The sequence below is a fragment of the Aulostomus chinensis genome, chromosome 9 (genome assembly GCF_037954235.1).
Source record: "Aulostomus chinensis isolate RoL2024-O1b breed Wild chromosome 9, RoL_Achi_v1.0, whole genome shotgun sequence".
NCBI classification, from domain to species: domain Eukaryota; kingdom Metazoa; phylum Chordata; class Actinopteri; order Syngnathiformes; family Aulostomidae; genus Aulostomus; species Aulostomus chinensis.
The window spans coordinates 1,419,914-1,562,761 of NC_141328.1; the positions used below are offsets into that span (position 1 = coordinate 1,419,914).

General features: G+C 47.8%; 6 protein-coding genes and 2 long non-coding RNA genes across 12 annotated transcripts in view; 5 read left to right on the top strand and 3 right to left on the bottom strand.

Annotated features, from left to right (window-relative positions):
* Positions 1–582: 582 nt before the first annotated feature.
* Positions 583–16,111, top strand: otud5a (OTU deubiquitinase 5a). 2 transcript variants are annotated; one of them, XM_086212992.1, is made up of 9 exons: positions 583–1,742; positions 5,106–5,196; positions 10,346–10,410; positions 10,491–10,647; positions 10,732–10,880; positions 10,953–11,138; positions 11,350–11,554; positions 11,893–11,964; positions 12,699–16,111. In XM_086212992.1, exons 1-9 carry the CDS (start codon positions 1,155–1,157, stop codon positions 12,830–12,832), a joined length of 1,647 nt encoding a protein of 548 aa, XP_086069118.1. In that variant the 5' UTR covers positions 583–1,154; the 3' UTR covers positions 12,833–16,111. The 2 variants fall into 2 exon arrangements, with proteins under 2 accessions (XP_086069118.1, XP_086069117.1); XM_086212991.1 differs by having other exon boundaries at positions 586–1,742; positions 5,103–5,196; positions 12,699–16,110.
* A 553-nt stretch (positions 16,112–16,664) lies between these two features.
* On the top strand, positions 16,665–19,548 carry pim2 (Pim-2 proto-oncogene, serine/threonine kinase). The gene is made up of 7 exons (XM_086212993.1): positions 16,665–16,853; positions 17,507–17,607; positions 17,683–17,733; positions 18,060–18,268; positions 18,358–18,527; positions 18,628–18,804; positions 18,886–19,548. The coding sequence occupies exons 1-7, from the start codon at positions 16,793–16,795 to the stop codon at positions 19,023–19,025; spliced, it is 909 nt and encodes a 302-aa protein (XP_086069119.1). The 5' UTR covers positions 16,665–16,792; the 3' UTR covers positions 19,026–19,548.
* Positions 19,549–19,744: 196 nt separating this feature from the next.
* Positions 19,745–24,457, top strand: LOC147255330 (uncharacterized). Its single transcript, XR_015117790.1, has 3 exons — positions 19,745–20,445; positions 20,530–22,910; positions 23,022–24,457. It is a non-coding gene; the product is annotated as an uncharacterized LOC147255330 (long non-coding RNA).
* Positions 20,440–29,755, bottom strand: klhl21 (kelch-like family member 21). Of its 3 annotated transcripts, XM_086212990.1 has the most exons (7): positions 29,741–29,755; positions 29,515–29,633; positions 25,702–26,787; positions 23,388–23,480; positions 23,075–23,219; positions 22,629–22,701; positions 20,440–22,481 (listed from the first exon to the last, which is right to left on the bottom strand). In XM_086212990.1, the coding sequence occupies exons 3-7, from the start codon at positions 26,741–26,743 to the stop codon at positions 22,152–22,154; spliced, it is 1,683 nt and encodes a 560-aa protein (XP_086069116.1). In that variant the 5' UTR covers positions 26,744–26,787; positions 29,515–29,633; positions 29,741–29,755; the 3' UTR covers positions 20,440–22,151. The 3 variants fall into 3 exon arrangements, with proteins under 3 accessions (XP_086069116.1, XP_086069114.1, XP_086069115.1); XM_086212988.1 differs by lacking the exon at positions 29,741–29,755 and having other exon boundaries at positions 20,441–22,481; positions 23,075–23,480; XM_086212989.1 differs by lacking the exons at positions 29,515–29,633; positions 29,741–29,755 and adding an exon at positions 28,837–29,154 and having other exon boundaries at positions 20,441–22,481; positions 23,075–23,480.
* Positions 29,756–48,191: 18,436 nt separating this feature from the next.
* On the top strand, positions 48,192–93,504 carry syt6a (synaptotagmin VIa). Of its 2 annotated transcripts, none has more exons than XM_086212995.1 (7): positions 48,192–48,404; positions 80,478–80,868; positions 82,138–82,699; positions 86,231–86,351; positions 87,240–87,411; positions 88,144–88,294; positions 89,494–93,504. In XM_086212995.1, exons 1-7 carry the CDS (start codon positions 48,248–48,250, stop codon positions 89,563–89,565), a joined length of 1,626 nt encoding a protein of 541 aa, XP_086069121.1. In that variant the 5' UTR covers positions 48,192–48,247; the 3' UTR covers positions 89,566–93,504. The 2 variants fall into 2 exon arrangements, with proteins under 2 accessions (XP_086069121.1, XP_086069120.1); XM_086212994.1 differs by lacking the exon at positions 48,192–48,404 and adding an exon at positions 63,407–63,716.
* Positions 57,026–59,116, top strand: LOC147255333 (uncharacterized). Its single transcript, XR_015117956.1, has 3 exons — positions 57,026–57,042; positions 58,665–58,770; positions 59,091–59,116. It is a non-coding gene; the product is annotated as an uncharacterized LOC147255333 (long non-coding RNA).
* Positions 92,828–107,595, bottom strand: olfml3a (olfactomedin-like 3a). The gene is made up of 3 exons (XM_086212996.1): positions 107,147–107,595; positions 98,473–98,788; positions 92,828–95,245 (listed from the first exon to the last, which is right to left on the bottom strand). The coding sequence occupies exons 1-3, from the start codon at positions 107,255–107,257 to the stop codon at positions 94,467–94,469; spliced, it is 1,206 nt and encodes a 401-aa protein (XP_086069122.1). The 5' UTR covers positions 107,258–107,595; the 3' UTR covers positions 92,828–94,466.
* Positions 107,596–124,259: 16,664 nt separating this feature from the next.
* The window catches only part of c1qtnf12 (C1q and TNF related 12), a 19,110-nt gene continuing 521 nt past the window's right edge, over positions 124,260–142,848 (bottom strand). Inside the window, exons 1-8 of the mRNA XM_086212999.1 lie at positions 142,447–142,848; positions 131,582–131,686; positions 131,335–131,446; positions 130,972–131,156; positions 130,153–130,261; positions 129,175–129,268; positions 126,819–126,897; positions 124,260–126,735 (exon numbers count right to left, since the gene is read on the bottom strand). The exon at positions 142,447–142,848 is cut by the window's right edge and continues 521 nt beyond it. Coding sequence (XP_086069125.1) covers positions 126,637–126,735; positions 126,819–126,897; positions 129,175–129,268; positions 130,153–130,261; positions 130,972–131,156; positions 131,335–131,446; positions 131,582–131,686; positions 142,447–142,626 — 963 coding nt within the window. The 5' untranslated portion in view covers positions 142,627–142,848 and the 3' untranslated portion in view covers positions 124,260–126,636. The remainder of the gene's footprint in view (positions 126,736–126,818; positions 126,898–129,174; positions 129,269–130,152; positions 130,262–130,971; positions 131,157–131,334; positions 131,447–131,581; positions 131,687–142,446) is intronic.

Consider the following 142,848-nt stretch of genomic DNA (forward strand, 5'->3'; position numbering starts at 1 on the left):
CCAATGGTTGTCTGTCTCTATGTGTTGGCCCTGCCATGGACTGGTGACCTGTGCAGGGGGAAGGCTGCTGGGATAGGCTCCACCCCCAACACCCTGAACAGGAGGAGAGGGAGAACATGGAGGGATGGAGGGATGGATTTTGCACAGAAAAATGAGTGATGGTGAACTGTCACGTGTAGACTTTTTGCTTTTGGCACTTCAATCAATTCAGTATCAAATACTTAAGTATAAATTTGAATGTTGGCTACTAGCTGATAAAAGTATTCCTTCTTTTACTTCAGTAAAATAAAAAACCTGTGTACTTCTACTAAAAATAATCAAAAGATAAAAAGTAAATGAACATTTTGGGGAATCAGCGCCATCAAGTGTCCAGAGGGAATTACAACAAGTACTCGAGACAAAGGGGACGAGACGAGCAGAAACGATTTCTGATCAGGAGGTTAAGATCCTCGGCGTCCCGTTCCACTGAGCAGCGACCCTCTGATGCTGCACCACGTGATCCCCGAGTCTCCGCGAGGAGCTGATCCGTGCCCGCTCAGGTGATGAATGAACTCCAGCACAACCGGAGAAGTTCTCTCGCCACTAAACTACAGTAAAGTTTGTTTTTCTCCTCCTAAACTGGTCACCGCGGCACGTGACGTCAGAGGTCGGGAAGCTTGTAAACGAGACGGTTCCGGTTCTTGAGGTTCTCCCGCCTCCGGGAGGACTCCTGACGTCCGCGCGTCACGCGAACGAGCAGCAACGAGGATTTGTTTTCCGCGTCGCCGTTTGTTTGTCACGAGCAACAAAGAACCGAGAGAAAACCGAACATCGTGAAGGTTCGACTCACTGCCTGACGTGAAAAAAAACGTGCCGTCGCAACCAGGAAGTGACGTCACTGGCCTCCGTCAGACTGTGTTGATGTTTTGTGGACGGACGGCCGGAGAACGGGAAGACGGAGACGCTGTTTGTTTTTGTTCCTCGAAACCGTCGAGAAGCTCGCGAGCCGCCGCCTGCGCGGCCGCGGTGGTCGGTTAGCAGAGCGAGCTCGGTGATCAGACGCGGAGAACCGGGCCGAACGCACCGAATCCCTCGAACTGAGAACGGGAGGACTCGTCACCGCGGCCCCCCTCCCTGCCACACACACACACACACACACACACACACACACGATCATGACGATCCTGCCGAAGAAGAAGCCCAGCTCTGGGGTCGGCGTCTCGGATCACGCCGACGACAGCGACCGTCGGAGCGGCTCCGACTCGCACCAGCACCCGCACCCGCACGCGGGGCGAGCGGGTGCGCGGCCGCGGGCTTCCCCTCCGCCGTGGTCCTACCAGCCCGCTCCGCCCTCCGCCAGGGACGACAGGCGGAGCATCGAGGCAAGCTCCCGGCCGCAGCAGGCCTCACCGCCGCCCGTCGGCTCCGTGTCCCCCGTAGGACCCGGGGATGGCCGCGACAGCAGCGGCGGGATGGTGGCCGGGCCCCGGGGGGAGCTCGTCGTGTCGGCTGGCGTCGTCAGCTGCGGCGGAGGCATCGGCAGCTGCTGCTCCGGGCCCGGGCTGAGCAAGAGGCGGCGGCAAGCAGGCACCTGCTCCGGCGGGGTGGTGGCGGCTCTGGCTGGAGGAGGCCAGCCCGGAGTGACCGGGCCGGGAGGGGTGGGGGCCAGCCAGGACACGGAGGAGGGAGCCGGGAACAACAGCGAGGACGAGTACGAGAACGCCGCCCGGCTACAGTCGGTGGACCCGGCGACCGTCGAGCAGGTAACGAGCTAACAAGCTAACGCTGGGAAACATTAGCAAACAATGCTAACGTGTCCTCAAGGTTCCGAAACCGTTACCGGCAGGTGTTTACCGACAGAGGACACACCTGGGAGCCGCGCGGCCGCTTGGACACGGTAACTTGCTTCCGCGTTCAATCGGTGATCGTTAATAATGCCAGTTTACGGTAAAACTGTGTGGAATCCGGTTTCTGTCTGTTAAAAACATTTGTTTTCACGTCAGTTAATCCTCAGGTCTTAGGCGTGACGTCATTTATCCGTGGGTAACCACGGCAATGCCACGGATGCTTCAGGCTCCGTTAGCAGAGCAACTAACCGGTCGAACTGTAGAACTGAGCCGTAACACGGAAACGTCTATCAGAGACCCAGGCGGGACTCAATTAGTCGCCATGGCAACAGATCGCCTCCAGGGTGAGTTCAGACCCGGGTAGAGAAGTAAACTACTCGAGTAGTTCAAGGATAAACATGATGACAGAGTTCTGGTGTGTACTTCCCATGTACCTCTGGTGTACTTTACATTTACTATTGTGCATTTCCATGTACCTCCTGGTGTACTCCCCATGTACCTCTGGTGTACTTCACATGTACCTCTGGTGTACTTCACATTTACTGTTGTGTACTCCCCGTGTACCTCTGGTGTTCTTCGCGTGTACCTCTGGTGTACTTCACATTTACTGTTGTGTACTCCCCGTGTACCTCTGGTGTTCTTCGCGTGTACCTCTGGTGTACTTCACATTTACTGTTGTGTACTCCCCGTGTACCTCTGGTGTACTTCACATTTACTGTTGTGTACTCCCCGTGTACCTCTGGTGTACTTCACATTTACTGTTGTGTACTCCCCGTGTACCTCTGGTGTACTCCCCGTGTACCTCTGGTGTTCTTCGCGTGTACCTCTGGTGTACTTCACATTTACTGTTGTGTACTCCCCGTGTACCTCTGGTGTACTCCCCGTGTACCTCCTGGTGTACTCCCCATGTACCTCTGGTGTACTTTACATTTACTGTTGTGTACTTCCCATGTACCTCTGGTGTACTCCCCGTGTACCTCTGGTGTACTCCCCGTGTACCTCTGGTGTACTCCCCGTGTACCTCTGGTGTACTTCACATTTACTGTTGTGTACTCCCCGTGTACCTCTGGTGTTCTTCACGTGTACCTCTGGTGTACTTCACGTGTACCTCCGGTGTTCTTCACGTGTACCTCTGGTGTTCTTCACGTGTACCTCTGATGTACTTCACGTGTACCTCCGGTGTTCTTCACGTGTACCTCTGATGTACTTCACGTGTACCTCCGGTGTTCTTCACGTGTACCTCCGGTGTACTTCACGTGTACCTCCGGTGTTCTTCACGTGTACCTCCGGTGTTCTTCACGTGTGCCTCCGGTGTACTTCACGTGTACCTCCGGTGTTCTTCACGTGTACCTCCGGTGTACTTCACGTGTACCTCCGGTGTTCTTCACGTGTACCTCCGGTGTACTTCACGTGTACCTCTGGTGGACTCCCCGTGTACCTCCGGTGTTCTTCACGTGTACCTCCGGTGTACTTCACGTGTACCTCCGGTGTTCTTCACGTGTACCTCTGGTGTACTTCACGTGTACCTCTGGTGTACTTCACGTGTACCTCTGGTGTACTTCACGTGTACTGGTGCTTGGCGGTCATTAGGGGCGTGTGACTCCACCACCAGCTGCTGATACCTCCTCCACTGGTCAAACTGGGACCTGCTCGCATGTACAGAGCGATTCCTTCATTCACCCTCGATATCCTCTGAGTACTGCAGTACTGAGCTGTTGAAGTACTGCCGCTGATGAGACCTTCAACATGTTTGCATTGCTCAGCTCCTCCTGGTCTGGCAGTCTCAGGGCTGGAAGGCGTGGAGTGAATGAACCATGGTTCCGTGCCAGGGTTCACATTTGAACCAGGAACTGTTTTGAAATCACACGTAAAACTTTTATTTTTGCACTCATTGTTCCTTGAGCAGGGACTGACAAACATCCCGCTGCGTGTCGGTGCTGTCATGTGATCAACCCTTCCTGTGATAACACACATCAGCGGACAGGTGACGCAGAGACCCGCGGCGCAGCTCTGACATCACTTTGATGTGAACTGACTTAGTATCATGTTGCTGGTGCCTGACGGACAGCAAGAAGAGGTGGAGAGGTGTTCAGTTCCTAGTTCCTTGTTCCAGTCCTGGCTCATTGATCTCTGCTGCTATGCTTGGAGGTAGTGACATCTCTTTTATTTTGAAATTCCTTCTCACTTCCTCTTGACCAGCTATAATTTCGAGCTTCATCCTCGTAGTTTTCAGGTTTCACTCAGGAGAAAATCAGATTTTAGTTGATTGTTGTGTTGCGGTCGATCAAATAAATCGATCAGTTGATTGATTGCAAGCTGTGGAGTCTGATCAGACCTCAGGATGACATCACATCCAGGTGCTGCTCACAGCTGGTGACATGTTTGTCGCCACTTGCCATTCTTGCCCGTCCCTGTTGATTGGAGACGCCGTCCGTTGGCTCAGCAGCAGCAACCCACGAGCGACATGTCCACTCGCGGTCAGCTGAGATCCTGGCTGCAGCATGACGGAGGAACGTGATTGGTCGGATGATTCCACATCGGTTTGTTGGCTGGGTCCTCCTACAGTGGCGTTTTGCGGTTTGGGTCCATGTCCACTTAGGTGGGCGGGTCTTTCTCATCACTGTCGGTTGGATGCTGTGTTCACGTCTCACACGGCAGCAGCGTCTCTTTTTCGAGGTCACATGATGAATCCGCTGATCCAGCGGACCGAAGGAAAGGTCATTTGATCCGGAGCCTCGTGAAAAGGTCGCTGTTATTGTTTTAATGGGATTTTCAATGAAAATGAGAATAACAATGAAAGAAAATCAGTTTCCTCAAACGTCACAAACCAATCTGTCAAAGGAACTCACGCTAACCATGGTAACCATGGTAACCATGTGTCACTCGTCTCTGAGGTCATGACAACATGACATTTGATGTCTAAAAGGTCAGCGTGAGTGTGACATCATGTTTTGGGTCGTTATGAAGTCTCAGTGGCACCTTGAGAATGTGGATGAGTTCTCCGTCTGAACTGGCGCCGGGCGGAGGGATACGAGCGCCGGGCGGAGGGATACGAGCGCCGGGCGGAGGGATACGCCAAAGTCCCCCTCGTCAGTATAGAAACATGGTCTCTAGAGGCTCGTGGAGCCTCCTCACCATGACACATTCAGGACTTAGTTTCTATCCAAGATGTTGTCATCTACCTGCTGCTGTCCATGTGCAGTACATCTGATGCGTGTGTGTGTGTGTGTGTGTGTGTGTGTGTGTGTGTGTGTGTCTGTGTGTGTGTGTATCCAGCAGGAGCACTGGTTTGAAAAAGCTCTGAGGGAGAAGAAAGGATTTGTCATCAAGAAAATGAAGGAGGATGGAGCGTGTCTCTTCAGAGCTGTCGGTGAGACACACAAGCACACACTTCCCTCTTCTGGTCACTAGAAGGTGTCAATGTTGACTTTCTAATATTTTGACATTTCTAATATTGACAAAACAAGAGGAAACTATATACCTGAAATTAAATTGTATGATTGTGTGTGTGTGTGTGTGTGTGAGAGAGAGAGAGTGTGTGTGTGTGTGTGAGAGAGAGAGTGTGTGTGTGTGTGTGAGAGAGAGAGAGTGTGTGTGTGTGTGTGAGAGAGAGAGTGTGTGTGTGTGTGTGTGTGAGAGAGAGAGTGTGTGTGTGTGTGTGTGAGAGAGAGAGAGAGAGAGAGTGTGTGTGTGTGTGTGTGTGTGTGTGAGTGTGTGTGAGCAAGCCTGTCCCTTCCGTCTGTCCTGGTTACATTGGAGGTCATCAGCTGTCAGTCAGGGGGGTCCTGTTTAGGGTTGGGTACTAGAACTTGGTTCCAAGTAGGAACCAAATCAGATTTAGTGAGTACCGGGTCCCCATGTCACATCAGGACAGTTGTGACCTAAATGATCACGGTGTTGTTGAAATGTCAAAATGTTTCAAAAGTACTCACAGGCGACCTTAAATCACTGAACACAGTTTATTTTAGAAAAAACAATCAAAATAACATGCGAATGAACTTGGTTGCGGGTGGTGGTCACGTAGACGCGACATCACATTGGACGTGTTTCCACCCTTCGCCGAGATTTTTTTGTGGCCTTTTTGGCAAACTGGATTGCTGTCTTCTACCAGGCTCCCTTCCGTGTCTTTGTAAAAACCGAAGTACATCCAGACTTCGGACTTTGTTCGTTTTGACGGTGGAAAAATCTGTTCTCCCGTTGGCAGTACTGCCCTCCGCCATGTTTACGAGTTGTTTACTGCGCATGCGCGGGCGCCTGTGTCCGATCGGCTGCCTGCAGCTGCACCTCTCACACAACGAGCAGTGTCCCTGAGCTTTTTCAGATTGCGGCAATCAAACACGGTTAGACAGTCATTAAAATTTGAAACGGTAGGACTAACCGTCAGACATTTTGCCGCGGTTTATCATTTTTACCGGTAATCGTTACATCCCTGGGGGGGGGGGTTGGGATGAGGAAACGCAAGGAACCAGAATCGATGAGCAGAACCAAAATCAGAATCGGATTCATAAAATCCAAACCACACCTACCCAGACTTTGCAAAACCAGAACTCCATCCTGAAGATGGAACTGTCTTCAATTCCAAGCTTGAATAAATAGAATCTATCACACACACACACACACACACACACACACACACACACACACACACACACACACACACACACACACCAGCTTTGTTTGTCCTGTTATCTGATGAGTGATGAACCTGTCAATCATCTTCCATGTTGGTCCAGTCTGGATTTTTTTTCTCCACATTGATTTGATTGGCTGATGATGTTTTTCCATCTAAGCGTAACAGGAGCAAACGCCTGCCTGCTTTCTCTCTCTTGGCCAGCAGGGGGCGACAGGCCTGCTGTAGTATGAGCTGACATGTCTCATTAACCTGACAAGTTTATATGTAACACTCCTCTCAACTATGAGTCGAATAATAATAATAACAATAATAACAACAATAATAATCATGATAATAATAATAACAATAATAATAACAATAATAATAATAACAATAATAACAACAACAATAATAATAACAACAATAATAATAATAACAATAATAATAACAACAATAATAATAACAATAATAACAACAACAATAATCATGATAATAATAACAATAATAATAACAATAACAACAACAATAATAATAACAACAATAATAATCATGATAATAATAATAACAACAACAACAATAATAATAACAATAATAACAACAACAACAATAATAATAATAACAACAATAATAATAATAACAATAATAACAACAACAATAATCATGATAATAATAATAACAATAATAATAACAACAATAATAATAATAACAATAATAACAACAATAATCATGATAATAATAATAACAATAATAATAACAATAATAACAACAATAATAACAATCATAATAATAACAATAATAACAACAATAATAACAATCATAATAATAACAATAATAATAACAATAATAATCATGATAATAATAACAACAACAATAATAATAATCATGATAATGATAATAATAAAATATGTTACACATTTATTTTCATTAGAATGTAAATTAATCCAACTCATATAAATCAAGTAAAAACACAGGGCAGCACAGCTGTGATGGAGGTTGAACGTTGTTTGACTAAACAACACTGGCGATGAGGTGTGTGTGTGTGTGTGTGTGTGTGTGTGTGTGTGTGTGTGTGTGTGTGTTGAACCTCGTATAATTAGTGGGCTCTGTAGCGCTCTCTATTGTGTTGAAGGTAAGACCCGCCCACCGGAAGCTAGCATATTTTCATCGCCCTTCTGTCACTGCCGGTCTCAGACGCCTTCAAACTGACGGCTTGTCGGTCACCGCCATCATCACAGGTGGCGATCCGGAGAGATGGGCAGGAGCACCGCGGTTCCTTCCATCTTGTTTCTTCTCGCTCTCAGACGAATCGAGCCACTGTGCGTCTGTGTTTCTCTGCAGTTTGTATTAACTTGAAGTCAAGGTATACAAATTCAGTTTTGGAGTTTAGTCTGCCATTTTTGTAGTTTTCCCAGTGTTTAGAGGGGCATTGTTTCTGTCCTGGGGCAGTTTAAAGGCTTCTTAGTGGTCATAGTGGCCTTTGATGCCTCGCCGCCATCCTGAGACTTTTAAACCATTTCATGACCCTCAAGTTTGTCTCTCATGTGATCCACTGGTCAGTCAGTCACATGACCTGGCTGGGAGGCCTAAGTAGATGGATGGGGCTACTTCCTGTTTGACACCAAGACACTTTTTGGAAGAGAAACATGGAAGTGGGCCGGGCCGCCGTGCTCAGCCAGCGGGGGCCGCAGGCGCTGGTGGGTTCACCTGCGAGCAGCAGGATTTGCCCGCAGCTCATTCACCGCGTCACAGTCAGAACTTACGCCATCATGATCCGTAGCATATTGGACTGGTTTTGATGACAACATCATGAGGGTGATTTATAGAAGCATGGTTTTATGATTTGTCACGTCTGTCGTCATGACGACAAGCGAACAACTTGTACAGGTTTACTGAAGTTGGACGCAGCACAACCTCAGTATCCAGTCTGAACACGGGGTCATGAGTGCATCTGTGGTTGTGTTCGTTGTATCGTTATTGTCGCTGCTGTGACTTCATCGTGTTGTAACTCGACCCAGACGTCTGAGACCTTCAGTCAACGTGACCTCTGACCTACTGCAACAGAGACGGTGTAAACAGTAGAGCGAGAGTGTGTGTGTGTGTGGGCCTCCATCTGTTTGCTGCTGCCACTTTAGCGCTCAGCTAATCTCAGAGCTGCTGGCGAGCAGGACGTTCACTCTGAGGATCAGTGAGTGTGAATCAGTCTGGATCCCACCTGTCATGGCAGCCGCCTCAGTCAGTGACCACATGCTGATGGGCAGAGCCTCAGAGCCGCAAGACCTCTGATGGAACCACTACAGTTCTTGAATACAGGACATTTTGTCATGTGACCTCCCAGATGTTCAGTGTTCAGATGTTCCTCTCCTCTCCTCACCTCTCTCCTCCTCTCCTCTCCTCCCCTCCCCTCTCCTCTCCTCTCCCCTCCTCTCCTCTCCTCTCCCCTCCTCTCCCCTCCTCTCCTCTCCCCTCCTCTCCTCACCTCTCCTCTCTTCTCCCCTCCTCTCCCCTCCTCTCTTCTCCTCTCCTCACCTCTCCTCTCCCCTCCTCTCCTCTCCCCTCCTCCCCCCTCCTCTCCCCTCCTCACCCCTCTCCTCCCCTCCTCTCTATTCCTCTCCCCTCCTCACCCCTCCCCTCCCCTCCTCTCCTCTCCCCTGCCCTCCTCTCCTCCCCTCCTCTCCCCTCCTCTCTATTCCTCTCCCCTCCTCTCTATTCCTCTCCCCTCCTCTCTATTCCTCTCCCCTCCTCTCCCCTCCTCTCCTCCTCTCTATTCCTCTCCCCTCCTCACCCCTCCCCTCCTCTCCTCTCCTCTCCCCTCCTCTCCCCTCATCTTCTCTCCCCTCCCCTCCCCTCCCCTCCCCTCCTCACCTCTCCTCTCTCCTCCTCTCCCCTCCTCTCCTCTCTCTGCTCCTCTCAGTCTTTGAGTTTCTGACTGGAGTGAAATCAGGTTCTTATCGGAGGAACTTTAACATGTTTATTTTAACATACATTCTACTGTGAACTGTAGCTCCGCCCCCTAACTGACACCCTATCACGTCAAAGAGTCCTCACAAAGATAGTGATGTGTGAAACACACCGCTGAGGAGAAAAAGGAAGCTGCTGGTGTTTCTGAGAATCACTGCGGTGACAGACCATGTGACTTTCTGGAAGTCAAGCTGAAGTCCTGCTCATTTGCATACTGCTGCCTCCTATATGGAGGAAGTGTGTGTTTGTGTGTGTGTGCGTGCGCTTTTTGTATGTTTAAAGAAGCACTGAGTTTTTCAGAATCGTCTCATCGACGTTTCTTAGACGGCAACAAGCCATCACACGTCCTCTGCTGTCGTGTCCTCTTACACTCAGAAACACGCTTTTTACTGTCATGTGAGACGGCGGTTTCTCTTCCTGTCAGGTTCCCCCACTGACACGAAGCCGGTGGTGGAGTCCTGTTTCTAAGTGAAAACCTCCCGTTCAGACTAAGCAAGTCCAGCTTTTCAGGGACGTGTCCATTGGCTTGCTTCCTGGTTGCAGTTACATGAATGGTGGACGGTGCGTTGCCATTGGGTCATTATTACGTGGCCGTTTTGGCCAGGTAGTCATGATCAGAGTCCCAGGTGGCGTGACGCCTCATCACAACTGGTTAAAATCCAAACTCATTAACCAGCTTGGATAAACTCTGCAACCCGACTCCTACTGTCACATAAATGTCGTGACAACAGCGATGATGTCAGAGGAGGTGGGATGTCTCCATCTTATGATGGTGCGTCAGGTTGTTTCCCGCCTGAGTGAGAAATCTGTCCATCACTTGGTGTCAAGGCAGACCAGTCATTGGCGTTGTGGGAGGAGCCAAGTGAGTGTGTCTTGAATGGAATGAGGAGAGTTTTGTTGTGTCAGGAAGGGCAGTGTGAGCGCTTCTCTAACTGTGTGTGTCTCTCAGCTGATCAGGTGTACGGCGACCAGGACATGCACGAGGTGGTCAGGAAGCACTGTATGGACTACCTGGTAGGTCCCTCCCATCGCTGTCTGCCGCCGCCGCCGCCGCCGCCGCCATGCAGGCTGACTGACTTGTCTTTCTTGTCCAGATGAAGAATGCCGACTACTTCTCCAACTACGTGACAGAGGACTTCACCACATACATCAACAGGAAGAGGAAAAACAATTGCCATGGCAACCACATCGAGATGCAGGCGATGGCTGAGATGTACAACAGACCGGTGGAGGTGTACCAGTACGGCACAGGTGAGTCCTCCCCATCCCACCTCCAGCTCCGCCCACATCCTATCACAATCCTCCCAACTGATCCTCCCTCTCCTGTCACGATAGAGCCAATCAACACGTTCCACGGCATCCATCAGAACAATGATGAGCCAATCAGAGTCAGCTACCACCGCAACATCCACTACAACTCTGTGGTCAACCCCAACAAGGCCACCATCGGCGTCGGGCTGGGACTGCCAGCATTTAAACCAGGGGTAGGCACGAACGCACACACACACGCACACACTTGTTGTTCCCTGGCTAACTCAGGCTCCGCCCCTCCTCAGTACGCAGACCAGTCTTTGATGAAGTCGGCCATCAAGACGTCAGAGGAGTCGTGGATCGAGCAGCAGATGTTGGAGGATAAGAAGCGGGCGACGGACTGGGAGGCGACCAACGAGGCCATCGAGGAGCAGGTGGCCCGCGAGTCCTACCTGCAGTGGCTGCAGGACCAGGAGAAGCAGGCCCGACAGGTATGCAGGGGGAGGGGCCAGATGGGCAGGGTGGAGATCATGCTGATTATCGTGCAGTGGGACACTCATCCTTGTTGTTGACTGCACACAGCACCGGCGCCTCTGGGGGCGTGTCCAGTGTTCAGTGGTTCCTGGTGTGGGGGCTTCATGGTTGATGTGAATGTTCTTTTTTCTAAACATTCAGTTGAAAATGTCTGTTTAAATCTTCCAGCCTCGTAAAGCCAGCGCCACCTGCAGCTCAGCAACGGCAGCAGCCTCGAGTGGATTGGATGACTGGAGTGCCCGGTCGCCACGGCAACGGGATTCTGACCCCTCCCACTCTGAACACACAAGCACTCCAGCAACCACCATGAAGCCCCCCTCCCCTGCTGGAGCCGCCCTCATCCTGAGCAAACCCCCTTCACCCTGCGCCCCAGGTACCACCGCCACCGACTCACCCGGCCTGTCGCCCGGCCGGGGGAACGCCATGTTGACCTGTCATCCTTGTTCAAGTTTAATGACGGATCAAATGATGCTGATATAATGACATCGTGCTGGTGATGTAGACAAAGAGAAAAGTCAGGATTTGTCAGTTCTGTCGCTATGACAACAAGCTAACCACTTTTAAAATGGTTGTTGTGTAAATGGAGTTTGAATCTGTCTGTTGTGGCCCTGCATGGAACTTTGCTGATATCTGAACAGAGTAGCACTCTTTAACTGTGTGTGTGTGTGTGTGTGTGTGTGTGTGTGTGTGTGTGTGTGTGTGGACGCATAGGTCCCAGTAATCAGAGTCGTCATCATTTGGAGTACAGGGCCATCATGCAGGAGATGTCGCCCACAGCCTTTGGTAAGAAACACACAACACACACACACACACACACACACACACACACACACACACACACACACACACACACACTGGTCCGACTTGATCAGCTCTGTGTGATGGTATTTTATGCATCATGATGTTATCACCTTGTTGCTAAATCCATCAGCTGAAGAAGCAATGAGTCTGTAGCTTCAGTTGTTTACAGTTAAACCACGGAAAACAGGAAGCAGCGGGGGGGGGTGTGAGTGAGCGTGTGTGTGTGTGTGTGTGTGTGTGTGTGTGAGAGAGAGATGTTGACATCGTATCTGAACACTGGCGGAGTATTTTCAGAGAACAGAAGAGTTTTCAACTGTGACCAAGATGTTTCTGTTTCTGCTGCTTGTTTCTCTTTTCCTGGACGGACTCTGTTCCCTGAACGCAGCGCCCACCTCCACTGTGACTCACCGAGTCAAACCGGGTCACTGTGTGAGGGACAAGACGGGAGAGGAGGCTGACGCCTTCCTCATGCCAACTCATGAGCTAACAGTCACACAGCAGCAGAGGACAGGAGCCGGGGTCCTCCAGCTGTTTCAGTCAAGGGTTATAAACATGGGGTTTGGGGACCCTCAGGGGTCCTCAGCAAAATAGTTGATTTAGACAGTTTAGATTTTTATAGTTTTACAAGAGAATAATTCCACTTTTTATTGAAATGTTTGCCAATGATTCTGAACACCAAAATATCTGGAGACATCAGGTGTGTGTCTGTGTCTCAGGGCTGACAGACTGGGAGGACGATGAGATTCTGGCATCGGTGCTGGCCGTCTCTCAGCAGGAGTACCTGGACAGCATCAAGCATCAGAGCGCCAGCATGCATCGAGAGCGGGAGCCATCACCTGACAGCAGCTGATAGCCGGCCAGCACACCTGGACACACACACAAGGATATCCCATGACCCTGCCTTGCCCCCTCTGAAGCCCCTCACCAGTGACCCTCAGCAGGATGAACAGGAACCAGTGAAACGCTTGCTCGTTTCTTTTTTGCAGAACATTCAACATCAACTCTCCATTCTGTCACCTCCTTCCTTCCTTCTTTCCCTCCTTCCCACCCTCCTTGCTTCCTTCCTACCTGCCTTCTTCCTCCAGCCAACAGTTATCCAGCTTTATTTCCTGGTGACCTCTCAGATGGAGCGTAGCGCTGACTCACGATCAGCTGATCGATGTACACATCACGTTGGCAGCTTCCAGCAGGAAGCACGAGCCACTGATGAAGTCTACTGCACATGTGCAAACTGCTGAGTCATGACACCATGAGAGCTGATGGGAAACAATGACGCCATGGGAACAGAGAGCTGATCAATCTGTGCACAGAGTTTTCGTTGGAACAAAAACGTTCGTGTTCAGCTTAGTTGACGGCGTTCGCCAGCTCGACCTTCAATGCCACGTCGGTGCCCTAAAATATTCCAGTGTGAACGATGGTAAGCTCAGGTTGAGCTCCACCCTCAAACACCCAGCGAGGCGAATCCGTTCTGAGACCAGCGCCAGTAGTTCAGTGTTTGCGGGTCGTCTCTACCTGAAGCTGAAGAAGTGGCTTCAGTTCAGTCAGAAGTCACAAAGAAAGAAAAGAAAAAAGATGTGAGGAGCAAATGTAAGTAGGGATCATGGTGTTGCGTTCACAACAAATGTGACGCCAATGTGACAAAGACGCGGCACGAGTGGACGCATTCACAAGTGGAAAGTTCCACTCTGGCGAGAACTTTTTGCAGCGCTGTCACACTTCCTGTCGTCCCCCCCGACAATACTCCATTTAAGAAAAAAAAATCGCCATTTTAAACGTTAGCTTGTGATCAGGGTGGCAGACCTGACAAATCATGGATTCATACTTTGGCCCAAACACCATCAGAATGTCACCTGGTCTGAGATGACACGACTCTGTTCCTCGTCTTCACCAACTTCACAGTGCTGTGAAGACCAATTAGCACTGAGGACAATACAACTGGGAGTTTAGCAAGCTAACATTTAGTACCCAAATTGTTTAAATTACAACTGACACTTTTTTCTTTTTTTTTTACTCGTCGTCTTTTTGTCTCAGTATCAGTTTGCACATGCGCAGTAAAACTATTGAGTGACAGACGTTTTCGAGCCAATAAAGGATGGCACTCGTGTGGAGATACCGAGAAACACCTAGCATTGCTCCATTAGCTTTCCAGGAGACGTTTCAGACTACAGTGAGAACTGTGCTCACTCTTGAAGCGTCGAAACAGTAACATTCATTAAGCCATGAAATACGTTTCCCTGCAGCCCTGACACGACCAAAAAGGCTTTTAAGTTCTTCACTAGCTAGCAAACACAACAACTCTATTCAATTAAAGGTCACTTTTAAACCAAACTTTTACCCACTGTGGCAGACATATGAGCTAGCGAGCTAACGAGTAAGTATAGTCAATACTTTTATAGTTGTGAACAGTATTTGCCAAGTAGCTGCTAATCTACTATCACTACTGATGACAAGTTTTCAATAAAGTGACTTTTGACAAGACTTTGACGAGCTAGCAAGGGCACCGTTAGCCGGGTCAAAGGGATCTTTAAAACAGCAGGTCGGAATCTGTCCATGGCTGCTGAGTCATTTCAGCCCCTCAGCGTCGGGATCTTTTGACCTACTTGACTATCGGCTTCAAGCAACAATTGAATCGCGTGTTTTCTTGGGTGTGCTAATGGAAGTTAGAGAATAAACAGCATTTTTTTTGCAATTCTTGAGGGAAGTTGAACACAAAAACAATGTGAGACTGTTATAAAAATACACTTAAGAAATATTTTAGAAAACTCATGTTTTACTGGAGAGGTGAAGGAAGTTGACTTGGTGTGAGACCTTTCTTTGTTAACCTCGTGGCTATCAGAGCACTCGGTTTAATTCAAGAGAACGACTGGATTGACCAGCAGCCTCAAAGTTTATTGACCTCCTCCATCATTCCAAGTCTTTTTGGTGAAAACCGTGGTGAGCCACCGTGGTGAGCCACTGGGGCGATGCTGCTTCCAGTGCTCACGTCTGACTGAAGTCTGGCAGGCTACAAGGTACAACCCTCAGTACATCGTCAGTTCGCCATTGGCGTGTACAAGATGGTGGTCTGGCAGAGGTGGTGGGTCTTGTAAGAGTGTCTAGTTGTCTTGCTCATCTTCATATACAGCTGCTTGCTCCCGGGAGACAAGTTAGCATGCTCTCAACGAGCTAGCTGAGCTGCATATCACAGCTGCAGGTTCTCCTCTTTGTTCTCTGTAGCTCCATCGGCAGAACATTTCAGTCTGACACGTGAAACGGAAAAGAGAAAGATTGCATTGAATCTCCTTTTGGCTACGCTAGCTTGCTGTCACAGAGGCAAGCTAGCTGGACAGCTGACAAACCAGTGAGGAGCCACTGAATGGGATGACCTTTAAATGTTATGAATCTGAAGTCATGGCCTTCAGTCACCAGATATCAAACCAGTTGGACTCCTCCAGGAGACGATGGAGCGCCGTGCTAGACGGAAACCCCGCCACCATTTTATTGAAACTCCAGAGAAGAATTTCTTCTCCTTTAATTGGATGCCTGTCTAAGTTTGAAAGCTGCTTCCTGCAGTTCCCACAGTAAACTTGTTGCATTATTGCAGTTAGCTTAGCTACAGCTAGCTTAGCTGCAGTTAGCTTAGCTACAGCTAGCAATCTTGCTTCAGCTCCCACCGGCAGCCATTTCTGTCATTAGCCGGGAAATAAAACGCCACTTGAAGATCGCGGCGACGCCATCGCCTGCACCATTACCTCCATCTTTCTTCTCCTTGTTCTTCTTCATCTTCCTCCCTCCGTCACCGACATCATCATCGGACTTATTTAGCTGCATGTTTAATTGACCACGACCAATATCATCATAGAGAAAAAGCGACAAATAAAAAATAGAGAATTGTCATACTTATCCTCTTAATGATTGATTATTGTTGTTATTATTAATAATATAAGTTTGTTTTATTTTATTTTATCGTTTGGGATGAAAATACCTTTTTTTCTTGGAATAAAAAGAGGAAAATGTTTCTGAAGAAACTGTTTTGGAGACAGTTTTGTTGAGTGGTTCTGTCTTGGTGTCGTGTCTTTGCATCCTGTCCTCACCGTCACGTCGCACCTTCCCTCCTTCCTCCTCTCGTCTTCTTTCCTCACTCTTCGTCTTCATTCTCTCCTTGCCTGCTTCCTCGGCGACGAGCGGTTTACGTCACTGACGTGGAGCGGCTGCTCTCCGAGTGGGTCAACGTTCATTTTTTGATACGTCGGCAACTTCAGAATCTAAAATACTTTGACAGTCACAGAACAACTCCACTTTTAATAAGAACAACATCCAAACAACGGAAGCCAGAGCGTACAAATGTAAACAAAACAATACACACGTTTGGAGTTTAACTTTTACTTTCCACTGTCTGTTTGCCTCGAGATTGTGAATGTGTGAGTGTGTGTGTGATTTCCTTTCTGTTTATCAAGTTTGAAAGGAAACGAGATGACAAAGCTCGCGGAGGAACGTTGGTTTCTTGTGCTGCAGCTCGCGGGGTTTGTGTGTCTGTGTGTGTCTGTGAGAGCGCGCGCGCCTGTTTTCCTGGCAGCTCTTCGTTTTGACCTGAAAGTTCATAAAACCGCAGCTCGAAGCTGATTGGCTGGGCGCTTCAAAACATTGAGCACACGTCTCAACGCTGATTGGGCAGAAGGGCGCAAGGGGCGCGGCCACGGAGGCTGTATAAATACAGAGTCAAACACGATCAAGGGACGGAGGTGTCCTCGAGCCCGGTCTGGCTGTAAAAAGTTGTAAGCGATGGACAGGAAGTGACGAACGGGATGGTTTAAAGCAATAACTAACGTAAATGTTTGAGGAGATGTTGGAGACGAAGGAGCTCCATGAGGAGGAGGCCGCCGGGAAACACGGTAGGAGCACCGCGGCGAGTTAGTTTGCTAGCGTCGGCTCACTGTGAGAGCGTTTCCATGGTTACCAGAGGGGCAGATTCTATGAAAAGACGCGTTTCAGACCGAATGTAACCGAACATTGCCCGGTGGGCGTGTTTGCAGAGGCTCCCGGCGTCGGCGCCGCTGCACCTGAACGTGCTGACGTCACGAGGGAACGTCGACCACATTATTATTGTACACATGGAATCCCGTGTTGAACCGGTGAAACCGGAGAACTTATAACAAATAAAGGTACAGAGTCAAGTTCCCGTTCGCCGGTTGCGTTACCGTAGCAACATTAGTGGCTGTTGAGGAGCGTTCCTCCAGGTGCCACCGGGCGCGAGCTCATGGGTGGGGTCACCCTTAGGAACACCAGCAAGGCACGAGACCCTCCTGGTGGCGACCATCCAGGAGTGATGAGAGTTTACTGAGTGACGTCACCAAGGAGACACGAGCTCGTTCAGGAAAAACAACAGCCGCATTGGCTCTTACTGAATGGTGGGACTGGTGCTGGTGACGTCACCGTTGCGTCCTCCGATCACCAACTTCACCAGTTTGATTGATGTTACATTTATTTAACCGCCATAGTGACGCAGCATCAGTTGTAATCCCGATCTCGTCCTGTTCCGGTCCAGGGAAGGAACCGTTCTCCAGCCGGTACCGGTGCGGCGCCCTGCTGGGCAGCGGCGGCTTCGGCAACGTCTTCTGCGGCTGGCGGCTGTGCGACGGCCTGCTGGTGAGACTCGGACCCTCAGATCGAGTTGGTCACCGAGGATCTTCTGGTTCTAACTCGCCTGTCTTGTCCCTCCAGGTCGCCATCAAGCAGATTCCCAGGGAGCGCGTGCAGCAGTGGGCGGGGCTGGTAGGTAACGTGTCATGGTTGATGGCTCAAGTTCAGAAAGAATCCGACTGTGATTTGCGCTGTGTATTTGGTGCCACCTGCTGGACTGACGGTTGAATCGCAGCCGAGGGCGGGGCCAGTCTCTGGTGGAAACCTGTGATGTCACAGTTGATGACGTCAGAGTTCCCCTCAGTCACAGTAACACCTGAACACGTGATTTGGGCCCTAAATACCTTCAAAGTTTATGTTTGAAGTAAAACATCTGCTGTCAGTTATCAAAGCTCCAACATCACTTCACTTTTCCGTCACCTCCACTGATGACGTGTTCTCTCTCTGGTTCTCCTCAGCCTGGTGAGGTCGCTCCGGTTCCCATGGAGATCGCCCTGCTGCAACGGCTGTCAGAGGTCGGAGGTCACAGTGGGGTTGTGCGCTTGCTGGACTGGTTTGAGGTGGAGGGGCAGGGTTTCCTGCTGGTGCTGGAGCACCCGGCTCAGTGCCAGGATCTTTTCGACTTCATCACGGAGAGAGGAACACTGTCGGAACGCCTGGCGCTCAGGTTCCACACCGCTACTGCTGCTTCCCTCACGTTCCGTGTTCCACCGGCATCGACCCGGCTGACGGTCCGTCTGCTTCTGCTCCCGGCAGGTTCTTCCGTCAGATCGTGGAGGCGCTGCAGTTTGTGCACGCTCACGGTGTCGTCCACCGAGACATCAAAGACGAGAACATTGTGGTGGACACGCGGACGCTCAACATCAAGATCGTTGACTTTGGGTCAGGGGCGCCGCTCCGAGAGACGGCGTACAGTGAGTTCGAAGGTACGGAGAAGTGAAAGACAACAGCGGTTTTGAAATGTGAGTTCACAACTTTTGGAGTCTGAATGTTATCTGAGGCTGACCTGGTCCCCTGTCCTCTCAGGCACGCGCGTCTACAGCCCTCCCGAGTGGATCCAGTCTCGCTCGTATCACGCCGTCTCGCTCACTGTGTGGTCTCTGGGCGTGCTGCTCTTTGACATGGTCTGTGGCGACATCCCATTTGAGTATGACCAGGAGATCATTCAGGCCACACCCATTTTCACCAAACGTGTCTCTAAAGGTGAGGCCGGTGTTTTTCATCTTGAAGTGACCCCATGAGTTGAGGAAACATCATGTGATAACGTGACTCCTCCCCTTCCAGACTGCCAGTCTCTTATTCGTTGGTGTCTGTCCTTCCGTCCGGAGGAGCGTCCCACGCTGGACGACATCCTGTCTCACCCCTGGATGGACGACAGAGATGAGAAGGAGGAGCTTCCCTCACTGCCCAGCCAGTCGCTCTGACGGCTCGACCCAGAACGGCGGGACGTGATGTCACAGTCAAAGTTTATTATTTATTTGTTTCTGACTGAGGAAATGAAGATCAGAAACACGAAGTAAACAAAACCTGGACGTTGGGTGAACGCAGGAGCACGGCGACCGAGATCCCTTGCTGCTGGTCAACATGACGCTCTCGTCGCTGGAAGCCATGTTTGATTTGGGCAAACTGACTTTGTGTTTGGTAATTTATTGGTTTATTTATCTGTTTTCTTCTGTATGATGGCGGTTGCAATTTTGAAGTCTCTGATGTGGTCGATGGCGAGACGACCGCAGGAGGCTGCAGCGCGTTTGTGGTCAATGACTCATTCAGATGCCAGCGGAGCTCACGTGAAGGTTCCAAAGATCCCCGACCAGCCACTGATGCTGGAGAACGTTGTCTGATGATGTCAGCGTGATGATGGTGGTGAGAGCGTTGTCCTGGTGACTGCGATCTCTGGCGCTCCGGAGTGAAGTGACCTCTTTATTTATATTAAATATTGATTTGTGGACCTGAGCTGTCAATCGAGTTCTGGTTTGTTTTCACTAGTGTTTTGATTCACTTCCTGAAGCGATGATGTCACACCCACGCCATCATGAGTATATGCCAGGGGCATGATGACATCAGTCCATCTATCCGCTGTTCTAAGGTTCTCGTTTGTCATGAAACCAGACAAGTAACATTTATGGGTTTTTCAGAACGGGGTTTCCACCCGTATGAGGTTTAGAAACTGAGCTGAACCAGCGCTGACCTACCAGGACCTGTCTGACCCAGAACCAGGTCTCTGACCCCTTTGAGGACTGATGAGTTATGCAGGCCAGGATTGGTGGGGTGAGAACACGACTGCTGATGTCACCACGCCATTTCCTCATCAACCAGTTGTTGCTCTTGCGCAGCAGAACCATGACCCATCCCCTCCAGGAGTCCTTGAAGTTCCGTTTTTTTCTTGGTCCGGTTTGGAACCGGAATCCTCAGTGAGACCACAAAAGTTTGGCTTGGTGACAGGAAGTCTCAGTGAACTTCAGGATATCAGTGTTCAGTCGATGTCTTCCTGGAACACCTTCACCGGAGCTTTTGGAGAACTGACAAAACCCTTCGGTCCAAGATGGCGCCGGCACTCCCATGGTGCCATCTAGTGACGGGAGGTGGGAAGTTCTCCGTACACCTGTCTGAGACCAGCTGCAGCTGGACGAGCTGGAGGGAAAATGTCTAAGCACAATGAAAACACCTGTGTTAGTACTGGAAAGGCAAATGTTGGGGTGAAGTACTACTTCAGCAGATCCACGTAGAAGTACGAGGAGGCTGAGCGTCTTCGAGGAGAATGGAGGCAACGTCTGTTCCCGAATGAACTCCTGGAGGCAGCGGAGACATCAGAACCTCCTTTGTCCAAACTAAAACACTCCACAGGTTTGTAGGTTTAAAATACAACTTTATTTTAGGCTTCTGACTTCTGCTCTTCATAAAAAACGTAATGCATTCTTGTGTTTTCAGCCTCGGGAGTCACCGCTGCCTGAGGACCTACAGTGATTCAGCAGAGCAAAGTCCGACTGCGCCTACGGAGCCACGCTGTAAACATCAAACAGAACTAGTCAGAAGGTCATCACTCAACCAACCCACAGCACACTGGTATGAAAACTAAGTGAACGATGCCGCATGATTGTTGCCACGGTAACAGTATTAGTACGAAAGCAAGAGTCATTTAAAGCCGAGTGAGATTCTTCTGCACTTCCAGTTGTGAAGGCCAAGCCTCACCGTTGGCGACCCACAACACTGTACGCCATAAATAAACACACAAGACAGAACACAACCATAAATACTCAAAAAAAAGGTAAAACCAAACACTTCATGCACGTTTGAACGGCGCTTATGGAGGCGGAGCCGGCGCGTGACTGTCATGGACCTGCTGCCGTCCGGGTCCTGGCAGGGGGCAACAAGGACTGCTTTAGGAATGTAAACACACTTTACGCTTTCTGACCTCATAAATGTCTGAATTTTACACTGAGAAGTGACTGACACATGAAACCAGGAGGAGGAGCCGGCGCCGGATCGTGGCGGCAGCAGCTCAGCTCCGGCCACGCAGACCAGATGCCAGGGGATGTGGAGGCGTCCCAGGCCCGCCTGGAGATGTGGCCCCTCCACCTGTGCTGGGTTGCCCCAGATGGACCTCCAGCTCAGATGTAGAGGAACGGACCCTCATCCCAGATACGAACCAATCCGGTGAGAGCTGGAGGTCACAGACTGATGATGTCATCAGGACCACATCTCATGCAAAGACTAGTGATGCATCCTCATCCCGCCGACCCGCAACCCCCCCACGACCACCACGGCAGGACTGGTGACCCAGCTGGTGGAGGATGGGCGGGACATCACACCCGGGACCTGCACACAGCTATGGTTCCACCTGGAGGAGGGAGGGGGAACTGCCCTCGGCCACTCCCCCAGATCACCTTGGGCTCCAATAGTGGTGGGCGGGGCTTCTACAACCTTCTGTCTCATCGTCTTTAGTTGCATTTGTCATGAAAATCTTGAGGGAATTTCCTGGACTTTTGGCACCAACGACACCTGGAGGTCCAGGTTATGGCAACCAATTGTGGCGGCAGACACCTGTCAATCATCATCGCGTTTACATCCACAGTGGGACACCACCTGGAAACGTGATGATGATTGACAGGTTGCATGTTGGGTCAGAATGCTAACAGTGCAACAGCTACATGTAACCGCCTGTAGTCTGTGTCAAAGGGAAAGTTCTGGTTCTGGTTCTGGTACTGCAGGAGTTCAGACAGGAAGTGCCACTGACACAGGAAGCCCAGAGCCCAGCTGACATGCTTCTGACTTGAGGCAACAAAATGATGCATTTATAGAGTGTGTGTGTGTGTGTGTGTGTGTGTGTGTGTGTGTGTGTGTGTGTGTGTGTGTGTGTTGTACGACACGGTAATCAACAGAATACTTGAATTCTACAGGAGAAAAGTGCAGGAGGTTCACCAGTGTGGTGACCCGGACCGCCGGGTCCTGAGGCCGCCCGTCCCATGGGTCAGCACCGGCCCACACTGATGAGGTAACGTCACAGGGAGGAGGGACGCAGGACCTTCGCCGTCCTCGTCAGCTCCTCAGCCTCAGTGCTGGGGGTTCACCTCCTGGTTCTGGTTGAGATTGTTGTTGAGGTTGTGAAGCGCCTGCTGACGCTGGTGCCGGTGCAGGTGAATGGCGTTGCTCTCAGGTATGTCGGTGGGTTCGAACGCGCTGGACACCTGAGGCATGAACTGACGGAAGATGCTGACGCTGCCGTGCCAGAAGGTGGGCTGAGGAAGTCGTCCGGCCAGAGTCCAGGAGCGGCTGCTCAGGTCGTAGGCCTCCACCACGTCAGACAGCTCAAACGTGTTGTCATAGCCACCGGACACGTACAGCTTACCGCCCAGCGCCGCCACGCTGCCCCCCACGTGGACCTGACCACACAGGTGGTAAATGGAGGGATACATGGTGAAATGGACACAAGGGCGAGCGCACACGTGCAGCTGCATCACACTGAACTCTCTGACATCACAACTGCTTGGTGTTTATAGATTCAGATTCTGGGGCTTTCAGACACACACCTGAGTCATCGGATTGATCTTGTCCCACTCGTTCTTCTGAGGGTTATAAACATCAACCTCAGCTGAGTCATCCCTGAAAAACACACACACACTTTTCAATGAACCATCATCCTCAACATTAACATAAACAACTTGATTCGATACCTCCATCCACATTCATATTTCTATCATTTCATTCACGCGCTACGTCTACATGGACATGGACAAGAATGTTCCAGATGAACAGAGACGGACTGATGGATGGATGGCTACAGGGCGGAGGACACGCCCCCGTCTGCTCAGGTATATTTGGAGTGTTGGGCGCTGCGTTGGTGACGCCGGCTGGAGGCTTCATTGTGTTTTGTCATCATTAATTCCTGATAATTGATTATTGATTTCTGCTCCTAAAAGCAGCTCACAAGCGCATTGGTCTACGTGACAAATGACAACATCCGTTTCCTCCTGACCTGACGAAGAAGATGAGGCCGCTGATGGTGACGGTTTTGGGCGTGAAGGACCAGGGTGGCAGCTGACCACAGTTGACCAGGGACCAGCGGTTGGTGTCGGCGTCGTAGCTCTGGACAGCCATAGTGTCCTCCCCCGTCAGGCAGCCTATGGCGTAGAGGCGGCCGTTGCAGGTGGTGGTGGAGCAGTTGTCCATGGGGTGCAGCATGGGGGGCAGGGCCTCCCAGCAGTCCACAGCGTGATCGTAGCGCTCGGTGCTGTCGGACGCCACCACGTAGAGCTGACCCTTCAGAACACATGAACTGTGGTACTCACGGGCTTTCAGCATGGGGGACACCTCCGTCCACTCGTTCACGCTGGACTTGTAGCGCCAGACGCCATCGTAGAGGCGGGAGCCATCAGAGCCACCTGAGGGACACCAGGACGAGGTCAGCATCAGTACCAGGTGCTGGTGCTGGACGCAGTATTACTACATTCATGTGAACACACACTGACACACGTGATCGGTTCAATACTGGATCTCGCTCATCACTGGAGGTGCAGGTCTGCAGCATGTCAGTCAAATACTACAAAGTACTGAGCTGCTGCAGAGGTATCCAAGCCTGGAGAGAGTACTCCCACATCTCAAAAAATACCCCCCGTTAGCATCTAAATATGGGAATGACACGAGAATGAGACTTTCTTCTACAGTTGATATCAGAGTAGTCAGCATCATCAGGTACCAGCACAACTACCTCACATTACCATGCGAGTAAACCAGCCCAGGAGTCTAGTACTAGTACACAGGATACTTCTACATTTACTTCCTGTTGATTTAATATTCATTCTTCTCTCAACATACAGGACTTTGTTTCCTTTTCTTGATGAGTTCAACTTAAAGAAGCACCAGAGTGAAACCAGTGTGGACCGTCTATAGCAGGCAGAACCAGCAGCACCAGCAGCACCCTGGTGACCATCAGAACTAGCTGGGTGTAGGTTGACACGCACTCTGACATCATCGTCATGGTGCTCACGAACCCTTCAGCTCTGAAGCACATAAATAATCAAACGTACTCAGTTTGTTCAGGGTTAATCTAGCGTGTATCTTTGTAGTACTTCTACCAAGAGCTTGCAGTGTTTATTCGGTGTTGACCGTCGCTCAGCTGAGTGTTAAACGGTTACATCTTGAACCCGGTGGAACTTAAACACCTTCAGTGCTTCAAGTACTTTAATTTTAGAAGTCCTGCTACTAAATATATGAATAACCGGATCAGTCAGTGACTTATTGAAGGTAATAAAATCTGTCAGTAAACATGATGCAATCACATGCTACTGCTGTTATTTCTGCTAACGAGGCGGCGCGCTAATGCTGCTAAATTTATGGGATGTTATCAGAATCCTGCAGGAGTCACACGCTGTGACAGGTGAGTTCCTCCCTCCGGGCCGGCCCTGCTGAGGATGAGGACGATGACACGGCTCAGTCCTGGCAGCACAACAAGTGCTCGGACTGATTTACACTCACGCCACAACAAACGAGCCCACAGTTTATTTATAAGCAGCGGGAGTGGAAATCTACTGACTACCAACAGTCGCTGCTGGGTTCCTCAGGAGGAGAGCAGAAGAACATGAAGGAACCTTTTGAGGCAGGAACTCATTCCCTGAACTACCATCCCATAATCACAGCAACAACCTCGCCACGAACGCACCACAACCTCACATCTGACGTCTGGGAACTCGCTAACAGCTCAGATACGGGCGAAATATTGTCAACATGTTCAACTGAGATGAACAGAAACGTTGCTGTTACACCGTTAGCATCACACCCTTAAACGTGGCGTGGGAACGTTGGTGGACAGTCGGACTGCAACTAACGACTCTTAACAGTCGACTAGTCACCGACTATTGAAGCGATTAGTCGACTCATTGGATAATTATTAATTTTTTCTTAAATCTAGCATGAAGTTGATTTAATTATGTGGCAAATGATAATAAACACAAGAAAGATGGTTCAATGAATAACACATCTTTTATTGAACACTGCGGATTCGTACAAAAATTAAATAACAATGTCAAAGCCAGATCTCTCTTTTACAGTGAAAACACGCTTCTAAAATGTCCAAGGTGTCCTAAAAACCGTCCTGCTTGAATGTCACTTGAATCTCACCGAGGAGAGTCAGACTGCGCTTCGTTCAGCTGCCCGACGGGCTTCTTTAAATGTTCCTGCATCGCCGCCATGACACCAAGGTCTGCTTAGCAACCTTTGCTAGTAGACTTTTTATTCTCCGTATCCAGGCTGAAATGCTCCCAAACTTTAGAAGTTTTGGTGCGCGTACCTGATGTTGACGCCGCGTTCCTGTATGTTCCCGCTCAGAGACAGAGACGCTACTGCGCATGAGCGACTCTCAGCAGAGATCATAATCAAGAGAGACGCCTCACTCTGTTGGAAAAACGTGTCTGGCGACAACAGTCGACGATGGAATTCATTGTCGACTGTTGCTATTATCGATTTTGGTCGACAACGTCGACTAATGGCTGCAGCCCTCGTGAACATGATGAGCAGATCAGCGGCTCCCTGTGGGAGCTCGACTGCAGCTCTGGTACTACGGCTCTGGTGGGTCAGAACATGTCTGGAGGGTACAAACCAACATACCTGTGACATACATGTCGTTTCCGAGGGCAGCGATGCTGTAGCCTCCTCCCAGGTGGTCGGGGAACTCGGCCAGGTAGCGCCACTGGCCCGTCTGAGGGTTGTAACAGTCCACGGTGACCAGCTCGTCACAGTCCTGGTCGCAGCCCCCCACCACCACCAGGATCTCCGCCAACCCCGTGGACGGCCGTGGTCGCATGCGGTGGCAGGGCCGGTCGTGGCGGTCGTACTCACAGGACTGGAAGCTGCGGGCTTCGTTCACCATGCGAAGGCAGGTGGGTGACAGGTAGACCAGCGGGTCACTCTCCACATGAGCCAGCAGGAAGAACCTCCTGACGAAGGGGAGCCGGACCTGCTGGAGCAGCTCGGGCCAGTAGTGTAGCCTCCGCTTCAGGTCTGCCTTCACCCAGCGCACGGCAATCTGATACACCGTCTCCTCTTTGTCCACACACAGCTCATCGTCTGACACAAACTCAAGGAGGCGTTTCCACGGCAACCGCTCAAAGTCTGTCCCTTTCGCCAGCTCCATGATGTTTTTGAGGACAAAGCGGCGCGCACTGGCTGCCAGCTCTCGGCAAGCGTAGGCCTCTGCAAAGTCCTGAATCTCCAAGCAGTTGGAGACATCCAGCCGTTGTTCCAGGAAGGCGCAGCACGCCTCTTTGACCGACGGGAACTGGAACAGGTCGGCTGTCTTCAGCAGCAGGTCCACATTGTCCTGCGTCACAGTGACCCGGCCCGTGTAGCAGAAGTCCACCAGTAGACCTAAGAGCTCAGCAGACACCTCATGGAGAACCACTCGGTCCATGACACTCTCCCTCAGTGTCCCAGCAAACATGGCCCGGAAGTAGGTGCTGGCCGCCGCCAGCACGGTACGGTGACAGTGGAACTCGCGACCCTCGGCACACAGAGTCACATCGAAAAACTTGCGCTCTGCGCGGAGCTCGTGGATTCCTCGTAGCAGGTTGAAGGCGTGGGCTGTGTCGAAAAAAGGCAGGGTGGACGGTTGCGTCTGTAAGACGGGCTTCTCCATCTGGCCTCTGTCCATGACGTCTCAGGGTCGGCTGGTTGTGCTCAGGGCGCCGTTTACATCTACAACACACCAACCAGAAGGTCCTCAGATCACAACCCTGACCGAACCAGTTATGATGACAGCATCATAGTTACACAAAAATACAGCAGCACATCAACATTCTTGCAAACTCCTCGCAGCAAAAGCAACGAAGCTGCTGCGTTCCTCACCACCTGACCAGCTCCTCCCCTCACTGCACAACTGACACAACAGAGTGGAACGTAGCTGAGATCTGACCACCTCCTCACCCCCAGAGACACCCCACTATAAATAAACCAGGATCCATTTCCAGGGAAGGGGGTGGGGGTGGGGGGTGTTAGAGAGAACACCTAGAATCCTGCGGCCTGAAGCTGGGGGGGTACAACCCCCCCTCTGGTCACTCATGAGTAACTGGTGGAGGTGCAGAGTCCAGCCCACCTCCCCAAACACAGAACTTCCTGCCATCCTTCCAGAAATCCTCTGACCAAAGCACCATAGAAGAAGAGATGACGGCAGTAAACAAACAGGAAGAGGCGGCGTAGCAGAAACACGACTGAGGTCATGGGAGAATCATCTCAGGAGGTCGTCAGGGGTTCGGACCAATCAGCGTCCTCAGCGCCAGTGACATCGTCGCACGTCTGTGTCATGACCAAACTGGACAGAGAAAAAACCTGCTATCACTCAGTGACGTCACATCAGCAACATCTAGATTCAACATCTGGCTTTGAAAGGAGAGCTTCACTTGTACCATGAGTACAGTTTTAGAACCCTTCAGCAGCGTCCACAGTTCCCTTCACGATCCCTCCAAGCCTCTTTGCAGAGCTCGGAGCGCCTCTGCTGCTCTGGACGCGCAGGTGAGAGTCACGCTTGTGACCAGCACACCTTCCATACCTTCCAATCAGGGCTCCAACAATGCCCACCTGGCTACCAGAGCGGTGCTGCCCCGACCCAGGCCTGCCCAGACCCAGACCTGCACCTGAGGAGCCACCAAGGACATGAGGGAGGGGAGGCTAGTATGTGTGTGTGGGGACCACTGTGACCCACCAGCCCCCCCCCCCCCACACACACACACAATATTCTTCCTTTCATCGTGTAGAAGGGAAGCACTCCTGGAGCCCCAGGCATGACAGCAGTTCTATTCAGGACAGAAGGCCTGGGAGCCGTCAGTCCTGGGCGCTGCAGGATGGTTGGAGCGAGCTGGGTTCTATTCCTGGAAGCAGCTGATGAGAGGGTTTATGTCTGTATTTGGGAAGCAGTGTATCTGCAAACAACAGCCTCAACTACGGTAAACAGAAACTCTGCCATCACACTGACTGGAAGAACCAAATGAATCACCACCAGAACCTGGATCAGGTCTAAGGCAAGGCAGTTTGTCTCCAGGCTTCATGGCATCATAACAACAGCCTCAGAGCCTCACATCGACCGAGGAGAAACTCCATAGAAAACCTTTAACAGGGAGAAATGGGAGAAACCTGAGAACCAAGAGAGCACACCTTCTGCTGTGTGCGTCACCGCTTGAGAGGAAGAGAGCTAATCAACACTGATGATGTCAGCAGCCCGTCGACAGTCACATGACCCACATCATAGCGGTCACTTGTTTATCTCCTCAGTCTCTTAAAAGCTGCTGGTGCGTTTATCAAAGTCTTTGATAAGCAGAGATTCCAGGTGGAGCCTCTTCAATGCAGCTCAGCAGGAGTCCGTCTGACCGCGTTCACTGGGGACTGACAGAAGAAACCAGCGGCTGGTGGACCTGCATGGTTACAGTACTGCATTTGATACTGCATTGATACTGCATTTGATACTAGGATCTGAGTCGTAGTGAAGGGTGTCAGAGCCTGAGATCCCTGGAACGCAGCGCACGACAGCAGCACGTTCATGTATATATGTATGTACATATATATGTGTGTGTGTAATATATATATATATATATATATATATATATACACATTAGAGAGAGAGAGAGAGAGGGAGAGATTCATCAGACAGGCAAAAACATACAACATTTCCCTGTTACAACATTTCAGGGGCAAAGTAGTACTTTTACTCCGATACATTTATCACGACTATAATACAAATATCTGTCGTGTTACCGTGGCTCTGTAATCCACCATTTTTATCTGCGTGACCTCCGGTGGACTGAGTCTGCCTCCTGCGTGATGTCATCACCACGTTCGTCACAACTCAACACTGGATTAACGTTTCAGATGAGACAGGTGACCTCATGGTCACAGAAACGTGACGTCATGACGCAGTGACTTCAGGTGTGACTGCAGGAGAGATTTAATGAGCTGGTTCCTGGTCATGACTCAGGGCTCCCGTCGGTGGTCCCGGCTAACGGCGGGCTAACGGCTAACCCTGTTTGAGGAGGGGAACCTTCTCCAAACTCAGTGACGTTCATGTTTACAGAGCTGCTAGCTAACGCCTGACTGTGGCACACACAATGCTACCCCCCCCCCCCACACACACACACACACACACTCATGTCGCCACTCTGTCAAGCTCGCGACAACAACACGGCCAACATGCTAACAACTTCTGTCCAGCAGACCAACTTCCAGCACGTCTCGAATTTCCAGAGGCCCGTTAATGTGATTCACGGCAGCCATTTTACTACGCAGCCTAAACGTTCTATGAGTCACGCGACACCGGACCCGTTAGTTTGATGTTCAAGCTTCACCCCGGCGTTCACAAGCAGCTCCTCACGCCACGGGCCGGTGTTCGGCTGGGAGGACCCGAGCTTCCCAAACGCGCCCTCACAATCAACTTACCGGTGCTTGTCCTCACCGGACGTATGACGAGTCCGAGCGGTGGAAGCGGAGCTGTGGCTCAACTCTGGTCCTTCTGCGCCATCATGCTGCGTTCAGGGACCGCAGGAAATGTCGTTCATCTGAGCACGCAGGCGGTTTGTGGGGACAAAAGTCTTTGGGTTTACTTAAACAATTCATTTATTGTTTAACCGTTGCAATTTTTTTAAAACACTATCTGCTGATTTACCCGAATTAATCTGAACACTTCACATCTCAAATTAATGCCACAGCCACAACAGTGCAGCTATGATTGCTAATAGCCCTGGTGGTTAAAAACCACTAGAATTCCAGTGTCCGAGGTGATTGAAAATGATGGGACATTTAGGGGCAATAAATGACTCGAGAAATGTTCACGGCACAGACCTGTATGTTACAGTTTATGTGCTCAAGTTCAAATCACCTGAGTGGCGTCACTACTGTGTAACTTCTGTTCGTATTCATTGACTAAAAACATCGTTGAGCACTTGTTGGTCGCTCACTTTCAGGCCTACACACTGACCCACTCACTGAAACTCATTTATAAATCAAAGTGAGGATGAGTCCTGGTTCTCAACCAGCAAGGATGTTCAAAACGTCCAACTACAACAATCATGTCAGCGATATTCCTGCTAAATTATAGATGGGGACACGGGGGACCTCTGGTGACATCAGATGGTGGAAGGTACTAAAAACTGAACTAAAACTAAAAAGAATACACACACACACACACACACACACACACACCAGGTGGACAGCAGCACTGCACTGAGCCATTTCAGTTTTATATAAATATGTACAACTATATGAACATAAATATAGAACTAAATAAAATGCAATTAAACATGTATGTCCTGTATTTCCAGTCAAATGTCTGGCCCTCATTTGGAGGTTTTAGGTCACGTGACATGGCAGCGATTGCAATAAGAAGGAGCGGCTCTTCATCCCCAGCAGTCATGGAGGAGGGTTAGAATTTATTTGAGTTTGTCCAACCTTCAGCCCAGTCTGGGCTCTCGACCAGGCCCTCAGGGAGCTGCAGCCCAGAACTTCTCTAACAGAACCATGAAGGTCCAAGCGACACAGGGAACTATGAGCTGGAACTCTCTGTAGAGTTCTCCTGAGCTGTGGAACGTCCTCCTGAGCTGTGGAACGTCGCCCTGTGCTGCTTTCATGGAAGCTGTTTATTTAGGATGCTAACTTTAATTTTCCTCTGCACTCTGAGTGAAGAAGAACGAGTGAGCAGAACGTGTTCTTGTGATTCTCTTTGTTGGATCTGGATTTTGTTTTTGAGGGGCTTGTTGGACCCTCTCCTCCTGTCATGACCCTTCATGTCTCTGGCCCACTGTGTGTGACGGAGGTTCCTCGCTCGGCTGTTGTGAAGCCTCGAGGAAACGTGGGTGTGTGTCCGAAGTGTTGGATCATTCCTCAAGGCCCACTCAGATAAACCCAGAACACCAGTAATACACTGGTTCAGCCACTAGATGGAGACACACAACACGTATGTAGTAGACGCACTTCAAGACAAAAAATCACGTCCCTCATTGGTTCATGACAAGGAAAGACGCTGTCCCACTGAGATTTCTCTGGACTGAGAACAAACGCTCTCGTTGGGTCAACTAACGTGCAACTCAGCAGCTTCTCACAGTTGCAGGTCGTTTCCAGCCTCCTGCAGTCCGTGAAGACTGAGGCGCGTGCACGCTCGGACCTCGCCACTGTTGTTCGTCACTCTGGACCAAAGCGTCTCCACTGCACGTCTCCCTGTGGATGTCCGTGGACTGTTGCTGCTGCGGGACGTCACATCCTGATCCGCTGAAGTCACTTTACTCGACGTTCCCCTGGAACAAGCGAGCCGAGCAGTTCTTTGAACTAAAGCTGCTTCTCTCCGTGGCCCCAAAATGAACCTCCTTCAAAGTCACTCGCTTCTTTCCTTCTGTCCATCATGAGATCAGCATTTCCCTGCTCGCCTCGGGGCATGATGGGTAGTCATTCTCTTCATAGTTCACCTGTGTGGAGGCGTCAGCGTTCATGGCTCTCCCTCATCTCTTTATCTGCACATTCGCCAGTCCAGCATTCAGAACTCCTGTGTACAAACGCACTCACGCTCATAAAACTTTACATTTGATTTAATGTCGATGCTCAGACATCCAAACAATTACTGACTTAATTCGTTTTGGAAGTTTTCATTACAAAGTTTCATCGCCATCAGTGTTAATTATTATCCACTCAAGATGAAAAAGTGAAAAAACAAAAACAAACCAACAACTGCTTCTACGGCTCTAAAATGAGCAACAGCCAATCACGTTTCACTCTCCATACACCAGCGAGCCAATCAGGAGCCGTGGATATGATTTCAGTCACATTTATCCCTCCCTTCATCCATCCATCATCCCTCCCTCCATCTATGTCTCCCTCCATCCATCCATCCATCCATCCATCCATCCCTCCCTCCATCCATCCATCCCTCCCTCCCTCCATCTATGCCTCCCTCCATCCATCCATCCATATAAAAATGGAGGCGGCACAGTGGTGCAGTGGTCAGCACTGTGGCCCCCCAGCAAGAAGGTTCCGGGTTCAAGTCTCAGCTGGACTGGTGACCCGTCCAGGGTGAGGGGATCCCTCATCCCTTCATCCATCCATCCATCCCTCCCTCCATCCCTCCCTCCCTCGATCCATCCATCCCTCATCCCTCCATCCATCCATCCATCCATCCCTCATCCCTTCATCCATCCATCCATCCCTCCCTCCATCCCTCCATCCCTCGATCCATCCATCCCTCATCCCTTCATCCATCCATCCATCCCTCCCTCCCTCCCTCCATCCATCCATCCCTCCCTCCCTCCATCTATGCCTCCCTCCATCCATCCCTCATCCCTTCATCCATCCATCCATCCCTCCCTTCATCCATCCCTTCATCCATCCATCCCTCCATCTTCTCCCAATTTTCCTGTTCAGGATGGTGGGGGTGGAGCCTATTCCAGCAGCCTTCAGGTGAGAGGCGGGGTTCACCCTGGACGGGTCACCAGTCCAGCTGAGACTTGAACCCGGAACCTTCTTGCTGGGGGGCCACAGTGCTGACCACTGCACCACTGTGCCGCCTCCATTTATATATGATGTTTAAGAAAAGGGAAAAAACAAAAGAGTATTATTGATTATTTTATTATTATGAAAAATATTGTTGTTTTCTTACTTTTAATAAATCCATGAATAAAAGCAGACAGCAAACATTTTTGTGACTGTTAAGCAAAGAAGAGCAGTGATTTGCTGTGGTAAAAAAATGTGAGGTGTCATCAGAGACGAGGGCAACATGAACACAATGAACCCCTGCTGTTTGTTCAGGTTCAACCTTACGTTCACTGTCCATGTGGATTTAAATCTCAAGCAGGGTTTGAAAGAGCAATTGGTTGAGCTCACTTCCTGGTCCTGTTGTAGGTACATCCTGTCTCCCCCATGGCGCATCCATGCCATTGTTGAGATGCTCTGTTTATATTTCAGGGTCACTGTGTAAATATATACAGTATATATAATATATATAATATACATGACAGACTGCCTCCCTGGTGAAGCAGCGCTGATACAGAGGACTGATCAATAGTGGAGGGGCTGGATGGAGAGAGGTGAGGAGGAATAAAGGAGAAGTCCAGAATTAAGCTGCAAAGTTGCTGATGACGAGAGAAAAGTAGCTGGAGGTGGTTCTTCCAGGGCTTTGCTAACTAGCTTGTGCACGTGCAGTGATGGTGCAACACATCACGCTGCGCGCTGAAACCACAACAAAGGTCAAGATGTGCTTTGGTTAATTGAATTCCAAATTTATTGTTGCACAGCGCTGCCTTTCCTGGAGGTGTCGGGTTTGAAGGACTCAGTAACAACACTCTAGAACCTTGTTGAATATGTAGCTGTGTTGGTGAGTATTTGCCTGTCAGGGAAAACAAAACAGTGGCTAAATACATGAAATAAATATTGAACACGTATGCTTTGACTGTTGTGGTGCAGCAGGATGCAGCTGAAGCAGCTCGGTCAGCAAAACCTCCCTGAGGACATACGAGGAGAAGGAGCTTTACTCAGCTCATTTCTCCATTTATACGCATTATTATTATTATTCATACATTCAAATTTGAACATTATTTATTGTTTCTACTCGCAGGGTTAGATGAGCACTGCAGTGGTTACAAGACACACAGGAGGACAAATGTATGTCAGCCAAGACTGTGAATTTGTGAGCTGAGCAGCAGCTGGTGGTTCCACTGGAAGCTCAACACATGGGGAGAGGCCATAACATACAAACAAAGATACCTCCATACATACAAAGATACAAACATACAAAGATACATACATACAAAGATACAAACATACAAAGATACAAACATACAAAGATACATACATACAAAGATACAAACATACAAAGATACATGCATACAAAGATACATACATACAAAGATACAAACATACAAAGATACATGCATACAAAGATACAAACATACAAAGATACATGCATACAAAGATACATACATACAAAGATACAAACATACAAAGATACATGCATACAAAGATACAAACATGCAAAGATACATGCATACAAAGATACATACATACAAAGATACATGCATACAAAGATACAAACATACAAAGATACACACATACAAAGATACAAACATACAAAGATACATGCATACAAAGATACAAACATGCAAAGATACATGCATACAAAGATACATACATACAAAGATACAAAGATACAAACATACAAAGATACAAAACATACAAAGATACAAACATACAAAGATACAAAACATACAAAGATACAAACATACAAAGATACATACATACAAAGATACAAAGATACAAACATACAAAGATACATGCATACAAAGATACATGCATACAAAGATACAAACATACAAAGATACAAACATACAAAGATACATACATACAAAGATACAAACATACAAAGATACAAACATACATACATACATACAAAGATGCAAACATACAAAGATAGAAAACATACAAAGATACATACATACAAAGATACAAAGATACATACATACAAAGATACAAAAGATACAAACATACAAACATACATACATACAAACATACATACATACAAAGATACAAACATACAAAGATACAAACATACAAAGATACATGCATACAAAGATACATACATACAAAGATACAAACATACAAAGATACATGCATACAAAGATACATATATACAAAGATACAAACATACAAAGATACATGCATACAAAGATACATACATACAAAGATACAAACATACAAAGATACAAACATACAAAGATACAAACATACAAAGATACAAACATACAAAGATACATGCATACAAAGATACATACATACAAAGATACAAACATACAAAGATACAAACATATAAAGATACATACATACAAAGATACATACATACAAAGATACAAACATACAAAGATACATGCATACAAAGATACATACATACAAAGATACAAACATACAAAGATACAAACATACAAAGATACATGCATACAAAGATACAAACATACAAAGATACAAACATACAAAGATACATGCATACAAAGATACATACATACAAAGATAAAAACATACAAAGATACAAACATACAAAGATACATGCATACAAAGATACAAAGATACATGCATACAAAGATACATACATACAAAGATACAAACATACAAAGATACATGCATACAAAGATACAAACATACAAAGATACAAACATACAAAGATACAAACATACAAAGATACATGCATACAAAGATACAAACATACAAAGATACAAACATACAAAGATACATGCATACAAAGATACATACATACAAAGATAAAAACATACAAAGATACAAACATACAAAGATACATGCATACAAAGATACAAAGATACATGCATACAAAGATACATACATACAAAGATACAAACATACAAAGATACATGCATACAAAGATACAAACATACAAAGATACAAACATACAAAGATACAAACATACAAAGATACATGCATACAAAGATACATACATACAAAGATACAAACATACAAAGATACATGCATACAAAGATACAAACATACAAAGATACAAACATACAAAGATACATGCATACAAAGATACAAACATGCAAAGATACATGCATACAAAGATACATACATACAAAGATACAAACATAAAAAGATACATACATACAAAGATACAAACATACATACATACATACAAAGATACATACATACAAAGATACAAACATACAAAGATACAAACATACAAATATACATGCATACAAAGATACATACATACAAAGATACAAACATACAAAGATACATACATACAAAGATACAAACATACAAAGATACAAACATACATACATACATACAAAGATACAAACATACAAAGATACAAACATACAAAGATACATGCATACAAAGATACAAACATACAAAGATACAAACATATAAAGATACATACATACAAAGATACAAACATACAAAGATACAAACATATAAAGATACATACATACAAAGATACATACATACAAAGATACAAACATAAAAAGATACATACATACAAAGATACAAACATACAAAGATACAAACATACATACATACATACAAAGATGCAAACATACAAAGATACAAACCATACAAAGATACATACATACAAAGATACAAAGATACATACATACAAAGATACAAAGATACAAAGATACAAAAGATACAAACATACATACATACAAAGATACATACATACAAAGATACAAACATACAATGATACAAACATACAAAGATACAAACATACAAAGATACAAAACATACAAAGATACATACATACAAAGATACAAACATACAAAGATACAAACATACAAAGATACAAACATACAAAGATACAAACATACAAAGATACATACATACAAAGATACAAACATACAAAGATACAAACATACATACATACATACAAAGATACAAACATACAAAGATACAAAACATACAAAGATACAAACATACAAACATACATACATACAAAGATACATACAAAGATACAAACATATAAAGATACATACACACAAAGATACAAAAAAGATACATACATACAAAGATACAAACATACAAAGATACCTCCATAAATACAAAGATACAAACATACAAAGATACATACATACAAAGATACAAACATACAAAGATACATACATACAAAGATACAAACATACAAAGATACAAACATACAAAGATACATACATACAAACATACAAACATACAAAGATACAAACATACAAAGATACATACATACAAAGATACATACATACAAAGATACAAACATACAAAGATACATACAAAGATATACATTGTCAGTACTGCTCCACAGCCACAAGTGTCCTCTCTGTGGTAGTGCCATGTTTCTGGTGTTTCTGAGGTTTCTGGTGTTTCTGAGGTTTCTGGTGTTTCTGAGGTTTCTGGTGTCAGGATGCAGACGCGCCCTACATGGTGGAGGTTGTGTTGGGCTTCTTGGTGCTCCACCATGATCCACATGTTTTTTTGTTTGTTGTTCCATGTTGCAGCTACAGGGTTCATGTGCTGTCGACCGAGTCACAAAGAGCATCTTTCAGTCAGACGTCTCTGTGTTTGAGCTCGATAATCCCAGGACAAAGTGGAAACCCCCCCCAAACACTCGGTGGCCTCCAGTGTTTCCATCACTCCCAGTAGAGGAGGTGTGTTGTTCTCTTATGAGGACCCTCTTCCTCTTACGCCCACATTTTCATATTGAAGTTGCATCACGCTCATGGAAATTTCTGAACTATTGGTATAAAATGCATAAAAACCTTGGAAGCTAAAGGTTGATTCACTTCCAGACTGAGGTCGAGTCACAGAGCCTCCCACGCTCAGGACAGGGCCGCCATCCTCAACGCCATCCTAGTTGACATGACCCCAAAAACAAATGTTGGAAAAGTTGTTTTCTTATGGACGTGCGACCGTCTGCTTTGCTCACATCCTCATCGGCATCAAGTCACTGAGACGTGCCGACGACTGTTGGTGTTTTCTATGTTGATACGCGGTGTTTGGCAGAGGAGCGCCGGCTCTCTGCATCCTCTCCTGGTTGTGCTGTGCTTGCAGGTGGAGTTTCTCATATGTGAGGCAGGTTCCTGTGTTGCTGATACCTTTGCTGGGTAGAAACACTTCAGCTCAGATCTGCTGTGATTAATAATTCCTGAAGGTCTGCTTATCTGCTTGCCTGCTGCAGCCCGCAAGATAATCTGCAGTCTAATCCAATAATATGCCACCGCCTTTTGGGGTTATGACCACTTCTGTGCATCTGCATTTTTTTTGAAAGCACACAAAGAAAAATTTTTGATGGAATGTGCAAAAACTTGTCTATTCTCTCTGCATTTGCAGTAAAATTGCCTGACGTCCCTTCACAGTCTCTCGAATGGAATATGACCGTGATCATTTATGCTGGTGTCACCGGTGCCATCAAAGTGCCTCAATGGGAGGCTGGGGCTCATTTATCATTCGGAAAAATATATTGTTTGGAGATTCCAAGACAGCGCTTTCTTCAGAAACCAGCAAAATGTTTCTGTGGTTTCATTTATCACGATACCAGTTCTCTCTTTCACACAAGGAGGGAAGAGGCTCCCAGTGCAGGCGACTCCACATTTGTCCATCTGCTACTTCAGTTTGCCTCCAAACACGCCACAGTTAATCTTGCTGTCACACCGTCCATGCATGAGTGCCTGATGGCCCAGGGTTAGCAGGCACACACTGACACAGTCAAACAGCCGAGGATGTTAAATACCGACCACGCGGGACTCTAAATACAGAAGGTCGCAGTCCGAGTGAGTCATCCTGCCTCAGTGACACGAGCAGCACCTGCACGTCCACATCCAACCACTCACTTGCTGGATGCTTCCACGCCACACTCTAACTGCTGAGGGGAGTTTGCAGTGGCGCCGTGTATTCTTCAACTGTTACTATCACAGTGGAGATGCAGGCTTCCACTATCTGACAAGGTTAGAGTGAAATCCTCTTTATCCACCGGGGAACTCGAAGATTAACAGGAAGGAATGTGAAGAACTCAGAACTCCACAAGGGGAGCTTAGCCCGACCCAGAACCAGGTGCTTCTTCCATCAAGCTTTTCCCTTGTGACCACTAGGTGGCGATATAATTTCCTGTTCTATGGTGAATCATTACAGGGGAACTTGAGTGTTCTTCTTCTCCCTGGCCTCTGTTTTCCAGCTGTTGTGATGGGAGTGCGTGATGGGAGCAGCCATGTTTGAAGGCCTCCAGAGGAGCAGCTAGCGTGTCGTCCAGCGTCAGGCTCCACCCACTGCGAAGAGGTGATCACCCTGACAGACTTGGATTGTTCTTATTATTGCTATTATAAAAATAATCTCACAAATCACTTCCACACAACAACTCTACACTTCCAGGTTCATGTAGCAGAGTCCCTGCAGAGGGCCGAGCTCTGGCCTCCCACCCGCTCTCGTCCGTCCTCCTGCCTACGGACATCATAAACATGTGTCCTTCACAGACGGAGACATAAACAAAGGAGGGACCGTTTATCCCAACCAGCCGGTCTATGAAGTCATTACATGCTGACATGCAGCTACGACACGCTGGTCCTCAGACGCTCTATGACTCACCTCGTTCAGCTGCCCTGATCCAACAACATGTCGCAAAGAAACAAGTCAGCGTGTTAGAGCAGCGGCACAGTCACACATGTGGTGACACCATGACAGCGGCTCGGGAGACGTCAGTGGAGACAGTATTTTTGGCTCTGTGTTTGCTTGTTTCAGTCCTGAGCCTTATTTAATTCTTGCTGAGTACATGACTTACCCCGCACCAGCACCCTTCAGAATAATCCCCACATACAAGACTAAATGAGCTGCTAACAATGAACAAGCAAGTTTCTCCAGCTGCCTCCGTCTCTCCATAGAGGAAGTGACACTTACACAACAGTGTCCCTGCTGACAAAACGCTTCATTTTACTTCAGTCTGTGGAAAATAATAAGACATTAAATCCTGGGAGGGCTTCCTCGCTGTCTGTCTTGGAAGGATGGCTTTGCCTCCTTCTCGCCAAAGGCGCTTAGATTTGGGGTTCCTGCCTCTTGCCACGTCTCTGTGGCAGCTGTGTTATTATGGCCGAAGATTAGCGAGTGCTGGTAGGCGCTGGTGGGCCGCTGTCTGAGGACCACTCATTACGAGGGACAGAGAGCCTGTTGAGGGCGGCTGCTGAATTACTGCTTCCAGTGATTTAAAATACTTTCCCAGCTTGATAGGGAACTCAACTGTTGCCCCCCCAAGTTGAAAGATTTGTACAGGAAATAGAGAACGGATTTGTCTGGTCTCTGTTGTAAAGGACAGTGCATATTAATGAGTTGATCAGTAAAAATACATCTGTAAATGTGCTGGAGTTAGCAGGAAAGCTAATTTGCATCTGTTGCCTCCTGGCAGGTAGCTTAGCACTTTACTCGTGAGGGGTTTGGACTCGCCCCCTAAAGGGGGGCACAGCAGTTACACACCTCCAGGTATTATTTACTACATAATATCTTACAGCTTAACCGGCTCTTCTTCTTGACCTGAACATTTTAGCTCATACGCATTAATGGTATTTTATCTTGGCAGTAGACAGAAGGGAGGATGTTTGGCCTATACGTCAGCCAACCACCAGGGGGCGAGTGGCCACCCCTGGCCTCACTTCCTGTGTTTCACGAGCCCCTTTCACGCAGCACTTTGAGAGCAGGAACTTTATTCTGCATTCATTCATTCATTCATTCTTACATCTCATCGTTTGTATACGAGTACACACTGACGGAGCGGGGGACCAGATCCCGAGCCTCTGACCCGCCAGCAGAGCTGAAACCAGCGGCCATGTTTGATGACTGTGTGAGAGAAGCTGCTGGATCATCAGAACAGTTGGATACACATCTCAACCCTGTTAGCCAGAATTCTGTAAATCGTCACCTGTTTTACAGGTGTGGTTTGGTTCTTTCTGAACAAGCGTCGTACCAACAGTCATTTACGGCGCCATGTTTCCATTAACATGTCAAACAAGTTCAAGAAAGAGGACATGCAGGTAAGAATGTCTCCCGTGCCACAGCAGGGACGTCGGTGGTGAATTAACAGCTGCAGCAGTGCTGATCAGCCAGCAAGAAGCAGCCTCCTTGGGTCCTCATGAGGAAGCAAGTCAGTAACGTCAAGGACACACGGGGCTGAGGGAGCTCAGCATGTGTCTGGGCATGTGTGTGTTGACTGACATCCATGTTACTGTTGCCTGGCCCCACATTCATAAGCTCCTTCTGAAGGTGACAGTACGCCCCACCAAGGAGGCGCTGTCAACGGGTGTGGGGGGCGGAGCCTGGTGTGCTTGAGTCTCAAACCTTTAAGGATTCATGTTGCAGAAGCTTCAGCTCCACTTATGTAAGCACAAAGCCTCGGTTTGGATGTGAAAAAGATGCAACTGCAGGCAGGAATAAGTTAAGGAACAGCATAACATTTGAAAAGGGTCATTAATTAGGTTTTGGAATAATAATCTCCTCTGACGCCCTGAGATTCCTCTCTGCCTGGGTCTCGTTGGGACTGAAGAGTTCTCTGCTGCTGACACAACAGTCAAGTCTGTGTTTATCTGCACGGAAACAAATCTCACGCTACGGCGTCACAGCCAAACATCCCATCATTCTGCCTGAGTGAGTTCATGCGCCGAGAAGCCAAGGTTAGGGAGAAAATATCAGGTAGCAGGGGACTGAAGAAGCTCAGGGGTGCAGCTTCTACTTCATGGTGTACCCATGTCTCAGCTCATACATGTACACATACATGTACATGTAAATGTATACGTATACATGTATACATAAACACGTTTTTCTTCATTTAAATGCGCACGTCTTGCAAAATAATATACTGAACATACTATTATCATAATCATTTCTTACACAAAGGAAGTTCAAATGTAACAACTTCACAATCATCAGACTAAACCTCAAAGGGTCACCTCCTGCTGTGAGCGTGCCGGCGGCAGGCGGTGGAGGACCACTCCATGTTTACTCCACCCTGAGGCAGTGACACGGACACCACTGACACATTCGTTTGGCTGAGATGACAAACAGGAGATTTCATCAGACTTATGGGAACTTGACTAAGGTAAAACTACAGCTCCTCTGGGGCCCTGCAGAGGTCATGGGGAGTAAAACGATGGTCGAAAGAGAAAATTACTGCACTTTTGCAAGAAATTAAATGATATATGACTGAAATGTAGAATGTTATATACACATAATATATAATTATGTAATACTTCAGACCAGCCAAAGACATCTGAGGAGGGAACTCAGTAGTAGAGAGTACTCTGAGCTCACGGGCCTGACTTTACTACAGTAAAAGTACTGCAAAAGTGCAGTGTCACACCTTCCTCTGTCTCCACGACTGAGATGAAGCATCGCTTGACTTCCAGTAAAGTGGGTCCTGCCCTTCGGTTCTGGCCTTTGTTGGTGCTGTTGGTGTTTGTTGGTGCTGTTGGTGTTTGTTGATGTTGTTGATGTTTGTTGATGTTGTTGATGTTTGTTGGTGTTGTTGATGTTTGTTGGTATGGTTGGTGTTTGTTGGTGTTTGTTGGTATGGTTGGTGTTTGTTGGTGTTTGTTGGTGTTGTTGGTGTTTGTTGGTGCTGTTGGTGTTTGTTGATGTTGTTGATGTTTGTTGATGTTGTTGATGTTTGTTGGTGTTGTTGATGTTTGTTGGTATGGTTGGTGTTTGTTGGTGTTTGTTGGTGTTGTTGGTGTTGTTGGTGTTTGTTGGTATGGTTGGTGTTTGTTGGTGTTTGTTGGTGTTGTTGGTGTTTGTTGGTGTTGTTGGTGTTTGTTGATGTTGTTGGTGTTTGTTGGTGTTGTTGATGTAGTTGGTGTTTGTTGCTGTTTGTTGGTGTTTGTTGTATGGTTGGTGTTTGTTGGTGTTTGTTGGTGTTGTTGGTGTTTGTTGATGTTGTTGGTGTTGTTGGTGTTTGTTGGTATGGTTGGTGTTTGTTGGTGTTGTTGGTGTTGTTGGTGTTTGTTGGTGTTTGTTGGTGTTGTTGGTGTTTGTTGGTGTTGTTGGTGTTGTTGGTGTTTGTTGGTGTTGTTGGTGTTGTTGGTGTTTGTTGGTGTTGTTGGTGTTTGTTGGTGTTGTTGGTGTTTGTTGGTGTTGTTGGTGTTTGTTGGTGTTGTTGGTGTTTGTTGGTGTTTGTTGGTGTTGTTGGTGTTTGTTGGTGTTGTTGGTGTTGTTGGTGTTTGTTGGTGTTTTTGGTGTTTGTTGGTGTTGTTGGTGTTGTTGGTGTTTGTTGGTGTTTGTTGGTGTTGTTGGTGTTTGTTGGTGTTGTTGGTGTTTGTTGGTGTTGTTGGTGTTGTTGGTGTTTGTTGGTGTTGTTGGTGTTTGTTGGTGTTGTTGGTGTTTGTTGGTGTTTTTGGTCTGTCATGCCACCATGACAGTCTGAGTTGGCACTTCCATGGCTCTGGGTTAACCAGGGTGCTGGCGGGTGCTTGGAGTGACAGCAGCTCAATTAAACACCTCATCTCAGCGACGCCGCTGGTTCCTACTAGACCAGCATGGTCACGCTGACCCTTACACATCCATACCGCCGCGGCTGCCGCCCCCTTCATCCCGCCCCCTTCATCCCGCCTTCTTTTAAGCTCCCTTTAGGGACCTCATGGAAAAAGCATGCGCGTGTGTCATTGTCGCCACAGGCTCTTGTGTAACATTCATTGGCAGATCTATTTGTTCTGGGATCAACTCGTCATCTGTTGTATCGTAGCTGCGGAGCATCAGCCATCAAATCCTGCTCACTCAATTTAAGACTGTTGCTAATCAGCTTAATGATGAATTAAAATAGAAAGATTTGCCCCGCAGCCACGTTGCCGCGTTGATTAATACGTCGTGACAGAGAAACACACACCACCGCACAGTTGCACAGTTTACTGCAGAGGTCCTGGTGCCGTGGCCCTCAGGAGGAGCGAGGAGTGCTGATGTTGATTAGCATAGCTTTGAGTGACCATCTCTTTGTCATGCATTTGCCACGATGAATCAAGTTCAACATCTGCAGCCACACAAAGATTTGCCACAGACGAGGCTGATTTGCATATCAAACCGACATCCTGGTTTGCTGTGAAGAATCTGTCTGCACCTGCGATGGAACGATCAATACGACCATCGCCGGCCTGCTGTATTTACAGCTCAGGCCGAATCCCTGACGGCAGCGTACGGTTGAATGTGTCGGCCTGATAGTGCCAGGTTCTACCCAAACAAGCCCTCTCAGCACTTGTCTTTATTACCCCATTAATTTACCATTAGAAGGGTTAAATTTGTTCTCTTTAACACACTTTAGTAGCTGCAGAGTGTTGAATTATTTATTGAAGGAAATGCATTTCTATGAAACCCTTTTTTGTCGTCTTTCAGGCTGTGTGGGATGAATAATTCACCGAGTCGAGGAAACGTACAGCTCAGTTGCATCTGAGCCGGTGAATCGATGGCTTCCTCTGAGTACCAGTACCAGGTCAGCGCCGCATTCCGCGGTGGGACGGCAAATGCACACATCAGAGAAACACCGCCAACAGAAAGTTGGTCCAGTTTCGCAGTAATTGTGGTGTAATGTGTATGAATTGTTTAACGTGTGTTGTGTATTATGTATCTTGTGTATTTTTTCCACACAGGCTGATGTCTTGTTTTGTTTTGTTGCACCTGACTCAGGAAAAGTACCAGAACTCCAGAGTACCTGGACTCTCAGTTCCTGCGCAAGGTCGCAACTGGCAGTAAGTCTGTTGACTCTTGAATGCTTCCTTCATGAGAACATGGCGGATGACAAACACGAGCACGCAAGGCTGCGACGGCAGGAAAAGCTTCCTGAGGTTCTACAGTGATGGGACAGGGAGGACGAGAGGGTCAGAACCAACCAGCTCACCAACCCAACCAGTCCCTGATATGGACTGGTTTGTTTGTCAACAACAGGAACCTCCAGCCATCACGTGATGTCACCAGCTAATTCCTGCGTCCACCATGAAGAAGAATCCTAACTGACAAACATCTGGACTGTTTGTCACCATGGTTACAGGATCATCATGACACAGTGTAGCGTGAAGATATGAACACTGAGCTCCACATAGTATGTAACCCAAACCAGCTACCGACCAGACCGACGAGCCGATGGACCGCCTCAGTTGATCGGCTCTGTGATGCAGCAGAAGCCCGTCAGGGCTTGCTGGTTCATCACCACCTGTGTCTTCAGCCTTCATCACACACGAGACCACCTGACAAGTCATGTGATCAATTATACACAGAGTACAATAACATAACACAATATATTATACTATAATAGCAACTTTCACACAAATCAGTGTGGTAGCGAGGCAGAAAAGCATCTCAGCAAAGAGACCCCAATGACGAAGACCCTCCCAGTGGCGACCTCGGTGAGCCACATCGCCTCCAGCAGGGGAAGAACACATGGTTACATCACATCAAACCACGAGCAGCGGCGTCCACATCAGAGTGGTGACAAACCCATGTTAGGGCACTACACACACTAATCTCATTCAGGTGACCTGAGGACACGCCTCAGCAACCGATGACATCACAGTGACCCAGAGCACTGTTATGTTCTTAAGCTAGTAGCAGGAGCTAGCGGTAGCTACTCACCTCCAACTCATGCTGTGAAACATAATTCACTCTCAGTCCTTTCACCCACTTCCCCCTGTTTCTCCATGTAGAACACTGCCTCCATGTTTGCTGCATGTGTGTGTGTGTGGGGGGGGGGGGGGGGACTCACCCGGGTTGGCTGGTTTGGTTGGATGTTGCTGCGTTGGCGCTTCCCTCCACCTGTCCATGTTCATGCCTCCACACACTCCTGATGACACACATTTGAACATTGACAAGTCGAGCATTCATGCGTGGTCTTGGCATGTTGTCCAGACCCGGTGTGCAGCCCAGGATTCATGTTGAACGGCGGTCTCTCTGATGGCGTTTCCTCCCAGCTTTCCCCCACCGCCCTGCAATGGGACTTAATGAGAATCCATCACTGTCTTGGGTACAAACATCTCGGAGTTTCTTCTGGATGATGTCCAGGTGAGGAGGGAGGGCAGCGCCATCCGGGGACCATTTGCCTCCCCCGCTCCAGCTCCACCCTCGTCAGCTTTAGCAGCACAGGAGGGAACCACTGACTCACGCGGGGTCTGATATCTAGCAATTATCTTGTGGGAGCAGAGAGCACTGAACCTGTGTGCGTTAACGAGGCCGGGGTGGGGGGGTGCTGACCCAAGTGGGTGAGTCACTGTCAGCTGCAGCAGATTCACAGAAGTAATTGACTCCTTTGAAAATCTCCAGCTGGAAACATTTGTTTATTTGCTTGTTAATTGGGAGGAGATGAAGTCTTGAGAAACAGGAAGTTCAGCAAACCCCCATCATGGGGGGGGGGGGGGCAGGTAGCCATCACCCACGATAGTCAGGACTTCACCAAGATCTGGTTAAAGTCAGTATCACTTTGTAATGAGATAGGCACAAAATCATTTTGACTGGCCGATTGGTCACAGGGTTTATTAAATTACTCTGATTAATGGTTAACTTGAGAACATAATTAAGGGAAAAGGCCAAGCAAGTTCAGATATAGTTCAATACCATGTAGCGGAAAAGTCAAGTCAATTAATTTCCTTTCCAAGCCCGAGTTCCTGGCTTGTCTCCACATGATTGGGAAATAAACGTCGTCGAATGATAACGGAGACGAATTATCAGTTACAATACCAGGATTAATTTGAACTGAATCCTTAGAGGTTCATAGAAAATAGCGGTGGAATCAGCTTCTGCTTTTATTGAGCTTCATTAGACACAAACTCCCAACAGACACCCCCGTTTGTTTATTCAGTTCCCGCGTACGTCCAGGCGGCGGAGAGAGAAAACCAGGAGGACGTCTGAGGAGCGTGGAGCTCCACCAAGGCTGGTGCACGGAGGAGAAGTTAATAGGATAGGGTCCCAAAATAAATTGGTTCATTGTTGTCTCAGAGTCAACTTGTAGTCAAAGGTTTAATCTTTAAGTCACTCTATATTTCTGTTCATCTGCTTGGAGAACGTGTGCGTTCACCTCAGCCCTGCAGGGTGAGACGTGGAGGCCTGGCTCCGCCTGCAGGAGTCCACTCATCTCCAACCTACGAGACTCAAACTAGACTGGTCAACGTACGCAGAGAGACAAGCTGCAGCTCGCCAGAAGACACTTCCTATTCCTACATCCTATTTGAGCGCCAGACAAAGACACATCTGAAACCTGATCTGAGCCAGATTTCAAACCGAAACTAAGAGTTCATGTGACAATCAGGGCGAGGCCACATTCAGGGGTGCGCAGGAGGCGTGTGAACGGTTGTCTGTCTCCAGCGGTGTTGACATGACGTCAGAAAAAGTCTGATTATCAAGTAAGTCGAAGTAAAACTGGCCTAAAAATACATGTCAACACTTTGATTGGACTGACATTTTCAAGGTGGGACTGTTGGATGATGCGTTTAGGAGGTGAGTTAGCTGATGTGGACGCGTTCCGTCACCCTGCTGATGCGTAAACGTGGAACAGCAAACAATGAAGGTGCCACCAACCAAAGGTTTAGCAATTGTCTGCTAGTTTACTGGATTTCAGACTGAAATCCACCAAAACGTTGCTTTTTCCCCTTAATTTTGTGACTGTTCACTCATGTATGTAGTGTTTGCATGTCAGGCTACAATGTAAGCTAACGTATTAGCTACGCGTACCTGTGCTGTAGTCCAGGGTCCCCACCACCACCAGGGACACCGTGGTTCAGCGTCAGAGCTGGGACTGATTCCTCACCTAATCACGCGGTGGCAGCGTTGTGTCAAGAATCTTCTTCAATTAGAGCGAGCTGCCCCAGGACCAGCTGCTAGCCTCCTAAAGGGGGCGGGGCATAAAGAACCCACCTGACTCAGATACAGGTTTCTAAAACATCTCTGGCCACACGCCTGCATTGCCACGTCTAATGAGGAGCGGCGTGCTGTTTTATGTGTCATTGCGCTAACACAGAGACAGAACACAAAACAACCTCCTTGGCAGAGATAATTAACATACATAAGCATCTATAATAAACTCTGAGTGTGTTCTCTCTCCCTCACTCACACACACACACACACACACACACACAGTTGAAGCCTCGCTGTAACAGGCTGTAAACGCGGGGGAATCGTGGTCGGAGCTGTCGTGGGTTGTCAGTGGGAGCGGCGAGACCTTGCAGTCACAGGTTGTTCAGCTCGGGGGACACGCTGACCTGAGGGAGCCGCCATGACAGCCGCCCTGTGAAAAACAAGCCCAGTGGTCGTTATGAGGGTATTTTAGTTCGTGTTCACTCGGGGGGGGGGGGGGGGGGCTTGTTGTTGCATTGGGTGTGATGATGATGACGATGACGATGTCATCTTGTGTATTTGTGTCTTCATGGACTTACTCTGGTTGTACTGGCACCTGAGGACAGTTGGGCTCATTAAGGCGACAAATATAAATCCACACAGAAACATGTATGTCAAGTGGAACATGCATGTTGAACAAGCCTGTATAAACACACACTCACACACACGTGTTGTGTACTTGAGCGGCTGTGGGAGAAGAATCAGTGGAGGACAGAGACAAGTTGCATTTATCTTCTGCATGGTAGGCTGCCGCCGCCTGTGTGTGTCTGTGTGTGGGTGTGTTGGTCCCCTTGGTTGAGCGCACACGGCTGAGGATGCAGTTAGGAGCATGAGTTCTGACCGAGAGGAGTATGACATGCTTTGTCAGAGAGCTGTGACCCTAATTGTTGACCTTTGCCTGCACAACAGCACTCTGCTGGACCAGGACACCTGCCAGGACTTCCTGCTGCTGCTGTCGGGCCACAGCTCGGACCGCCGCGACCCCGGTAGGAACCTGAACTCCCCCTGATCATTGCCGTTCGTCTTTTGTTCAGTGTGTCTAACGACTTTTGAGCATTCCTGCTTCTGTGTGTGTGTGTGTGTGTCAGCTACAATTTAACAAGTCTACTCTCCTTTTGTTGACTAAAGCATTGCTCAGACAGCACTTCGACTGAAGCCATTAATACACTCTTAATGAGTTTTTGTGACCTCAGGCCATCGGGGAGGAAAAGGTGTATAAAGCAAACTCACACTAACTTTCCAGTTCGCTCCGGAGAAAAGAGCATCCACAGCGCTGATAGATCAGGCTGCTGGTGCTGTCCTGGCCGCCGAGATCGCCACGGAAACACAGAGGAGACTAACGCCTTCTGAAATATGAGTTTGTGGAAACAGCAGCAGCAGTTTTTTATGTGTTTAATCTGCTCCGGCTAGTTTCAACACCCTGAATTGTACGTTTGACTTATTCATGAGGGCTGATGACACATCTGTTGCAGCCTCGTGCATCTGTTGCTTTGCCACTTGCAGCCGGCTTCCCCCTTTTAAAGGAATAATCCCTCGGCTCCCGACAGCTCTGTTAACGTGGCGCCTGAACTGTCGGCTCTGGCGGCGTGCTTTTGTTCTCAGAATGTGCTGAATATCGATTGGATGGTCCAAAAAACAAACTGATTAAATGAAGAAACAAAATGCAGATGAAGCTAAACAAGATGTGAGTGCAGAAGCTGAGGCGCCGTAGCGTTAAATGTCTGGAGGCACCGAGCACAACAGCAGCAATTTATGAGAAGCACAGGTGGGATGAACAAAAATCAGGGTGATGACAGTAAATCTAGCGTTTCCATCTAATCTGTCATTCCCCTCCAACCAGTCCTGTAAATCCACGTGGTTCCGGATCCAATCAGACGGATCAGCGGCTCTCTGGCTCCGTCAGCAGGTGAGCAGGAAGGAGAAAATACATTTCTTGGCTGCTTTTGTCAAGGTTGGCTTCCTGTTGTTCACGGACTCGCAGCAACCCGACTAAATCCGCTGTCACCTCGAATCATCCTCAGCGGAGGGATTGAACGTACATCACAGTGCCGCTGGCGTCCTCCACTGAGCTGTGGGGACATTAAATGCCATCGCACGTTATGTAGCCATTGATGTGAATTATTTCTGCCACACGGAGTCTAAAGACAAGATGGCTCGGGTGGCGGATGAAATGGCTCCTTGTATGTATTTTCTGTGCGAGCGTGCAAAGATCGACTGATGCAGCGTGGCGGCGGAATCAGAATCAAACAAAGATGGTTTGACGCACTGAGACGGTGCAGGCTGGCGAATGAGACCCAGACCGACGCGCTGGCCGTCACTCATCTGGCGTCCACGTTCCTCTTTGTCTTTGGCTCTGGACGGATGAGGCGTCTCTGTGTGACGCACATGTTTGTTTACTACGCGTTCAGCCTCTCGTGGGCCGGATCAGGTTTGCCCACCAGGTTGTTTCAGTTACTTCAGTAGTAACTTATGGTGGTAAGTCACACCCACACCTCGTGAAAATTGATCTGAATCACAGGTACGACTGTTGCTGTTGGTCACTGAGGCAGCTGGTTCCTGATTGGCTACTGACAGCCGCCTGTCTCCCCTCCATGCTGGTCTGGGCTCCCTCCAGGTGGGTCTGTGCGCCTCCTCGCCGCCCCGATGCTTCTTTGAACTGCTACTGAGATGCGTCGGGTGTCGGGACGTCATGGGATCCTGCAGGTGTGACGTGTTGTTGAGGTTATTGAGTGATGTCAGGTGGACGCTGACCGGCGGCAACATCTAAACTCTTATGACATCATCTCTGTCTGGTTAAGCCGTGCGTTAATGAGCCACATCTGGAGCCAAAGTGCTCTCACCTGAGGCCGGGGCCTCCTCGGTGCAGCGCCACCAGGCCCTATCGTTCTCAACCCTCCGCAGGTTCTTGAGCAGCTTCTCCTTCATTTCCACATCTGGTTTGTGTACACGCAGCTGTTTGGCGTGTCTGCAGCCATCAGCCTCTCAGCAGCCCCCCCCCGCTGGCCCGCCATCCCCTCGCCAGCTCCAAATCGATTATGATAAAATAAGAAGGACTAATTAGAGAGCCTGGGACTTCTATTCCCGTCCTGATGCGGCCGAGCGATAATAACCCGTTGTGTTTATCGAACCAATTTGTTTTGTGTCTGTGCTCCTGCAGTCAGCTGATTGTGTTGCAATCAAGGCTGAATGTCACGGCGCCGGACCACCAGCGGAGCAACTCAGGGCCTCCTTGTGAGATCAGTGGGCCTCTGCTGAGCGACACTTCCTCCTGATCAGCTGCTAACCTGAGGTGCAGGTTGAGCCTCAGGACGTGTAATAACCCGCCGCGCTCCTGCTCCACCCTCATTACTGCCTCTGCTCTCATTATCAGCAGCAGCGTCAGGTGTGTGGGCTCCGTCCAGCCAGGCTTATGTTGATCACATTATTTCTCGCACGCCCGTCTCATCTGGAGCTTTATTAAGGAAGACCTTGGCGGAGGACGAGAGCATCAGCTCATCATCCGGTTAGCCGCCACTGGTCTGCTGCCCCGTCCGTGGCATTTGCAGGCACGGATGGTGCATTGCGGGCGGAATCCAAAACACAAAAACAAGAACATCAAATTAACTGCACTGTGGAGATGAGAACCCCAGCTGAACCAGCGAGCCTTCAATAATTCATAACCGCCGTCGACTGTCTGCATTTTATTGATACAACATTCCACTGTAGGCCACTAAAGAACCCAGGAGACGCCGGCTGCTCTTGTAGGGGGAGAGGACGCGCTGGAAAGTGTCTGTCTCAGCTGTCAGTCAAAGGCCGGCGGCCATTACTGCTCAGTCCCATACTACGGTGTTGCTTTTTTATAGCCAGTAAAGTATTGATGTACATGTACACGTGGTACTGCATTAGCTAGGTCACCGGCATGTGAGCTACTCCTGAGCATCTGGAGTCACCGGGACACGAAGGAGTGGGGGGGCGACCACCGGCCGGCTGTTTACGTGTCACTGAAGTGAATGTGCTGAAAACCAAGTCCAAGAGAGCGTTGGAGACGGATCCTGAGCTGAGCAGCGTGGTGACGTTCTCCCGTGGTGACGTTCTCCTGTGGCGATGTTCTCCCGTGGTGATGTTCTCCCGTGGTGACGTTCTCCTGTGGCGATGTTCTCCCGTGGTGATGTTCTCCCGTGGCGACGGGTTCCCAGGAGAGCAGCTGCACTTCCTCCGTGAACAGAGGAAGAAAGGTCCCGGTTCTCCTGGAGGGAGCGCCACACAGCGAGGGTTTGGTTGACAGCGCGATGGGTAGATAACTCAGGGGTTAGGCTGCAAATGGCGCATATATCGCGCAGCCCTGGTGTGTACATGTACATGTACATATGTATAAGTATACACGTATATGAATATATGTATATGAATTAATATACAGTACATACATATGTATCTGTATAAGTGTACATATATGATACATACGTGACACATATATGTGTACCTTTGCCTGGTTCTGGTTCTGTTTAGAGTTCCTCTGCCTCGTTCTAGTTCTGGTCTAGCTCGAGTTGGTCTGCCTGGTTCTGGTTAGAGCCCCTCAAGGTCCAGCACTCGCAGGACTGATGATGCAGAATCAGATATGGAGCCGGTCCACTCTAACTTGTGTGACATCATTTTCTATATTAGAACTGGAACCAGTCAGACTTGAGTGATGATGTCATACTCATCCCTGGAAACGTCGAAGTAAACAAACACAACACACTAGATCCAGGAGAACTGGGTCGTGGATCTGGGATCCTCAGGATCCACTAAAGCACATAACCTGGTTGATGTGAGATTTCCGGGCCAAAGGGTTCTTCTGGTGTTCTGACTCATTCTGGGAATGGGAATGTGTGTAATAAACAAGGGGCCGAGGAGAACCGGTCCCCTCTAATGGTCTGGGCTGCTTCAGCTGGATCACCAGAGCCTCTGACAGCATAGATGCCAGAACTGACCTGAATAAGAACCCAGTACACGACATGGTCCAGCAAACAGTTCTGAGCTCAGATCTGGACTTTTGCTCTAACTTGAGCTGATCCGTCTTGGCTGACTGTTCTGGTCATGTCCTGCACCAGAACCAGCGCCAGCACCAGGAGCCTGGTTGTCATTTGTCTTGATGAAGACGTCCATCACTTCACACTCCACCAGTGTCTCATCGCTGGCTGACCTGTGTGCTTCCTGTCTGTGGGACCAGAACCTGCTGCCTCAGTACCAGCTGGTGTGGGATGGTAGCGGTCCTTCTCACCACCACTACTAATTATTTATATGGCAATTGTGTATTTTTAAATGAATTGTGTTGCAATAATTTGCCAAATTTATGTGATTTCACAAATATTCATGAAAGGTATATTTAGCCTTTAATTACTGTGATTCCAAGAGACCATGGTGTATTTATACACACTGCTGTAGTTACAAACTACAGACGCTGTTCTGGGTTTTCTAGATTCACAAAAATGTGCCAAAATTTTCAGGTGTGGCAGCGTTTTTGCTGCTGCAGGTTCACTCCTCTTCCTCTCCTGCAACCCTGACGTCCTAAAATCAGCAGTAGCCTCAGTCATCCCTCCCTCCATCATCCCTCCCTCCATCATCCATCCATCCCTCCCTCCATCCATCCCTCCCTCCATCATCCATCCATCCCTCCCTCCATCCATCCCTCCCTCCATCATCCATCCATCCCTCCCTCCCTTCCTCCATCATCCATCCATCCCTCCCTCCATCCATCCATCTTCCATCCATCCATCATCCATCCATCCCTCCCTCCATCATCCATCCATCCATTCATCCCTCCCTCCATCCATCCCTCCCTCCATCATCCATCCATCCATCCATCCCTCCCTCCATCATCCATCCATCCCTCCCTCCCTCCCTCCCTCATCCATTCATCCCTCCCTCCATCCCTCCCTCCCACCATCATCCATCCCTCCCTCCCTCCCTCCCTCCCTCCCTCCATCCATCCATCATCCCTCCCTCCATCATCCATCCATCTTCTCCCTCTCCTCCTGTTCAGGGTGGTGGGGGTGGAGCCTATCCCAGCAGCCTCCCCCCTGGACAGGTCACCAGTCCATGGCAGGGCCAACACATAGAGACAGACAACCATTGGCTCTCCCAGCCACGCCTACGGTCAATTTAGAGTCTGGATTAACCTGGTCCCTCTTGATGTCTTTGGACTGTGGAGGAAGCTGGAGTACCAGAGAGAACCCAGCAGGAACAGGGAGAACATGGAGACTCACCCAGAAAGACCCCGTGCTGCAGCCGGGGCTCCACCCACAACCTTCTTGATGGGGGGCCACAGGGAGGACCACTGCTCCACCGGGCCGCCCAGTTATTACTCAGTACCTGCAATTACAGCCAGATGCAGTATTACTACTGCACCTCTGCAGTATCATTCACATTATAACGTTCTTCACTTCTTGTTGAATTCATGGAAGCTGTAACTTGAGGTGTTGCGGAGCTGCACGCCGACTGACGCTCCCGGTGTCTTTAGCACAGGTTAATGTGATGGTGCGTCGGTGCTCCAACAGTTCCAGGTGTGTGAGCCGGGACCGGAGCGAGACCTCACGCCAGCGACGGCAACATGATGAGGAGGGGGCTACCACTGTGGATTAGAACTTAGTGACTAATTAGATGGAGGCGGTGAGGCGTGAAAGACTACATTTACTAGAAATATCAGTGCATGCAGGACGGACCGTCCCACAGACGCTTGAGTTTGACTCCTCGTCTACAGCTTCAGTTCTGATTCACAGTGCAGTTTACTGTCTGTTATATTTTGTGTATTACTCCTTCATATCTTTCAGACAGTGTGTGGACTTGAGCTGCTGAGCACGCGTGCTGCTCAGGGTGCACGCGGTGCCGGAGGCTCGCCATCCGTTCGGACAGTATCACTCCTATTTCCTGGAATCTCAGCTGCTTGCTGTATTTTGTGTTTTCACTTGCGCCTCCATTAACAGTCCCCCAAGGGAACAGGACCCTCCAGAAGCACAATCAGGGAGCTGCGGGAGGACAAATTGAATAACAACCTCATGACAAAAGACTGGGGGGTATCTCGAGGTGTGTGTGTGTGTGTGTGTGTGTGTGTTGCTAGGGTCACACACGGAATGATCATGTTTCATTAAATCTAAACACATGAGATTTTCCTCTCTCCGTCTGTGCAGAGGAAGAGAAAATGGAGGTGCGACTGGAGGTTTGTTGTGACATTTCACCCTGATTGTATTAGCGCCCTCTGCAAAGCAGCCGCCGTCCAGATGGAATGATGTTAGCTGAGCTGACAGCAATTGATGGAATGACCTTACAGCTTCTCCACCGCTGGAAAATTGCCGCACAGTTTCTCTGTGAAAGTCTACGGATATGAAAACAGACGTGAGTCCTCGCTGCATCTTTGTCACTCGTGTTACGGCGCTGGAAGTGAACTAGACAAGAGACAGGAGCCGTGGAGGAGTTCCTGGAGAAAACATCTGACAGTGTACAGTAGAACGGCCGTCGGTCGCTGACACAGAGCCAGACGACGAGTCGGATTAATCACTGTTTGCAGACGCACTGTTGCATTATTCATCACGGACGCTTCCTGTCCTTCTGCTCGGCTCCTGTAATAAATATCCAGATAAAGATTGAGTTCTACACGGAGGAGACTCGCTGCTCTGCATCAGAGGAGAGGATCAGGTCAGACGCGCGCAAATGAAACAGTGGAAGTTTTCTCAAACGTATGAACAACAGTTCAGCAGTTTCTGTCTTTGGAGAATACCCTCTAAACTTACCAGCGTTAATAAGACTCGACGTAGAACAGCAGATTTCTTTGTTTCAGCGTACTTCATATACAGCCGAGGAATTCTCAAGAATTCAAGAGTTCAAAGCTTCTTTGGTCTGTGACGTCGTGTCCCGTCAGACAGAGTCACAAATCCAGCTTTACGGTGTTTATAATGAGTGACACCCAGCCAAAACTACAATAACTACTACGACTACTACTACTACAAGTTCATCTAATAGTTGAAATAAATGAGGGTAAAAAAAAAAGCACTCAAGTTGTCATTGACCATAAGAACAGGCGAAATGTGTGGGTGGAGGAATGATCCACCCTGACTGACGTGTCATCAGAGATGACCCGGGGTCCTCAGATGTGATTCGTCCCTGGTAGATCGTAGCCCCCCGTCTCTGACAAGCTAATCCGGCGCAGCGTCGGTCGGTGGCACCGGTGTGGCCACGAATTGCCCGTCACCCATCAAACACACTCAGTAATGCGTTCGATCCGCCAGCTGCTAATGAAGACAGAGAAGAGGCGCGGAGCCAAGTGACCAGCGGAGGAGTCGATGGCGTCATCACTGAATTCTGATGGAAAGACTCAGACTTGTTTCTTCTTCACGCCACAAGCCAGAGTCATGTGTTTCTAAAAGGAGCGGCGAGGCAGGAGGGAACCGTTGAGGTCTGGAGCCTCAGGCGCCACTGGACCTGCAGCAGAGTCACACCTGGGTCTGATGGTGAGATGCTAGTCTGCACTCCCTGATGCGCTGCGTTAATGACCCGCTCGCCATCCGGGTACCCGCAGCTAATCGATGACATGGTGGTGAGGGCCGTCGAGTGAAGTGTAACTTTTCCGACTTGTGACGTGTCCGTGGGTTCGTCTTATTGATTATGCAAAGCCAAAAGGGTCAGTAAAGACCGGTTCAACAAGCAACGTAATTTATCAGATCACTTTTGTGCAAGCGGCCAGTTGGTAAATCGCAAAGTTCTCCAAACAGAATTGTCCAGCGAAGGATTTACCGTCGCCCACTGGGAGCTGGTCGGTGACAGACGTGACAGCTCACAGTGAACGAGCAGATAGCATGAAAAAAATGACCCTTAATGAGGAGTTCCTTTACTGGAACAGATGAGAACCATTCTTGCAAAAGTACAGTAAACATTCAGTAATATCACGTGACATGTAAATAGCCAACGTTCAGGCGTATGTGGAGTGTAATTTGACTTCTTTTAGCATCGCTTCTGCTACAAACATACGTACCTCATCCCTGACATGCAAACTTCCTGTTGGCCTACAAGAAACCCACCCAAATACTGACCCACCGCTGGAGGCTGTGGTTCTCCTTTCTTTCATCAGAGCTGATTTTCTCCCACTTGAATGAGCCTCGGTAAATCGTGTTCCTAGTAAATATCTCCCTCTCAGCGCCGTGGGCACCTGCAGGTTCCGTCCCTGGAGTATTTGTAGCAAGTTCTTAAAATACCAAAGCTGCGTTTTTAATATCACGATCCAGTTAACAATGATGAAGCCCCCTTCCAAGGATGCTCTCCGTGTGAAGTCCCTGCAGGCTCTGCACACGCGTCTCCAGACTAGACTCTGCATACCAACTGTTTCTACATGCTAATGATTCTGTCCCCAGTCCTACACAGTATAATACCTGCAGTAGGGAGTACTTCCTGTAGTACTGCACAGCTGCTGCTCTGGCACTTTGCCATGAAGGAATGTGTCAGTGTTGGGGCGCTGCCCTGCCTTCAGGACAGACCCAGAGAGGAAGCAGAAGCTCAGGGTGGAAACTCAAACCAGGAGGCGGGGGCGTGCGGTAATCCTTCCTCCTCCGACCACATCCACCACCAAAGCCTCTCAGCTGCACCTGTGCGAGGACTGGGACTGAAAACCATCTCCAGGTGGGTGATGTGGCCCTGAAATAGTACCAGGATAGTTTACAACCACAAGTACTTTTGCCTTTAAAAGTACTAGTTTAAAATAATGCAGCAAAATAGGCGAATATGCGCGGGTGTGAAGTTTCGGTTTGCTGTCAAATATTCAGGGGGCAGCAACAGGGCAGCCATCAGGGCTTCAGGTGCAGGGAGCGGCGGAGGAAACGGTGGTGAAAGGTCACTGCAGCGGGTGTCTTCCATCAGATCCTGCAGTCGTAGAGGAATGCCTGCCAGGTCAGAGAGCAGTACAGCAGCACTACAGTGGAATCAAACACAGGTCTGCAGCGCTCATCTCAGTGGGTTCATCCCCGCCTCCAGGGTTCGTTTGAACTTCATTTCACTGTCGCTCGTCTTTGTGCGTCTGCTTTACTGGTTCGTTGTTTAAAGACGTTAAATTTGTATATTTGTCAAACCGTCTCTCCACCTTCTTATATCATTAGCTTGAAGCTAATGGGGACAATAACCATCAAAAAACTGTCTAAAAGCCTTTGTGGATTATTGAGCTCATGACCAGATTGAGACTTGGATTATCCCGGATGATGCTGTTGAGTTTGACGTTTGTTTATAAAGCGAGAACCGCAGTTCTGTGACGTCGCCAGGAAGTCAGTTTGAGTTCAAGACACACAACTGTGAGGACTTGAGAGCTTGAAAGCGTTAATATCAGCGTTCTGTCCTTCATTTTCTTTTCGCCGCTGCTCCTTTCTGTTACTGTCCGACCGTCAGTGGAAGCCACCAGGAGAAGGCGCAGCGGTTCTGGGAAACTCCACAGTTCTTCATGTGAGACGAATAAATCAGCAGCAGCCATTGATATTCCCCCAGCGTAGCCACGGTAGACGTCCTCCATCCCCTCACATCGCGCTCATGTCTTTTCCACATGATCTCGTCTCTGCGCCGGCTTCAAGCCTCACTCCCAGTCTTTAACCTTGCTCATCTGTTTTCTGAGTTAAGGCTTCGTTCCAGGTCCGCCATGCTGATGAGCCGCAGGATTCAGGGAAGTGCATTAAATCTCCTCTGGTGAATACCTGAGTGGATTTTGATTTTATTCTCCACGTCCCCGGAGAGCGCTGTCCTCCAGACTCAGCTCAGTTCGCTTTGAACCCGACTTAGATTCTCTGGCCGTGAGCAGATCCGATGGGTCCTTTGGGCCCTGGAGTGCAGGAGGCTCTTGATGTATGGTTCATTAGGAAGATGAATGGTGCTGTGAGCATCACCAGCCAGGAGGAACCCTTCTGGATGCGCAAGAGCCATTTTAACACGAGCAAGCGTTCCCCCTTCTTCAGGAGGGTTAAACAAATGTCCGTACGGAACCATTTAATACGTAAAAGCAGTTTGGGAGCATGAAGACTCGCCAGCCTCCCACAAACACTTCTGTACAAATCCTGCCGTTGTGACGTCACGTCGGTGTCAGACGCAGTTGTTATACCTACATCAGGGATCTGCATGCTGCGGGACACCGAGGTCCGGTGCTCCACACCACACGCTGAAGCATCTTGGGAATTCTGTGAAAAACTGCATCAAAGTAAGATTAGGACTACTTTCTAGGTGGGACCAATTTAACCATTTATGATGTTCTCCCACTTTAAAAGCAGAGACCTCTGAGTCATGGCACTCGCACGTTTATAGGATGAAGAGAACAATAAGAAGCCGTCGAGCCACAGAAGCAGATGTAAGGTGCCGCGCGTCTTTGTGCCAAAGGTAATAATACCAAGAATAAAAGTCTGAAATGGAACCATCGTGGAGGCAGATAATTGTTGTGTTCCTCTTCCATTCCACCCGAAAACTATCATAAAAACCTACAATAAAAGTTGGTGGCGGACACAAAATCATAGCAACAATAATAATGAAGCCTGGATTACTGGAGAAAAAAATAACAGAAAATCTTCCCTCAGTTTCTTTTACTGCATCGCCACAATATTTTTTTTACAAAACATCCAACTGGAGGAACACGTTACATCTTGTGGCCTTAAAATATGTCGTTTTCTCTCTTTATGCCCCAAAAAACACTCCTCTCCAAGAGAGGAGCTCCAGCCAGCGCTCGAACCCGGAACCTTCTTGCTGTGAGAAGGTTCTGTGAGAAGACGGGGTCTTTCTGGGTGAGTCTCCATGTTCTCCCTGTTCCTGCTGGGTTCTCTCTGGTACTCCAGCTTCCTCCACAGTCCAAAGACATCAAGAGGGACCAGGTTAATCCAGACTCTAAATTGACCGTAGGCGTGGCTGGGAGAGCCAATGGTTGTCTGTCTCTATGTGTTGGCCCTGCCATGGACTGGTGACCTGTCCAGGGGGAAGGCTGCTGGGATAGGCTCCACCCCCACCACCCTGAACAGGAGAAGAGGGGGAACATGGAGGGATGATGGAGGGAGGGATGATGGAGGGAGGGATGATGGATGGATGGATGGATGAAAAATTGAACAAAGAAAAAGTTAAACTGACTTGATAAAATGAGTAAAAGCTTTTGTATTTGAAGCAGTGGTGGTAGTTGTAGTCGTAGAAGTATTAGTGGTAGTAGTAGTAGTAGAAGATTATTGAAGTAATTAGATCGTCTGCGTTGACTGCTGGTCATGAGAGAGAATGCAGCTTTGAAGCACTGACCAGGCTGAAGCTCCATTTCATGTTTTTACCACAGAACCTGACCCGTGCGGTGCGTTTGTGCAGGACTCTTCATCCTGGGACACCTGAGGCAGCCCCTCCTATCTCCACCACTGAAATCATCAAAAGGCAGAAAGTAGGGTCATCGGTGGTGAAACGCAGTATTTCCTGCTGATGACCAGAGGCGGTGGTTAATAATGGATGAGGTGGCGCTGTTGGCCACAGGCACAGGTCAGGCAATTTGAGCAGCGAAGGCTCTGATTTCCCACTTTAACGCCTCCACACACGCCGGGCGGCCGTCAGGGAATCTCGCCATTGTCTAATGGGCTATCCTCTGGCAGCGAGCTTCACGCACTTCCTCTCTAACGTCCTGGTATCCCCACTTGCTTTGCTCAAGATCACCACTCCTCTGTCGGGCCCGTGGTGAGAGATTTACCCCCTAATCAGTGTTAATCCACTTAAGTCCGCCAGCTGAAGATGCTCAGGTTTGTCCTCCAGAAGCTTCTGTTATTTATGGTCTGGTTCTGGCGTTTTTGAAGTCAAGCTCGCTCTCCTCCTCCTCCTCCTCTCTTACCTGGTCTACGCTCGCTCACATCCCAGGGAGGTGCAAACAAACCGTCAGACTTCATGTTTGTGCTGCTGTTTCTCAGACGTTTCATCCTGCTGGGACTTTGCTTCCTCTCTCTCTCTTGCTGGGCGCAAAGACATTCAGAATGGCACCGCAGTGACCTCACGCTCCACAAAACTAGTAGAGGCACAAGAGACAGCCCTGGGGGCCGTCCTCAACATCATCATCTTCATCATCGTCGTCGTCGTCGTCAAGAGCAGAGGTCGCGGCCTGTGGCTGGCTTTACTTCTGTGAGGAGGCGGAACAAAACCTCCCCTCATAGTTGGAAGACCCTCGGTCTCTCAGTGTGTGGTAGGAGGGAGGTTGCAGGTGAGCAGGTCTTGCGATGGTGGCGTCACCTGCAGTAGCGACCACGACAGGTGTGTGTTACAGGTCAGGCATTGCAGATGTGTCACGACCCTTGTTGTCCTGTGAAGGACGTCCTCAGCGACTCGTCTGAGGGTCTTCACAAAAACAAAGGAGCACTCAAGCTCAGTGTACTACAAGTATAATTCTGAGTACTTCTGCACTCCTTACAGAAGTTTGCAGAGGAACTCTATGGTTCTCTTCAAAGTGGAACTGATGATGATTTTCTGTGACCCTTCTTTATCTGTTTTGAACTCTTGAAGAAGTTTTTCCTGCACGATTTCTTGCTGAATCCAGAATTCAGCTGAAGCTGCGAGCTAGTCATGTTCACGCCACGTTCGCAGTGGTCATCCTTAAGACACCTGTGAGCTGAAGGTAAGTCGTAGCGCCACCTGGTGGTTACAGAATATAAGTTTAATGTAAAACCACTTAATGTACATCCGAATGACACGGTGCTGCCTTCACTTGATGTACAATAACATTCTATACCATGGCTGCACTCTCTGGTGACACCTAGAGGACGCCAGCATCCATCCCAAGGATAGCCAAAGCTGGAGCGCCACCATGGAGATGTCTGAGTTTGAGGCACCACCTGCACCTTAACCTCCCCATGGAGGACTAATTACAGCCTTTCTCTGCTTGACGGCTGAGCTCATGCATATTGTGGCATTTGTTTGGCGAAGACTCATCATCAGTCCACCTTTAGCTGAGGCATCACAGTCCCTCTGCCTACACCCATCGATGCCCCATCAAGGGCCATCCAGCTGCTGTCAGCCCATTGTCATGCTGTTGGCGGCGTCTAATCCGCTCTGTCATGCATAGTTAATGTTTAAGGATATTGTCGTGCGCTGTTTGCTCCGACAGCATCAACAAGACAGACTGCACGTTGCTGGATTACAGGCTCGGTGGACCACACCGGCTTCCTGGGTTGGGATATGGATCCATCCATCCCTCCATCATCCATCCATTCATCCATATCTCAGCAGACATTGGGTGAGAGGCGGGGTTCACCCCGGACGAGTCACCAATCCGTCGCAGGGCCATCAGGAGCAATTGAGGGTCCAGTATCGTGCTCAAGGGTACTTGGTCACCAGGGGAAGTGGGGATCGAACCAGCAGCCCTTTGGTTGCTACAAAGCCACTCTACCTCAGAGCCACGCCGCCCCTCGATTTGAACAAATAAAGAAGAAATAAATGAAGGTGGAGTGAAATCAGAAATCCCACTGAGCCTCTTGGCAGGATGGGTGGCGTCTTGAAGCCGTTGAAATGGAAATGATGTCAGGCTTCCAGGGTGTTGCGGCGCGTCTGCGTGTCCTCAGACGGAGCCTCAAAAACTGACTGATGTCACTGCAATCATTGCCGGTGGGGCCTGAAGACTGAGGCTGCGTCCGAATTACCAAGTAGGTCTGATGGTAGGTCTCAGAGCAGGTCGGAGGCTGTCCCAAACCACAACTGGCGTGAGTAGCGACCTACTTCAACCTAAATTCCAGCCTAAACACGCCCACATTGTAGGTCGGTTCAGGTGCATCCTACGGAGCAACCTATGGCCCACAATGCACCGCGGACTTCTTCTTTGTCCCCTAAAAACTTGTGGACCCTCAAGCCAAGTTAGCGCCACAAACAGTCTCCCATTCTGATGAACACCAACATTTATAGTTGTTGATGACTAAAGGTGCGTTAATGTGCTTAATAATAGAGAATGAGGGAAAGGAGCTCAGAGTGGAGTGCAGTACCACAGTCAGGCCAGCAGGTGGGGCTTTCGTTGGAGCTGTCTACCTAATTGTGGTATCTGTGCTCTGCCAGCAGAGGTCGTGCTTCACCACCAATCTTCTAGGGTGTCTGAATGGTGCCGCCGTGTTTAGGTCGTAGCAGGAGGACGTAGCAGGAGGACGTAGGTTGGTACTTGGCAATTGGGACGCAGCATAAAGCCCTTTTCTCGTGGGACAAGCGTCACCTGGAGCTCCGTCACCATGACAGGTCATCAGGTGTGTGAAGGTGCAGGGCCCTCCAGCGGTGCTAACCCCTCACCTGTTGTGCTACTTTCTCTAGTTTCTAACCCAATCTGACCTGAGACAAACAGGTTAGTCGAGGTTGTGAGGACCGTGGCTGGTAGGGCTGGCTGTTGTATTTAACTGACATTGTAATTTAAAAGGTTGTTGGTGGGCCAAGTTTGTTCAGTGTGTGTCAGCGGCAACGCACACGTGTTGCCGTACAATACGACACAGTACTGCTGTGACGCTGGTGAGCACAGGAAACCTGAGTTTCAAGTAGAAAGATCGTATTTCTCATTTTCAGCCCGAGGACACTAACAGGCAGGAGCTGGACCGGCCCGCCTGTGTCCACCATCTTGAGTCTGGGATTCACATCACACACTGTCACCATGGCAACTGGTTTTGAAGCTCCTCCTTCTGTTTGTTTTGGGTCCAGTATTTTCAACAAGTACATTAACAATACATAACTTTTGTGCATTGGCAAAACAAGCTAACAGGCTATGGCTGAGCTAACAGGCTAGCGCCGTATGTGCAGCTTTACTTGTGCTCCACGCAGACTCACGTGAAATGAAGCCAGGGGCTTACTGTCCTGCTTATGTGCTCAAATGTTCTTTAATGTCACAAGAGGATGTTCCACCTCTGGCTGATGTGTTCAGCTGACGTGTTGATGTGCTCAGGGGGCGGCCCCTGTGACACACAGACAGCAGTGCCACGCCATGAGGGTCTGGCAAGGCAAGGCGCTTTGGTGGATTCCTAGAATAAACCAGTGGAGCTGGACATGAGCCTACTGGTCCCACTGTTTTTCCCTGAGTCATCAAGAGCGTGACACCTACAGTCATGCCATCTTAGTGACTCACGGACGCAAGTCTCAGGAGACGTGACCTCAGACACCAGAGAGTTATTTCATGTCATCTCTTCCTGTCTTGATCCCACGTGAACTGAAGGGATGCACGAGACCTCGGAGAAGACGACTTACGGATTATCAAGGACAACCCAACACAGTGCTGCCGGCGTTTTCAGGCGTTCTGCTGGAGTATTTCATGGTGATACATAATGCATTGGCTACAGCTCGCAGAGGAACGCTGTCCCCTGGTAAATCGGTGGCATTCACACCCAGAACACAAACTCTGGATGCTGGTTTTGAGCGCTTGCCCACTGCAGCGTTCCTCACGTGCGCAGCATCAGATGCGATGAATTTCTATCTGTTTTGTCAGTGTTGCACAGCCAATTGATTTCAAGGTGCTGGTGCAGTGGGAGCCTCTGGTCAGAGCAGCAGCCTCGCTGGACCACATGGAACTGATGCTAATCTAGATAAAGGGAAGACTGGGGGGTGGTACTTTCCTCCCCACCCCTCCCACTCTCTCTCTCTCTCTCTCTCTCTCTCTCTCTCTGAAGATCGTACTGATTGTGCTGCAATATGTCGCATGACCACGGTCAGTACTGCAGACTGAATTTCTCCCAGGCTTATTAAATCACTGCCTCTCATGTACATGTGTTCATCACAGCGGTTTACCGCCAGCTCTCTTGACACGGAACAAAAGCAACGGCGAGCATGTGCTGCTCATCAAAAAGACTCCCTTTTGATCCCTCATGACAAATTTGCCTAATCTCATTCTATCTAGAAATAAAACAACTCTTTGAATGTGTAATCTATTCAAAGAACAGCTTTGATATTCATGAGGATACCCTCATTAATATTCATGCACCTAAAACTTACGCATGTTTCCTTTCTTTTGCTGCATTGTCTGTGTTTTTAAGGAGCAAATAAATATTTCTTTATTTCTTTCCCTGCCCCCCCCCCCCGGCAACAGAAGTTGAAGTTGCTGCCAGTTGTTGTAACACGGCGTGATTGAAGCACGAGGCTGTGGAGCTGGTTTGACTCCTGGCTGGCTGAGTGAGGGATCTGCCCCTAGACATTTGCTCTCCAGTATCCTGCTGACTTGCTCACACTGCCATAGAAACAGGGTTCCTGAGAGCAGCGGAGGCTCAGTCTGCTCAGGAGCAAGCGAGGGACAGCATCGGAGGAGAGTGAGGAGGGGAAGGAAACAGAGAGGAAAAAGAGAAGCAGAGGGAGGGAGAAGTGAGAGAGAGGGGAAAGTGAGCGGCGCTGTCACCGGTGAGTACGGAGCTGCCACAGCAGATCGAATCAGCTGTTCAGATTTGATGCTTTGAGTCTTTTTCTCCTCTTTGTTCTCTTTGATGTCCCTGGCTGGGTTTCAGGAGGTGCTGTGAAACAGGTAGTCAGTTTGTTGGGATGCGAGCAGCAGCAGCAGCGCAGCGCAGCAGCAGCAGCTCTGTATTTGTAAATCAGTCATGTAACACTGTTGTAACCTCTCGGCTGCTAATCCTCATCTTACAATAGACGTGTTCGTCCTGAATAATACATGTGGGGATGAGCTCCTCTCATTTTGTCAGCTATATCATACTATCATACTCTTTTCCATCATGTATGAAGCAGCGTGTTAATATTTGATAAGAGTGGATGTCTGCAGCCGCACTTCCTCTCTCACACACCTCTGCCCATCGTAGCGCTGGTATTGATTGGTCCTTCCCACAGCTTCGTCCATCTACTGAACACCTGACTACGGCTCAGTGCTCCACCTGTATGGAAACACGCTCATTCAGCTCAATGAAATGTTAAGTCGGGTCACTGTGTTTTCTATTTGTATTTGTGTCTCTTTCTGTTGGCACACACTTATGTCACCCCCCCCCCCCACACACACACACACACACACTCCGGGTTTGATCAGTGTGCATCATGACACTTTGATGAAGCGCCAGAGCTGCAGGGCTAATGGGGGGAGGCTACAGCAGGACACCCTGAGCCTCACGTCAGCCTGAGCACCAACAAACTCTAGTTCTGATTGTTGTCTGCCACCTTGTCACTTTGGATTTACTTCTGAAGTGATAGAAATCAGCTTCCTGACTGACTGTTGAATACATGTGCTGCTCAAGTGTGTGTGGCTTTAATCCTGTCAGTGCTTATGTTTATCTCTGCGGTTCACTTGGAGCCCCTGCTGCCCTTCACCTGTTCCTACAGTGCAGTTATATTTGATCCCCCCATCAGCGGCAGCAGCTCTGGGAGTCGGCTGAATTAAACAAATCCAGCCTCCTTATCAGCTTTCTGCTGGCTCCTGCCACGGCGGGACCCCGGTGGCCTTCCTGGCAGCCTGTGGGGTGCGCATGGGAGTGTGTGGTGCTGGTTTGTTGGGTGCTTGCAGAGATACGTGGTTTGGAAGCACATGTGATCGCTCGCATGCATGCGTGTGTGTGTGTGTGTGTGTGTGTGTGTGTGTGTGTGTAGTCACGGTGACATGATTGTGTGTGATCAGGGTAGCCGCAGGGTTGCTTGCTTCTCTTTGTGAGCAGATTCAGAGATTCTGGCATTTGTCTTCTCTTCCCTATGTGACATGTTTCATGACTTCTTGTTAAAACGTCACTCTGAGAGGCTGGACTGTAAGAGTCCCTGCATGGGAGCATTGTGTGTGAACAATAGTGCACGGCGGTGTGATAAACATGGTAAAATACCCGGCTGGGGATGCACAGGCTGGAGGGGGAGGGGGGAGGTTACTGAGCTCTCTGATGGCTCCTTCCAGGCACAATTTGTTTCAATATGACATCAATTTGGACTGGATTCTGGCAGCCCTGTGGGCCGGATCAATACTCTGGATGTTCATGATGGGAAACAATATTGGCCTTGTGGAAGAGGCGTCAATGATCTCAGCCGTACAGCAGAAGCACGAGAGGCTACCATCAAAAAAGAGGCTCCTGTGTTTGTGACCATAAAAGTCTGATATTAAAATGCAAATTCAGTGTACAAACCTCATCTTAGCTCTGACAGTTGTGCAGAAAGATGGTTTCAGCCCATGAACTTCCCCCTGCTGACTCCACCAAGCCAGAGCTGAACCAGGTGTTCTGGTTCCTGCATACACCTGGAGTCAGAATCACGCGCCGGCGCTTCGCTCATTTCTTCACTGGGTCTGAAAAGCTCTCCCTTTCATTTCTTTCAGGAGTAATTTTTCTGCAGTGTTTGGATAAATACTTCCACGGAGACATCTGACATGTCACGGTGTAAGAAAATAAAAGGAAAATAAAACACCTGGTCTTGTCAGTCAAACACAGGTGGTCCTTCCAGGTAGAATGAGTTCCAGTCTTTGAGTGAGTTCTGGCCCGGATCACCATCCTGGCTGGTCCTGGTGATGCAGAACAATGTTCTAAATGAAGCTAATGTTGAGTAGGAGGATCCAGGTGACTAAAAACGTTGCTACTGAAATGCAAAGTTAGACAAGCAAACTTTAGCTTTGGCTAAAGGTGACTTTCAGCCTTTGAAATTCCTTCAGCTACACATCATTCCCACATTTGCATGATTGCGTTGCGTAACTCAGCGTCATACACCGCAGAAACCAATCCCATCTCTGATGTGTCGCGAAACTCCTCCTTTTATTTTCAGTCCAGTAAAACCCAACCTCAAAAAAGATTGAAATGTTGATGCAGATTTCAAAATAGACTGTGAACAGTGTGCCAGCAAAAACTAGCTAACAGGCTACGCATGAGCTAACATGCTATTGCTATTTCTGCAGCTGTCTCTGAAGGATTCCATGCGGATGAAGTGACTGATACAGGTAACAGAAACAAAAACTTTCTGCCTGTAGCCTCCCCAGGTTCCTTCGCGCTTTCAGGGAAGTTCACCACATTACTCACCTCCTTCTGGACAGAAGTACACAGAGAGAGAGTAACAGTAAGAGTAAATGTAACAGATTGAATGTGTCCATTATTCCAGGTCACCTTAGTCAGAGGTAATAAAGCGGGTCCTGTATGAACTCCAGGTGCTCAATGTACCTGGAAGCGAGCATGTTAGCCGTGTGTCACTCCTGCGTTTGATGCTGGGTGCGTGGGAGGCCCAAATCAATACTCTGGATGTTCATGATGGGAAACAATATTGGCCTCGTAATGGAGGCGCCACGCTGACAACAATCTCAGCAGTGAAGAAGCTAATGTTAAACAGGAGCATCCCGCGTTTATGAGGGGATCACGTGTGTCACATCGAACTCCCCAACTCATTACACCAGAATGAATACAGAGTTGAATGCAGTACAAAATATATGTGTGTGTGTGTATACTGTATGTGTATATAGTTATATATGTATATATATACATATATACGCATTTATATATGTGTATACATATATGTGTATATACATACACATATATGTATATACATACATATATGTGTATATATATGTGTACTGTATATACATATATGTGTGTGTATGTATATACAGTACATGTGTATATATGTGTGTATAAATATAAGTATGTATATACATATGTGTATATATGTGTGTATATATATGTGTGTTTATATGTATATACATATATGTGTATATACATATGTATGTATACCTATGTAAACCTATGTTCGTGTATATACATGTGTGTATATATGTGTATATACATATGTTCGTAAATATACATATATGTATATATACATGTGTATATACATATGTGTATATATACATGTGTATATACATATGTGTGTATATATACATACGTGTATATACATGTGTATATACATATGTTCGTAAATATACATATATGTATATATACATATGTGTATATATATGTGTGTGTATATATACATATGTGTATATACATATGTTCGTAAATATACATATATGTGTATATACATGTGTGTATATATACATGTGTATATACATGTGTGTATATGTACATATGTGTATATACATGTGTGTATATGTACATGTGTATATACATATGTGTGTATATATACATATGTGTATATACATATGTGTGTATATATACATGTGTATATACATGTGTGTATATGTACATACGTGTATATACATATGTGTGTATATGTACATATGTGTATATACATATGTGTGTATATACATGTGTGTGTATATACATATGTGTGTATACATATGTGTGTATATACATATGTCTGTGTATATACATATGTGTATACATATGTGTGTATATGTACGTGCTACAGCATCTCAGGCGATGAGAGGCAGTCACGAGAGGCTAAAAGCTTTTATTAAATTAAAGCTCAGGCTTCACTTCTTACTGTAACCTGCAGCTCTCAGCTATAAAGCTTTCATCACAACTTGATGTTGTGCTTGTTGAACACAGCAGAGATAATACCAAAACACCCCCAGGGCCTTCCTTCTCTCTGTTTTCATCCGGTAAACAGAAGAATATAAATTTAGTTTTCCTCAACCCAAAAAGTCGATACGTTTCTGTGTTGGCGAGGAACGTGCCTTTGCGATAGACATGAAATGACATTTAAAACAGTGGCAGTGAAAAGGTTGAGTTCTTTTTTCTTTAAATAATATCAGAATTTAAACCTTTTTGTTGGGTCTGTGCGGTCGATCATGATCCATCAAGATCTGATGGATCAAGAGGAGACGCGAGTGCAGGTGAAGTGCCCAGCAGAGAGGTGCTGAGGTTCCTTCCTATACGATCAAACTCTCCTCATCGTAAAACTCTGCCATTTTCCTTGTTATCAGCTGAGCTATGGTGCATCATGAGGCTGCTGGCGTCTGAGCACGCGGGGCCCAAATGTCAAACCCCGGTTGATTCACCAGGGTCACGGTGATGGATGCATCATTTCCTCATGCTGACTTGTGTTTTGCTGCCATCACTCAGGGCCCAGGGCCGAAGGTCAGGTCACAGCAAGGTCCTGCTCCCATCAAGAAATCTAACGTGGAGGCAGTTTTTAATTGATGAGGGGCGTCCAGAGCAGGATGTGATGTGTCCTTCAACATGAAATATGGGGGACATTAAAGAAGCATCATCATGTCATAAATCACAGAGGTTTCTTATTAGCTAAACATAATTTTGGGGTTTAGACGATTTTCTGTTAGCTTAGCTCAGCTTCTCACAAGGACTGGAAATGTGGCGTCCCAGCTAGCCTGTGTTGATGAGACATGGAGTTTTGATAAGTAGGTTGATAGTCTTTGAACAAACCAGGCTGGGAGAGTTCTCCAAGGGCTCAGTCTCTATGCGAAGCCATGCTAGGCTAAGCTAAGCTAAAATAATCTAATCTACGTGATTGTTATTGTCACGTGTTTAAGAGTTCTTCAAACACAAGAGGAGGCCCCAAGAGCTGGTGATGTCATCGACTGACTGCTCAGGTGACTTTGTTGTCCTTGGCTTCCTTCTGTGGCCGCTGCTCCAGGTGTCCGTGCTCACAGGGGCTGGTTGGATCTCTCGTGGGAAGGGTGGTTCTGTTCCAGACCCGCTCCACTCATAGAGTCTCATGAGATGACGTTTGTTGTGATTTGGTGCTACAATGATGAAATAAACTTGACTTGACTTGACTTTCTGGTTCCAGTTGTGCTCGCTGTTGCCTCCAGGTGGCACTGTGACTCAGTATTCCAGGCTGAGACTGGGCTCAGGTTGGGGTGGACTGGGCCACAGATCAGTTCAACATGTAACATACATGTAAATCTGCCTGAAATCTCTCACACCAGAACGGCGTCAGCTCAGCTCTTCAGGTTCAGAAATCTCACGTGTGCTAAATCTGGCCTCTACCGCAGCCGCCAACAAGCCAACATTTTAACAGGCTCTTAGAAACACGTCAAAACACATCACCATTTCCTCCCTCACACCTTCTAGAGGCTAATCAGAGACATTAAGAAGCTATAGCATCTACCCACTCCACCCACATCACTCATATCACATGGCAGGCTCTGAAGTAGTAGTATTAATACATCATGGTTAACAATGCAGTACTTCAGGCCAATGGAGCATTTTGAGAGGCGTGGAAGCTTTCATGCTACGCCAGATGCTCATAACTTCTGTTAGTAATGGAGGCAGCACATCCATTTAAAGTCCCTGGTGGTGATAATTACTGAGACTGATTATAAGTTGAATCTGTTTTCACCGGCCAGTTTACAGCGTGTTAGTTTTATTGTAATACCTCTGGAAATTGAAACATCCACGTAATGACATGCAGCAAGCACGGCCTGATCGATCCTGATGGTCGATGAAGCGATCGCATCGCCCACCCCTGCTCGTGAACCTGTCCGTACATTTATAGATTAGAGAGTTGACCCCCCACTGGTTTGTTTTGATTTCCCATTATCAGCTCCAGGACGAGGATATACGATGTGTCGGGTGGCGGTGGACGGCGTTAAACCTGGAGACAAAGTTGTCCAGTTGAACACATGCTAATCTCACACCTGGTGTCAGTCTGGTATTTGTGACATCATCACAAAATTACAAAACTACACTTGAGCTGTCGGTCACCTCGATGATGGATGGATGGAGATCAAGACAACAACACAAACATATTTAAAATTGAAACGAAGCAGCCAGGCATGCTAGCTACTGTGCTAACGGTGCTCACGTCACCTCAGATTTCCCAGCAAAGATCAAACATGAGATTAACAACTGATTTCCTTGTTGGAGAACCCAAAATGTCTCTCCACTAGCAGAGAATGCTAATGCTAGCGTACCTAGCAGCTAGCTGCTGCTCATGGCCGTTAACAACAGAACTGGTCTGTTCTTTCATTTCATTATACAGCACACTGGTCAAACTGTGGTCACACTGGTCAAACTGTGGTCACACTGAGCCACCAACGGTCTCAAGGTTCTGATTTAATGTTTGTTAGGCTCCTGGTTGGGTGTGGTTGTAACACCAGCTAGCTTTCCAGCAACAGACCAAAACCTTTCCATAGAAATGAAACACTTTAGGTGTATTTGTTGTGCAAACTTCAAAGCACTATAATCAACGTAAAATCATAAAAATATAAGATCACCATGAGAGTACATGGTCACCACGTATGCAACTATCATTAATTGATCAATCAGTCAGTCACGATCCTGTTAAAAGATCAACATGAGCAGTAAAGCTGATTGTAAAGATCTGTCGCGGTCACAGTCTCATCAGGATACTGGTCCACAGGTGCCCCCCCAGCAGGACAGGTGCTCCAGCTACATCAAATTGTCTGGGCTGCTGAGGAGATTGAGGGCAGGACAAGGCGACTCAGGTCTGGAGATGATAACATCTGATCCCGCGACATCAGACGTCATCGTGGTGGCCGAATGTCTAGAATAAGATTTAATCCAATTTCAGTTTCAGCATCAACACAGGACGTAACGGGATCCATATGAAGAGATCAACGCAGGACGTAACGGGATCCATATGAAGAGATCAACGCAGGACGTAACGGGATCCATATGAAGAGATCAACGCAGGACGTAACGGGATCCATATGAAGAGATCAACGCAGGACGTAACGGGATCCATATGAAGAGATCAACACAGGACGTAACGGGATCCATATGAAGAGATCAACGCAGGACGTAACGGGATCCATATGAAGAGATCAACACAGGACGTAACGGGATCCATATGAAGAGATCAACACAGGACGTAACGGGATCCATATGAAGAGATCAACACAGGACGTAACGGGATCCATATGAAGAGATCAACACAGGACGTAACGGGATCCATATGAAGAGATCAACGCAGGACGTAACGGGATCCATATGAAGAGATCAACACAGGACGTAACGGGATCCATATGAAGAGATCAACACAGGACGTAACGGGATCCATATGAAGAGATCAACACAGGACGTAACGGGATCCATATGAAGAGATCAACGCAGGACGTAACGGGATCCATATGAAGAGATCGACACAGGACGTAACGGGATCCATATGAAGAGATCAACACATGGTTCGTTATATGGACTCAGCGTAGCAGCGTAGCAGCTCCTCTGTGCAGCTGAATTTCCTCTCTTTTCACTTCATTTGTTATGTCATGTTTAATGATTTTAAACTCCAGAAGTTCCATCACATCTCCCGACCCTGGCGGATGTCTGGCCCCTGATTCCAGGTGCTCAGGTTAATGAGAGCAGCAGTGGTCCGTGACGGGAGGAGCCATGATGTCACACTCTGGTAGAGAAACTATGTTTAAAAAAACAGTAATAAGAATGTTCATTTCTCAGACGAAGCTTCACGCTCTCTGATTCAGCTGCGGCAGCAGACGTCTGATTGCTCTGATAGTCGGATGCTGTCAGGACACGGCACACATCACCCCAAGCAGAGCCGGCGCCAGTGGACATGTGACCTTATTAGAAATAGCCAACACATGAATGTGAACACCAAATTCAATAAGAATTCGTCTCCATAACCCATGGAAGCTGAGAACAACCGGCTGAGATGCAGCTGGTTCCCATGGATGATGAAGCGACTCTTACATTTTCAGGCCAGGTCAACCTGGTGTCACACCAGGCAACAAGCTGGAGCGCTGAGCTGCAGCGTCACGGCGACGCCACAATGGTGGAATAGTGAGTTCATGATCGTGTAGTCGTAGTGGGGCAGCACCCAGGCACCACAGGAGAGGATTCATGAAGAGATGCAGTTTCGTATGATTTAACTCTGATGAAAACATGACAGTGAATATGACCATCACCCCCCCACACACACCCCACCCCCCCCCCACGGGGTGAGGGGTCCAAATCTGTCTGGTTCTGACAGTTGGTTTTGTCTTCAGTGTTGCATACGCAGGACTGGAAGGCTCAGTGGTCTTTTTAAATATTTGCTCTGTAGAGGCAGCCCCCCCCAGGCACCCCTGTGTGACAGAGATAGCAGCTCCTGGTCAACACACAGGTTAATTGTCTGATAGCAGCAGATGCTAATACTGGACCATCACAGCGCCGCTGAGGCGGCCCTACAGGGTCTGACTGCAGAGCACAAGCAAGCAAATGACATTGGACACACGCCAGAGCGCGAGGTAAAAATGACTTGGCTTTTGTAATGAGTTTGATTCTTTACCTCTGCTGGATGGATGACAGCAGCACTTGAACCGTGTGGAAGATGAGAAGATGTGGAGGACAAGAGAGGCTCTACTTGGTTGATTAACTTCACACTTGTGGAGGCGCTAACAGCTTTCAAGAGTCAGTCGGTGGTGGATTAGCACATGAGCCCGCGGCCCACCAGCAGGACGCAGCAGGGACGGTGTCACCTTCTCCTGACCCCAGATGCACACCACACCAGCTACGCCGTCTACATGCGGAACTCCTCTACCTTCTCAAAGATCTTCACCTACCTGCCCCACTCACACACCAATGGGGCCGGCTGCCATGGCGGGAACAGCTCATCAGGAGCAATTAGACAGACTACACCAACCCATTCCTGAAACCACATGGGTGCAGCTCGCTCAGGATTCTGGTACTGGATTTAATTCAGTGATAATTGATGAGCGTTCAACTCGCAACTGCACCTCAGCGCTGGTTACTGGTGGTGGATGACAAACAGGTAAAAACAGGTGAAACTGGTTTCAAATCTGGCAGAAAAACAACGAGAAGCCGGGCTTGGTGGAAACTTCCTGCCTGAACCAGGGAAAGTTAGCATGGAGTGAGACATTAGCATCCAACCACAGTCCTGACCACTGCTGCTTATATTAAATTGAATTATATTATATTCTATTATATTACATAAAAGTTATAAATGAGGATTCGAACTGCCATCAGGATGTTAAATCAGACCCAGAACGACGACAGGAAGAGCGGCTGCTGCTCCTAAACATGGCTGACTGTGTACTCTTGCATGCTAGCAATTCCCATTCCTTACCATTCACTGTGCTAAGCTAACTAACGTGGGTCTCAGCCTCCATCTGGTCAGACTCTGGAGACAAAGAACAATGAGAGTTTTTCCCAAAAAGTGTGCATGATCCTTCGAGGGAAGGTGAAGTTTGACTTGTCCAGTCAGGTCAGGTTTATTTGTGTGTCACCAAACCCCAACCAAAGTTCTGTCCTGACTCTGTCCAAGTAGAGCAGGTCCAGCACCTCCCTCCTTCAATGAACCTCCACCCAACAATTCTCCATCAGCAGCACATCCTGCAACAGCAGCCACCAGAACCTTCCTTTACCAGCAGGAAGGTGGAGCAGATCCAGTATCAGTGGGGACGGAAAGAGAGCAGGAGAGCAGGACAGAGACAAAGACAGAGAATGGAGGAAGACAGAGAGACAGAAGGAGAGAGGGACAGAGATAAAGAGAGAGAGAAAGGAGGAGAGACTGATGGACAGAGACAAAGACAGAAAATGGAGGAAGACAGAGAGACAGAAGGAGAGAGAGGGACAGAGATGAAGAGTGAGAGAAAGGAGGAGAGACTGATGGACAGACGGGGACGTCAGCAGGTGGAGCTACGGGTGGCAGCTGGAGCCTCTTCAGGTCTGGAGCCTCCTCCAGCAGCACCAGGATCTGGGATGAGGGGAGAAGAAGAGGAGTTAGTAACACGTCTGAGGACAGGAGGAGAGAGAAGCCCAGTGCATCATGGGAGATCCCAGCAGTCTGAGCCTATAGCAGCAGATCTAAGGGCCAGCCTAAGCAGTCCCGACTATAAGCCTGATCAACAAGGAGGTCTTAAGTCTGCTCTTAAACCTAGAGAGGGGGTCTGGGTCCTGGACTGAAATGTGTATTCTTTCACTGCTTGCGCCCGCCGCCATGACAGCCGCCTGCAGGCGATGAAGGTTTGACACATTTTTAGCCAAACTGAGACAGAATTGAGCCTCCATCTCTGAAAGAAGTCAACATCTCTCCAGTTAGGTGCATCTTCCAGCCCTCACTGTGAGTCACACCAGCGACCAGAGCGACGGTTTCGAGTGAATATTAGAAAGCCAATGAAACGTTTATCTGCACGGTTGTGTTTGATGTAGTCGCCGATACACAGGGGCTTCACGGGCTTGAAGCTCCACGGTTCTCATAATGGAAGACATTAACGTTTATGCCTCCTTTTAACTTCTTGGCCAGCACAACTTTGAAGCTTTGAAACATAAAAAGGAGAACAACTTTGTCATCAAACTTTTATGTGTTTACAGTTAAAACGTCCAAGATGCAGACACAACGGCATAAAAATAAAAGCAACCTATAATCAGCAGCAGCACCAGCTCTTCCCACCCGGGTGTCGTGTCAATTTTTTTTTTCTCTCCCTGGCATCAAGTTGGTTCCACCTCCGGTGAACTGCCGGGGACTAAACTCCTCCGTGCATGCTGGAGATTTAGGATTCAGGGATCTGGAGGATTATGGGATTTTCTGATTGCTCTGAAAGAGACACCACGGGATACAGAAATCCACAAATGGCTGAGGTACCCGCATCAAGATTAGAGCGTATTATTGCCTCCCTGAGGGAGGAAGACAGGAAGCCTCTACCCTACAGCCTCCGCCGGCTCGTCAGACAAGTGTGTTTGAGGATTTGTAGGAAACACAAAGTCTGTAGTTGCTGCTGAGTCACTTGACCAAAGTTGTTGAACATTTCTGTCCAAAACCTTCGTCTGAGTCAGTTTCTTTGTCTCTGGGAGTTGCTCCTCCAGTAGCATTAGAACCTGCTGCATTTGTTACTGGAACAAGAACAATTGTTGTTCCTCTTAATCGTTTGAGAGGAACGGGAATTCGTTCCGCATTCAGCTGAGAAACGGCTGCTAATCCACATTCACACGCTTCTGCAGCTCCAAACAATCGCAAACAGAATTACGCTGCATTTTATCACCTCCCACATTTATGTACTGCTTGTTTTCCAAAACCTTGCATGTATTTGTACTGCAAAGTTCAGTGTTTTCTTTTCTCCAGAGCGTTCGTGTCATGTGACCTAGCGACTCCAAATGAGAGCCAGATGTCAGGACTGGACTGGAAGTGTGGAGTACTTCCTGTGTTTCTTATGAATACACTGGCTATTGCCATCCCTCCATCATCCATCCCTCCATCATCCATCCCTCCATCATCCATCCATCCCTCCATTCATCATCCATCCCTCCATCATCCATCCATCCATCCCTCCATTCATCATCCATCCCTCCATCATCCATCCATCCCTCCATTCATCATCCATCCCTCCATTCATCATCCATCCCTCCATCATCCATCCATCCATCCATCCATCCATCCCTCCCTCCCTCCATCTTCCCCCTCTTCTCCTGTTCAGGGTGGTGGGGGTGGAGCCTATCCCAGCAGCCTTCCCCCTGGACAGGTCACCAGTCCATCAACACATAGAGACAGACAACCATTGGCTCTCCCAGCCACGCCTACGGTCAATTTAGAGTCTGGATTAATTAACCTAGACTGGCTATTTCTAATATTGCAAACATTTCTAAAAGCGAGGATGAAGGACGAGGGAGCCCAAGATCCCCTCTAGCTGGTACTACTAAGTACTACAGTTTATGGTTACAAGTACTAAATTTCCCACAAATGTCTGACAGGAGGAAACAATGACAGTTCTTGTTGTCTGAAATGTCACAGGTCAGCTTGACAACGTTCAGCCGAAACACTTTTCTGACCTTTATTCAGCTCCATAACTCAAGAAAAGGTCATGAGTGTATCTGACGGGGCGGCTAAGAAAACAACAACAGGCAAAATTAACAGGAAGTCTATGAGACGCAACACAACCAGAGAGGAAACATGGCGTTCCTGGGAGGAAGAACCCTGCAGAAGCCTCTATTGTGCAATGATTACAAGCTGATTGTGTCGCCGATGAACTCCAGCATGTCAAAGGACGTGGTTGAGTGGCAGAGCTGTGACGCTCTCACCGTCACAGCTGCATGTGTGACATCACAGCATGTTGGAGGTGATTGACAGTCGCCACCACGGTCCCTAACTCTGTGTCATGTTGAACTGTGATGTCACACATGCAGCTGTGACGGTGAGAGCATCACCAGCTCTGTACCTGAAGCCGGAAAACCAAGGACGCGTGGTGCTCATCCTACCAGGTCCTGAACTCACGGATGTTTTCTGCCCCGCTGCGTGTTTAGCCTGAAGCTAACGGTGGCTGATGGCAACAACAGTAAAATGTTGCTGCCAGATACAAGTGTGAACCAGTTCAACCGAAAGCGTGAGCTGGTGCCACTTGTGCCAAACCAGAGTTCCTCTTCTGCTCCAGTCAAAGAGTTTGTGGATTACTGAGCACACCTGGACCAGGGAGACCTGGATTATACCTGGTGATGCACTCATTGTTAGTGGGACGGACTCGCCCTGCTGGTCTGTGGCTGTTCACAGCGGTGAGGAGGGCGTTCTCTCTGTAATGACCAGGTTACCATAGAAACCAGGTTGAAAAGACGTCCCTTCATTCTCTGACTCACCTTTAAAACAAACGCTAACTGAATGCGTGAGCCCTCGTGATGGGAAGAAAGAAACAGTGGTGAACGGGTCACAGAGGGTTTGGGAGCAACAGGCTCCTGCAGCAGTGCAGGTCAGCATCCAGGTGCTGCCCGCCGCCACGCTCCCTCGCCGCCTACAGCACCCAACGCCACCTGAATGAGTGTCCTAGATGGATTCTTCTTCTTGATTATTGATTGTGCGGTGTTTTCACCACAAACAGATGTTTCAGATTGACACAAAATCGCCATCGTCCACTCCTCCATGGCGTGGGCGTGATGGCCAATAGAGCACCGGACCTCCAGGTCGGTCCGGTCTCACGCTGTCAGGGCAGGTTTTGTCCAGAGGGAAGAATAACGTTCTCACAGCTCCGCTCCATTAACCATCCGTCTGCAGAGGAAGAACAATGGCTTTTTTATCTCTCTCTCTTTCTTTTACATCGACGCCGACTGTCTCACTGTTGCGGCACCGTTAGCTCTCTGGGTTCAGTCTTTTCAGCACCAGAACATAATAGACGAAGGAGAGATTAGCAACAGCTCAGCGCCGATACTTCCCACTACTTTTGGCTCATCGTCTGACGAGAGCTCGCAGCCATCGCGGCGCTCTAGTTTTCACATTAACCTTTCCACAGTAACATAATAGAAACCGTCAGAAGATATTATGCAGTTATTCAAAAACTATCTTTCTTCCTCTGTTTCTTTTGGTGTGTGACACGCTACACGCATCAGTGTGTGAACAGAAGCTCATCACGCCTCAGGCTCATTATTGTTACACCAGAGGCGTTTGAGGGGGAAACTCACTGAAGTTTCTGAGCTGTTGTAGTGAAAGACTGTCAACACGGCCCGAGTATTTGCGTGTACCCGGCAAGGTCAGCTTCAATTTGCTGTGACGAAGGATGAAGCCTCCGCCAGCGACAGTCCAGTCAAGACGAGGCTTTCCATAGAGCTGTGTGAAATTCCGGATGACACGGCGTGGACAGGGCCGGACAGCTGAGAAATCCTCCTCAGACACAAATCCCCCAGACTGGAAATCCTAAGCTGAACCAGGACAACTCATTTAGATCCAAGTTTGGACATAAAAGCACATAATTTGGTCATCCAAGGAAAGTTTTTTGCTCATGTTAGCAATTTAGTCTTTGTTCCTGAACTGTACTCGTAGTCCAGGCTGAGGCCACACCCACCGGACTGGGGGGAGGGTGGCAGTTTGTGGCCCTGCTTGCTCTGACCCCTCCAGCTGTGCCACTCAGGCGGCCCAGCGTCAGGTTCACACGCTCTTTATTTCAAGTCTAACACAAACAAGTGATGGACATGCGGCGCGGTGGCAAAGTTAGCCTGCTAGCATACTGAGCAAGCTAAGCTAAATGCTACTTGATTGACAGACTCACACTAAGAGCGAAAAGAAACTCAGCTGCTGATGTAACGGAGTGTCACCAGAGCAGGTTTAACAAGAAAATCAAAAAGACACGTAGATGTTACACACCTGTGGCGGCGGCGGCGGCTGATGAATATTGATGAATATTCTGAGAATAATTTTGAATCTTAAAATGTCTGTTTTGAGTTTCAGTCACGGACCTTTAGTTTGGGTCTGGATGGACTCAGTTCTGATCTTCATGATTCCTGTTGTCATGGTTGCTATGGTTCTTCCTGTCATGGCCTGTTTTCCCGCCTCTCTGAAGCCACTCACCTGTGCCTCACCTGTGCCTCACCTGTGCCTCACCTGTGTCTCTGATCGTGGATCTTGTTGCGAGAGCTGGAGGCCGTAGGTGTCACTTTTCAATCAACTCATCATTTTGATGGGAATTAAACAAAGCTTAGATGATTGGCTCGTGCAGCAGACAGCTTTCTCAAAAATGACACTCTCCGTTTGGATCAAAGCCTTCGCGGCCGTGTGCCTGTATCTCCCGCCGCTGCTGCCTCAGGTGGCTCACATTTGTCTGCGGCTGAGAAGCTGAAGCCGCTCAACGCTAATTCAGTGAGCCCTGAAGCAGCCGGAGTCAGGAGGGAGGAACCGCTCTGCTGCTAACAGGAGTTATTCTAGATAAATCCCTGTAATCAGTGTGTGTGGAAAAGTCGAGAATTGAATTCAGCCCTGGCGGGATGGAAAACATTCCAAGTCCTAAAATATAATGAGTTTAACTCAAGGATGGAGCCAGAGTGCCGAGTCCCACAGGCCAAGCGTGTTTTCTCTCTTTGCTTTATTTCCCCGGCGCCCTGTGAATCAGCTCCTCAGCACTGGATCGGCTCCAGGTCTTTGAACGCGGCGCGTCCCCCAGGAAGCATATTCAGAAATCTGGAGAATAAATGAGTGCGACCGTGCTGCTTTTATGTGTTTGACAGTAAAAAAAAAATCCCAGCGGAAGGTTCCTGACACCGCGCTGCTGTTCCCACGGGTCTGTTTTGCTTTACTTATTCAAACAGATTCTATTTGCTTTAATTATTTTTTCAGAGTGTAATTATTCTCAGACTGTCCTATCCTTTCCCTGTCAGACTGTATGAGCCTGATTACATCCCAGCCCCCCGGCTGAGCTCATGCTTCTCCAATATTAACCGAGCACCTCCCCCAGTGTTCCCGGCTCTCTGTCCCAGTCTGGTGTGAATGACAGTTCCTGCACCAAATGAAGACTCCTGTCCTAACAGACCGTCTCTCTCTGTCCCCCCTCACTCACCATCTGTGGGTCCATATTGTGTGAACTCCTGTTCCTGGTCCCTGCGGCTTGCCACCAGACGCTACTTTTGGCCTCCTGTTCGGCGTGTTTGTGGTGTGTGGCCTGGCGCTGCTGGGCCTCCTTGCGTTCATCTCCTGGAAGCTGTGCTGGGTACCTTGGCGGCACAAAGCCCATTTCCCCAGTCCGTCCCTCAACCCCGCCTGTGGGCCAGAGCACTGCCCGTTCCAGCCGCCTGTCCTGCTGCCCAGTCCCCAGCACTCCCCGCTCGCCATGGCGACAGAGAAAGTGAAGGACCCTGCGGGTCCGATGGGCTTCCTGGAGGCGGCGGTGAAGATAAGCCACACGTCCCCTGACATCCCCACTGATGTCCAGCTCTCCATGAGGGAGCACTTCCTGCGCCGCACACAACGCATGCAGAGGCAAACCACCGAACCGGCCTCGTCCACTCGGTGAGTCATTTGTGTGTGTGTGTGTGTGTGTGTGTGTGTGTGTGTGTGTAGAAGCTGCAGTTATCCAACATGTCACTGAATATGATGAGTCTGACGTTAGTTAATTGTATCAGGTTCTGTCGAGCTCCGCCTCAGAGCATCGTGGTCATTCTGGGATGTGATGTAAGCAGCAGGTTACAGTGATGCTCCACAGGACTAACGGGTGCATCGGGCGTGTGCCTGAAGCTGCCGGAGGCCTGGTCCAGCGTGCAGGTCTGGCTCTGCCAGTCAGAGGCTCTGACGAGTGAAAGTTACAGTTGAACATTGGGAACGTCGGAGGTGACGGAGCGGTGTGCTTGGTGGCGCTGAGCACCAACGCCCCTCGTCTCCAGCTTCACGGGTTGTTAGTTGTTCACCTGAGGTGAGATCAGTAGGGGAGCTAAAGCTACGCAGAGCCTCGCACGGCTGGGGAGGTTCAAGACGTTCATTCTCCACCAGTTCAGAGGTGAACTGAGGAGGAAGCGGACGTCTTCATTATTACAGCTGCTGTTTACGTTACTGTTTGTTGACGTGTCTCTCAGCCTCCTCTCTCCCTCTCCTTCTCTCTCTCCCTCTAGCTCCTTTTCTCTCTCTCCCTCTCCTTCTCTCTCTCCCTCTGGCTCCTTTTCTCTCTCTCCCTCTCCTTCTCTCTCTCCCTCTGGCTCCTTTTCTCTCTCTCCCTCTCCTTCTCTCTCTCCCTCTGGCTCCTTTTCTCTCTCTCCCTCTCCTTCTCTCTCTCCCTCTGGCTCCTTTTCTCTCTCTGATGGCCGCCCACACAGTCACAGTCAGTACTTCGTGGTCACTGATTCCTGAAGAATTTGTCGGGTCTTTTTAAGCTGAATTAATTTCGAGAGTTCTGGACCGGCTCCATTTAAGTCATGAGACAACTGTTATTGTTGCCTTGCAGTGTCTAAATAAAATATGCACAAATAAAATAATTGGATGCTTGGACGCTTAGTTGAAGTTAGCTTTCTACTTCTTACCGTTCATGTTTATTGGGGACGATTGTGTAACTAAACAAAGGACTCTTGACCTTTGACCTCCCCTGACACGTTCTTGATTGGCGTTCCAAGCATTGTCCAAGATTGTCGAGCAGATTCTCAGTTGCGGAACCCCGGAACACAAACGTCAGTGTGAACCTTTCAGTTCTAAACGCGTCTTTAACGGGATGAGACTATGGACTGGACTCACACCACAGAGATTCTCCTCCTCACTCCTCTGTTCTTCTTCTTCTCTCTTCTCTTGCTGAAGGCACAATTCATTCAAGCGCCACCTGCCCAGGCAGATGCAGGTGGGTAGTCTGGACCTGGGGAACGACTATGTGCTGGACAAGGACGAGAAGTCTACCAGCATCGGCCGCATCCAGCCGGAGCTCTACCAGCAGAAGACTCTGGAGTCGGAGGATTCGTCCAAGAACGGCAGCAGCAAAAACTGCGGCAGGATTAACTTCTCTCTCAAGTACGACTACGAGAACGAGGCCCTCCTCGTCAACATCCTCAACGCCATCGACCTCCCTGCCAAGGACATATGTGGCACATCTGACCCGTACGTGAAGATCTACCTGCTGCCCGACCGCAAGAAGTTCCAGACACGCGTCCACCGGAAGACCCTCAACCCCACATTTAATGAGAGCTTCCAGTTTCCCGTGCCTTACGACGAGCTGGCGGTCAGGAAGCTGCACATGAGCGTCTTTGACTTTGACCGGTTTTCACGGCACGACATGATCGGGGAGGTGGTGCTGGACAACTTGTTCGAGATGTCAGACCTCTCCAGGGAGACGAACATATGGAGGGACATCGACTACGCCACCAGCGTAAGAATCTGTTTCATCTCTCTTCCTGTCAGGTGACTGCGACCTTCATCACTCACATGACCTCAGGTGTACACGACAATCTTTACTTACGTGGTCAGGGTCTTAGTTCCTATCAGCAGGTCACGAGCAGCGAAGCTCAGACGTGAACACGCCGCGCTCAGGGAAGAAAAGTGACGACTGGGAACCAGCTGCTTCTCAGACCGTCACTCAAAATATACCCGATCCATATCAAGCCAGAATGGACTGTGATGTCATAGGCAGAGACTGTGATGTCATGGGCAGAGACTGTGATGTCATAGGCCACACTGAAGGCGAAGAGCGTGGCACCACTCACGTCCCTATCAACACCATTTGCCGCGATGAGAAAGTTAAGATCTGCATGTGTTTATCCTGGCGGCGGTTCCACTCTCACAGGTGTGGACGTGAAACACTGGGGACGCTTTCGTGCGACTCGCTTCACGATCAGAAATGTGAGCTTTTGTGAGGCCGATTATAAACCATGCTCATCTTAGCAGGGGGCTAACAGGAAGTGTCCAGCTCTGCCATGTACACCGGCGCCATCTAGGATAAAATACAGAATTACAAAACCCATTTGGCTAGCTGCAAGGTGTGTGTAATGTCACACACACACACAAAATAGATTTATCGGTTGTAACTTGCTGCTTGTGGACATGCTGGATTTACATTCAATCCTAATTCTTGACACTTGCTGCTGTACAAAGACAGGCCAGCACCATGAAGAGCAGATTAAACCTGCCAGCTCAGCCATGGCTGTGCAGAATTAGCAACCACCTTCCCCACAGAACTCGCTCTGACTGCACACCGGCGCTGACACGCCCACAGACCGGCCACTTGGTTCCAAGATCCCAGCCGACAATGGTCCAGTCTGACAGAGAGAGACACGTATCAGGACTCCGGACTAAAACGCTCACTGACGGCTGGGAAGGTGGCGTGCAGCGCAGCCTGAGCTTCCTGCCGAACGATTAAAAAAACAACCCACGAGTGGCACCGGTCCTCTCTTTGGTCGTCTGATATTTGGAGAATCAAACAGACAAAATAAATGCAGAAACTACAACCATGTGACCAGTAGTGGGGGGGGGGGGGGGGGGGGGGCTGATGTCACTGTTCTGCGTGCACTTCGTGCTTCACCGTCTCTCTCATTTTGCAGCTTTAACGGCGGTGAAGCCGCTCGGCCTCCGTGGTTCTGGTCCACAGTGTGATACTGAACACGTTCAGGATCCTGCAGGGATTTGCAGCTTCACCAGATCACTAATTTATTTGATTTCTTTCAAACAATCCTCATTTGGCTGCAGATTTACGCTCAGAGCAAACGCTCCTCGCTCCTCACGACGCGGAACCCTGCCTGGTCCTCGTCCGTCACTGAGACTTGCGGCTGCGGTCTTGAACTCACGGCTCAGCCTCTGATCCAGAGACGCTTCCCCCGCCCATCTGTTTCCGTCAAACTGTGATCAACGTGAAACTGCTGATGTCATCACAACTCTGTTTGGACCGGATCTGAGCCGTATGATGTGAGACAAGATGAACGTGTCCAGCTGTACATTTGTCATGGGTGGACCCGTGTGACTGGGGATGTCACGGCGCCGGAGGCAATCACGCCTAGAATTCTACCGTATTCTACGTGTTTTGGTATTTTGGTGTTTCGTCCCCCTTCTGACACCAGAAACTGTTGTTTCCATTAAAGAGTGACTAACTGAACTGGGCCTAACTCACCCTAACCAGACCTTAACTAAATCTAACTGGGTCTAACTCACCTTAACCGGACCTTAACTAACTCTAACTGGGTCTAGACACCTTAACTGGACCTTAACTAACTCTAACTGGGCCTTACCAAGTCACTGCTAACCCTAACTAGCTGTTAGCTCAAACATCCATATGTCCTCGTTTAAAAGACTGAAGTGAGTCACATGAGAGAAACGCATCACGTGAGAGGAAACAGATACGAGGGGACCACACATCCATGCCCCCCCGCTCAGTAGCTGAACTTGGGCTTCTTCTTCTTCAGGGGTTGTTCAATAGTTTCAGTGTTATTGCTTAGCAGGCAGAAAGCAGGCAGCTCTCTCCTTGGCACAGCAACTTTATCGAACCACACAATGATTTTATGACAAAAGCCGTTGCTCCGATTACATTCCAGATTGGAAAAAGACTACACGGATGGTTGGTTGGTAGTAGAAACAAACACGAGCAGCGGCGTGTAACAGAGCCGGCTGACATAGAGACGCCTGCTTAGAGACACTGTGAGCGTTAATGAGTGGCGGCCCGCTCCGCCATCCTCGGCCGCCGGGTGTCCGTCAGCAGCGGCGGTCCACAACAATTAGCCAGATTAAGAGTGTGGAGTTTATCGATCTCCCTCCTCATCCATGTTCGATCCCAACAAAGTATTTTGGAGGTTTTTACATGCTAATCAGCTGCCTGATTGGAGGAGAGTAAATCAGCTCGGGAGGTAAAACACTAGAGGTGATAAATCCTGGTAAAGAGGCGAGTGAATGATGGCCACGCCGGCCCAGCAGCGGCCCCGCCTGCAGAGGCAGCCCTCAGCTGGGAGTCCCCACGCACCGGTTTGGAGTGAAGGAAATCAGCTACATGATGTCATGAAAACATGTCAGTGTAGGCCACGCCCCCAATCAGGCCGGGAGGCCCCCTAGAATTCCACCTCACCTCCATGTGTACTCCTGCATGTACTCCTGCTTGTATTACTGCATGTACTCCTGCGTGTATTACTGCGTGTACTCCTGCTTGTATTACTGCATGTACTCCTGCGTGTATTACTGCATGTACTCCTGCTTGTATTACTGCATGGGACGTGGTGAGAATCTGACTTTATATCCAGACAAGATAAATGTGACCTGTCAGCATTCACGAGGCTGCTTGAAATACGTGACATAATCAGGAAAATGACGTTTGCCAGCACCACAGAGGGAAATCAAAGGTCCGTTAAGATCCTTTCATGGTGGAAGTCCTCACTGGCCGTTAGCGTTGTTTAGCGGGTTATCAAACTTCATTTTATAGTCACTCACTGACTGAAGCTTCTTGAAATGACTTTCACTGTTGGAAAGTAATGTTTCCTGAAGTCTCAGTACAGTTGGGTTCTGTTCAGGCACCAAACGCCTGTGTTATGGACGGGACTCGAATGCGCCACTGCACCACCTGAACCTGCTGGAGCTCAGCCACCACCAGCGAGCATCAGGTGGACGGCAGAGACGAAGGATCCCAGTTGCTTGAGTCTGTGATTTTCTCTCACTAATCTCTGCGGTAATCCTGCACGTAGGGGGTAACCCCGGTTCTGGCTCTTGATCACACATGGACCCCCGCCCGGACGCGTGAATGAGGCTTCGTTATCCAAAGTGTGAGAATTTGCTTCAGCGTTTGAGTCCACTGATCACCTGGGTTCCGTTTGATCTGTTCTAAACTGATTGCAACCAAAATATCAGCTTAAGAACAACACCTGCCATGCGTCATGTTAATGTAAAGCTGAACCGATGTGTGTGTGTGTGTGTGTGTGTGTTCCCTCAGGAGAGCGTTGACCTTGGAGAGATCATGTTCTCACTCTGCTACCTGCCTACAGCAGGCAGACTCACACTTACTGTCATCAAGTGCAGGAACCTCAAGGCCATGGACATCACCGGATACTCAGGTTTGTGTGTGTGTGTGTGTGTGTGTGTGTGTGTGTGTGTGTGTGTGTGTGTGAGTGTGAGTGTGAGAGAGAGGTCCTGTTTGAATATCCACTTATGACAGAAAACCCTGAGCAGGAAGTGGCTCCGCTGCTGCGCTCTTTTTTTTCAGCAGTTATTAATATTCAACGCTTGTGATATTAAGACTTTGTCAGCAAACAGTTGCAGGCGGGCTTCTTTTCGTCGACTCGTGTTTCTGTGTGTCCCTGTAATTCTGCTGTGGCTGTAAACTGTGACATTTATTGTGCGGTAAATGTCAGGCTTCAGCTCTAATTTGAGACGTTTTCCCACCAAACGTTTATTGACACAATTTTAGTGTGAGTCAGACTTTGAATCCCCTGAGACTCTGGGCTTTAGCTGTCTCTCATTATTTCAATGTGTGTGTCATACACCATCAAACTGTGCCTTCAAGCGCATTGTGTTGCCAAGGAAGCACTCTTGTCTGATGTTTATGGATTTGGAGCAGCTTACGTCGGACTAAACGTGACATAATGGATGATGGAAGGCGATTTGCTGCTGACTGCTGATTGAGATCAGCACTCATCAGAAGGCTCCTCTACTGAAGCGCTCCTCGTCCTCTCTGTTTACTCAGGTGTTGACTCGTCTGCTTTAGCGCGTTACCGATGCCAAGACCTGAAGGGTTGATGTCACGCTGAACCAGAAACAAAACAAAACCGCTCACGTCAGGATGCGGCCCGCTGGCGGCTCTCTGAGGGGATTCAACACACGCCGTAGAAGCTTTTTAGTCCTCAGAGCTGATCGTTACGCTGATTATGTCCTCGCCACTTCCCTAACCCACATGGATAGCAGTCTCCAGACAATAAAAAGAAAGTCCCTGTTCTTTCTCCTAGATCCCTACGTCAAAGTGTCGCTCATATGTGACGGGAGGCGTTTGAAAAAGAAGAAGACGAGCATCAAGAAGAACACGCTGAACCCCACCTACAACGAGGCCATCATCTTCGACATCCCGCCAGACAGCATGGACCACGTCAGCCTGCACATCTCCGTCATGGACTACGACTTGTACGTCAAACAGCTCACGCAGCCTCACATGTGAATGAAATGATCCGCTTTTAGTTACATAAACTTTTCCCAAATGTGGGCGGGACCAAAGACACCCCCCCCCCCCCCGAAGACGCCACATCGTAGCAGCAGTTCCTCCTGAGTCTCTTCTGAAGAGCTTCATTGGCTTCATCAGTCAGAGCCGGTAACTTCACCGTTGCTTCACCGCCGCCATTGGTTTGATTGTCTGACCTGGAATTAATCGCGTCATCACATTCAAGGATGCTGATTGGCTGACTGGAGTCCCACCAGGAATAACCGCTGTGGACAGGAATCTCCCCGATCCCGAATCACTGCCTGAAGATTCAAAAAATCCTATTTGAAGGCTTGAGCCTGGTTAAGGTTTGAGTTCGAGTTAGAGGCAGGGTTAGCGTTAGCATTAGCTTTAGCCACGTTTGCTGTGGTGAAGCTTTAGTGGTAAATATGCCACTTTAGCGTGTAGAACTAAAGGAGCATCCAGGATGTGAAACCGGCCCCTCCACAGATGGCGAGGTTAAACCAGGCTGGGGGGGGGGGGGGGGTCAGCATGACAATCGGCTGCAGCGTCTCCGTATCAATTAGCAGGACCTGCCTCGTCAGACCGGTGTCTCGTCTCATTACTCAGCCCCTCTGTTGCAATTATGAACATGGATGTGGGAGACGTCCTCCCAGGTTGAGTCAGATGTGTTTATACGCTGCCGCGTGCCCCTGCAGGGTTGGTCATAATGAGATCATCGGCGTGATGCGCGTTGGAGGCAGTGCTGAGGGACTCGGCAGGGACCACTGGAACGAGATGCTGGCTTATCCACGCAAGCCCATCGCTCACTGGCACCCCCTGCTGGAGTCCAAGAAGTCTGAGAAGGAGGTGGGTTGAGGTGTGTGTGTGTGTGTGTGTGTGTGTGTGTGTGTGTGTGTGTGTGTGTGTGTGTGTGTGTGTGTGTGTGGTCCGTCGGAAGGTTCCTGATGTGTCTGTCATCCAGAATCAGGTGGTTGAGTCGAGGGATGTTGGCTCCAGCATCGCAAAATCACTGCAGCTGAAAAGAGAGGATGACATTCATGTTGCTGATGACTGCGTAACGTTCCTCGTATCAAAGGCGTTTACGGGAGCGGTCATTGAAACTAAAAGGTGCTGGAAGCCACGTGAAGGATAATTCCTGTTAGCAAGATTTTCTAATTCAAGATTCATTTGATGAAGGTGGGTTGTGCTGCTCTGTGACAGCGGGGCTCCTTTTAAAGGTTCATTCAAAATACAGACATTTTCAAAGCACATTAAAAAGAAAAAGTGTCCACTTAACAATGAGAGGTTTAACAGCTTAAAGCGCCTCAAGCGTGGATGTGGTGGTGTGATGTCACTCCTGAGGCCGTTATTCAGCTGAAGCATCTTAATGCCTGACAGCATGAGGAGGCCGGGGAGCAATCACATAATTAGCTTGAAGCTAATCGCCACCAACCACAGGCAACAACAAAGTTGGCTGCTGCGATCCGTACGGCTGGATTAAGACGACCTGGATTAACCTGGATTATAGCAGACAGTGAGCTGGAGAGTCGGTGCGGAGCAAGATGTCTTTGGGCAGCTTAGCTGCTGTTAGCCGTCAGGCTCCGTTAGCTTCAAGCTAAATATATAAGTGGCTGGTACTTCCTGCATTCTGGAGCTACAGAAGTAATGCAGGAGGGAAAAACACCTCAGTGAGCTCAGCACACCTTGTACTTGAAGGAAAAGTACGCTTTAGGGAGGAAGTATTACTTTAAACTGTCACAAAAGGGAAAAAAATAATCCTCATGTTTCAAGTAAAGTGGTGAATTTACTGAGAACTTAAAGCTCAATTCGTTGGTGCATGAATATTTCTAAACTGTTAAAAATGATGTCATCAACATGGATCAGAACACATCACGTCCAAGGCTCCTCGACACAGGTAGACGAAAAACTGCAGCGTGTTTCCAGCCGAAGTATTTTAGTATAGTAGTGATTCCAAAAGGCAGCATATGCCCTATGAATCATTGCTTTGTGTGTGTGTGTGTGTGTGTGTGTGTGTGTGTGTGTGTGTGTGTGTGTGTCTCCTGCAGTGGAAGGCGAGGACAGCCAGCTTTGACAGCCAAGGCTCGTGCCCCTCACCCCGGCCTCCCGCCAGCCCCTGAGCAGAGCCACCTGTGACCCAGCAGCCCAGGAGGAGGTTCCCTCCCTCCTGCTGATCCACTTCCTGTCTGTCTGATGGAGGAGAAACACAACCCCACTGTCTCTCTCTCTCTCTCCCTCTCTCTCTCTGTACCTCCCTTCCTCAAGTCTAGTCCCAGAGCACCCCCAAGAACTGATCTAGGACCACTGTCAGTCCTTTAGTTGTGTGAAGCGCAGTCTTTTGGCTTTTATGGCGAGCTGATCTGGACGGTGGGTGTTTGGCTGAGCCGGCGCCGCCCATCGCTGGACATCAGCTCTGCAGACGTTTCTTTCCGATGTGTCGGGGTGAAGGCGAGAGCTTCTCTGTCCTCCCAGAAGGCACAGCGTGGCGCCGCAGAGGAAAACCCACCCTGTGTCAGCAGCGGAAGTTTGAGCCGGGGAAGCTGAGACCTCGGCGACAGGATTTGAAGCAGTTTTAAAACTGTAATCTTTCAGTGCTGCTTCGGCATCCAGAACTGTAGCATTTTGGAAATATTAGACGTGGAACCGCTCCAGCCAGCACCGTTGTTTGTGAAAATGCATTTCAGAGGTCAATGATTTGTTTCATCACCAACTTGAGCGTACATCTGAGTTCCTGATCACCCAAGGAGGCTGAAACCAGGTTTTTATTTAGCAGTTTTATATAATCAAGGAACATCAGGATGATCTCAGCAGGTTCTGCTGCATTGATGGGATCCCAGATCTAGAACCACCCTGGTAGTGGGGCCTGGATCCCTGCAGCAGAGAGAACCAGTGCCCTCAATCAGGTCTGTGAGGTCAGAAGACCTGACTGTTAACTGACCCGTTAATCGACCCGTGGCTGCGGTGAAAATATAAAACAGCTAAACTGAGGGAAGGAGTTCCATCTGGTGGCCTCCCTGGTCTCTCCGCAGGGCTCCGTCGTCATGTAGTGAGGATGAAACTGCCGGGGAAAAGCACAAGTTATTAAAATGGAAAGAATCCAGACAGGAAACAAACTCCAGTCTCAGTTTCTCTAAACAGAAACGAGAGTCCACTTGAGTTCCTCTGCTTGTTTGCTCCCGAGCCTCTCGGCTCTGCTCCTCTGGTTCTTGTCCCAGCAGGGTTAGGTGGATGTTCAGTTTCATGTCGGACGTCGGCTGGTCACTCGTGGACGTCTAGAGGAGATTCGAGAGCGAAGATCTAAAAACTGACATGAGAGAAGTGGAGCCCCGTTGGTCCTGGATCGGTTAAATCGTTTTTTTTCCCCTTTTAGAAACGTGCACCTCCATCAGTGACATCACCGCTAGTGGGTTGTGTGTGAAGACGTGTGTGTAGATGTGCGATCCAGCTGTTGGAACATGTGGTGGATGGATTGATGTGATGGGAGGAGGGCGGCTGCTTCCTCTGCTTCATCTCCCAACATCCCAGTCACATGAACCTGAACCCGAGTTTAAACCTGGATTACTTTTCTCTTGTTCACTTAAAAAGGAACGTTTAGCTTCTGATCAAAGGCCTGTTAGAGGTTCCAGGTCGTTCTGAGGGGAGAAGGAACCTGAATAGTTCGGTTGTTTCCACGTTCTCAACGAGCGCCATCACAGCTGACAAGTGAACTGATGGGAGGATGAGCATGAAAACATGAATCAGTCCCTGAAAGTGCAGAACATGAGGCAGGTGGCTGTTAGTGTGCAGCGTCCAGCCAGAGCAGCTGCAGAAGAAGAGGCTCCGCCATCCGGCGCTCGTCAGGCCTGGGGATCGGTTCGGTTACATCAGGGTCACAAGCTCCAGATCACCTGTCACAAAGATGTCAAACAAACCCAGTAAAAATCCATCCAAGTGAAATCAGGAAAAGAACGCAACCCAGATTAGAAGATCCTGTTTAATCCTGATCTGTTCAGGGGCTGATGTTTGGTCAGACAAACATACGAAGGGATTCACGCTGAAAAAAGATAAAAACCTTTGTGGAAATGAGACGCATCACATCTGCGCCGGGCGGCGGAGTCACGCCGGACCTCAGAAAACCCCCTTGAGCACCAGAGTGTGAGGATCTTGTTGCTTTATTTTGATCCCTTGACAGGATTTACATCAGTGAGGCCTCAGAATGGGTCGGTGAGCCACGCCGCCGCCCGTCCGACCATCTTACCTGCCTCTGGTCACCTGCCTCCACAGACCTGACCGTGTCTTGCTCCTACGGCAGACATTTTCTTGATTTCGCAGCCCTCCAGCAGCTTGGTTACTCCCTAAATGCTGGAAGTGCTGTGCTGCTGTGGTGTCACAGCAGGAGGAGCTGCGTCCGCGCCCGGTCAGGCTGACGCCATCTCGGAGGCGCGATCGCCAGCTTCATCCTCTCTCGTCCCTCAGCGTTTATTCTTTACGAAAGCAAAGGAAATAGTAAAATCCCACGATTCCTTGCGGGTTAACATTTAACGTGACGCGGACGCGGATCATCCAGGTGCGACTCGTTCTACAGAAACAGCTGCTGACAAACTTTAGTGTCTGTAAGAATGAAAAAACGCAGGAACCGTTTTCCTGTTTCTGTCTTTGCTTTGGAAAAACAGCAACAGTCCTCAGCACTTTTCATGATCCTGTTTTTCTTTTTAACTTCAAATATTCAGCTTCGTTCTTAGATGGAAAAAAACTGAAATTCTACGATTCTGCAGATTTTTTTAAGTTGTCAGCCGTCTTCCTCTTTCTGTTGGTTTCAGTTTCGACGCGTTCACACGAGTGACTCGGAACTTCCTGCAGGACACGCTTTTCCCTCTCCTTTTTTAAAAAACAAAATGGATTCCTTTCAATGTGATGTGATATTTTTCACACGGTGGTCCACACTTATATCGGCTGAATAAAAAGTACTCTGCTGCTATGGTGGTTTCCCGCAGCAGGCTCGGGTCAGCAGACCTGGCGCCGGTCCTCATGGGCGTGTGAGGAAAAGACCTTCGAGGGAGCAGCGAACCGACGAGTCGGCTGTGAAAAGCCATTTATTGCTGTTCAGTGTCAGAATGAGTCGATACGGTGACGGCGGTTTCGATCACAAACAACTCCTCCCACTGTCAGGAAGTTGTGTGGAGCGGCGACTGGCAGGCGTGGTCAGTGGTGTCAGCTCAGGATGCGTTGGGTGCCACACAGGAAACAGTCACAGGTGACAGTGGAGTCCAGCAACCAGCTGACACACAGGAAACTGGAGGACACTGACACTCGGGCCCAGGGATCGCTCCGACACTCAGGCGTTGTGACATCAGCAGGCTCAGTTTTAGACATTTCTGTCCGCCAAGCGAGCCGCGTGGCACCGGTGGGCGAGACAAAGACTCGACATCGGATTGGTGGCCGGTGTTTGTGGGAATGAGTCAGTGCTTTATCGTTCGTGCTTGACGTGATCCATCGCAGCATCGGCGCCTCTCCACACACACACACACACACACACACTGGTGAATCCCCTCTGATGTCGTTCTGCTCACATGATCTTATTTAAATGTAAATTTAAAAACAGTGGTTGCACAACGACACACTCTCTCTTCCTCTTTTTTGTGTTTCACGGCGTATTTCTCTGACTGTGTGGTGTGTTTAGATTCAACCTCTCAACTCGGTCGCCTCAGTTGGACTGTTTCCTTTTCGCTTTGCCTAACTATTGTCATGTTTCTTGGAAAGATCTCGTATCCCTGATGATAGCACTGAATTTACAATTTTTTATTGAGCATTTTGTATTTGTAATAATAGAAATGTTTGAGAAATTGGTCTGGTGATCGACATCAGCATTTAGGTCAGAAAAAAAGTCGATAGTTATGTTTTAGATTCTTGGTCATCGTCAAGGCTCCGAGTGACCCGGTGTGTAATCAACTGAAATAGCAACTCCAGTATTTCCACCACCATTCTTTTCTTTCTCCATGTCAGACGCAGGACCGGTTGTTTTTCCTCCCACCGGGTGTGATGTGTTATCAGCTCTGTGACATGGTTCATCTTTCTTTGATTAAAAGACTTATTCAAAATGAGTTCTGTGCTGTTCGTTTCGTGGCAAACACACCAGATAACCAGCCAGCGGCTTAACAAGCAAGAGAGGCCAGACAGGAAATGAGATTTGGTCTCCATCAAACGTCAAATTAAACAGGGAGAGGACATGAAGCCTGGACAGCCTCCGGTCACACGCTTCGTTCTGATGTCTGGGTATGTAGCAGGCCAGACCACATGAACAAAGAGGAGCTGATGCATTTTGTTCAAATCCGGCTGATCTCGATTATATCAAATATTAATTAAAAGTCTGCTGGCTCTTGAAGTAATACTTCACCCAGAAACTGTATCTTGCCTGTCAACTGCTCACTGAAGAGGTTTTGAGCTCATTAGGATGGTTTTTCCCCCTCCTGCATCATTTCTTCCTGACTCCAGAATGCAGAAAGAGCCAGCCATGTATCATTAGCTTAAAGCTAATAGAGGCTGACAGCTAACGACAGCTAAACTGTCCAGAAATGTCAGCACATCACGTCACATCACGTCTTCTTTACCCAGCGACACCGGTAGGGCAGAAAACCTGGATTAAAACAAAGGGCAGTTTGTAAAAGGACATTTTTTTAACAGTGCTGCTGTTGTCTGTAGTTGGTATTGATTAGCTTCAAGCTAAGTATTGATTTTAGGTTCTTCAGCTGCCAACAGTTGCGCTGGATCAGGAGAGCAGAGAAGTGTTAGGACCCAAAGCTGTTTGATTTCTAGCTGTAGAATAAAATGTCAGAAAACAGATGGATCACGACGGCCGATGACCTCGGGAGTTTGTACCCCGTTAGCTTCAAGCTAAATATACATAGCTGGCTCTTTCTGCATTCTGGAGTCATGAAGCAGAACAAAAAAAATCTGTGAGCTCAAGACTCTTATGAGTGAGAACTGGAAGGGCCAAAACACTTCTTGAAGTATCACTCCAAAGGCACATGTACAAATGCTGCTGTCAAACCAGGAGCTTCCTCTTTGTGGTCAGTCTGTAAATGATTTGGTAGCCGTCATCCCAGGCGTAGAGCTGCTTCTCCTGGGGGTTGTATTTCAGACTGGCATGGGCACCGTACCTCCTGGGGAAGTACAGGAGCGGCGCCTCCTCGCTGATCACCATGTCGTTGACGTCAAATATGCACTGGACCCTGGAGCGACTGGCCAGGTGGGTGTTGTAAACAACATAGACAGTCCCGCAGACCACAAAAGCCGCCTCTGCGTTCTCCCGGGGGCACTGCGTGTCCCAGATTTGTTCTATATCGAGTGTGGCAGGGTCCATCTTTGCAAGGTTGATGTTTGGTTCACTGTTGGCGTAGAGAAGCCAGAGGCCTTCGTCATCTGCTGCCAGGTCCGCGAGTGTCTCTGGGTTGAGGCTGTACACAGGAGCCTGGTTTCCCACTGGGAACATGGTAATATCTGACACAGAGCCCCTCAGCAGGTTGTACTTGACCACCTGCATGTCTGTCTCAGCTTCTTGCATTATGTAGTACAAATATCCATTGTACACAGCACTGCCAGCACCCGTCCAGTCAAATGGCAGCCTGATGTGACGGCCGGCTGTGACTTGTGTGGAGCGGGCGAAGTCCTTCACCGAGTCAAACTGGTGGACGGTGTCTCCTGAGGTCCCATTAAACAGATAGACCTTAGATGACCTGGGGTCTCTGATCCACGTCCCCTTAGAACTGCCCACTCGCTTCAAGATCTTCACCGACCTGATTCTGGACACGATCTCCACACAGTCTGCAGGGACACAAAGAGCAATAATAACACTGATGGAGGAAAAGGCTCAGGACGACTTTTGGACTTGAGTTTTGAGCTAGCATCCTTAATCTGCGTTAGAGTTAGCTTAGCTAGCTTCCTTAACCTGCGTTAGAGTTAGCTTAGCTAGCTTCCTTAACCTGCGTTAGAGTTAGCTTAGCTAGCTTCCTGAACCCACGTTAGTGTTAGTTCAGCTAGCCTCCTAAACCTGCGTTAGTGTTAGTTCAGCTAGCCTCCTAAACCTGCGTTAGTGTTAGCTCAGCTAGCTTCCTAAACCTGTGTTAGAGTTAGCTTAGCTAGCTTCCTAAACCTGTTAAATGTTAGCTTTGCTAGCTTGCTATGCAGGGACAGATGATGCAGTTCTGACTCCAGGAGTGCTTATGTACTGTATGCAGTTGCAGTAAACCCACTTAAAATAGACAACTGACTATTTCCATAGTTGAGTTCAGGATTTTCATTTAAACAATGAGGTTGAAACAAAATGTTGTGAGTATGGAACCTGGTCTGTTAGCAGGGTAACAGTAGGTCAGGTTCTCTCCGTCCAGGAGGATCCAGGTCAAAGCTTTCATCTTGGTAGTGGTGCTGCTTCTGCTCGTCTTATGTGGGTTCAAGACTGGAAACACTGGAAGCTGCAAATTATTACTCTCACCGGTGTTTGTGTTCCCTCAGAGCCGGTAGACCCTCCAGTCCACCGCAGGGTTCTTTGACCCGCCAGACAATGCTGAGTTCACTTGTTCCCGGTGCAGACAAAAGCCGTTAGCGGATGTTTGGTGTTTTATTTTTTTTTGTCCAGTGGGAAAAAGGGCGACAATGCTTGAGAGTGAAAGGATGAAATTCTGTATATCACAAATACAGGTGGAACCAAGTGATACGGCCTCCATCGGATGAATAATACTCTGTTTTGAAGTATTCTTGTGCAAAGTGGCTGGTGCAGCATGTTCCTGGCATTTACCATCGGGACTGAGAGTTTTTATCTGTGTGAGAGAGGCGATAATTCAATTTAATTCAAAGGTCAATTTGGGGAGATCCTCTTAAAACATTGTTTACTTACATAGACACACGCAGTGATACAGAGCTGTTTGGGAACTGGACGAGGGCCCTCGAAGGCAAACTCAAACCAGTCAGGAGGAAACTGGACACACAGATTTATGATAAGAGGAAACATGAGTGCAGCTGAGCGACACACACGAGATGCTTTCTATCCCAGAAGAATAAAAGCGTGCTTCTCTAAAACTCAGGAACAAAGGAGGCTCCGCTGATGTGTCCAGGAGGGAGATTAGCATCATGCCCCCTAATAGGAAGTGGGTCCCCTACAATGCAGTCCAGTTTGTTTTGGGTCACTTCACGAACATTCACAATAGACGTCTGTGTGGAGCTGAGAGTAACGTTACTGACCTGAGGCCAGCTTCCTGTCCCTCCTCCCCGCAGAACCACAATCAGCCAGTTCCGGGTCCAACCGTGGAATCTGTGACGGTTCATTGTTCCGACATCGCTCCAGAATTCACATGGAACCGGTTGATTTTGTTTGTGAAAATAATTAAAAGAAATGAACTGTGTTTCCTATGCGAGAGGAATCTAACTGCTGCCGAAGGAACTGAAACGTCATCCTGGTGGATTCGCTTCTCAGCTTTCGGAAGCAATTAGAGCAGATAGACTTCCAGACTAAATGAAATCTTTGAGCGCAACTCATTTGTTTCATGAAATTCAAGACACAGTTGTCGAGACCAGGCACGCTTGTAGCTTTTATTGTTTGCAGCACCCTGAATTCCCCCGGTCAGACACTGGAGTAATGACACCCAGGTTGGTCGGTGTGACGGTAAACACCATGTGACCATTGGCCGAGATCCAGCATCATGCTGCTGTTCATCTATTCTGCAGACAAGCTGGGAAATCTAAGCAAGCCCTCTAGGTTTCTCCAGGGTTGCCGCACTGATCAGGAGTCTGGCATGAGTTTCCTCGGGGGGGCTATGGCACATCTTGGCTCACATCGGGTCCAAAATTTGGCTAAACACTGATGAGAAGTTTGGCAGGAATCTGGTCGCACATTCCATCCTCCGTCCATGGAAGTCTGATCCATAGGGGATGCCACAGTTTGATTTTCCACAGCTGCGACCCTCAGAGAAGCTAACGGTTCAGCTATACCAGCCAAACAGTCCCAATGTGAACCACCTTCCCAGTGCGTGGATCACTGGGTCACTCAGGGCTGGTGGAGTCCACCAGACCTTCACAGTGACAACGTGGATCAAGTTTATACGAACGTTTGGTCGTTTTTTTGTGGTTTTTGATGTGTTAGAGTTCAGGTGGGTGTGTTTTTCCTGTAATCTGTCATTGCTTTAGTGACAAAACTGTTGAAAAAAGTGTTGGAACGGGCATTGGTTTGGCTACAGATCTCAGTCAATTGTATATTATTAAAGGAACAGAGTTCATTGGCGATGCAGTAATTTATGAATGATGCTTCGACCTAGTTCTGATCATCACTCATTCTCTTCTTAGTTTTCAGTCACAATTGTTTTAGTTCAATCCCCAAAATCTTTCTGGCCGTCATCCTGGCAGAAACCTCCGGGCTAAATTCTCCCTCGTGTGGTGAATTGAGTCACGATGTCACCAGCACCGTTGATGCCGTCGACAGGCAGCAGAGCCCCACCGTTAGCTTGAATAATAGCATTTATGTCTTTGGTTTGAGCTCCGTTAGAAACCACCGTCTGAGACAATGTAGGTGTGTAACAACACAACCGAGCACATTTGTAACACTCGATCCCGTCAGTTCTAGACAGCTTGATGCAGGAACCTAGCATATTATAACATAAAATCTAATCTGGCACCTCCTCATGCATTCGGCCTGGGGGTGTTTCTCCTCTCCCAGTGCAGCTGTGGATTCCCAGCATTGTTTATAGGAGCGCTGAGGGATCAGAGGTTATGAAGAGAGACTTTGTGCTCCAGCAGCATTCGTGGGACTCATTCTGAAATAAATGAGATGCATCAGCCACATTTCTGCTGGAAAACTTGACTGTCCACCGAGTCAAAGCAAAGTGTTTCCCGTTTTCCAGGAGTTTCCAGCTCTGCAACAGAGGGGCTTTAGTGTTATTATGCTGAAATGACATCTATGCGTCCTGTTTTTGCTATAGCTGGTGACGCTGCCAGAGCCGTCAGGAGGAAAATTACCTTCATCCTGCAGATTAGTTTAAAGTGTTTATGTACTTCCAGCTCACCAGAGACACTCGCAGCCAGCTCCTCCCAGCCCTCCTCCTCCTCCTCCTCCTCTCCTCTGCTCTCCTCCAGGCCCCAGGCTCCCTGCTCCACCACCTTATCCGCCTTATTCGCACAGGCCCGGGGGGACATCTGGGTCTCCACGTAGTCCATGTCCCGCTCCACCCTGTCCACTCGGACTGCAGCTCCTTCCAGGTCTTTGAAGAGTGAGCTGTGCTCCTGCCGCAGCCCCTTCATGGTCTCTGCGGCCAGCTTCTGGAAATCCTGCAGCTCTGTGTGGTAGCGATTGGATTCTTCATGCCACAAATGCATGTGGTCCTGGAAGATAGGAGCAGGACAAGCGTTGCAGCTCAGACTCAGACTCAGACCCCCCACCCAGAGAGACTCGCTTTGCTCCCCTCAGCAGCTTCATGAACACTGATGCCACAGTTGTACCTCAACAACTATCAAATATCTGTCTGAGACGCTGTTCACACATAGATACACGTAGACGCCACATTCAGCTTGGCGGATGTGTGTCTGCTGCTGCCATCTTGCTCAGGTCCTCTGACCTGCTAAGATCCTTCAGACAGGTGGAATTTGTCTGACTTGAGCTGCCCTCAGGTGTTTGATTAAAGAAATGATAAAACTGAGCAACAGCTGCTCACATTTAACAGGTGACATGTTGCTTGTACTTTGATTGTTTCAAGCAAGTTGATTTTTTTTTTCTACTTTACATAAGCTAGCATGTAACAAGCTAACATGGAGCAATGCAACTGAACTGATGGTAACTGAAGCTAATGCCAGCTTATATCAGGTAAAGGAGTTTCATTCCACTAATAATATACCCAGTAATAATATACCCAGTCATGATATGTCCTGTAATAATATACCCAGAAATAATATGTCCTGTAGTAATATACCCTGTAATAACATACCCAGTAATAATATATCCTGTAATAATATACCCAGTAATAATATGTCCTGTAGTAATATACCCTGTAATAACATACCCAGTAATAATACATCCTGTAATAATATACCCAGTAATAATATACCCTGTAATAATATGTCCTGTAATAATATACCCAGTAATAATATGTCCTGTAATAATATACCCAGTAATAATATATGTCCTGTAATAATATACCCAGTAATAATATACCCAGTAATAATATGTCCTGTAGTAATATACCCTGTAATAATATACCCAGTAATAATATACCCAGTAATAATATACCCAGTAATAATATACCCTGTAGTAATATACCCTGTAAAAATATACCCAGTAATAATATGTCCTGTAATAATATACCCAGTAATAATATACCCAATAATAATATACCCAGTAATAATATACCCAATAATAATATACCCAGTAATAATATATCCTGTAATAATATACCCTGTAATAATATACCCAGTAATAATATGTCCTGTAATAATATACCCAGTAATAATATACCCAGTAATAATATACCCTGTAGTAATATATCCTGTAATAATATACCCAGTAATAATATGTCCTGTAGTAATATACCCTGTAATAATATACCCAGTAATAATATACCCAGTAATATGTCCTGTAATAATATACCCAGTAATAATATACACAGTAATAATATGTCCTGTAGTAATATACCCTGTAATAATATACCCAGTAATAATATACCCAGTAATAATATACCCTGTAATAATATGTCCTGTAGTAATATACCCTGTAATAATATACCCTGTAATAATATGTCCTGTAGTAATATACCCAGTAATAATATGTCCAGTAATAATATACCCAGTAATAATATGTCCAGTAATAATATACCCAGTAATAATATACCCTGTAATAATATACCCAGTAATAATATATCCTGTAATAATATACCCAGTAATAATATATCCTGTAATAATATACCCAGTAATAATATATCCTGTAATAATATACCCAGTAATAATATACCCAGTAATAATATGTCCTGTAGTAATATACCCTGTAATAATATACCCAGTAATAATATACCCTGTAATAATATACCCAGTAATAATATACCCAGTAATAATATATCCTGTAAAATATACCCAGTAATAATATACCCAGTAATAACATGTCCTGTAATAATATACCCAGTAATAATATACCCAGTAATTATATATCCTGTAGTAATATATCTTGTAATAATATACCCAGTAATAATATGTCCTGTAGTAATATACCCTGTAATAATATACCCAGTAATATGTCCTGTAATAATATACCCAGTAATAATATACCCTGTAATAATATACCCAGTAATAATATGTCCTGTAATAATATACCCAGTAATAATATACCCTGTAATAATAAACCCAGTAATAATATGTCCTGTAATAATATACCCAGTCATAATATACCCAGTAATAATATACCCTGTAATAATATACCCAGTAATAATATGTCCTGTAGTAATGTACCCTGTAATAATATACCCAGTAATAATATACCCTGTAATAATATACCCAGTAATAATATACCCAGTAATAATATATCCTGTAAAATATACCCAGTAATAATATACCCAGTAATAACATGTCCTGTAATAATATACCCAGTAATAATATACCCAGTAATTATATATCCTGTAGTAATATATCTTGTAATAATATACCCAGTAATAATATGTCCTGTAGTAATATACCCTGTAATAATATACCCAGTAATATGTCCTGTAATAATATACCCAGTAATAATATACCCTGTAATAATATACCCAGTAATAATATGTCCTGTAATAATATACCCAGTAATAATATACCCTGTAATAATAAACCCAGTAATAATATGTCCTGTAATAATATACCCAGTCATAATATACCCAGTAATAATATACCCTGTAATAATATGTCCTGTAGTAATATACCCTGTAATAATATACCCAGTAATAATATACCCTGTAATAATATGTCCTGTAGTAATATACCCTGTAATAATATACCCAGCAATAATATACCCTGTAATAATATACCCTGTAATAATATGTCCTGTAGTAATATACCCTGTAATAACATACCCAGTAATAATACATCCTGTAATAATATACCCAGTAATAATATACCCTGTAATAATATGTCCTGTAATAATATACCCAGTAATAATATGTCCTGTAATAATATACCCAGTAATAATATATGTCCTGTAATAATATACCCAGTAATAATATACCCAGTAATAATATGTCCTGTAGTAATATACCCTGTAATAATATACCCAGTAATAATATACCCAGTAATAATATACCCAGTAATAATATACCCTGTAGTAATATACCCTGTAAAAATATACCCAGTAATAATATGTCCTGTAATAATATACCCAGTAATAATATACCCAATAATAATATACCCAGTAATAATATACCCAATAATAATATACCCAGTAATAATATATCCTGTAATAATATACCCTGTAATAATATACCCAGTAATAATATGTCCTGTAATAATATACCCAGTAATAATATACCCAGTAATAATATACCCTGTAGTAATATATCCTGTAATAATATACCCAGTAATAATATGTCCTGTAGTAATATACCCTGTAATAATATACCCAGTAATAATATACCCAGTAATATGTCCTGTAATAATATACCCAGTAATAATATACACAGTAATAATATGTCCTGTAGTAATATACCCTGTAATAATATACCCAGTAATAATATACCCAGTAATAATATACCCTGTAATAATATGTCCTGTAGTAATATACCCTGTAATAATATACCCTGTAATAATATGTCCTGTAGTAATATACCCAGTAATAATATGTCCAGTAATAATATACCCAGTAATAATATGTCCAGTAATAATATACCCAGTAATAATATACCCTGTAATAATATACCCAGTAATAATATATCCTGTAATAATATACCCAGTAATAATATATCCTGTAATAATATACCCAGTAATAATATATCCTGTAATAATATACCCAGTAATAATATACCCAGTAATAATATGTCCTGTAGTAATATACCCTGTAATAATATACCCAGTAATAATATACCCTGTAATAATATACCCAGTAATAATATACCCAGTAATAATATATCCTGTAAAATATACCCAGTAATAATATACCCAGTAATAACATGTCCTGTAATAATATACCCAGTAATAATATACCCAGTAATTATATATCCTGTAGTAATATATCTTGTAATAATATACCCAGTAATAATATGTCCTGTAGTAATATACCCTGTAATAATATACCCAGTAATATGTCCTGTAATAATATACCCAGTAATAATATACCCTGTAATAATATACCCAGTAATAATATGTCCTGTAATAATATACCCAGTAATAATATACCCTGTAATAATAAACCCAGTAATAATATGTCCTGTAATAATATACCCAGTCATAATATACCCAGTAATAATATACCCTGTAATAATATACCCAGTAATAATATGTCCTGTAGTAATGTACCCTGTAATAATATACCCAGTAATAATATACCCTGTAATAATATACCCAGTAATAATATACCCAGTAATAATATATCCTGTAAAATATACCCAGTAATAATATACCCAGTAATAACATGTCCTGTAATAATATACCCAGTAATAATATACCCAGTAATTATATATCCTGTAGTAATATATCTTGTAATAATATACCCAGTAATAATATGTCCTGTAGTAATATACCCTGTAATAATATACCCAGTAATATGTCCTGTAATAATATACCCAGTAATAATATACCCTGTAATAATATACCCAGTAATAATATGTCCTGTAATAATATACCCAGTAATAATATACCCTGTAATAATAAACCCAGTAATAATATGTCCTGTAATAATATACCCAGTCATAATATACCCAGTAATAATATACCCTGTAATAATATGTCCTGTAGTAATATACCCTGTAATAATATACCCAGTAATAATATACCCTGTAATAATATGTCCTGTAGTAATATACCCTGTAATAATATACCCAGTAATAATATACCCTGTAATAATATACCCTGTAATAATATGTCCTGTAGTAATATACCCAGTAAAAATAAACCCAGTAATAATATACCCAGTAATAATATGTCCTGTAGTAATATACCCTGTAATAATATACCCAGTAATAATATACCCAGTAATAATATACCCAGTAATAGTATGTCCTGTAGTAATATACCCAGTAATAATATACCCAGTAATAATATGTCCTGTAGTAATATACCCAGTAATAATATACCCAGTAATAATATGTCCTGTAGTAATATACCCAGTAATAATATACCCAGTAATAATATACCCAGTAATAATATGTCCTGTAGTAATATACCCAGTAATAATATACCCAGTAATAATATGTCCTGTAGTAATATACCCAGTAATAATATACCCAGTAATAATATGTCCTGTAGTAATATACCCAGTAATAATATACCCAGTAATAATATACCCAGTAATAATATACCCAGTAACAATATGTCCTGTAGTAATATACCCAGTAATAATATACCCAGTAATAATATGTCCTGTAATAATATATCCTGTAATAATATACCCAGTAATAATATACCCTGTAATAATATGTCCTGTAGTAATATACCCTGTAATAATATACCCAGTAATAATATACCCTGTAATAATATACCCTGTAATAATATGTCCTGTAGTAATATACCCAGTAATAATAAACCCAGTAATAATATACCCAGTAATAATATGTCCTGTAGTAATATACCCTGTAATAATATACCCAGTAATAATATACCCAGTAATAATATGTCCTGTAGTAATATACCCAGTAATAATATACCCAGTAATAATATACCCAGTAATAATATGTCCTGTAGTAATATACCCAGTAATAATATACCCAGTAATAATATACCCAGTAATAATATGTCCTGGAGTAATATACCCAGTAATAATATACCCAGTAATAATATGTCCTGTAGTAATATACCCAGTAATAATATACCCAGTAATAATATACCCAGTAATAATATGTCCTGTAGTAATATACCCAGTAATAATATACCCAGTAATAATATGTCCTGTAGTAATATACCCAGTAATAATATACCCAGTAATAATATGTCCTGTAGTAATATACCCAGTAATAATATCCATCAGTGGCCAGTACGCCAGTTTCCTCTGCAACTTTCTGAAGCTGGTTTGGTTGTGAGTCTTTAGCCTGAACGCTCCTGGGACGGTAAGCCCCGCCCTAAGTCAACACACCTATGTCTGTTGTCGCTCCTCAACTGGTGACTTCAGTCTGCATGCTCGCTGCTAACAAGTGTTAGCCTTTCAGATGTTTGGCTTTTGCTCTTCTTCATTTCTCTCTCTTCCCCCTCCCTCCCTCTCTATATCTCTCTCCCTCCCTCTTCTCCTCTTTCTCTCTCTCTCCCTTTCCCCTCCCTCCCTCTCTATACCCCCCCCCCTCGCTCGTGCTCATGTTGTTAACCTGATGCTGATGTGGGTTGAGTATCTGAGTCGCTGTCTCGTCGATCAGACTCTTACATGTACATCAGTGCATTAATACTTAATTCCAAATATACAATATTCACCTGGGACTCTGCTTCCTAGTAAATCCGAGTCCATACTCCCCTTCCTTCTGCTCCTATTTTTATTTTCCATTACATCTATATTTAATGTTGACTCATTTGTTGTTTGTCTATTTTTGCTGTCCGCTCTGCTGGAACCTGTAAATTCTTGCACAGCTAAAAGAGGATATCTCCTCTCATCAGTGATACCGAAGTTGTTCTAAACACTCTGAAAGTGTCGGTCTGCATGACAAGTATTACTGATACCATGTACCGCTACTTAATTAGGTCTTTACTCTCCACAGGCTACGTTAGCACTTAGCTGACAGACGTTGTTTTAAAAGAGATACTTCACCTAAAAAGTGTATTTTCTCTTTCAAGTACTCGTTAATAAGGGTCTTAATCTAGCAATGACCTGTTTTTCCTTCCTGCACCGTGACTCCAGAATGCAGGAAGAACCAGCCACGTATATTTAGCTTGAAGCTAACAGAGACTGATGGCTAACGACAGCTAAACTGACTAAAAACCTCTCACTCTCCCGGGTTGGTGCCAGTTCACCACAACGCAGAGCTAGGAGGGTGGATTTAATCTCCAGTGAAAGTGGTTTTGGATTACTGTCCATCCGGCTGGATTAAGAAGGTAACACCTGGGGCTGTAATCTCCCTGTCCACTGGTCGATTTATTAGTCCGTACGTTCTGGCTCGACCAAAATTCTGATTGGTCGATTTTTTGCCATGTTAATTTCCTCAGGAGGAAAGTACCAAGTGCTAATGGGGTGTTTTCAAAGCACCCCTGTTTCACAGATAACAATCTATCTTTGAACACCCCCTTGTTTTGCTATTTTGGACTCGCCCGACCCGCTAGAGACAGACAGACTGAAGAGGACTAGAAGGCCAACGTCTGGTGGTTTGATGAATGTATACTTAATTTTGATGGTTTCATTCCAAGTCAGTCCTCGTCCACCACGGCAAAGACGTCTGCAGCGTGGCAGCATTTCATGTCGATTTTCAGTCCAAATTTGAGGGCTTCAGTCGACCAAGAATTTCTTTGGTTGATTGCAACCTTAGTAACAGCAGACGGCCTGGAGAGTTTGTAAACCGACATTTATTAGCTGTTGTTAGCCATCAGGCTTCATTAGCTTCAAGCTAAATATACGTGGCTGGCTCTTCCTGCATTCTGGAGTCACAATGCAGGAGGGAAAAACAGGTCTGTTAAAACACTGCAGTGAGGACTTGGAAGTGAAAATAAAGTTTTCCGGTGAAGAATCAGTTTGGAAGATTTTCTTGTCAGCTACGAGGACGAATGTCTGCTGGTTTGCCGTCCGTATTGCAGCGGAAGCCTTCATCAGCACAGGAACGCTTCCTGGTGGTGACTGGCGCTGTCAGACTGACAGGCGGGTAACAACTGCTCCTGTGGGCCTGTGGTCGAATGGAAATGGAAGTTCAATGAGAACTTGCAGATGAATTTGAGTGTTCGTCTCAACGCGTGCAGGGACGGAGCCTGCAGGGAGCGCAGGCTTCAGCTGTAAATAGACGATTCATTTCATGCTGATAACCATTTTAAGATTGTCGTTGCTGCGGCGCAGATGAAAACGAAAATTGAGTCTCTGGAAATGTGTTCCCCAAAATACATTAAAAGAATGATTTGGCTGGAATGATTCCCCGAGGAGAGCCGACATGTCATCCTCGCCCATTTCATATCAAAATCACCTTAAGCCAACAAGCGTCCTCCCTCCCTGTGCTCGCCCTCCTGCGGGATTCGCTCTCAAACAACCCCCCGCTTAAAAAAAACAATGCTGAACCCTGGTAATTTCCTCCCTCCGGCACTTTGTCGTAATGCAGATTCATTTGGGATGTTGGTTGCCATAGAAGCAGAGGTTGAGCTTGTACTCATTACTGGCGTGTCCTCATCTTAAATGCTGAGGAAATCGTAATGTTGTCGGACAGAAACTGCATGTTGCATGCGTCAGCTGATCTCCCCCACAGGCCTCCGCAGCTGATGAGCTGGGCAGAGATTGCATAAATTGGTTTGCTTGAGTTAAGACATTAAACTCAAAGAGGAGGGGAGAGGCGATCGGACGTTTACAGAAACTACAGTGAAGGATCGGTCTCTGCTCATTTGATTTAGATGGATTTGTTTTACCTCAATGGCCAACAATCTGTTCTCCAAATATTCCATCAGGCTCTGGTAGTAGTACTGGGCTGCGGCGAGCGTCCAGGCCGTGGAGACGAGGAGGACTAACACCGGCTTCATTGTGATCCCTCCTGGACGGGTTCCACTTCTGTCCAGAGAGCTTCGCAGCGTAACGATCGCGGCAGAGGTGAGAGGGATGAAGAGAGGGACTTCAGGAGGCCACGCCGAGACTTTCCAATTCTTTGACTGCTCCCACTTTGCTGGAATGTTTTCACAAACTCTCAGGGAGGAGCCTTGAGCCTCTTACTGCTCTCTGTCCTCCAGACCTGAATGAGCCCCACTCACTCTCTGCATGTGTGTTTGTTGCACCAGTGCGTGTTGTACACACACACACAGAGCGAAGCCAGACACTCACGTGGTTCCGTCCAGGATTGACACAAACCTCAGTCGAGAGTTCATCAGCGCAGGAACTCTCAGTGGGTGGCGAACACCGCGCCCCCGCACCCTCGTGGACATGGAAGTGTGTGGCTGTCCCGTAAGGGAGGTGGAACCTGGTGATAGGCAGGGAGGAGCAGATTACTGTGGTGCAAATATCACGTGCAGATGAAGGTGGCGCTAGAGAACAAGCTGGCCAATAGAGAGGGAATCTTCTCCCTTCACTCCTGAAACGTCTCGCTCACGTCCTGGAGAAGCAGCCGCGGCGGCGTCTTCATTTCCTGATACATTAATGTTGAAGTCAGGCGTGTTGTTGCTGAAACGTGTCACACAGGTGGGCTGGAACCAGACCCTGATGTGCAGTAGATCTGTGTAACAGTACTTCATGTCTCAGGTATAGTACATGAAGTTACTACACTCACAGAAGCGACTTAACAACACAGATGATGATGTATTTCCCATCATCGGCGTCCCAGCTCATCGCTGGTCTGAGAATGAAAGTCCCCGTTTGACAAGTTGATGAGTCAGTAACACTTCAGCGCCACTCGGAAGGAGAAAAGATGGCAGCAGTGGAGGAGAGCGGCATCTCTCCGCTGCAGCAGCAGTGCATGAGGGTTTAATTACATGGGCTATACTGTCCACGCGCGACCTTTCACCCCTGTCATGACAGATCAGCCCAGGAACCGTGAAGGTTTTACACTTCGCTGAAAACATATCGAGTTGGTTCCAGGCGGCGGCGGGCCTGCAGGCTGGTGCGTCCCTGCTGAGCTGCAACCGTTCTCGCTGAGGAGGCTCATCGTCGCCACTGCTCGCCGACCAGGAACCGCCGGGGCACGTCAGACACTCAGCGGACACCAAAGGGGGTGGTCCTGATGTCCCCGTTATTTAGAGGCAAATGCTAAATGCATCTAGCGCATAGTTTTAGATTTGCATTTGCTGCACATGAGCGGCTCCCTCCAAGGATCCCTGAGGTCAAAAGGTCAAAGCCAGGGTGCAGGATCACGGAGCTGGAACCTTTGATTAGAACCTGAACCCAGATGTCCCCCAACTCAGTGGAGGAACATCTGGCGAAGCTCAACCACTCGATGAAAAGTAGCGCAGCAGCCGTTGGTGTGCTCGGCTTCTTCGGGAGCTTCTAACTGAAACTGAACGGTTGATCACCGCAGTGACTGACAGGTTAAATCACTGAAACTACAAATGCAGAGACGCGCTGGTTGTAACTGTAACACGTGAGTCCCGCCCACACAGAGAGGAAGGCGGCCTCCTCTGACCCTGGGAGTGGATCTGACACGAGGAGATCAATTCCTATCAGCCACCAGCAGGTTCGGGATCCACCAGCTGAGATCACATCAGCTTCCAACTCTGGATAGAAAGCTGGAGCCAAGTCTCCTCAGCCCGGGTGAGTGTCCAGGGCCTGAACAAGGACCAGCTCCTCGACTGATGAACCTCCACCAGGATCGTCCTGTCAGCGTCAGGCCTCTGCTGCCCCCCAGTGGACAAAAAGAATCCCTGATGCAGGTTCAGGACCAAAGAAGAGCAGATTCTACTGTTTCAGAGTCAGGAGAAGAAGAAAGTTCATCCTGTTGCCGCCTCCACCTCCTCCACCTCCTCCTCCTCCTCCTCCTCCACCACCTCCTCCTCCTCCTCCTCCTCATCCTCAGTCTGATGAAGAGGCCTGGAGCAGCCGACTGATGGGCCTTCATCGTCTCACCAGTCCTGAGCTGAAGCTGAACCTCAGAGAGCAGACCAGAGCGTGGGGGTTGTCATGGTAACCAGGCGCCCCATAGCTGGTTCCAGGAGCTAAATGGGCAACCTGGAGTTCTGATCTGATCTGGAACCTGACAGGTCAGCTGCTGTAGAGGAGTGTGTGTGTGTGTGTGTGTGTGTGTGTGTGTGTGTGTGTGGCATTGACAGCAGAATTGATCCCAAATAGATCTGAAGGTGGAGTTGGGAGCAAAGCTGCCCCTCAGTGGGGCTTCTAAATCTGTGACTAATTACAGTACCGAGTAGTGTGACGTCATCCAAGAGCAGGCGTCATTCAGCGCTCCTCTGAGCAGCCCGGTGACTTTCAGCTGCTGGTCTCGTTTCCGAGTTGAGTGCGGCAGAAGAAGGCGGCAGCAGTCAAGCCCCCGGTCTCACCGCCGGCTGTCCACGGATCCGCCGCCAGGGGGCAGCGTCGTCCTTGCAGCTGGAAACCTTCAGTGGACACGATGATCAACGTTTCAGTAGCAGACTCACATAAAGACTCACTTTGTAGTTCTGTGGAAAATCAATCCATTAATACAAACGCAATAATGACTACGACGACTAATAATTATAATAATGATGAGGGTCAAGAGCTCACAGCCGTTTTCATTCTCAGGGCTGCGACTGCCATCGTCTTCAGACTGTTTTTAAAGACAAATGTTCATCGGTGGGGTGAAACACGTCCTCCTGCAGGCCTGGTCTCCGAGCTGCTGCGCCTCCAGCTGAACACAAGAGTTGAAGCGCAGCGCTGAAGCAGACCGAGGCGAGCCACATGTTGGATGTTGTGTTCGCGTCACGTCACTTATCAGTTTGGAGTTTGTGAAAATGCCAGAGATGAAAGACCTTCAAGTTCACATGCAAAGCAGTTTTCAACACCTTTTTTTTTTTAAACAACATTTTGTTCAGAAATCCTTTCAGGGACGCTGGAACACCAAGAAGCCCGAACGCCAACCCTCAGAGAGGCTCCTCTTTCAGACGTTTATATCAAAAATGTTCACATTGATTATTAAACATTCAAACACGATGTGATTATTTATTATGGGAAAAAAAACCAGTGTCTGCTGGTCGATGTTCAGATGTGCTGGAGTCTCGTTCTTGGAGCGGAGGAGGAAACTGTGGTAAACGGATTTATGGGCTTCTCCAGATGTTTCTTTAATCCTTTTTTAACTTAGAAAGCCTACATGTGTTTTTCAGTCAGTGCAACATATCGATATCACAGAAATATTGTTTTTTTATATAATTACCATTGACAGGTGTCAGCTATGGCCAGCGGGCACGGGGACGTCAGCAGGATCAACCCCGTGTGCAGCGTCTGAGCCGCGAGCCTGCAGCCGCGTCCCAGTGCCGCTGCCTGCGGCCCAGCCTCACGAGGCTCCTAGAGAACTGAACAAGAAGCCAAACACCCGTAAAGGCAACGTTCTTTATCACCCTTTCATATTGATTGAGAGGGTGTGAGGCCCGGCAGCGCAGCGCCAGCTCCTACACAAGCACAGACCCAACGGGCGAAGCAACATAAATCCTTCAGTCGCTTGTAAAAAGCTTTAATACACCCGAGGCGCCAAATCACTTGACCTGCGTGAGCCCTGCCGCTCGGAGGCTTTCTGGCTGGCTGAGCAGTGTGGAGCCGTTCCCTCTCCTCCCGTCCTGCTGCTGTCAGTCCAGGTCATAGTCAAGACCGTATTAGTGGCACTCTCCCTGCTGGACTTCTGAACTTCGTGGATTTAATCAGCCACTCAGACTCCTGCTCCACCGAGGCGGCTTCTCCACTTCTCCAGTCTGGTGTTCCCTTCAAATCAGACTTTGCTCCAGAAATTCTGAAATAAAGAGAAGCAGTGACTGTGTGTGTGTGTGTGTGTGTGTGTGTGTGTGTGTGTTGTTGGCTGCACAATCTTGGAAAGTTCACAGCTCTGAGTGAATCCGTCCAACCTGAGGAGCATCAGTGAGTCACGTCAGTAGCGGGAACTGGGAGCGAGGCGTCTCCAGCCGGGTGGGCAGCCGACGCGTGGACACACATCGGCTCCTGCAGGTGCCTCCGCTTTTAATTGGTTGCATTTCAGAGGCTTCTTGAGAAAAAATATTTTTCAGCATCATAATGAAAACTGTCTCTCACGCACTTGCCGGGGCCGCGGCGCTCCCGAGGGGCTGCGGACAGCTGCTACGAGGGGAAAAACCCTTGACAAAGCAGCATTTATCCGAGGTGGGCACGGCGGGGACTCGGCGCAGCAGCCCGGCGCTGGAAATAAAGACACAGTATGTGAGAGAATAACGGAGGAAATGCCGTCAGGGCCAGTTGTCCCAGGACCGGAGCGCAGCTGTTAGCTGCTGCTGCTGCTCGGTCAGCTGCTGCCGAGGCCACAGGCACCGAGAGCTCCGGCCGTGTGGCCGCTCACGCCGGTCCACGGTGCCAAGACGCAGCGATGCTCCTCCCCGTGACAGGTTGGGGCCTCCCAGGTCAGAGGCCAACACACTCATCCTGTTCAGCAGGTCCAATGTTCCCTTAAGGTGTTTTTGACTTAAATACACAAAACCTTAGATGGAAACTTCTGGTTCTTACAACGTCTGACGTGATGAATCTTGTTCTGCACGGCTCCTCGCTACTGAGGACCTGCAACCTGTCCAGCTGCGAGGTTCCTCCAGACCAAACTAGGAGCCACCTGTTGTAGTTCCTGGTTTTCTTCTTCTACTCTGCCTGTTAACACCATTGTGATGCTGCCTACAGCGCCATCTACTGGCAGCAATGTGAAGGACATCACCTACTTTCTTCACTTCAAACTTTGACTGAAACCAAACCCTAACATTTCTCACATGTAATCAAACATCACATGACGTGATAAGGAGGCACGGCTCCGGTGATGGTGGCCAGCAGGTCAACATCCAGGTCAACGACCTCCCCACCGCCCAAAAATGGAATCCCGTCATTATCGTTTATAATGATGAGTAGATAACTTCTGGATTTTTATTCGGAGGTGAACGACCCCGTTCGTAAGTAGCGGCGGGTGCCGGTGCTCCGTCCCAGCAGGTCCTCCGCCCATCGCGGGAGGCCCAACCTGCCTCCTGCTCGCATCAGCTGACTTCAGCGTTCCCACTCAGGGCCGCTGCCCTCGTTTTCCTCAGTCTCGACTAGGATCAGGTGCAGCAGAGTTTGAGAGCTGGATTCTGCGCGTCACAGCCCCAAACAAAGGTGTGCCCCGTCGTAATCAGATTATACCGCCGACACACCCGCGAGCCACTCCTCCAGACGCGAGTCTACGTGACATGTTTCAGCATTGTTCTTGTTGCTGTTTCTGGAGCTGAGTGAGGAAACATAGCAGGAGGTGGGCTTGTGCATACCATTATCTGACAAAGCTCTCATTACTGGAGCATCTCCCGTGTCCTCGACACCAGCGGACAAGTCGCCTCATGCTCTCGCTCGCTCTGAACATGGCAGCCCAGCTCCCCGCTGCCTCTCCAACCATGACTCACTTGAGTGAAATGCCTCAGACGTTACAGTTGCCAAATTATGAAGTGAACAGAAATGTATGTGTGGGGCTCGGCCTCCTGTTCCTGTCAGCAGAGGTTGGGGGGGTCAGGCCTTCAACCTGCAAGCCCCCTTTTACCAAACAGACTCGTATGAGCCACCATACATCAGGAGGAAGTGTGTATCTCCCCCTAAACAGCAGAGCCATAAAGATGAAGAACATTTAATTACAGTTGTTATAATTCCTCAAGTTCATTATGGTGGATTTGTGTAACACGCTTCAACCCTGATTAGTGCCTGACCGAGATCCCAGCAGTTAGCTGAGTGAAAATCACCACATCGTCGCCCCGAGTGCAAGTAAATGTCATCGTTCTTTAACAAAGTAATGACATGTTTAGTGGCTCCATGTCTGGATTAGTGAAAGTATGAATGCATCCAACCCTGAGATTTATCCAGAGCTGCTCTGTAATTACTGTATGTCTCGTATAAAAACTCTCCAGTAAATCAACTGTGACATCCATTGCATCATGTTAAGGTTAAAAATTGAGATCCCAGCATGCAGCAGCTACTTGGCTACAGCTGGAAACGATTTAGAAGTTCCTTCAGTGAGATGAGATCAGATGGAGTCGCGAGCTACTCAGGTATTTTCCTCTATCAGGTCTTCATCTTGAGGTATGTCCTGAGAATACCTGATCGCCAAAACCAGTGTCCCAATCAGCCTGGAGCGGGGCTGCAGCGGGACGGGCTTGTCAGCAGCTGTTTCAGTCCATTGCAGCGTGAGGAAAAGGCCTGTCATTGCCCACCTAATGGTGATTGCTGGGAGCGCTGAGAGCCCTCCGCCTGTCTGCGGGCTGCCGTCTCAGGGGTCCGGCAGCGGAGCCTTGCAGACACACAAAGGCCTCCATACATGTGTTATCACATGTGAAAACACTTTGATTCCCGTACACACGCAAACACAAGAAACAAGCAAAAAACAACAAGTTGACAACACGTGAGGAGCATTTGGAGACGCCGCTGACGCAGAGCTGCAGCTCAGTGCTCCAGGTGTGGATGCAGCCTTCTGCCTCGCTTCCACTCACTCACACACACACACACACACACACCTGATGAGAGGGCAGGACCCCCCCCCCCCACCAGCAACAGGAGCCTCCCAACAGATGGTACAGCCCAGGATTTAGCGTACGCGTAGCCTGTTAGCTTGTGATTGTTAGCGCACCATCGACGGTGCCTTGGTTTAATCTGGGGTGCCATGCAAGCAAAAACGAGCTAACAGGCCTTTGCTGTTGCTACTCTGGAATGTTCCGTCCGATTCAACAGTCTCGGTGTTGAAAACCCATAAAATACCCCCCCCCCCCCCCCAGTGCTTCTTTCACACGGGGTAGCTTGGTGTATTGCAGACTCCAGACACATGTATGTGACAGCACGGCGACAGGACAGTGATGGTTATATCGCTTGACGTGGACGTTTTTATATTCGCATGTGAAAGCAGCATAAATGAACCCTTTAATGGGAATCTGAACAGTGACGGACACGTCTGGATTCGCTTGTTTTGGCCACCAGAGTGTTGAAATAAACCACCAACATTTCCACTTAGTTCATTCTCAACACTGCTGATGGAGCGCCAACTCCAGTCGTGTCATTGGGTGAGCTCCAGTCACAAAAGAATCCCTTTCAAAAGCAAAAAGGAGAGCAGGTTCATTCCTCATTTCCCCGGGGAAACACTCATGACATTTAGAGACGGATTCGCTGCATTTCTGCAAGTTTTTTTCCAATTTGATGTCAATTTTGATGTTTTCATTTGTTTGTGTTTTGTCTATCAGCAGAAGCTGCCGTGCAGGCAGGTTCATCAGCGCTTCCGAAGGCATCAACTAACACAGTCACTGTCATCAAAAAATCGACTCTATGAAAATACAATTCTTTATGTGGAGCGTTGAAAGCCTCCTGAGCTCTGCAGGCTTCAGGTTTCCACTTCAGACTCCAGTGAGTTGAATACGGATCAAGACTCAAGCGTGGAGGGGTTGTTGCTGTCAGAGCCTTCGCAGGCGGGATGGAATAACACTTCTCTGTGGCCGCGGCCTCAACAAGTTGCATAAAAACGGAGCAAAACACAAATTAGTGAAAGTGAAATAATAGATATGGACGGCGGTGTGGGTAGTGATGTTTACCAGAGATTGTGGTTGCGCTGCTCCCTCGCTCCTGGGAGCCGCTCCAGCACTCAGAGGCATCCTGCTGCATCCTAGCGTGCCACCGTCCATCAGTCCCAGCAAGCTGCATGGCACAAACCCCTCACAAGCTTGGGAGCGAGCACAGAGAAGCTTTCAGCTTCAGCCTGCCGAGCCCCGGGTGAATAAAACCACATTTCTCAATTCTGCTGGATTTTCTTAGCTTATAAAACAAAGGGTATGATATTACAAAACAGAGGGATGCATGTCAGTCATATTTCAAAAGGGGGCAAGTAAGGCACTGTAAGAAAAAAGTTTGGGGGAGGTGGGGGTCAGGAAAGGGTCTGGATTTTTGTGGGGGATCCTTTTCTGCTGCTTTCTCGCCCCAGATTTATGTAGATTCTCGTTCTCTCGCCAGATGAAGAAGATAAATGCTTGAGTAGTCATGTGTGATGGCTGTGGCGTGTGAGCGGCCGTACCAGGCCACGAGCTCAACAGCCCGTCTGATTGGCCAGTGTGTCAGTTCAATAAATGTACTAAAAAATAACAGCATATTTGAAATGCTTGCAGGCTGAAGTGATCCAGCTTTATTCCTGCAAGCAGCTCCCGATGATCCATGAGTCACCGAAAGCCAGCAATTCAGATTTCGATGCCTTCAGGCTCCACTCACACTCACCAGCACCAACAATTAGCAGCTCCTCATTAGAGGAGCCTCTACAGGGGTTTTTCTTTGTTTTTGGAGCCGGGGAGGGGCGCGTCCAGGCAAATATGAAAGCAGGGTTCAGCTCGCTGCCAAAGTCCAGTCATTTTCATACAGTCCCTAAAATAGCGAGCGAGGGAGAGAATAAGTGGGAGATGAGGATAAAGAGAAGGAGAGAAAGTGTGGGGAAGAGAGAGAGCGATGGCGTCTCAGACAGACTGTCTGGCTGCAGCGGGATCTCCAGCACTCAGCATCATATGATTCCGAGGTCAGAGGTTATCCCCACTGATGAATATCGGGCAGAGCCTCGTCTCCCTCACAAAAGAAAGGGAGTTGTTTTCACTCCCCGGGCCTGGAAAGTTTATTTCAGGAATCCGTCCTGCCAGCACGAGACTGTAAACCTGTCTCTAGGCAGAAGAGTTACATCCACAAATATTACTTTTTTTCTCCATCGGCCTGCCAAAACTTCCAGAAATGTTCTGTCTCTTTCAAACGCATCTGTGGGTGGAACCACAGTGTGGAGGGAGAGGGACGCTGCGCGGCGGCAGTGAGTGCTCGCCGTTCAACCTCCATCCCTGGGATTTGAACAGGATATGTAAGATTACAGTTTGGAGTGCAGTGAGTGAAAGCACACAGGTGTTTTGTGTTTATCCCTCTGAGGGCTCGTCCGTCCCCGCAGGACTGGTGTTTGCAGTTAACACGCTTCCTCTTTTGGAGTTGGGTTTTCTCTCTGAGCATCTCAGCACTTTGACTTGATGCTCAACAGTTCAACTTTTCACAAATTACAAAATGGAAGCAACATCCTGCCTCTCTTTTCTCGCATCCTCATAAACCTGTGATTCCTTAGAAACTCAGTCACTGTTAAACTGCGTCAGAATAATAATTTAATAATAATTTCCTGAGAAATTAATGCAAAACAATGCACACATCATTGATCCGTTAGAGTTCCTGCATCCACCCTTGAGTCTGGATCAGCACTGAATGTCCGGAGCTGTTCGTCAGCGTTGGTGTGTGTAATTCTGCAGTCAACCGCTAACGGCCAGCAGCTGCAAACACGCCGCCACCTTGACACAGGAGGTAACCGCCGTCGGCAGGATCTCCGTCCAGAGGCTCCTAAAGGTTGAAGCTGCTCACGCATGAGATCACACTTACGGAACGATCTGGAGATGGATGTTCTCCAGCAGAACTTTCCTGAGGTGTCTGAGCAGCTTAGTTTAGTTTAGCTTAGCTTAGTTAGCTGCTAACATGCTAATGAGACCCGTCACAGGCCTCGTCTCCTGGCGATCGGACATCTGCCTCGTTAGTGTCAGTTCAAGTTTCATCAGACTTCTGCTTTGTCTGGAGCGTCGCTTGTTAGCTCAGCACGCTGGGACTCACGGCCCGGCCAAACGCTCAGCCTGAGGAACTCCGCCTGCTGTCAGAGCAGCTGGCGAGATGGGTTAGCGCCACTGCTGGAAATGCTGTCTTTAATTTCAAGCAATCGGCTCCTCTTCTCTTTAAAATGATCTTAAATGTCCTCTCTTGCTTGTAATGAATGTTTTCATTACGATTGCTGTTCAACGGCAGACCAGCGGCGAGGAGTTTGAGGTCACAGGCGTGGCGCCGCGTTCTGGTGGGGTGTGATGCTGAATCTGTGTGAGAGAACGTTCATTACCTGAGCTGTGGTGCTGTGGCAGGTAACTGGTTTATACTGGGAGCTGCTCTTAGTATTTGGTCACCTTCGTTCATGTTCCATAAACCTGCCAGTAAAACATCGAAATCCCCTCCCGTCCTCATCCTCAGGGCGGCGGGGGGCTGTCGTGTCCACCGGATGAACCTCGCCAGGGGTCCTCACGTTCTGCTGCTGCTGACCAGCGCAGAAACGCATTTTGCGCATGAAAAGACGACGTTGCTCTCAGCACAGCGCTGAACCAGGTGAGCGTTTCGTGGTTGGCTTTCCTGTGCAGGAATGAGAGCTCTGGAAGGAAGATTGTCTGCTCTCCTGCTGAAACTGTGACGTGGAGTCTCGTGTTGGTGCTCCGGTAAACATGAAGCTACACCAGGGAGACAATTAGCTCGAGGAAAGAATGAAAATGGTGGAAAACAGCGAGTCTGGATCTCTCCGACCGTAACAAAATCCACTAACCAGCACCTCAAAAGGTCATTCGAATTCTGAACTTGTTTTTTTAAAAACCTAGAAAAACAAAGTAATAATTTCACTCCCCACGATGTGCAACAACTCTAAACACACACACACACACACACACACACACACACACACACACACACACAGGAGGTCTGCATGTGCAATTGTCCCTCATTATGACATCGATTCAGAGCAGCTCCACATTCCAGGGCCTCTTATGGTTTTGCTGCTATGTCTCTTGGAGCCTGTGGAGCCATTAACACGATACCAATCTCACCAGTGGCTCCAGTTTGGGCCTCCCATGGGCTCCTGAATGCAACCTGTCCAACAACACCCCCCACACACACTCACTCACACACACTCACACACTTCTGTCCCCACAGAGGTGGACATGAGGACAAACAATCAGTAGCACTGACAGATCCCCGTCAGACTGAACCTAATTACATGGGAACGGCGTCCCGGGTCCCGGCGTCTCCGGCCTGCCGGCTGCTGTGAGGTGTGTGTGTGTGTGTGTGTGTGTGTGTGTGTGTGTGTGTGTGTGTGTGTGTTGCTCCTGATGGCCCTCATGTAACTGCTGGTATAACTGAGGAAGCCTCCAGGACACCTGACAGCAGCAATTAGAGAAGTAAGTTGCTGGAAATGCGGCGGCGTGAGATCAACCCAGAGAAAGACACCACACCTGCAGTTTGGTGGCCGCCATCGCCAGCAGTACTACTGCAGTATTTTAGATATTACAATGATGAACACAAGGAGGAAAATATTTCCTGGTCTCCGGAGTCTGGGCCAGAGGGAGAGGAACGCCAGACAGAGAACGAAGCTCCGGGACCTGATGAAGGTCAGACGGACCGAAACGCTGACATGAACCCGAGAAATCAGGCGAAACAGCGAGCGGCAGACTGAGTAGAGCGATTCACGGTTGCTAGAACGACAGGACGCCGCGTTGCTCTTCCTCTTCTTCATCTCCACTTGGACGTGAGACGGTATCATAGCAACCAGCCGATATCAGCAGGACTTGGACGGCTCTGCTGTGTTTGGAGTCACTTAGGCTGCTGAGAAACATCCAAGGCACGCTAAAAACATAATACACAGGAGCCTGGCATCTCCTCCGCGAGCCTGGCTGTCTCTTCTCCCTGCAGGTAGCCATGTTTGGAAGTGCTGACAAACACAGGAGAGACAGAATGCGTGGCGTCCCGGCCGGCGGCTGGACCCTCGCCAGAATGTCACGTCCTCCTGGTGCTTGGCCTCCTGCTATGATCACCTGTGATACTGGGAGTGAACCTGAGCAGATCCAGCTCTTGAACTGGTTCCCATGTTTTATTCGGATGCTGGAGTTTGAAAAGTTTTCACATCACAGCAGAAACGATGGTGCTGCTCTGTGATCTTCCCACTGTCACCCTTCTCTGTGTTCAGTCTCTGCTCTGAACCTCACGCCACGCTCTCGTCGCAGGCAGCACGCGCTTCCTGGGAGATTCTGCGAGAACGTTCCCTCCTGGACTTTTATGGAGGGAACGTCCCAGAGGTGGGAAGACGATGCAAGCGCTGAGACAGGACCAGAGGCGGGTCACGGGCTCCGGTTCTGCAACTAAAGGTTCTGAAGGGTCTGCCTCAGGACACCTGAGCACAGCCAGGCAGCCATAACTCCTCCCAGTCAGCTTGTGGTCCACCTGGCCACACCTGGATGCTTCACCTGGATGCTTCTGGTGCACTCAGACAGGTGGGGATGCTCATGGGGGTGGTGCTGGCACACGCCGGGATCCAGGTAGACTGGAATCAGTGAGAGAATCAATGCCTTCAGGTGGATTTTAGAATGGTTAAACTGGTCCGGTGAGGCTGGCAATTGGGCCAGTACTGGGCTGACTGTTGGGCCGGCACTGAGCCGACTGTTGGGCCGGCACTGAGCCGACTGTTGGGCCGGCTGCACGTGTTCATGTAGCACCATGCAAATTCTAACATCGCCCAACCATTCATGTTTCTGTGCTCCTCGAGGCAGGAATGGGAGGTGCTAGTACAGAGAAGGAGCTAGTACAGGAGAATACTACTACTGCTGCTGCTGCTTCTGTAGTACTACTGCTGCTGCTTCTGTAGTACTACTACTGCTGCTGCTGCTTCTGTAGTACTACTACTGCTGCTGTTGCTTCTGTAGTACCACTACTGTTACTGCTTTTGTAGTACTAGTACTGCTGCTGCTGTAGTACTACAACTGCTGCTGCTTCTGTAGTACTACTACTGCTGCTGCTGCTTCTGTAGTACTACTACTGCTGCTGCTGCTTCTGTAGTACCACTACTGTTACTGCTTTTGTAGTACTAGTACTGCTGCTGCTGTAGTACTACAACTGCTGCTGCTTCTGTAGTACTACTACTGCTGCTGCTGCTTCTGTAGTACTACTACTGCTGCTGCTGCTTCTGTAGTACCACTACTGTTACTGCTTTTGTAGTACAAGTACTGCTGCTGCTGTAGTACTACTACTGCTGCTGCTTCTGTAGTACCACTACTGTTACTGCTTTTGTAGTACGACTACTGCTGCTGCCTCTGTAGTACTACTACTGCTGCTTCTGTAGTACCACTACTGTTACTGCTTTTGTAGTACTAGTACTGCTGCTGCAGTACTACAACTGCTGCTGCTTCTGTAGTACTACTACTGCTGCTGCTGCTTCTGTAGTACCACTACTGTTACTGCTTTTGTAGTACTAGTACTGCTGCTGCTCTAGTACTACTGCTGCTGCTGCTTCTGTAGTACCACTACTGTTACTGCTTTTGTAGTACTAGTACTGCTTCTGCTGTAGTACTACTACTGCTGCTGCTTCTGTAGTACTATTACTGTTACTGCTTCTGTAGTACTACTACTGCTGCTGTTGCTGCTTCTGTAGTACCATTACTGCTGCTGCTTCTGTAGTACTACTACTGTTGCTGCTTCTGTAGTACTACAACTGCTGCTTCTGCAGTACTACTACTGCTGCTGCTGCTTCTGTAGTACCACTACTATTACTGCTTTTGTAGTACTAGTACTGCTGCTGCTGTAGTACTACTACTGCTGCTGCTTCTGTAGTACTACTACTGCTGCTGCTTCTGTAGTACTACTACTGTTACTGCTTCTGTAGTACTACTACTGATGCTGCTGCTTCTGTAGTACTACTACTGTTACTGTTTTTGTAGTACTAGTACTGCTGCTGCTGTAGTACTAGTACTGCTGCTGCTGTAGTACTACTACTGCTGCTGCTCATGTAGTACTACTGCTGCTGCTTCGGTAGTACCACTACTGTTACTGCTTTTGTAGTACCAGTACTGCTGCTGCTGTAGTACTACAACTGCTGCTGCTGTAGTACTACTACTGCTGCTGCTGCTTCTGTAGTACCACTACTGTTACTGCTTTTGTAGTACTAGTACTGCTGCTGCTTCTGTAGTACTACTACTGTTACTGCTTCTGTAGTACTACTACTGCTGCTGCTTCTGTAGTACTACAACTGCTGCTGCTTCTGTAGTACTACTACTGCTGCTGCTGCTTCTGTAGTACTACGACTGTTACTGCTTTTGTAGTACTAGTACTGCTGCTGCTGTAGTACTACAACTGCTGCTGCTTCTGTAGTACTACTACTGCTGCTGCTGCTTCTGTAGTACCACTACTGTTACTGCTTTTGTAGTACTAGTACTGCTGCTGCTGTAGTACTACTGCTGCTGCTGCTTCTGTAGTACCACTACTATTACTACTTTTGTAGTACTAGTACTGCTGCTGCTGTAGTACGACTACTGCTGCTGCTTCTGTAGTACTACTACTGTTGCTGCTTCTGTAGTACTAGTACTGCTGCTGCTGTAGTACTACTACTGCTGCTGCTTCTGTAGTACTACTACTGCTGCTGCTTCTGTAGTACTACTACTGCTGCTGCTGCTTCTGTAGTACCACTACTGTTGCTGCTTTTGTAGTACTAGTACTGCTGCTGCTGTAGTACTACAACTGCTGCTGCTTCTGTAGTACTACTACTGCTGCTGCTGCTTCTGTAGTACTACTACTGTTACTGCTTTTGTAGTACTAGTACTGCTGCTGCTTCTGTAGTACTACTACTGTTACTGCTTTTGTAGTACTAGTACTGCTGCTGCTGTCGTACTACTACTGCTGCTACTTCTGTAGTACTACTGCTGCTGCTTCTGTAGTACCACTACTGTTACTGCTTTTGTAGTACCAGTACTGCTGCTGCTGTAGTACTACAACTGCTGCTGCTGTAGTACTACTGCTGCTGCTGCTTCTGTAGTACCACTACTGTTACTGCTTTTGTAGTACTAGTACTGCTGCTGCTTCTGTAGTACTACTACTGTTACTGCTTCTGTAGTACTACTACTGCTGCTGCTTCTGTAGTACTACAACTGCTGCTGCTGCTTCTGTAGTACTACTACTGTTACTGCTTTTGTAGTACTAGTACTGCTGCTGCTTCTGTAGTACTACTACTGTTACTGCTTTTGTAGTACTAGTACTGCTGCTGCTGTAGTACTACTACTGCTGCTGCTTCTGTAGTACTACTGCTGCTGCTTCTGCAGTACCACTACTGTTACTGCTTTTGTAGTACCAGTACTGCTGCTGCTGTAGTACTACAACTGCTGCTGCTGTAGTACTACTGCTGCTGCTGCTTCTGTAGTACCACTACTGTTACTGCTTTTGTAGTACTAGTACTGCTGCTGCTTCTGTAGTACTACTACTGTTACTGCTTCTGTAGTACTACTAGTGCTGCTGCTTCTGTAGTACTACAACTGCTGCTGCTTCTGTAGTACTACTACTGTTACTGCTTTTGTAGTACTAGTACTGCTGCTGCTCTAGTACTACTGCAGCTGCTGCTTCTGTAGTACCACTACTGTTACTGCTTTTGTAGTACTAGTACTGTTGCTGCTGTAGTACTACTACTGCTGCTGCTTCTGTAGTACTACTACTGCTGCTGCTTCTGTAGTACCACTACTGTTACTGCTTTTGTAGTACTAGTACTGCTGCTGCTTCTGTAGTACTACTACTGTTACTGCTTCTGTAGTACTACTACTGCTGCTGCTGCTGCTGTAGTAGTACTGCATATTCGAGGTGGCTTAGACATTCAATAAACTCCGACGGCATCACCAGACCAATCCAACTACTGCCTGGTACTGCCTGGTACTGCAGACCTGCGTACTGGCTCAGTATCGTCCGTGTGTTGCTACCCCTCGAACCAACGCCACAACATCTTTGGCACTTTGACTTCCAGCTCATCAGGTCTGGGGTGTCTGAGTGTGTTGTTGTGTGATGACACTAAACTGTGTGTTGGCCTCGACTACGATGAACTGGTTCAAGCCGTCACCTCCTGAGTCAGTCAGCAAGGTGGAGGACTCTCATAATTAAGGGCTCATTAAAGCTGCTCAGGCCAACTGTTGGTTTACGGGGCAGACAGAGACCTCGCCGATGCACAATGGAGCCATTCATCATACCTCGCTCCTCTGAGGGAAAAGAGAAAAAGCAGTTGCTCGTAGCATTTGGGCAGATGTAATTGCAATCACTCAGCTTGTCTGATGCTGATAATGGGGCGATGGGAAATTCCTGTCAGCGTCGTGGCGCAGGGTGGTTTCGCAACCACTTTGGCAGGCTGCGTGTTCCACTGCAGGGCAGCGAATGCGTTACGGCACGCTCACATAGCTGTCATTAAACACATTTGGAAAAAAAAAAACATAAAGACAATCAAAACCCACAAGTGTGTCATTCTCCTCTTGGACAAATATTATGTGGAACGTATATCATCTGTCAACCCAGCGCAGTTTAACATGTTGAAAGACTGCAGCCTATGAGAACCAGAGGGAGGGAACTCAGCCTGGATGAGCTTTTCTCAGCCACAGTTTTCATTTTCAAATGTTCCTCTCGACTGGTAGTTTAATATTAAACAAAACTGCGGAGACATAAAAACCTGTTAGACGGGACCTAAAATGTGGGAATCTCATTTATGAATTAAAAGGAATGTTTGTTTTCCATGTTGTGGCGAGCAGCCCGGCTGGGAGGAGATGAGCTCCAGTAGGTGGCTGAAGTAGCACGTGGGTGCAACGTTCTTGTGGTCACTTTCTGGGTACAGCATGTGACACTCGGCATCTCAGCTATGCTCCCATGAGAAGCCCCTATTATATGGCAACCATGCTGTGACGCCAACCGGCTCATTTTCATGGCTTTTCAGTCACAAAGCCGAAGGTTCTGATTGGTGGCAGGAAACAACACAGCGATACGAGAGACCAGGACAACGACCTGATGTTGCTGCTTCAGCTGGAGGCACACAAACGCGGAACAACTGAGTCTCAGTCTGACCGGCAGGAAATGATGGTTCCTGGACAAGCACCTGAACGAGATGCCGAGTCTCTGATGTCAGACGTGAAGATGTTTTGTAATATTTTACAGGTAGGTAGCAGCAGGCAGGGCGCTCTGCCAGCGCTGGCAGAAGTACGTGAGGTATTTGTGGTATTTATACTTCACGTGATGCCATAGAGAATTGTTGATACAGAAAAATATACAAAAATGTCATTTATTTTGCCCAAGGTAGCGATTTTCATGCCATACTGAAACATGATCATATTATTATCACTATTATGTGCAGAAGTAATGTTTTTAAACAGTTTAATTTCAAATTACAGCATATTATGAGTAATAAAAAGTAGTAAAAGCGTATTTTATTCTTGCAGTAATCTGTGGTTTCAGCAACCCACAAGATTGTAAATTAACATGTAATGGATACATTTCCTCAAACATAAATAGCATATCGAAGTTCAATGTGATATTAAACTGTATCAGTTGTGATAAATTACAAGTATCTATAAGTCTTAATAAAAGAGAAAGAGAAAAAAACACTGTTGATAAATGATAACACAAACAGGCCTGCAACAAATGTGCCGTCAGGCTCCTGCCAGGAAGTCTGCAGCTGCGAGGCTGCTCGGGCGCGCGCGTGGACCCACTCTGAAGCTCCGATGCCGACAGACGGACACGTCACCGAGTACGTGTACATGCACATTTACGCTCCACTATAATTCTTCAAATGAATTTTATTGCATGTTATAGTTGGATTATTGTTGTTTAGCATTTTAAGAAGAAGGCATGTGGGAAATGCTGATATTTGTAGCATTTCCTGGCCATGTTGTGTCACACGGACTCGTGTGTGTAAATTCACTAGCTTAATGTTAGCATGTGGACTGCTACCAAGCGCATTCGCTCCTGTCTCCTCCTCAAATACATTCAAAGACTTCTTTATCCTTGCTGTCATGAAATTAGCAAACATTTAACACTTCCCCTGCTTTAAACAGACAGGAGGGAAACAGCAACCGTGACCTTCAGTTCCACTCAGTCTTTCTGACAAGCTTCGACAATTAGCTTAGCTGGAATATTTGTGTTTTCTGAAAAAGGTCAAATAGTGGAAAATGGAGTGCATGTAAACATGCTCAACTATCTATCAGCGTTGATGTGAACCGTCTGTGACAAGCATTTACTTTAATGTGTGACACAAGTATGCTGATTTATGTCAACAATAACGGTAGCGAGCTAACGTTGGCTAGTTGGCTAAAAGATGCCTCACAAATCACTCAGACGCTGAATTACAGTCACACACATGGTTTTATGAAAATGGGCCTAAAAGGTTTATTTCTCTCTAACTTTCCTCCCCAAAAAAATTACGCCAAAATTTTGGGATGCGGATGCAGTTAAGTTGCTGTCTTTGTTTAGTTTCTCCAGCTGTTTGAGATGCCGTCCCACTCATTAAAACAGTAGACAGGAAGAGATGGAAGTTCCAGTGACCGCTCCTGAATGCCCCGCTGCTGTGGGAGACATCCTGAGATGGTACTTTACCAATTTCACACTTACTCAAGTGGTACTTCACTCACACATCAACATTTATTTATCACTTCTTCACCGTTGGACATCTGGAGTTCTGCACTCCAGATGTTACCATGGTGAGAGGCCAATAAGCCAATCGTTCACGCTCAAGTCAAGTGTCCAACTGGAACTTGTTTAGGTCAGTTTTGTTGAAGACAAAATGTTGGTGACGTCTTGAGTATACGGCTGGATGGAGTAGACTTGGATTACGTTTTACATCTGAGAGTAACCAGAGGTCGGAGACCCACACGTCCTGGACTGATGGAGAGAATTCATGCTGGAGACAAAACTCTCCTCATGAACTCCGTCAATCATCGAATGGTGACTGATTGACATACAAATGATGATGTTCGTATTGTAAAGTATCACGTTAGTGCTAACACGCTAACAGGTAATATTACTGTTCGTTAGCATGCTAACGGCTGTTTTGATGAGTCCACAGACCGACATTACTATCGCTGAAGCCACACTGCTAGCGTAGCGAGGTATGCCAACAGGTATGCTACAAAACATGTTACATATTTTAGATATCAAATTTCCAACTTTATGTGAGGCCTTATTCTGTCAATGGAGCGTATTTCCAGTGTACTCACAGAGTCTATGTTGCATATACCATATATAAATGTGAGATTACATCCTTGAGAAAAAAATAGACAAAAAAAAACTCACTGTTGGTACACATCATATATACAAATGTAGTATTTCGTGTTCGCTCACTCCAACATCTGTAGAGAACATAAGCAACTTTTATACTGGATGTACCACAAAGGTCTTCAATAACCATGACAATCTACCGTACCAGAAACATTCACGCCAACAGGGATCCAAGTGGGTCCGGGAAGCAGCAGCGCTCCGTGAAAAACAAACTCCGTCCCGGAGTTCTTCACACTGTCCTTTGACAAGCAGTCAAGTCAATATCAGCCTCCTTCCTTCAAACCTCGCTGTGTTGCTACTGTGTGGTGGTACCCAAAAGCAGTCAATTGAGGAAATAGCAGTGGATGGCCTGGAGGATGCCCCGGCGACGCTATACACCCAGCAGCACGCCCATGAAATCCGACCCGTTCTGTATTGTGATGGAAGCGCCAGCTGCGTTATCCACAAAGATGGAGGTGTACTGCCCAGCCTGCCGAGGAAGGTAAACCACGGTGATGCAGAGAAACTGACCAACTCTAGATGGGTTTGAGTACCTCGTGTGGCGCCGCTCACCTGTAGCTCCAGCAGCCCCTGCACGCTGACCGTGAAGATCTTACTGTTGCTCTCCAATCCAACGATCATCTCCAGGGAACTGCAACCAAATGAAGTCTCTCTTTTCAAGGCAGAATTGCTGTATTTTTGTCACAAGTAGTTACACATTTGTCGTACTCTTGAGTGTGACGGAGTCAGATGAGAACCAGCGACCTCAGTCTAGTACAAAACAAGCCTCCACGGTAGCGAGACGCCCTCCAGCCTGCATCGAGGCACGTCGCACCCCCACGTGTAGAGCAGAAGCCAGAAATAACTTATTAAATAAAACTGTATAGTCGACTCAGAGGTGCTGGAACCAATGAGATCGGAGAGGAGGCCAGGACGCCAGCGTGGTTGCCGTTATGGAAGAAGTCAGAGCCGCTTTCTGACCCGTGGAGAAGCTTCAGTTCAGCTCGTCGACGTCTTCAGGACTCGGATCTGACCATGCAACTCCAGTTACTACTGGTCTGTGGTCAGATACCAAACACGGCCGCCTGCTCGCCGCAGTAACCTCTCAGTCTTCACAGTTACTCATCACCTGGTTTTGAAAGAGGTTCTGACCAGATCTGAGATGGTCTGGTTGACCCACTAGGAGGGCATCAACGTGTAAGAAAGCCTTCTGTCACCAGGTGGCGCTATGCTATTTAATGAGCTCTTTGGCCTGTTCTACATCCTTCAACCATGTCTGGTGAAACTTGCTCTCAAATTGACGTAGTTTTTGTGAAATACTGCTGACGGACAAACAAATGGGAAAACGTGAAAAAGGGCATAAAAACAAACACTTCAAAAAGTCGGAAATGCATCTCTTTAGATTGGATCATTAAATTTGTTTGCTCTGCAGTACAGCCCCACGCCAGTAGGGGGGGGGGGGGGTCTGCAGCCCCGTCAGCGCCGCAACCTCCAGCCCCTGCCAAGCTGCTGCTGCTGGTGGCGTCAAAGTGAGCGAACAGGCACGAGAACTGCGTCTCTGCGTCTCACGCTCACATGGACGCCTCTCCCTGGGCTGGCCTGTCAGAGCGCCGCTGCAGCCACACACTGAGAGCACTGGCTTCTGTTAAGTGGAAAATGCTACATTTTTATGGCAAATCAATCATGTTTGTCTTCAGTCCAACTGCCATCACAAAGAGCCTCATTTCACATTCCCTGCATTTTCATGTGTGGGAGGCGAGACTGGCTGGAGCTCAGAGGCGCTGCAGCCCAGCACTCTGGGGTTGGGTAACCCATCATAATATTATTATTTGTACGATCCTCTCATTGTACCACGCTCAAGGGAAGGCTGTGGAGTGCTCCGAGGAAACTTTTGGGAGTGATTCATTTTTGCGATTTTCACTGACAGTATGTAAATAGAGATTTTGAAACACTAGAAAGATGTGTTCCCTACTGGATTTGTAATTTTTAGCCTTGCAGGCCCTCTGGACTAGATACTTCATTATCTGTCCTCCAGTCCAGAACAAGGCCTCCCCCCGCTGTGCTGCTGAGAGTCACGGGAGGAGCGTAGGAAGATTAGTTAGGCGACAGGGACGAGGACATTTCCTTGAAAACCTGCTGGGCTTTTAATACAGGAAATGCCAAACTGGTTCCACACAAACTGCAACAGACGACACCTTTAACACTTCCTGACTTCTGGCGGAAGGTTTGGCAGGATTAGAAAGCGATGAAGTACCACTGTTACACGGTCAAAGTAAACCAGGATATCAGGAACAGAAAGCTGCGGTCGGAGTCCGAGTGATCACCTCCAATATCAAACATGTTACGTCCACAACAGACGAGAACCACATGTCGCGATTAACTGGCAACAAAGGGAGTCCTTCATGAAATGTTCTTGTGTGCTGATTAGCTGTTACGCATGTTACGACTTTTTCAGCCCGCGATTTGGTCTCACAGACAGGAAGCCAAGCCTGATGGTTGCTGTAACTTGTTCATTGCCCCTGACGTCGTGGTGTCACCAGCAGCTGTCAATCACCCAGGCTGGCAAGGACTCCAAGATTACAAGAGACACTCAATGCGCCACCCCATTGCTCATTTACTCGGTAACGGTAGCGGTAACGGTGCATCTCTGAGGCACCAGTCGATCATAGACGTCACCAAACCTCAACCTCATCAGTGGGTGAAGCAGTCCGCGGCAAGGAGAAGGGCTACAGTAGAACACTTCAATAACCACGAGGTAGCCGGCGTTGCCAGGACATCAGCACGCAAACAAAATTCTCGCCTCGTCAACGAGGAAAGGAACAGACCAAATGTGGCGATTCGTGGCTCCAGCTGATCGCAATGATTGCCCGTCACTCTCGCGTGTCAGGTGTGTGGCATGTTTCAGGCTTCAGGTTCACTTCATACTCACGTGTATCTGTGGCAGAGAGACTCGATGCAGATGAGCACACGGACGTTGTCCCGGGCCTTCAGGTGACTCTTGCTCCTCTTGACCTCGTTGTGATCTGCAAGGAGTCAACGCAGCAGCATGAAACACGTGAATGAGTTGATTCACCCACAGCTAACGCGCTAACATGCTATCAAGCAACGCTGCCCCTCAGTGGGCACGCCACGCTTACAATTGATGCTACAAGATAATCTGGGTCTTGTTTTCAGCCTTACGAACCACAAATGGGACAAGATTCATGTTTATCTGTTCCAGCATGAACTGCAACTGTTGTAGAAATCTATCTTTAGCATAAAAGACAGAGATGATTTGGTGCTGTAGGTGTTTACTACTGAGGCTTTGAGGTGGATGTTCACCAGCCTGGTTGGAGCTGGAAATCATCGCTCTGCCGCTGAGGTCAACTGTGTTTGCGTGGTATTACTGCGAGTTCTTTGGAGTTGTACTCGCCGTCGCTCACACATACTTCAGAATCAGATCAATGTTTGTGTTTGACTACGACTGTTCAACTTTCCAAATACCCTTTGAAGAAAGTGGGACACAAGTTTTACTTTCAGCACCACTTTGAAATGTACTGTACACTACATACTGTACTGCAGTATGCAGTGTATCACGATATATGGCGGTAAAATCCCATCTTGACCCTTAAGTGTTGATCGTGAGCCCTAACCTGTATTTGTGCCGTCACTGTGTTATTGTATGATGTCACAGCGATGAGCGGACACACGTGATCTTGTGTGACTGATGGACTTAAAACCCGTTTGCTGCTCAACAACCGGATTCTGGTGAGACCAGATTTGACCTCAATGATCCAAACAATACAATGAGAAGACGACGAGCGCCTCAACTCCTCTCATTCGTGTCACTGTCAACGTTGACAGGTGTGGCAAGTGTCTGATAGGCTCCCTTCCACCCTAAAACCAGCACCTCCCTAAAGACATTTACCAATGTGCACATTAGCAGAGAACTGGTAGATCCCCGTGACGGGAGCGGTGAATCTCCCGGTGGACTGGTCCATCCCGGACCCTCGGAGGAAGGCTCCTTTAGCTGGCGGCTGAAAGCACAGGACAACGTCATGGTCGACACGGTCACGTTTGAGATCTCAGTAAGACACGAGTCTCTGTGTGTCACTCCTCTTGCTTCACTCGGGGTTAATCCCAGCAGCCCAAAGACCTCGTTCTGGTCCTGTGTCTCCTCGTATCTTCCTTCATTGTCTGATTCCTTACCTCTTACAGGACCATCGTAACACATCCACTCTGACAGAGTGCTGCGTTAGCATGTTTAATAGTACAGCAAAGCCGAACCCTCCCTCCTCCCGCCTTGTCAGCCCATCCCAACGGGGCATAGTTCTTCCACTACAGCATGCTGTTTCAAACAGTGTCTATTTCTGTCCTCTCCACACTTTATTCCAAGGCACAGACAGAGCGTCTTTTGTATGCCGTCCAGGGAGTGATGTGAAGAATTAAAAAAGTAGGTATTTTTGACCAAGGAGCCAGTCGGAGTCTCAGAGTGGCACTGCATGCTTTGCCAGTGCCAGTTACCAGCGAGGGATGATCCTCTCATAATTCCCCCTCATGCAAACTAAGCGATGATTACCAAACACTCACTCTTTCAAACTCGGTTAAGACAGAGAGGCAAATGGGTCAGAAACAAAGAGCGTAGCCATGCAGGGAAGGATTAGCCAAAACTTTTCTCTTTCAGCCATGCGCAGGGAACAAAGCCGAAGCCGTTCATAAACATTTCCTTGGTTTCAAACAAACATACTGTCTGAAAATTCTGGAGCTCCACCAGAGTCTTCTTGTCGACCACCACAGGTCCCTTGAGCTTGCAGTGGAAAGCCTCCTCTATCCGTCGGTAGGATGTCATCCCCTCCAGGGTGAGGAGGGCCACGGGGAGCTGGCTGGGGCTGGTCTGCCGGTCCAGCGCTGCCGCCCTCCTCTCTGTAGCCTCTGGGAGAAGCACAGCACAGACCATCAGCTGAAGTAAGCAAACCACCCTGGGTGGTGTTGGTGACCGTCTCAGTCTCTCCTGTGTCTCAGTCCACATAATCCAGATTATCACTGCAGTAACAGACCAGTTGATCTGATGAAACTGTCCTGCGTCACCACCGCAGAAACATTTTTCTACCTTTAATCATCTCTTTGAACTCCTGGAGAAGAACCTCCTGGGTCACCTCAGCCCCAGGGGAGCCAGGGGGGCCCTGTGGTCCTGGAGGACCGGGGGGACCGGGTGGGCCCGGCTAGTGGAGGACACACAGCATTAGCATCTAGCAAACCTGACCTGAGGATTATTACTCAACTCTTCAAGCTACTGGCTATAATGTTAATCAGTGGTGATGTAAGAGCTCATTCACATCAGGGGGGTCTGAGTTTACCAGCGGTCGCTTCCGTTTGCGGCACTTTCCAGGGAAGTTGCCAACAGGTCTTTTGACGAAGTCCATCCATGATCCCAGTGGGTCCACTCTCTGGCTGTCAGAAATCTACAACAGGAGATGAAACTTTACTTATTGAGCCAATCTGAGCCTGGGCTGGACTCTATCAAGTATTTCCCAGGACAACCAGCACCGCTGAGGTGAAGGAGCCGCTGCTGCCCGCAGCCCCGGTGGTCGGTCCGCCGACACGGACCCGATGCAGGATAACACAGCAAAGCTGCTGTCAATCCTCCCTGCACGAGGCTTCTACCCTGCTCTTACTGACTCTGACGGCCAGGTTGACTTAGTGTGATGGTCATTAACGAACCTGGAACATAAACTGTGCTGCTGATTGGTTCCTAATAATTTGTCAAACAAAACTCATGAAAATGGGCCAAATTCTTCCGAGGGCCTCCCAGTCCAGGAGGAAAAGTGAGCGTCACGACAACGACGAGGACTTGTTGGATTATCCTGAATCATAAGAGCTGCTAAAGTTGTGCTACTGTTTCAGAAAGGAACCTTATATTAAAATAACTTGAAAAATGCAATGTGAATTTTCTTCAACGCCTCATGCGTACAGTATGTTTCATTTCATTTATCCTCGGGGGATAATGTAAGTGCCTGTACCTACATTGCTAAATCCAATGAGTCATAATTTCTTCTTTAAAACCATAGCTGGAAAATTTTGCCCTAAGATACAATTAAATGGTGCCAGACACCAAAGAAGGTCAAACAGGGAAACCTCTTTCTCTCTACCTCCCCTGCAGTCGACTGTAACAGCTTGAGGAGGAACGCAGCTTTTCACTTTGCCGTCTAAGTATAGTCGCCACTCTCCTCCCGAAAAGCCTCATTTATGCTTATTTTTTCACCCCAGATAATTCACTCAGGTGCCACGTCAGGTCTTATTTGTCCAAATGTAATTTTTGGATGGAGGTAAACAAACTTTGCCGGGTCATTTTCTTCAACACATGAAATTTTCCATGAGGACTCTTGAGAGAAGTGTGATGTCGATTCAGTGGATTTCAGACTCCAATTACAGCAGGTTACACTGTCCAACACGTTCTCCCTCACCCCGGCTGGTTCTTTTATTAATTCTGCTCGTCTGTGCAATGATGGAAAATGTCATAAACGAGATAAAACTGTGTTTACCAGGGTGTTTTGTGATTTAAGATCTTAAAACAATTTCCCAATCGTGAAGAAGTCTCTTCTAAGGATGACTGATCTGTTATTGAGATAAGGAGACGTCTGGAAGCAGCTTTCATGCTGCAGCTTTCATTCCAGTCAGACGTGCAGCCGTATGAATTCCCGTTAGGACGAGCGTGAATCCCCCCCAACCCCACCGAATGTCAAGTGCCTTCATCGGAGACGGAGGAGGAGATGAAGACAGGCGATGATGAAGGGGAGCTGTCTGAAATGGAATTTGTTTAGCTTTGGCAGCAGGACGGCAGATCACTTATCTGCAAAACCAACATGGCCCTTTCTTGACTGCTGAAGACTTGCCTCTTGTTCCGCCACAACAAAGTAAGTCCTTGTTTGTCTTTGCAAAATGCTGGAATAAAACAGTTATTTAAATATTTGTAACTTGCAGCAGTCCCTCTCTCTCTCTCTGTGACTTTCTCCTCTCTGACAGCAGACAAAATAAACAAGCTAACAGGCGCTGCGCCGCAACATGTTTGATCATCCTGTGTTTTTATTGTGCTTTTGAGGCTTGGAAACAGATAAAAGCCCGACTGATTTGGTCAAAATAAGAAATACTTTTGCAGTACTTAATATGCTTTCCATAAGACTGGGAGCCTCTGGATTTAAGTGATTTTCCTTCCAGTTTGCTGGCGCTCATTAAAATATTCTTTAGGCTCTGAAAGATTAGTTTGTCATTCGGGGAAATATGTTTACTCACTTTCTTACAGAGATTTAAATGTGAAAGTCTCTTGACGATGAATATGAGGCTATAGTAGGCAGCTAGCTTAGCTTAGTTTAGCATGAAAGCTGGAACCAAAGAAGGAGCGAGTTGGGATCGACCCTGACGAATGGAGCTCAGCGTTCAGCCTTCTTCAGCTCTACTTAACCCTTGATGTCTCTTTTGTCCTGTCTCTTTTGCAGCGACCTGCTGGCTCAGAGCAGCAGCTGCAGCAGCCTCAGCGTCGTCAACAGCCTGTTTTACCAGCTGAACGCAAAGGCCACACGAAAGACGAAGTCAAAATGAGTTATTTTTGTACTACATGAGGGTCGATGTTGGTCTGAACCTCTCAGGTGCAGCCTGAAACTCAGCAACACCATCGACAGCACCGCTCTCAACAGTGTTTACGCCTGTGACGCCTCTTGTGCCCTCTTTGCCTCACATTAGCATAGAAGCTAACCTCCCGCCAGGGTACGCTTTTGCTAACTTGGCTACATGACGACAACCTCAAAGCCGTGTGACGTCAGCAGCAGCTGGTTGAGCAGATTAGCTGTTATCTTTCTTTATATTTGTGGGTGTCCAACCATCATTCAGAAGCAGAACCCAACTTTTACAACCTCCAAAGTCACTCAGAGATGTTACGTGTTTATGTAATTATGTACATGTTGATACACATCCTTGAGAGCCACTTTCCCCATTTCCAGACCTATGCTATGCTACGCTAAGCTCACCTAAATCATCGCTAGTCGCAGCTTCACATTTACACACACACGGGCCGCATTGATCTTTACATCCAACACTTGGTAAGAAAGCATAGAAGTTCTCCGTACGTTCCTCCTCTGAGTTCTGACGAGTGTCAGGCGCTCCGGGGAGCTCCGGGGTCTCGTTCAGGGCAAGTCGAGGTTTTATGTTGATTCTTGTGTTTCTGTCGTTGATCCCTGTTTTCCTCTGATAGAGAGGGTGAGCTGGCTCACACATGTAAGACATAATTACACTTCTCATCCCTCAATAATAGTAAAAAAGTGTTTCGTTGCCAGGAAGTCAGCCATACGCGTTATCCTCTTTAACACATGCCATTGTAATTAAACCATTAAATATTTGCCCTGAAGGATTTCCAGTGTTCCAGTAAGAAGCGCTCCAACTAAGGTAATTATTACCTTCATTTCTGAGTTCAAACAATAACAGCAAATCACTGTGTAAATAATTTAATCATCAGCTTGAGGAACACTAAACTATTTCCATTCTATAGTCTGTCTTCACATGTGAGGCGTCTGACAGGTGAGACGGCGAACACAAACGTCTCCGCTGAGAACCTCAAAAACTACACAAACTAGAGAAACCTGTGATTACTGACCCTGGAACCAAGTCAGCTACGGACCCCTGACATAGCTCGGCATCGCTGAACAAAGCGGGGGGGGGCTGATGATGAACACCTCAGCTCCGGCTTTGATCAGCGCTGATGGGTGAGAACCTCGATGTGGCCTCGTCTGTCAGCGGCTGAGTGAACACACCTTCCCAGCTCAGACTGAGCCAACGTGTCAGGTATTCTGTCTACAGGTGAGAAACGTTAAATCTCTGAGACAGTGTTTATCCTCTCTGATGGGGCGCCGAGTCACAGGGGCTCAGAACCCCAGAACGGGAGGGTGGAGCCTGTACTCGAGTCAGATACATCCATGTACATGTACTTCATCACGTGGAGTAGTTCCAGTCAACTATTCTGCAAAGAATATCTGCTTTATCTCCTTCTGTTCTATCCAAGTTTGCTTGTGGTTCCCAACATCCAAGAGGTCATGTGACGTATGGGGGGGGGGGGGTGATTGATGGGGCAGAAGAGAGAACCAAAGCTTTACCCCACAGTTGTAGTTGAGACTTTCCTCTTGTCTTTGCTGTTTTTGTTAGTTGGTGTCCACTTTTGGCTCTGAAAAATCATTCAGAAATCATTTCTTCATGGTTTGGAGGGAAATCCTGATTTGGTGCATCTGTGAAGGAGTCACATCCAAAAAGAGGAGCTAGAGGTTTTAAATGAAAACTCATGCAGAAGTAATGGAAGCCATGTTTTAGGTGGTGTTGGTTTCCAGTCTGTTAGCAGGATTACGCTAAACTTTGAGACCGAGTTTCTCCAAATTTGGTGGAGGGGCAGGGCCTCGGCCAAGAAAATATCAGTTAAATGGAGGGCAGATTAGTCCCAGGTCCATCTACTTTATTATTGTGACTTGGTGCTGGTCAGCCAGTCGGTCAGAACCTGGTGACGGGTCACTGTGGAGACTGATGCTGCGCCCGAATAGCCAAGTAGGTCTGATCGCAGGTCTCAGAGCAGGTCGGAGGCTGTCCCAAACCACAACTGGCGTGAGTAGCGACCTACTTCAACCTAAATTCCAGCCTAAACACGCCCACATTGTAGGTCGGTTCAGGTGCATCCTACGGAGCAACCTATGGCCCACAATGCACCGCGGACTTCTTCTTCGTCCCCTAAAAACTTGTGGACCCTCAAGCCAAGTTAGCGCCACCAACAGTCTCCATTCTGATGAACACCAACATTTATAGTTGTTGATGACTAAAGGTGCGTTAATGTGCTTAATAATAGAGAATGAGGGAAAGGTGCTCAGAGTGGAGTGCAGTACCACAGTCAGGCCAGCAGGTGGTGCTTTCGTTGGTGCTGTCTACCTAATTGTGGTATCTGTGCTCTGCCAGCAGAGGTCGTGCTTCACCACCAATCTTCTAGGGTGTCTGAATGGTGCCGCCGTGTTTAGGTCGTAGGAGGAGGACGTAGGTTGGTACTTGGCAATTGGGACGCAGCATGGGAGGCTGCTGTGGCAAGGAGGCAGCCATGTTTAATATCTGACCATAGAACAGGATGCTGCAGTAACTGGAGTCACATGATCAGAAGGCATCTACAAGCTAATTTAAGTCATAGCGCTACCTGATGGTGGTTACAGGAAGTATAACTGAAGGGACAATCATCACATGACCCTGTGTTGTCTTCCCCTGATCTACAGCTACACAAAAAGGAAGTGTGTGTTCTCTAACGCCACCGAATCGCTGCTCCGTCACGTAAAATCCAACTATTACCAGGTTCCACCTACAGAGCGCCGACACGCTGCAATGTGAGCGGAGCTGCGGGTGGCTGCTTCGCACTGCTTGCAGCCTGAAAGTTCCAGGAGCCCAAAGTTCGCCTCAGTGAGGTCGTGAGTGCATTCCAGTTTCATGTACTAGAAGTACTGTCTGTTATTGTGGCCATAGAGGAATTAGCTGTAAGAGCTGAAGCACATACAGCAGCAGTTCTGCTCCTGTCGGCTACTGGCGTGAACCCGATTCGTTATTTTCCTGCAGCGATTGAAGCGGGTCAGATTTGTTCACCAACCAGCAGCGGCGTGGCCTTTGAATGGCGTAGTGCATCAGTTGTGTTCAGTGTTGGTCATTTCAGGGAAGCCTATGAGAGTTTATTACCGGCAAAATAATGATTTGGCTCTGCATGAATAATCCTTGTACATGCTCTGCTTTAAGTGTGTTTGTCATGTAGTTTCGGGGAAAATTAGGTTGAATTTATTTGAAGCAATAAAGTGGGAAAATATTTCCCCGGGGCAGCATGCCACCAAAAACACAAACACAACTGTTAAAACATGTCTCTGGGGCTGCAACCGATACTAAACTCCATGGCAGGCAGCTCCTGAATTCCTCCATGAGTGCAGCTGAATTTATTTTCTTTTACACGTTATCTGTTTTTCTACCTGTTCGTGCACACTGGAGGACATAAAACTTTTGTTGCTGATAAAAATGTTGCACAGGCAGGTTTAAGGTTAGACAGGATGATGGAGAGCCTTATAATCCCTTGTTTTTACATCTCCCTACTGCTCCCTGTGCAGCCATCCATGCATGGGTGGAGGGGTCTAACTCAACCGATCCCACCCCGGAGGGCAGGGATCCCCGGGCTGTGTAGGATGAGGGGATCCTTGTCCGCTCTTCCCCCTCGTCATGCGTCTACTCCCTTGCGCTCTTCGCAGAAACACGTCGCCTCGAGGATTTATAGCAGAAGAGCTCAACACAGTTCTGCATGCAGTGTTCTCACTGCAGTATTACTCAACCGGTGGGTAGCCAGTTTAGAACAAAATCACTGGGACACCCTGAGGTTGATGCTAAATGGAAGGTTAAACTCCCAAAGTGGAGTACGTGCAGTTACATCAGGGTATGCAAGAAAAGCAGTTGGTATTCTGAGTATAAACCACATTGTGTGAAAACATGTTCCTACTCTTCCTCTAAAGTGGCTCTCACTCAACATGACTCCACAACAAGGCACCGGAGCAGGACAACGGTCGGCTCCTCTGGGTATGAGCCCCCAGAAGTCCAGTACCTCCGGGTCAGACAAAATACGACCTAACATGCCCAAATATGGATTAATGGTCGAGATCCTCTCACCGCCACGAGCAGCAGAAACTGTCAGTAGACGCAGCGCAACAGCTGAAGACCTGCCTGTCAAAACCATCTGCTCCAGTCCTGCAGCGCTGGGTCTGACTGTGATAGCATTAATGCTAGCAGTGCTAAGCTCGCCAGCCGTGGCGCTGGAGCAGCAAGTGTCAGCCCCAACGGTGCAGATGAGTCCACATTAGCAAGAAGTCACTCGTATTGTTCCCGATGTGCATCGTGTCATATGACACAATTATGAGACTGAAAAAAGAGCAGATCTGGTTTGAGGCGGCTGTCCGTATATGGAGGTAGAGGGGGTGCAGGTTCAGGACATTTGGAAACCAGTGTTTTAATGCAGGGCTTCAGTGGAACATGCCTCCCATGAGGAAGCCTGATGTTAGTTGCTCTTTGTGACAACAGCACTTGTCAACACAAAGGTGTGTATTCCTGAATAATGTGTGTTTATGCTGGAGAAATCCTTCATTAGGGCTCCTGTTTGATATGAGGAGGTAACACAAGCTGAGAGGGACTTTGATGGTTGTGTCACATCTGTTTTGTGGACAAATTACAGCGTTGAAATGGAAGTGCTCATTTTCCCTGTGGTAGGTAGAAAGTTCCAGTCCCGTCTCTGGTGCGGGTCGAGCTCCGTGCGTCGGTAAGTCATCAGCTCTGATGGTTCTGCGCTGTATCACTCGAGTACACAAACATAAATATGCAGCAAATATACCAGTTTAGTGGCATTTGTAGCGATATAAAAGACGGCGACAGTCAAAGCTGTGGCCTTTCATGTGTAGAGATTTAAACAATATTTTTGGAATAATAGAGGAAGTCTTTGTATTAGCGATGATGGTCCCGCAGTGGGGAGACACACTTTGAATGAGAGCACATTTTGACACAAGATGGCAGCAACAGGATTGTTCCTCCGCTTCAGGCAGGCGTGCCATTAATGTTCCTGTCTGTTGTTGTTCTGCTGGAAACTCCACGCTGTGGGCTGCTTTTACTTTGAGTGTTTTAATGTTTTAATGTATTTTTGATTTTTGAATGGCGACTGAGTGCCATGAAAGGCACCCTATGAAATAAAGCTATTATTCTTATGTTCTTATGCCCTAATTTGTTCTTACACGCTGGAATATTTCAGCCTGCTATGGAGTCTTCAACTCTTTAAGACTTTGAGACCAAATCGAGGGTTAAAAGTCGCCGTGTGTGACAGCAATCAATGAATGAGGCCCATTGTTTTCAGTTAAGGTGAAATTTTGCTTTTGCGAGTGTGGCATCAGTCGCCATGAGAACCCACGTTGCCCGTTCCGACCATAGGTGCCTCCCAGAACATTACAAACCACCGATGACACATTATTCTGTTGTCTTGGTGAGGCTCCAGTTCGGCTTAGACAAAGGAATCACCAAAGTGTTGGAAAAATTTGCACAGAAATGTGTAAAATGAGATTTTGTGGGTTCTCATGAATGCTGCAGGATGAAATCATTTCTTTACAGCCCAGCAGGTCACAGCTAGCAGGAAGCAGATTAGCATATAGTTGGCAAAATATACAGCAATGAGGAAATGCGTCGTCAGTTCGGTCTGAGAACAGCCATGAAGGTACAACTGAAAACTGACAACAAAGTCGAGGAGAACGATTCATCCAGAAGCTGGAGAACAACGGAGGTGGTTATGTAACTGATAGCCACGAGCTAACGGTCGTGGCAGATGCCAATGTTAGCTTCAGATGTTAGCTTCAGTTAGAATTAGCCAATTTGACATTCTCTTGCTGGGCTGGCCTGGGTCTCTATCCTGGGTGCCATGAATAGGCGGTTAGAACTTCCCTGTGGAACATTTTCACATGACAAATTAGTTTTAAGGGAAAAGCGTCCCTTCTTGTACCTGACTGACTTGTTACATGGCGCAGGAGCAGGTTTTCAGGTACCTTTCAGGTACTCTTGTTTTTGGAGCTTCTCTTTTAAGGTAAAAGAGTCACTAAACACGTTTTTATTTTCTTTGACACAAAACAAAAGAGTCAAATAGATACAACACATTAATTAGTCCAAATTACAGGCAGGTTTGATCAGGGCCATGCTAGCTCCTTCGTCCAAGCTAACCAGCTGCAGCTCCATTTTGACCACACGGGTTTAAGAGCGGCGACGCGCTCGTTTATGTCTCAGCAGTGAGGACCGACGATCCACCTGCAGAACAGACCTGGAACTGCAACTCCACAAACAGAACGGCTGCGCGACTGTCGACCGCGTGTCTTCACATGACACCGGTTGACCAATAATTCTGCGGTAATCATTCTGAATCATGGTTTCAGGAACATGACCGGCACATGATAGGAATCAGGCACGATTAAGGGATTCCAATAAATCTGCTGTCAATCTGAAGCCATCATGAATGAAACAAAATCCAAATCAAACGCAGTCCCAGAGCTCAAACAATCCTGCGACCTTTATTTGTGCTTACATTTTGGATTTCGTGACAAAAGAGAGTTGATTAGTTTCCCCCTGCGAGCACCCATGAGGTGACGCTAGCACGCTACACAAGCGAGACCTCCGCTTGAGGGAAAGTCTGCTGTCATTTGAGGAGGTTCACACCAGCAGGAGAGGTGAAGCTCCGTCTCCGTCCCGAAGGTCCCACTGCTGCATTAATCATCCCAGGGGATGAGAGACAGGAAACATAACCCTTGCCTCGGGCCGGACCCCGCCATTACTCAACACGCCGGCGTGATGTTTGACTTGACTCCCCCAATTACGGCCATCGCTGCTCCCTCGCTGCTCTCCGCAGTGACAGATCCCTCTCGTCTTCAGAGCGGGGAGGGCGACCCGGCTTGTGCCTCACCGAGTGCAGGAGGTGGGGGCTTCGGAGACTTGTTTGAAATGTTCCTCTGTTATCATCTCCTTGAAAAAAAATTCCACTCCTCACCTCACAATTGTGATCACTTTCAAACGGAAAATCTCCTGAGGAATGCGGCGTAGGGCCGCACGCTGCCAGCGGCCCACACACGGGATTGGTCAGCACGAGAAGTGTTTCCACTGGGCACCGGTGAAAAAAAGTGTAAATGTGGAGTGTAAATGTTTGGCTTGTTTGAGAACACAAATTTCTTGCCAAGGCAGCTCCAATGGACGTGTTGTTTTCTCTGGGATGTAACAGATGTGAAACACGATAAACTCACAAACTACCCAAGAAAAGCACGTTTACGGCTCTCGCGGTGTGTGGCGACTTTGTCTCCTGGCCGGAGCGGCGGCGAGGAACCGACCCGGACCTCAATCACCCGAGCAGATGTCAAACTCCAGGCTCGGCTCTCATCCGAGGTGACACAGTTTGGCACGGCCGCTATCTGGAATAACACCGCGTCTTAAGAGTGATTATGTCATTACCCTCTGATTGTGAGAGATGAGATGAGAAGAATGTTAGCGAGGGAGGCACAGGGGGCTAATCCTCGCCGAGGTGTTCTCTTTCAGGACCCTTTCTATGGGGCTTTGTGAGGGGCTTACACGGCACGCTGCCCCAGTTTTCAGGGCCGCACCGCCCCTATCGGATGTCCCAGACACAGCGGAGTCAGACTCGGCTTGTGACTGACAGAATCAATGGGCTGGGAACAACATCGCCACAGGTCTTTAAATATCAGCCCACCTAACTTTCCCCAGGAATGACATCATGGCAGCGGGCCTGCGAGGGCCCTCGGGGGGACGTTTGCAGGACCAGACAGAGCAGTGACATCGCAGCAGGACGCCATCGTCAGCAGGCCTGCGGGTTGACACAAGGTCACCCTTCATAGCCTCGGCTTTTACAGGGCAAACCAAGTCAAATAAACAGGCCGGGCCGCAGCCACCTACACGGCGTTCTTGAAGACACAAAGGAGAGCTCACTGCCTGGTTTCATGAGGCTGGGATTCCAGCGCCGGCCCGGTGGGAGCTGGTGTACGGGGCAGGGAGGGTTATAAGGGAATGCCAGCATGATGGGTGGGCTGGAGGCGAATACGCAACACCAGCAAGGAACCAATAAATAACAAGCTGAACATGGAGTTGTGCCACTGCAAAGCGGCGGAGGAGTTTCTATGAAAACAATGTTCTTCAGTTACTGTTTCTTGCTCGCTGTCGCGGCAACGGCTCGCTAGCTAATAAAAGTATTTTTCTTCTTTAGGTATTTTGTTTTTACATGCTGCTGTTCCCCCGTCTGATACGTGGAACCTTGCTGTTGGCCCTGAGAATGTCCCGGCAGACACCCGCGGCGCGCTAATTGATGTATTGATCAGCCTTCAGATGTGCACATTCCAGACATTCCTCCGGAAGTCATCCATTCGCCCTTTCACACATTGGGGTCCGTCTCACTGTCTCAGGCTTGACCTATCGGGGCACACCTGTCCCGCCTGAGGTCTTACCTCCGCCACACTTAAGCTGCCCTGGTAATTGCCTGCACCGACAGGAAATCAGACTTTTCTCACACATCTGCAGTGGCGAACTTTAATCACCAGCATGACAAAGAAGATTCATGACAAGAGGGACGTGCAACAAGCTAACGAGATGCTAAGAACGGCTCTTCTACCTTGGTGCCTCCGCCGACTTCTTCGCTGTTGGACAGAGTGGTGTTGTAGTTCTCCGTGTGCTGTGGGGTGGCCTCCTTTGGCCTCTTCCTCTCCTTCTTGGCGTCCACTCCATCCAGAAGGATGCACTGAGTCCAAAACACGGCAGCCACCACAGCCAGAGGCCCGGCCCCACACCGCATTTTCACGGCCTTGCTCAGCAGCAGGATCCCGGCAGAAGCAACCTGGATCTCCTGGGAGCGGCTGAGGGCCCACGAGGATCACAACCACCGCCGGGGGAGTCTGCAGCTTGAGGAGGCGCTCAGACGGACTGCTGCTCCTCTCTTGATGAGCTCTCAGCCAGCAGAGTGCTGCAGGGGCACTGGAGCCGGGAAGCCAGGAGGCTTACTCAACTATGAAATGTG

Excerpts from the sequence above, each read along its gene's own strand:
- pim2 (XM_086212993.1), top strand. The coding sequence starts at position 16,793 with ATGTTTGAGGAGATGTTGGAGACGAAGGAGCTCCATGAGGAGGAGGCC. Across the intron at positions 17,734-18,059 it reads TGCAGCAGTGGGCGGGGCTG|CCTGGTGAGGTCGCTCCGGT; the intron begins GTAGGTAACGTG and ends GGTTCTCCTCAG. Across the intron at positions 18,269-18,357 it reads TCGGAACGCCTGGCGCTCAG|GTTCTTCCGTCAGATCGTGG; the intron begins GTTCCACACCGC and ends TGCTCCCGGCAG.
- klhl21 (XM_086212988.1), bottom strand. The coding sequence starts at position 26,743 with ATGGACAGAGGCCAGATGGAGAAGCCCGTCTTACAGACGCAACCGTCC. Across the intron at positions 22,702-23,074 it reads GGCCTCATCTTCTTCGTCAG|GGATGACTCAGCTGAGGTTG; the intron begins GTCAGGAGGAAA and ends TGTGTTTTTCAG. Across the intron at positions 22,482-22,628 it reads AGATCAATCCGATGACTCAG|GTCCACGTGGGGGGCAGCGT; the intron begins GTGTGTGTCTGA and ends CTGTGTGGTCAG.
- otud5a (XM_086212991.1), top strand. The coding sequence starts at position 1,155 with ATGACGATCCTGCCGAAGAAGAAGCCCAGCTCTGGGGTCGGCGTCTCG. Across the intron at positions 10,411-10,490 it reads AGCACTGTATGGACTACCTG|ATGAAGAATGCCGACTACTT; the intron begins GTAGGTCCCTCC and ends TTTCTTGTCCAG. Across the intron at positions 10,648-10,731 it reads GGTGTACCAGTACGGCACAG|AGCCAATCAACACGTTCCAC; the intron begins GTGAGTCCTCCC and ends CTGTCACGATAG.
- syt6a (XM_086212994.1), top strand. The coding sequence starts at position 63,530 with ATGTCATCTCTTCCTGTCTTGATCCCACGTGAACTGAAGGGATGCACG. Across the intron at positions 80,869-82,137 it reads GAACCGGCCTCGTCCACTCG|GCACAATTCATTCAAGCGCC; the intron begins GTGAGTCATTTG and ends CTCTTGCTGAAG. Across the intron at positions 82,700-86,230 it reads ACATCGACTACGCCACCAGC|GAGAGCGTTGACCTTGGAGA; the intron begins GTAAGAATCTGT and ends GTGTTCCCTCAG.
- olfml3a (XM_086212996.1), bottom strand. The coding sequence starts at position 107,257 with ATGAAGCCGGTGTTAGTCCTCCTCGTCTCCACGGCCTGGACGCTCGCC. Across the intron at positions 98,789-107,146 it reads ACAGATTGTTGGCCATTGAG|GACCACATGCATTTGTGGCA; the intron begins GTAAAACAAATC and ends CCTATCTTCCAG. Across the intron at positions 95,246-98,472 it reads GCTGGCTGCGAGTGTCTCTG|ACTGTGTGGAGATCGTGTCC; the intron begins GTGAGCTGGAAG and ends GTGTCCCTGCAG.